Source organism: Rana temporaria, chromosome 4, assembly GCF_905171775.1.
Source record: "Rana temporaria chromosome 4, aRanTem1.1, whole genome shotgun sequence".
NCBI lineage: Eukaryota > Metazoa > Chordata > Amphibia > Anura > Ranidae > Rana > Rana temporaria.
Window position 1 is genome coordinate 13,379,415 of NC_053492.1, and position 144,179 is coordinate 13,523,593.

The window sequence follows — 144,179 nt, forward strand, 5'->3', positions numbered from 1 at the left end:
GTACCCACATCCCGGATTCATTCTTGGACCCCGCAGAGGGCTATATCTGCAGGCGCTGGTGACCTCGCTACTAACAGGAGGTTCTTCCCATCTGGTAAGATTTTTAATTTCTTCTGGTGTGTATCCCAAGGAGAGGCTTATCTCAAATTTCCCTCGGTGGTGGAAAATCTTGAACATCTTCCCATCCCCTTTGTATTTTTATTTTCCACTTATTTGAATTGGATTCATTGATCATCATATGCGGAACTTATGCACATGTTATATATATATATATATATATATATATATATATATATATACAGTTGTGTTCAAAATTATTCAACCCCCCAATGCTGTAAAGGGTTTTAGGGAATTTAGTGTACATTTGTAATTGTATTCAGAATGAAATCCTACAAGGACTTCTTAAAGAACCATATGCAACTAAAATGACATCAATTGGTTTTGTAATACAGTAGTAAATGTTTATTTTGTGAATTCTTCTTCATTTACACAATTATTCAACCCCTTAAAGACTACCACTCTGAAGAACAGAGGTTCATTGAAGTGTTTTCAATCAGGTATTGAAAACACCTGTGGATGTCAGGGAGCAGCAATAAAGCCTAATAAGCACCAATCAGGCAGCTTTCAAATGACTTTGATACTCAGCTCCTTCTAGACATTTACTGGTGTGGTTACAAACATGGTGAAGTCAAGAGAATGGTCCATGAAGACAAGAGAAGAGGTGATTACTCTTCACAGGAAGGGCAATGGCTATAAGAAGATTGCAAAGATGTTAAACATACCAAGAGACACCATAGGAAGCATCATTCGCAAATTCAAGGCAAAGGGCACTGTTGAAACGCTACCTGGTCGTGGCAGAAAGAAGATGCTGACTTCGACTGCTGTGCGCTACCTGAAGCGTACAGTGGAGAAAAGTCCCTGTGTGACTGCTGAGGAACTGAGAAAAGATTTGTCAGATGTGGGTACTGAAGTTTCTGCTCAGACAATACGGCGCACACTGCGTAATGAAGGCCTCCATGCCAGAACTCCCAGGCGCACCACCTTGCTGTCTCCAAAGAATAAGAAGAGTCGACTGCAGTATGCAAAAATCATGTGGACAAACCACAGAAGTTTTGGGATTGTGTTCTGTGGACTGATAAAACAAAATTAGAAGTGTTTGGGCCCATAGATCAACGCTATGTTTGGAGGAGGAAGAACAAGGCCTATGATGAAAAGAACACCTTGCCTACTGTGAAGCATGGTGGGGGGTCAATCATGCTTTGGGGCTGTTTTGCTTCTGCAGGTACAGGGAAGCTTCAGCGTGTGCAAGGTACCATGAATTCTCTTCAGTACCAGGAGATAGTGGATAACAATGTGATGCAGTCCGTCACAAACCTGAGGCTTGGGAGACGTTGGACCTTTCAACAGGACAATGATCCCAAGCATACCTCCAACTCCACTAGAGCATGGTTGCAGATTAAAGGCTGGAACATTTTGGAGTGGCCATCGCAGTCACCAGACTTAAATTCCGATTGAGAACCTCTGGTGGGGCTTAAAGAAAGCAGTTGCAGTGCGCAAGCCTAAGAATGTGACTGAACTGGAGGCTTTTGCCCATGACGAATAGGCGAAGATACCCGTAGATCGCTGCAAGACATTTGTGTCAAGCTATGCTTCACGTTTAAAAGCTGTTATAACTGTAAAAGGATGTTGTACTAAGTACTAAGATTGAATGTCACTTGGGGGTTGAATAAAACTGATAATGATGTGAGCACAGAAAAGACATTTGTGGTTATTTCATTATAAATGTTATGTTATATTTGTCTGACCTACACGTGCCTCTTTGATTTAATTGTAAGCAGGATGACTGAATGATCAAAATCAATGTCAAACTGGCCAAAACAATCAATTTCAGTGGGGGTTGAATAATTTTGAATACAACTATATATATATATATATATATATATATATATATATATATATATATATATATATAACTATATACTCTGTGGGCCGGATTCAGATACATTGGAGTATCTTTTGGCGGGGCGGTAACGTATCTCAGATAAATTAGGGCGCAAGTTCCGTATTTAGAAAGAAATTAGGGCGCAAGTTCCGTATTTAGAAAGAACTTGCGCCCTTAGTTACGGCGGCGTAACGTCTGTGGTCCGGCGTAAGCCCGCCTAATTCAAATGGGGATGATGTGGGCGTGTTTTATTCAAATGAATGGTGACCCCGCGTATTTTACATTTTTTACGAACGGCGCATGCGCCGTTCGTGAAAGAATCCCAGTGCGCATGCTCGAAATTACGCCGCAAATCGTCATTGTTTTAGACGTGAGCGTAACTTACGTACAGCCCTATTCGCGAACGACTTATGCAAACGACGTAAAATTTTCAAAATTCGACGCGGGAACGACGTCCATACTTAACATAGGATACCTCTCATATAGCAGGGGTACCTTTACGCCGGAAAAAGCCTAACGTAAACGACGTAAAAAAATGCGCCGGGCGGACGTACGTTTCTGAATCGGAGTATCTACCTAATTAGCATATTCATTGTGTAAATATACGAAATCGCTACCTAGCAGCCAGCGTAAATATGCAGCCTAAGATACGACGGTGTAAGACACTTACGCCGGTCGGATCTTAAGGGAAATCTATGCGTAACTGATTCTATGAATCAGTTGCATAGATACGACAACACAACTCAGAGTTACGAAGGCATATCCAGGGATACGCCGTCGTATCTCCTTTCTGAATCCGGGCCATTGTGTGTGTGTGTGTGTGTGTGTGTATGTGTATGTGTATATATATATATATATATATATATTTTATATATATATATATATATATGCATACATACATACATACATACATACATTTTGTTTTGGATTTACTGATCATTATATGTGGACTTTCATATACTGTATTTATTGGCCTATAACACTCACTTTTTTACCCTGAAAATAGAGAGTAAACTGTGCCTGCGTGTTATACGCAGGGGGCTGTGGAACGTTTTTTTCCTGAAACTTTCCTCTTAAAGTTAGGGTGCGTGTTATACGCCGATAAATACGGTATTTATTCACTTTACATATACTGTATATCCATAATTATTTGCTCACTGTATGGTTATTTATTTGATTACTTTTGAGTATACGCACTATACTAAAATCAATTTAGGGTATTTGAGAATTTAATTTCATCCTAGTAGTGCAACTTTTTCCCATTATTCATTTTGCCTGCATAAATATATCGCATGTTTTGTGTCGCTGCTTCTTTTTTCACAGGAATATTTGAGTTTTTGAGTGTTTTTTCATTATTAGCGTGGTATATACACCCCTTGATTACATACTAGGGGTTACATCTAGAATCTTCTTGACCTGACAGGGGCATATGTGAACCCTCCTCTAGTGTTCCCACCTCTCCTCCATCTTATGCCTCGTACACATGCCGCCGGACCGTTTTCAGCGGAAATGCCCGCCCAGAGATTTCTGTATGATGGCTGTACACACCATCATACAGAAATCCGCGCGTACATGATACGCGGTGACGATGACGCGGCGACGTGCGCGGCCCTGGAAGTTCAATGCTTCCACGCATGCGTCAAAGTCATTCGACGCATGCGAGGGATGGCGGCCTCTCGGACATGTACGGTAAGTCTGTACAGACGACCGAACATGTCCGACGGACAGGATTCCAGCGGGCATGTTTCTAAACATGTTTAGAAACATTTGCCCGCTCAAACGGTCTGGCGGGCAAATGTACGCTGGAATCCTGTCCGCTCGGCTGTACAGACGACCGAACTTGTCTGCTGAAACTGGTCCGTGGACCAGTTTCAGCAGACATGTTCGGTCGTGTGTACGGGGCCTTAGAGACATATGGCCTGCTGACTCCATAATAATGGAACTTGTACTAAAGGCTAAGAATCCCAGCCAGCTGAGAGGACACTGCAATAGCAGCAGTAAACTGGTAACATACGGAGATGACCCCAGATGCTCATGCCATCCCCAACAGGTGTGCCTTTATGAAGTTATAATGGTATGATCCACGCAACTGAGTAGTCTGCACTTTGTCCCTGGAGTAACCAGAGGTGTGACTGCTGTCTGCTGTGCATGCTGTTGTGCCTTTTGCTGTGCACTGCCTCTGATGCTAATTGGCTTCCACAAGGTGGCTATATGGCCACTGCCATGAAGCTCTGTCCCTTATGGCATCAGAGTTGTGTACCACGTCCAGTGTGAAAGGTGGAGTGCACATACTTTTGCCACCCTGTCTACTGAATAACATAACAAGCTCCCTCTTGGAGCTTGGTAAGATAAATACAGCCAGAGTGGAAGGTGAAGTGTACCTACCTACTCCCACCCACCAAACACAGTAAGCTCCATCCAAGAGTATAGTAAGCCACACAGCCCCTGTAGATTCCCTCACTATTATACAGTAAAAGTAAACAAATGAGGGAGACCATGCAAACAACAATGAGCAGCACCTAATATCCATCCCAAGGGTGGAGAGGGGGAGGAGCATTGCTGTGTAGGGGTACCTGCAGGCTACCAGGCACACTTGCAGCTCCCACCTCAGGACCCTTTCAACAGGGTTCAAGTCCTCACCTATCACGATGGGTCATGCCTTGGAGGGCCATCAGGGACTCGACTCCCTGTGCTGAGATTCACTGCCCTAGACCTGTATAGCACACTACAGGAAAATGCCATGGCAATTTCTATTACCCCCTTACATCCCCATCCTAATATTGTGCAACCAATAGAGTCCAGATAATTCTACACTATCTGTCCACAGAGAAACCTGCATAGATCACATGACCACACCAATGAGGATGGAGGAGGACCAAAGTCACATGACTGAGAAGATACTAAACCTCACTCTGGAGATCATCTACCTGCTGACCGGAGAGGTGAGGAGGATTCTGGAAGACCACATGACATGACTCTTATCTCTATTAATAAAACACAGACCTGACCGGAGAGGTGAGAATGAATCTGGTTGGTCACATGACATGACTCTTATCTCTATTAATATAACAGACCTGACCGGAGAGGTGAGGAGGATTCTGGGAGGTCACATGACATCACTCTTATCTCTATTAATAAAACACAGACCTGACCAGAGAGGTGAGGAGGATTCTGGGATTCTAACAGATATTCCTATTGGTTTTCCAATACAGAGATTTCCTCTTCTGAAGTCAGGAGATCATATGACCATCACAGTGCCTCCATGTGACTCCCTAAAACCTGAGAGACACAACATGGAGAAGATTCTAGAAGTCACCAAGAAGATGATGGAGCTGCTGACAGGAGAGGTGAGCGGTGCCGGGAATTCTGGGACATTATCCAGTAACAGACAAGGGATGTGTCTGGATGGTGACTGTATCATTGTGTGTGTCAGGTTCCTATAAGGTGTCTGGATGTCACTGTCTATTTCTTCATGGAGGAGTGGGAGTATTTAGAAGGACACAAGGATCTCTACAAGGACGTCATGATGGACAATCAGCCGCCCCTCACATCACCGGGTAAGAGGAGACTTTATTGTAAAGGAGAGAGCAGTACGGAGGCTCCACCTAGATCCCCCATCATCTGATAAACACATAGAAACAATGTATTCAGTCAGTGTGTGTGTTTCCTACAGATGGGTCCAGTAATGGGAACCCACCAGAGAGATGTCCCCGTGCTCTGTATTCCCGGGATTCCACACAGGAAGATGACACCATCCCTCATCATCATCAGGTAGGTGGAGTTGAGAGTCTGGAACATAAAGTGATTGAACAATTATAGGTAGATTCAGTAAGGCCTTGTACTCACGGCAGGACATGTCCGATGAAAACGGTCTGCAGACCGTTTCCATCGGACATGTCTGGCCGGGGACTGCCCGGGGACTTCTGTTCGATGGCTATACACACCATCGAACAGAAGTCCGCGCGTAAACAATACGCGGGGCAGGTCCGCGGTGTCGACGCGGTGTTGCCGCGACAATGACGCGGCGACGTGGGCGGCCCGCCTTTAAAATGCTTCCATGCATGCGTCGAAGTCATTCGACGCATGCGAGGGATGGCGGGCGGCAGGACAGGTTTCCAGCGGACTGTTTTAAAGCAAGTCCAGGAAACAGTTGTCCGCTGGAAACCTGTCCGATCGGCCCGAAAATGGTCCGCTCGGGCCAACACACGGCCAAACATGTCTGCTAAAAAAGGTCTGCGGACCAGTTTCAGCAGACATGTTTGGTCGTGAGTACGGGGCCTAAGAGTTAGGCCGGCTTATCAGTAGATAAGCCGACCTAACTCAGAATCTACGCCGACTTATGTTTAAGTGTATGCTCAAACAGAGATACGCTTAAACATATCTAAGATACGACGGCTTGCGCCATCCTATCTTAGGTTGCAATATTCCGGATGGCCGTTAGGTGGCGCTTCCATTGCGGTCGGCGTAGAATATGTAAATTAGTAGATACGCCGATTCATGAACGTACGCCCGGCCGCCGCAGTACATTTATGCCGTTTCCGTAAGCCATTATCAGGCCTAAAGTTATTCCATCTATTAGATGGAATAGTAATAAAAGTATGGCCGCCGTTCCCGCTTCGAGATTGGAAATTTTTACGTCGATTGCGTAAGTCGTCCGTGAATAGCGATTTACGTCCACGTCAAAATCAATAGGCCCGTGTGGCGTACTTAGCCGCAATGCACACTGGGTAATGTATGCGCCCGGCGCATGCGCAGTAAAAAAAAACGTCAAAAACGTAAGGTCAAGCCTTATTAACATAAAACACGCCCCCCTTACACACATTTGAATTCGGCGCCCTTACGCCCGCCCGCTTTAGGCTACGCCGCCGTAACTTAGCAGGCAAGTACATTGTGAATCATGTACTTGCCTAGCTAACTTACGGCGGCGTAGCCTAAACACGCTAAGCTACACCGCCGCAAGTGTAGGCAAATGTACCTGAATCTACCTATTAGTAATTAGTGTGGGTCCTGTTGTTTATTTGAAGCCATATGTCTCATAGACGGAGAGATGTGGCTGGGTCCCAGATACTCCCATCAGGTAGAGAGGAACCCAGACATAGCCCCCCCCCCCCCACTCCTGTACATTGTCCCTGTGGGTCAATGTGTTCCTAGCGGCTCTGACTTTCTTCCTCTATCATTTACTTCTGCTACTTCCGAGGCACCTTCCTCCAGTTCTTATGCGTCTAAGGAGGATTTGACCTCTGCTTTGCGTGGGTTACAACAAAAGCTATCTAGGGCACTTGCTGATTTGTGCCAACAATTTTGAAAATTACTTTCTGCTATAAAATATATTCAATAAAATAATGTACATTTTTTTTTTTTAGTTTTTATCAATTTAGGCCAATTTGTATTCGGCTATATATTTTTGACAAAAATCCCAAAAAGCAGATACAGTTGAATAGGGCTGCAACTAACGATTATTTTCATAATCGATTAGTTGGCCGATTATTGTTTCGATTAGTCGAATAATGGCCTTAAAAAAAAAAAAAAAAAATTGGGGCAATTTGTTGTTGGGCAGATTACAAAACACAAATTGCCGCAAAACACATTACATGCTTTTCTGCAGCTTCTCCATTGAAGTATATTGAACCAAAAAAAATAAATAAAATAGTACCGTTTTGCGTTAAAAAGTCCTTGCCGTTTCCAAATACGCAGCAGCTGAAATAAAATCGTGAATGTGAACGTGTCACATAGGAAAACATGTAAATGAACTGTAGTGTGTTTCTACAAAAAACACCAAAAAAACAGAGGTGTGACCCCAGGCCTGAGATGTTTAGTAACATAATGGGGGTTAAAAAAACAAAAATAAGTACAAAAAGAGCAAATAATCGCTACTGTAAGGGGTTCATCTTTTTACTGTGGGACAGTGAAAGTAATATTTACAGTAGTGATTTGCTTTTTTGTACTATAAAGGGCTAATTTTAGTTTTTTTTTTTTTTTTTAACCCTATGTTACTGCCCGATTAATCGATTATGAAATTAATCGATTACAATTTTTTATAATCGATTAGTGGTCGATTAATCGATTAGTTGTTTCGGCACTACAGTTGAACCTCGGATTATGAGCATAGGCCGTTCCAGGAGTATGCTCGTAATCCAAAGTAGTCGCATATCAAAGCGAGTTTTCCCATTGAAGTCAATGGAAACAAAAATAATTTGTTCCGCATTAACTACAATGGGATGCAATTCCTAATGCGACCAGAGGTGGGGGGGCGCCAGAGAGTGCAGGAAACAAGCCGAAGTGTCCTCCGGCCTTTTCGGACGTTTTCGGTGCTCTCTGGCGCCCCCACCTCTAGTCGCATTCGGAAATGCATCCCATTGTAGTTAATGCGGAACAAATTATTTTCGTTTCCATTAACTTCAATGGGAAAACTCGCTTTGATATGCGAGTACTTTGGATTACGAGCATACTCCTGGTACCTCAGGCCAAATGAGGTACTGCAGGCCAATGTTCGGCTTTTCTTGGCTCCTGCGCCCCTGTACCTCAGGCCAAATGAGGTACTACAGGCCTATTTTCGGCTCTGCACAGCTTCTGCGCCCTCGTACCTCAGGCCAAATGAGGTACTGCAGGTAAACAATTTGCAAACCGAGTCAGAATTAAAAAAAAAAGTTGCTCGCAAATCAAAACGCCCTCAAACCAAGTTACTCTTAAACCGAGGTTCCACTGTATTGATTGGTTTGCACAAATGTTATAGCATCTACAAACTATGGGATAGATTTATGGACTTAAAAACTATTACTTTTACTAGTAATGGCAGCGATCGGCGACCTTTAGCGGGACTGCAACATTGCAGTGGACAAATCTGACACTAAGTGACACTTTTTGGGGACCAGTGACATCAAAACAGTGATCAGTGCTAAAAAAAAAAAAACAGTCACTGTATAAATGACGCTGGCAGGAAAGGGGTTAACAGGGGCGATCAAAGGGCTAACTGTGTTCCCTGGGCGTGCTTTCTTACTGTGTGGGGGATGGACGGACTCAAGGAAGAGAGACATCTGTGTTCCTGATTAGCAGGAATCACAGACCTCTCTCTTCCTGTCTGACAGAGCATCAGTTTACATAGCAAACAAGGCAAACTGACGCTCTCTCTTCCTGTCTGACAGAGCGTCAGTTTGCCTTGTTTACATAGCAAGGCAAACTGACACTCTGTCAGACAGGAAGAGAGAGCGTCAGTTTGCCTTGTTTGCTATGTAAACAAGGCAAACTGACGCTCTCTCTTCCTGTCTGACAGAGCGTCAGTTTGCCTTGTTTACATAGCAAACTGACGCTCTCTCTTCCTGTCTGACAGAGTGTCAGTTTGCCTTGTTTGCTATGTAAACAAGGCAAACTGACGCTCTGTCAGACAGGAAGAGAGAGCGTCAGTTTGCCTTGTTTACATAGCAAACAAGGCAAACTGACGCTCTCTCTTCCTGTCTGACAGAGCGTCAGTTTGCCTTGTTTACATAGCAAGGCAAACTGACGCTCTCTCTTCCTGTCTGACAGAGCGTCAGTTTGCCTTGCTATGTAAACAAGGCAAACTGACGCTCTGTCAGACAGGAAGAGAGAGCGTCAGTTTGCCTTATTTGCTATGTAAACAAGGCAAACTGACGCTCTCTCTTCCTGTCTGACAGAGCGTCAGTTTGCCTTGTTTACATAGGCAGATCGTGGTTCTGTCATTCCCCCAAATGATCACGGGTGACCAGCGGCCATCTCGGCCGCCGGACCAGCTGATTGTCTCCCTCTGTGTCCAATCACAGCGGGAGCACAGCTTTGACGGCATGCGCATCAGAGTCGACCATGAGAATCACGTACAGGTACTTGATTTTGCGTTTAAGGGCCCCCTTGCCACAGTAAATGTACGTTGGGCGGTCCTTAGGTGGTTAAGCTTCAGTAGCTCAAGTTTGCAAAGCCACAACCTGGTCTTCAGTTCACATTTCTACATGGTTTTACCAGGTAGATACTAGAGCTGCTGAGGATGCTACCTTTGGTTACACTGTTTTGCAGGATGCTGCTTGAGATCCTTTCCTGCTTCTGGTTCCCCCAACTCCTGTTTTGTGGTCTAGAGATTGCTACAAAACCAGTGTTAATTTCATAGATAAAAAATGTTTTGCCATAATTTTTGTCAGTGGCATGTTTCCAGTGATGAAAACCTAACAAAAATTACTCTGAATTTTCATTACTTGACAAAAACTATCCAAAATCAATTCCAATCTTCGTCAACGAATAAAAACGGGACGAAAATATGAGAGGGAGGGACATTTACCCACGTGAACTTTTTTACCTGCTCAGAGTAAGCTCTTTCCTCATTCCTCCTCCACCAAACAAGGTCCTCACCTCGGTTAGTGAGTCTCCATGGGTGTGCGTCCTTGACAATGTTATTTTCTGCCATTCTGTTGGTGTAGGGTGAACATCTGATGAACATGAAAGTTCAGGGTGAAGTAGAAGAGACGTATGTGAGGGATGATCAGCAATATACGGAGGAGGCTGGAATGACGAGGACATTCAAAGAGGAGGACACTCCTACAGAGATCAGCACAGGTGAGCCAGAATATATTCTTCTCTTATCTCTGCTCTGTTACTGCACACTGATTGGTCCAGAGTAGGGCAGGAGATGAGTGACATCATAGGTTGATAATAGTCACCTCCTTGTACTGATTCCCGTCCTGCACATTAGATCTTCTTTTCTCTCTTATAGTGACTGCGACATTAAGACGGACACATCGGACACTTTTGACATTATTTTGATACCATTGTCATTTATACAGCGATCAGTGCTATAAAAATGCATGCGCGCAGGAGCCGCCAGTCACGGCACGATCGCCTTTAGAAATGGCACGCTCGCTGTTTCTTAGGCCTCGTACAGACGACCGAACATGTCTGCTGAAACTGGTCCGCTGACCAATTTCAGCAGACATGTTCGGTCGTGTGTACGGCCGACCGGACAGGTTTCCAGAGGACATTTGTCCACCCGACCGTTTTCGAGCGGACAAATGTTTCTTAGCATGCTAAGAAACATGTCCGCTGGAATCCTGTCCGTCGGACATGTTCGGTCGTCTGTACAGACTCACCGTACATGTCCGAGCGGCCGCCATCCCTCGCATGCGTCGAATCACTTTGACGCATGCGTGGAAGCATTGACCTTCCAGCGTCGCGCACGTCGCCGCGGACACGTCACCGCGCTGTCTGTCCGTGCGGATTTCTGTCTGATGAAATCTCCGAGGGGACATGTCCGCTGAAAACGGTCCGGTGGACCGTTTTCAGCGGACTGTCCCCTCGTCTGTACGAGGCCTAAAGGTTTCCACAGTGCGCCTGCGCCTTTGTCTACGGCGCATGTGCCGTAGACATCGGTGCCCGTCTTTTTTGCAAAAATCTCCTAAACCATGTAGGTTTAGGAGATATTTCTTGCACCTACAGGTAAGCCTTAATCTAGGCTTTCATATAGGTAAAAGTGGTCTGTAAGGGTTTACAACCACTTTACTGTGTCCTAGGGAGTGATTCTAACTGTGTGGGGGTTGGGCTACAAGTGACACGACAGTGATCACTGCTCCTGATGACAGGGAGCAGTAGATCACTGTCCTGTCGCTAGGCAGAACAGGGAAATGCCTTCTTTGCAAAGGCATCTCCCCATTCTGCCTCTCCGTGACACGATCGCTGGATACCAGCGGAAATTCGAGCCCGCGGGTCCTGCGGTCACGGAGCACACGGCAGGGGGGCGTGCCCACACGGCAGCAAATACAGGTATGTTGCTTTGCGCAGCCGTGCCATTCTGGCGATGTAGATCTACAGTAGGTGGTCGGCAAGCGGTTAAAAATGAAAAATTCCTTTAAATAACATGCTTGGAGGTGGTCCCTTAATCTGCCTGCGAACTGACACATTGGTACGAGAGAGTTTTTAAAAACAGACCCAAGACAGATCTATTCACCCGGCTTATAGCGATACCTGACAAATCCATCTCTTCAATGATCCAACTCCAATTTGATTTACACAGTAGGGGCCAAATCCTCAAAAATCCTGCCTGACTTATCTTTTCCCATTTAAGTTACACTGCCTTAAAATTTCTACCTAAGTGCCCGATCCACAAAGCACTTACCTAGAAATTTCAGGCCGTGTAACTTAAATGTCTCCGGCGCAAGGCGGTCCTCTTCTGCAGGGGGCGATGACAATTTAAATGAGGCGCGCTCCCGCGCCGGCCGTACTGCGCATGCTCGTGACGTCATTTTCCCGACGGGCAGCGCGCGAAATTACGTTACGTCGGGCTTTGTGGATTGCGACGGGACAATAAAGTTGCGTCGGGTAAAAAAAAAGTTACGCGCCGAAAAAAATCATTAAAAATTTAAAAAAAATCGCGGTGATCGAAAAAAAGGTCTGTTTTTACAAGGTGTAACTAGTTTACACTTTGTAAAAGCAGAACAAATTTTACGTATGCAAACATAAACTTACGCAGAAAACACAAAGCTGAAAAGCTTTGTGGATCTCCGTAAGTCCTCATTTGCATACGCAAAGCGGCATTTAGACTCGAAAATGCCCCCAGCGGCGGATGCGGTACTGCATCCTAAGATCCGACAGTGTAAGTCTCTTACAGATGTCAGATCTTCTGCCTATCTTTGGAAAACTGCTTCTGAGGATCAGTTCCAAAGATAGGCACAGGGATACGCAGGCTGAACAGCAGTTCCGCCTGCGTATCCCTTTTGAGGATTTGGCCCTAGGTTCCTAGGGTTCCTGCTCATTAAAATCTACCTGATCCAGATTTAAGTGCGCTAACCATCGTGTTTCTATTGATCATGGTTTTATATTTTTCCAGGACACGCCCTCGAGAAACTCTCAATGGATCATCTCACTTTATCTCTCAAATGTAAAATGGAAGATGAGGACATCATAGGAGATTGTGAAGGAGAAAAGACAATGAGCTCTCTTGTTGAAGGTGGACTTCACAGTGTGGGTAGACCATCGAATCCCTTTGACTTTGAGCAGCCTCATACTGCGAGGGATGGTGCTGAAATTCAGCAGAATTCAGAATTCTGTCCTGAATGTGGGGAAAGTTTTAGTTCTGAGTTAAGTCTTGCTGTACATCAGAGATCTCACATGGGTGGGAAGCCATATTCCTGCCCCGAGTGTGAAAAATGTTTTTCACAATTGTCCCATCTTTACATGCATCAGAGGTCTCACAAGGGGAAAAAACTATATTCCTGTCCTGTGTGTGGGAAATGTTTTACACGGAAACCAGGACTTGTTGTACATCAAAGATCTCACACGGGGGAAAAGCCTTATGCCTGCTCTGAGTGTGGGAAATGTTTTACTTTGAAATCTGGGCTTGTTCTACATCAAAGATCTCACACGGGAGAGAAGCCATATGCCTGCTCTGAATGCGGGAAATGTTTTTCGGAGAAGTCCAATCTTTGCAGACATCAGAGGATTCACACGGGGGAGAAACCATATTTCTGTACTGAGTGCGGGAAATCTTTTTCACAGGTATCCCATTTTTACATACATCAGAGGTCTCACATGGGGACAAAGCTGTTTCGCTGCCCTGAGTGTGGGAAATGTTTTACACGAAAATCAGGACTTGTTCTACAACAAAGATTTCACACAGGGGAGAAGCTTTATTCTTGCCCCGAGTGTGGGAAATGTTTTTCAGAAAAGTCCAGTCTTTACAAACATCAAAGGATTCACACAGAGGAGAAGTTTTATTCCTGTTCTCAGTGTGGGAAATGTTTTTCACAGGAATCGGACCTTGTTATACATCAGACCTCTCACACAAGCAAGAAGCCTTATTCCTGCCCTGACTGCGGGAAATGTTATCCACGAAAATCAAAACTTGTCATACATCTAAGATCTCACACAGGGCATAAGCTGCATTTTTGTTCTCAGTGTGGGACAAGTTTTTCCCAGAAATCCGACCTTCTAATACATCAAAGATCTGTATTTCTGCACTGAGTGTGGGAAATGTTTTCCATGGAAATCAGGGCTTGTTATGCATCAAAGATCTCACACAGGGGAGAGGCCATTTTCCTGCCCTGAGTGCGAGAAATGTTTTATACAGAAATCGGATCTTGTTAGACATCAAAAGTCTCACAGAGGGGAGAAACAATATTCCTGCTCTGAGTGTGCGAAATGTTTTTCACAGAAATCTGACTTTGTTGAACATCAAAGAGCTCACAGTGAGGAGATGCCGTATTCCTGTTCCAAGTGTGGGAAATGTTATAGACGGAAATCAGACTTTGTTATACATCAGAGATCTCACACTGGGGAGAAACCATATTCCTGCCCTGAATGTGGTAAAAGTTTTTCGGAGAAGTCCAATCTTTACAGACATCGGAGGATTCACACGGGGGAGAAGCCATTTTCCTGTCCTGAGTGTAGTAAATGTTTTTCACAAGCGTCCCATCTTCACACACATCAGTTGATTCACACAGGAGAGAAGCCATATTCCTGTCCTGAGTGTGGGAAATGTTTTTCAAAGAAATCAGACTTTGTTATACACCAAAGATGCCACAGAGGGGAGAAGCCGTATTCATGCACTGAGTGTGGGAAAGGTTTTCAAGGGAAGTGGAGTCTTTACAGACATCAGATGACTCACACAGGTGAGAAGCCGTATTCCTGTCCTGAGTGTGGGAAATGTTTTTCACAGAAATCAGACCTTGTTCGACATCGAAGATCTCACACTGGGGAGAAGCCATATTCCTGTCCGGAGTGCAGGAAATGTTTTTTACAGAAATCAGACCTTGTTAGACATAAAAAATCTCACACATGTGAGAAGCCGCATTCCTTCCCTGAGTGAGACTCGCATATCAGAAGTTTTACACAGAGAGAAGCTGTATTCCTGCCCTGCCATTTTTTTACAGAAATCAGATCTTGTTATACTGTAAATTCCACACAGGGGAAACACTGGCCCAGATTCAGGTACCGCTGCGCACTTCTTACGGAGGCGCAGCGTCCCGTTTTTGCCCTGCGCCCCCGCAAATTATCTGCGCTACGCTTCATTCACGAAGCAGTAGCCATGTAATTTGCGTGGGCGCTCCTCAAAAATGCCCGGCGTAAGGGCGCGTAATTTAAATGATCCCGTAGGGGGCGTGGATCATTTAAATTAGGCGCGTTCTCTCGCCGAACGTAGTGCGCATGCTCCGTCGGGAAACTTTCCCGACGTGCATTGCGGCAAATGACGTCGCAAGGACGTCATTTGCTTCAAAGTGAACGTGAATGGCGTCCAGCGCCATTCACGATTCACTTACGCAAACTACGTAAAATTTTAAATTCGCAACGCGGGAACGACGGGTATACGTAGCATTAGCTGCCCCTGCTAATAGCAGGGGCAGCCTTACGCAAAAACCGACGTACGCAAATGACGTAAACTGCGTACGCAGGGCTCGCGTAGGGTTGTGAATCGACGTTGGTATGCAATTTGCATACTATACGCTGACCACAACGGGAACGCCACCTAGCGGCCTGCGTAAGAATGCAGCCTAAGATATGACGGCATAAGGAGCCTTATGCCAGTCATTTCTTAGGCTGCAGTCGGCGTATCGAGGTTCCTGAATCAGGAGCATTCGATACGCCGGGGCAAGTAAGCAATTGCGCTGCGTAACTATGGTTACGCAGACGCAATTGCTCTCTGAATCTACCCCATTGTATTCCTGTCCTTTGTGCGGGAACGTGCTTCCCAGAAATCAGACTTTGTTATATGTCAAAGATCTTCCAGAGCAGAGAAGTCACATTCTTGCCCCAAGTGTAGAAATTGCTATGTACAGAAATCAGACATTGGTATACATCAAAGATCTTACACAGGGGAGAAGTTGTATTCCTACCCAGGGTGCAAGAAATGCTTTTCAGAGAAGTCCAGTCTTTATAAGCATAAGAGGATTCACACAGGAGAGAAGCCACATTAATTTTCAAAGTGTAAAAATGCTAAATAATTGTAAAAATCAGACTTAAATATAAGTAAATATATATATATATACATCAAAGATCTTACACAGGCGAGAAGCCATATTTCTGTCTTAAGTGTGATTTTTTTTTTTTTTTTTTTACCTGATAACACTTTGGCACCATATATCGGTTGACACTGACCTCTGGTCAACTTCCTCTGGACAGCATAAATAAATATAAATTTGAGTCTCACCCTATCAGAGATTTTCCTTTTTTAATCCTCCTTTCTCTAGGGTGAACATTTAGGCTGGGTTCACACTATTGCCGCATGCGGCTCACAACAGGGATCCGCTGCGTCCCCGTTGACTGTTTCAGTTTGATTTCAGCCCAAATTTTTGGTCTGAATTCGGACCTGAAACAGACCAAATGACGCACAGGGCTCCTGTGCAAATTCGCACCAGAGATATGTGAACCGGCTACATAGAGAGCCGGTCACAATTTCTTTTGCACTGATTTGTTGTACTTGGTGACGCACCATGTCTGTGTTGTGCTGGAGGGGGTGCAAGATGTCCTCTGCGCTGCTAATGTGGGTCTTGGTCTCGGCCACGCGGTCCCGGAGGGTAAACAGATCCTGTCTGATGAGGGATACTTCGATCTTCACTCCTTCTTCTATTTTGGAGGTGAGCGTGCTTTGGCATAAGGCTATGGCATCTAGTACCTTGTTAGTGGCTGCCGCGGCCTGCTCTGTGTCCGACAAGGCCCCGGTGCCATCTTCAGCCTGCTGCTCCATCTCCTGGCGAAAGGTATTTAGCTAGGTTTCGTCGGTGGAAACATGTCCCTGGAATAGTAGGGTGGCACCCGGGGGTACAGAAGTGTGGACTACCGGTCAGGCTGTAGGCAGGATACTGGGTACAGGAGTAACGGCAAGCGGAGCTCTCCCTGCTTGCGTCATACTCCATTGCTCATCAGGGCACGCCCCTCAGTCACAATCTCTGACATGCGAATTGGATGCAGGTAAACCTGCATCCAATTCACATAGGCTTGAACCCAGCCTTACTTAGTTAAAGTGGTTGTATACTCTTTGTTTTAATTTTTACCTACAGGTAAGCCTATAATGAGGCTTAGCTGTTGGTAAAATTAATATCTCCTAAACCTGTATGGTTTAGGACAGGGTTTGACAAATTTGCTTGGAATCTAGGAGCCAGCTAAAAAAGTTAGGAGCCAGAAAACACACCCCGTTACGATGAGCTTGCGCGCAGAAGCGAACACATACGTGAGCAGCGCCCGCATATGTAAACGGTGTTCAAACCACACATGTGAGGTATCGCCGCGATTGGTAGAGCGAGAGCAATAATTCTAGCCCTAGTCCTCCTCTGTAACTCAAAACATGCAACCTGTAGATTTTTTTAAACGTCGCTTATGAAGATTTTAAAGGGTAAAAGTTTGTCGGCATTCCACGAGCGGACGTAGTTTTGAAGCGTGACATGTTGGGTATGAATTTCCTCGGCGTAACGTTATCTTTCATAATATTAAAAAAAAATGGGGATAACTTTACTGTTGTCTTATTTTTTAATTAACAAAAGTGTAATTTTTTCCCAAAAAAGTGCGCTTGTAAAACCGCTGCGCAAATACGGCGTGACAGAAAGTATTGCAACGATCGCCATTTTATTCTCTAGGGTGTTCGGATAAAAAATATATATAATGTTTGGGGGTTCTAATTCGAGGGAAGAAGATGGCAGTGAAAATAGTGAAAAATTACATTAGAATTGCTGTTTAACTTGTAATGCTTAACTTGTAATACCAACGGCCACCACCAGATGGCGCCAGCTCACACATCTGGTGGTAATAACTTGTAATACCAACGGCCACCACCAGATGGCGCCAGCTTACACATCTGGTGGTAATAACTTGTAATACCAACGGCTCACCACCAGATGGCGCCAGCTTCCAAGCGAAGTCGCCAGGACACTATTTCCAGTCGCCATGGCGACCTGGCGATCGGGATTTGTCGAGCCCTGGTTTAGGAGATATTCACTTTGCATTCAGCCACTGATGTCAGCAGCACGTTCACTGTAAAGGCACGGCTGAAGGTCGCTGCCGGACCTTGCCGGGAAGAAGACTCTCACACGCATGTGGTGACGTAATCGTGCCTGCGGCCACTCGCAGTGCCAGAGCCGCAAAACCGAAAGAAACGCTGAGGGAAAAATGTCAGCTCCCTCGGCACGGACTGGGATCAGATGCCGACAACTCGTTCTAAGGTATTTCATAATGAGCTAGTAGCTGTATACTAGCTCATTATGCTTTTGCCTTACAGGTTTTTTTTTCTGTGAGGGTATACAACCGCTTTTAAGTAAATCTGATGTGCAAAGATTAGGTGTTGTGTCATGGGGGGGGGGGGGGGTGCTCTCCTGAATTACAGCAAATTTTGAGGTATTTTAACCAGCTAAGTGCCCATTATTACTATCAAAGTGTCCATCTTGGATTATGCGTCTTACAAGGAGTGTGATCATGCCTATTACCTGCTACCTCATATGTAATATGAGGTTTGTTGGCCATTCAGCTGCCTCTCTCCCTGTGTAGTGCCTCAGCTGCTATTCTTCCTTGTCTGCCTTTAAAAGGGCCTCTCTGACATGTATTTTATCTGCCCTATGTGCTCCTACTTTGTCTCTGTACTTATAAATATTGGGGGTTATTTACAAAAGGCAAATCCACTTTGCACTACAAGAGCAAACTACAAGTGCAAAGTGCACTTGAAATTGCACTGGAAGTGCAGTCGCTGTATATGCGAGGGGGACATGCAAGGAGGATAAAAAAAAGCATTTTAGCTTGCACATGATTGGATGATAAAATCGGCAGAGCTTCCCCTCATTTCAGATCTACCCCTCAGATTTACAGCGACTGCACTTCCAAGTGCACTTTGCACTTGTAGTGCAAAGTGGATTTGCCTTTTCGTAAATAACCCCCATTGTGTTTCCTCTGCTCTCTGTTGGTCAGGCTTCGGCCACTCACCGTTTCTGGGTAATCAGCTGAAACTCGGTATGCTCAGGAAGGACAGTGCAATGCAGACTGTGTTCCAGCCACAGGGGTATGTTGCATGCGCAGTAACTCGCGCATATGCAATATAGTCAGGTTGCTCTTCGGTGTCCTCAAACATAGCTCTGAGCAAGCTCCGCCATGTGACAATCGCATGACGCTGTGTACCACGTGCATGGTGAAGACTGCAATGTTGTAGAGACCTCCCTTGCACCTCAAGCCCAACACTTCTGAAGATTAAGACAAAGAGTGTGAAGGCAAGGAGCCGCACGAGTGCTGGAGTAGCTGGCTGGTTATGTCCACTCTTTAAGTGGGTAGAGTTGGTAGTCGCAGTCCTCAGAGCGGGATGCAAAAGTAGCTTGGCACCAGAGCAGAAGACAAAAGCAGGACGGGGATGCATGGGCGTCCGCTCCATAGGGTAAGGGGGGGCAATTGACCCCCCTGGAAAATCGAGAAGGTGTTGAAGAGTTTTGCGGCCGCGGGCTGTCTGAGCTGTCCCGGGCTGGATGTCACACAGGCACAGCGAGCAGAGTGAAGCCGCCTCCCCGCCAGTGTTTATGTGTACACAGGGGGAGGGAACCTGCTGTGCCTGTGCAGCGTTGATTGCTGATCTGAGGTACTGAATGGGATGGGGGAGGGGGGTCCGTCTGTACTTAAGGGGGCGTTTGTGCTGAATGGGGGTCCATCTGTGTTGAAGGAGGGGTCTGCACTGAAGGGGGGGGTCCATCTGTGCTGAAGGGGGGGTCCATCTGTGCAGAATGAAGGGGTTTGTGCAGAATGGGGGGTCTGTGCTGAAGGGGGTCCATCTGTGCTGAATGGAGGGGTCTGTGTTGAAGGGGGGTCCATCTGTGCTGAAGGGGGGTCTGTACATTCTCTAAGCTATATTTATATGGGCATGGAGTGAAGCTGAATTATCTCAAGAGATATTTCACACTGCCAGCTGGCCGTATTATCGGTAAAGCGGCGCGAAAGAGCATCGGTTTACCATCGTTTTAGCTGCGCTATTCGGCCGCTAGCGTTTGAAGAAAGGGTTAAATGCGACTGTGTATCGCTGCAGCTGAAGCGCCCCTCCCTGAAAAATTTCCAGTGGACGCCCATGCCGGGATGGCACGCAGTGGTTAGCTACAACAGGGCAGTGAGGGACCAAATCGGCACACCATGGTCAGTAACATCCGGGCAAAGCAGTACAGAATCAGCAGGCAAAGACAAGTCCAGTACACATTCCGAGGTCAGAGTAATAAGGTGAACAGAGTTGAAGCAGAAGTCCAAAAGCAAGCCGGGTCAGATACAGGTAAGCAGGTACAGAGGACCAGGTTTTAGGAATATGGGAACAAGCTGAAGGCCATTCAGAAAATTCTCATAATCCATCTTTCGCAGCTGTCAGAATATCCGATTGCATGCAGTTGCTGTTCAGCCAAAAGTTTTCAAGCAGTTTTCCTTAGACAAAAGTCAATTGAATCGAGTAGGGCCACACACCGAGCGAGAATCATCCCAGTGTACAGCCACAGCTTTACCAACCTGCATCACAACAGGAGATGGCCAAGTTCTTACACTCAATGTTGACAGAGTTCTGAAGACCTATCTTCAGGCTATGGTGGAGTCAAAAATGTCAGAACAACTGTTTGTGATACCTACAGGAAGAAACGGAGGCAAGCAGGGCCGGTGCAAGGATTTCTGCCTACACAAGCGAAGCTCCATTTTGGCGCCCCCCCCCCCCCAACGGCCACCCACCTCCCTTGCAAAAATGTTTCTTTCAATAATTTTTTTATATAAAAAAAACACACTAATTTGTGCTTTTGTAACCACGCCACACCAGAAATTCTTAGTATAATATACACCATACTACTAAATGTAAAACATACTGGACCCCTTTACATTACACAGCACCATACACCACTGGACCCCTTTACATTACATAGCACCCTGCACCTCTGGACCCCATTACACAGACACCCCCAACAGTTCAGACCCCCCAACAGTGCAGACCCCCACAGTACAGACACCCCTATAGTGCAGACCCCCACAGTACAGACACCCTTACAGTGCAGACCCCCACCCGACATACAGACACCCCTACAGTGCAGACCCCCACCCCTATAGTGCAGACCCCCACAGTACAGACACCCCTACAGTGCAGACCCCCATACCCCACAGTACAGACACCCCTATAGTGCAGCCCCCCACAGTACAGAAACCCTTACAGTGCAGACCCCAACCCGACACAGTACAGACACCCCTACAGTGCAGACCCCCACACCTATAGTGCAGACCCCCACAGTACAGACACCCCTACAGTACAGACCCCCCTATAGTGCAGACTCCCACAGTACAGACACCCCTACAGTGCAGACCCCCACCCCTATAGTGCAGACCCCCACAGTACAGACCCCCCTACAGTGCAGACCCCCACCCCTATAGTGCAGACCCCCACAGTACAGACACCCCTACAGTGCAGACCCCCACAGTACAGACACCCCTACAATGCAGACACCCCTACAGTGCAGACTAGAGGTAGACCGATATGGGTTTTTCTCTGACCGATACCGATGCCGATATTTCAAAATTGGGGCGGCCGATGGCCGATATTATTTTTTTTTTTTCATTATCTCAGAAAATCTAGGTTGGGGAGGAGGTTATTGTTTAGGGTGGAGAGGTAAAGTGCAGCCTATCAGTGTCCAACAGTGTCACCTCATTAGTGTCCACCAGTTCAGCCTGTCAGTGCAACCTCATCACTGCCTACCAGTTCAGCCCATTAGTGTCCATCAGTGCCACCTCATTACTGCCCACCAGTGCCACCTCATAATTATTAAAAAAGAAAAAAAAATACAATCTTAGTCATTTTAAGGAGGGGGGTACAGAGAGGTGATTGTGGAGGAGGGGGGTAGAGAGAGGTGGTTGTGGAGGAGGGGGGGGTACAGAGAGGGCTATAAAGCTACTTCTCTGTGCCCCTTCCTCTACCGCCACCTCTCTGTACCCCCTCCTCTACAGCCACCTCTCTGTACCCCCCTCCTCTACAGCCACCTCTCTGTACCCCCCTCCTCTACAGCCACCTCTCTGTACCCCCCTCCTCTACAGCCACCTCTCTGTACCCGCCTCCTCCACAGCCATGTGTTGTGGAGAGGGTGGATGGTGCTAGGCGTGGGTGGGGATGCGTTGTGGAGAGGGGTGGGTGGGGATGCATTGTGGAGTGGGATGGATGGTGCTTGGCGTGGGTGGTGATGCGTTGTGGTGATGCGTTGTGGAGAGGGGTGGGTGGTACCCGACTCCTCCACAGCCACCTCTCTCTGTACCCGCCTCCTCCACAGCCATGTGTTGTGGAGAGGGTGGATGGTGCTAGGCGTGGGTGGGGATGCGTTGTGGAGAGGGGTGGGTGGGGATGCATTGTGGAGTGGGATGGATGGTGCTTGGCGTGGGTGGTGATGCGTTGTGGAGAGGGATGGATGGTGCTGGGTGTGGGTGGGGATGTGTTGTGGAAAGGGATGGATGGTGCAGGGGATGCGTTAGAGAGGGATGGATGGTGCTGGGTGGGGATGTGTTGTGGAAAGGGATGGATGGTGCAGGGGATGCGTTAGAGAGGGATGGATGGTGCTGGGTGGGGATGTGTTGTGGAAAGGGATAGATGGTGCAGGGGATGCGTTAGAGAGGGATGGATGGTGCTGGGTGGGGATGAAGATGATTGTGTTGCATTGTGAAGATGGATGAGGATGACTCTGTGGGGATGAGAGTTACATTGTGAAGAGGATCTCCACAATGTAACTCTCATATCCACCCAGAGTCATCCTCATCCATCTTCACAATGCCAGCCTGTCAACCTCAGCCAGGTTTCCCTTTAAACAGGAGTTTAATTAAAGTCTGCAGGGGGGGGGGCACAGTAACACACACAATTTCTGTGACTTACCCTCCATCCATGCTGCTTCCTAACATCAATAACATCATTAGCATGTGACAAACCCGATCGTGGCCAGCACTAGCTAAACTTCTCTTCTCTCCTGGTGAAGGGAGCATGCTGGCTGCTTGTAATTTTTTGTTGTGATGGACGCTGATGAGCTGACCAGCCAATCTGCATGCACCTAGCCCTATCAAGTGCCTGCAGATTGGCTGGTCAGCTCATCAGCGTCCATCACAACAAAAAATTACAAGCAGCCAGCATGCTCCCTTCACCAGGAGAGAAGAGAAGAGAAGTTTAGCTAGTGCTGGCCACGATCTCCTGCTGGGTCGAGTTACTAGTCAGGCAGCAGAGACTCGGTTTGTCACATGCTAATGATGTTATTGTTCTTCTGCAACAGTTTGCCGGGGGAGGGGGCGGGGCAGTGCGGTGCCAGTGAAACTTTTTCTCCCTCCCTTCTCCTCTACAGACGCCGTTCCCGCAACTCGAGCCCTGGAGCGGGACACCGGGCGCCGGAGGGCGGCGGCAACTCCGGACAGTAAATAAAAATAAAATAAAAAGGGACATACATTGGTCCCTATGCGATTGCTGGTGGCAGCGGATAAACATCTGCTGACACCCGTTGTTTTTTTTTTTCATTATCTCAGAAAATCTAGGTTGGGGAGGAGGTTATTGTTTAGGGTGGAGAGGTAAAGTGCAGCCTATCAGTGTCCAACAGTGTCACCTCATTAGTGTCCACCAGTTCAGCCTGTCAGTGCAACCTCATCACTGCCTACCAGTTCAGCCCATTAGTGTCCATCAGTGCCACCTCATTACTGCCCACCAGTGCCACCTCATAATTATTAAAAAAGAAAAAAAAATACAATCTTAGTCATTTTAAGGAGGGGGGTACAGAGAGGTGATTGTGGAGGAGGGGGGTAGAGAGAGGTGGTTGTGGAGGAGGGGGGGGTACAGAGAGGGCTATAAAGCTACTTCTCTGTGCCCCTTCCTCTACCGCCACCTCTCTGTACCCCCTCCTCTACAGCCACCTCTCTGTACCCCCCTCCTCTACAGCCACCTCTCTGTACCCCCCTCCTCTACAGCCACCTCTCTGTACCCCCCTCCTCTACAGCCACCTCTCTGTACCCGCCTCCTCCACAGCCATGTGTTGTGGAGAGGGTGGATGGTGCTAGGCGTGGGTGGGGATGCGTTGTGGAGAGGGGTGGGTGGGGATGCATTGTGGAGTGGGATGGATGGTGCTTGGCGTGGGTGGTGATGCGTTGTGGTGATGCGTTGTGGAGAGGGGTGGGTGGTACCCGACTCCTCCACAGCCACCTCTCTCTGTACCCGCCTCCTCCACAGCCATGTGTTGTGGAGAGGGTGGATGGTGCTAGGCGTGGGTGGGGATGCGTTGTGGAGAGGGGTGGGTGGGGATGCATTGTGGAGTGGGATGGATGGTGCTTGGCGTGGGTGGTGATGCGTTGTGGAGAGGGATGGATGGTGCTGGGTGTGGGTGGGGATGTGTTGTGGAAAGGGATGGATGGTGCAGGGGATGCGTTAGAGAGGGATGGATGGTGCTGGGTGGGGATGTGTTGTGGAAAGGGATGGATGGTGCAGGGGATGCGTTAGAGAGGGATGGATGGTGCTGGGTGGGGATGTGTTGTGGAAAGGGATAGATGGTGCAGGGGATGCGTTAGAGAGGGATGGATGGTGCTGGGTGGGGATGAAGATGATTGTGTTGCATTGTGAAGATGGATGAGGATGACTCTGTGGGGATGAGAGTTACATTGTGAAGAGGATCTCCACAATGTAACTCTCATATCCACCCAGAGTCATCCTCATCCATCTTCACAATGCCAGCCTGTCAACCTCAGCCAGGTTTCCCTTTAAACAGGAGTTTAATTAAAGTCTGCAGGGGGGGGGGGGGGCACAGTAACACACACAATTTCTGTGACTTACCCTCCATCCATGCTGCTTCCTAACATCAATAACATCATTAGCATGTGACAAACCCGATCGTGGCCAGCACTAGCTAAACTTCTCTTCTCTCCTGGTGAAGGGAGCATGCTGGCTGCTTGTAATTTTTTGTTGTGATGGACGCTGATGAGCTGACCAGCCAATCTGCATGCACCTAGCCCTATCAAGTGCCTGCAGATTGGCTGGTCAGCTCATCAGCGTCCATCACAACAAAAAATTACAAGCAGCCAGCATGCTCCCTTCACCAGGAGAGAAGAGAAGAGAAGTTTAGCTAGTGCTGGCCACGATCTCCTGCTGGGTCGAGTTACTAGTCAGGCAGCAGAGACTCGGTTTGTCACATGCTAATGATGTTATTGTTCTTCTGCAACAGTTTGCCGGGGGAGGGGGCGGGGCAGTGCGGTGCCAGTGAAACTTTTTCTCCCTCCCTTCTCCTCTACAGACGCCGTTCCCGCAACTCGAGCCCTGGAGCGGGACACCGGGCGCCGGAGGGCGGCGGCAACTCCGGACAGTAAATAAAAATAAAATAAAAAAAGGTCATCTTAACGCCCCATCCCAGGCTGCGGACCTGCCCGCCCCAAGCGGCCGCTTGGTCCGCCTGGTGGTTGCGCCGGCCCTGGAGGCAAGGAGACTTCCCTGACAAAGCTATTTCTTCCCCACAAGTGTTTTTGAAACAACCCCCCATTATAACATCTCTTATGCCATTCCTTCCCCAATTGCATCTGTAATTGTCCCCCCAAGCAGACCTCCGGAAATACCATCAACACTTCCTTCAACTTCTTCCCAACCCTCCCCCCAAGCGGACCTCTAGAAATACCATCAACACTTCCTTCAACTTCTTCCAAGCAGACCTCCGGATATACCATCAACACTTCCTTCAACTTCTTCCAAGCAGACCTCCGGATATACCATCAACACTTCCTTCAACTTCTTCCAAGCAGACCTCCGGATATACCATCAACACTTCCTTCAACTTCTTCCAAGCAGACCTCCGGATATACCATCAACACTTCCTTCAACTTCTTCCAAGCAGACCTCTGGATATACCATCAACACTTCCTTCAACTTCTTCCAAGCAGACCTCCGGATATACCATCAACACTTCCTTCAACTTCTTTCAAGCAGACCTCCGGATATACCATCAACACTTCCTTCAACTTCTTCCAAGCAGACCTCCGGAAATACCATCAACTTCTTCCCAACCCACTCCCACTGACGCCAGGACATTTTCTGCAGTGTAGTTGAGCATCATGGGAAATGTAGTTCCAAAACATCTGGGGTGCCAAGGTTCACCATCACTGGTCTAGACCTTTCAAATGACGGTGTCCCTTCCAGGAACAAGTCAGCCATCCCTACCATATGTCTTCATTGGTGATGAGGCCTTCTCTATCTCTGAGCACCTTCTAAGACCCTATGCCAATCGCTCACTTACTGTGGAGAAGAGGGTATTTGGTGCCGGTCGCATGCAAATTCGCGGCCTCTCGGTAGGTGGGCCTTAGTGCCGAGCAGCCTCATATTTGCGTTCATTAGTGTCAATACAGCTGTGCCGAGAGCGCACACCCGGCAAAGTTACCAGTGGCCGATGAAAAGTTAATGATAGCTACTTGAGATCAGGAGCTTTCCGATCATGTGACAGCCAATCACGGCGGTCACATAACCATATATCCTGCCCCGCCTTCCTGCATCCTAAACCCCTTATAGGCCAGGAAGCGCCGGCTCTAAGGGGTCAGTTACCATCTCACAAGGGCATGACACCTGCATTCTGAACACCACACACTACTGACCCCTGCATTCTGAACGCAACACACTCCTGATCCCTGCATTCTGAGAGCAACGCACTCCTGATCCCTGCATTCTGAGAGCAACGCACTCCTGATCCCTGCATTCTGAGCGTAATGCACTGGTGAACCCTGCATAATGCACTCCTAAAGCCTGCATTCTCTTGTAATACTTAAAATATTTTTACTCAGAACTAAAATAAAAAACAGGCTTAGGCTTTTTCTTGGGGGGGTTGTGATCTTTGTCTTTATTAGTGTTGTTTAAGTAGATCACCACCTCTCGAAGTTTGCCTACCCCTGCCCTCACCCAAACACCTGATCCCTGCATTCTGAGCATAACACTCTCCTGATCCCTGCATTCTGAGCATAACACTCTCCTGATTCCTGCATTCTGAGCATAAAACGCACTCCTGACCCCTGCATTCTGAGCAAAAAAAGGCACTCCGACCCCTGCATTCTGAGCATAAAATGCACTCCTGACCCCTGCATTCTGAGCATAAAATGCACTCCTGACCCCTGCATTCTGAGCATAAAATGCACTCCCGACCCCTGCATTCTGAGCGCAATGCACGCCTGATTCCTACACTCTGAGCATAAAATGCACTCCTAATCCCTGCATTCTGAGCATAAAACGCACTCCTGACCCCTACATTCTGAGCAAAAAAATGCACTCCCGACCCCTGCATTCTGAGCATAAAATGCACTCCTGACCCCTGCATTCTGAGCATAAAATGCACTCCCGACCCCTGCATTCTGAGCGCAATGCACGCCTGATTCCTACACTCTGAGCATAAAATGCACTCCTAATCCCTGCATTCTGAGCATAAAATGCATTCCTGATCCCTGCATTCTGAGCGAAAAATGCACTCCTGATTCCTGCATTCTGAGCGCAATGCACACCTGATACCTACACTCTGAGCATAAAAAGCATTCCTGATCCCTGCATTCTGAGCGCAAAATGCACGCCTGATACCTACATTCTGAGCATAAAACTCATTCCTGATCCCTGCGTTCTGACCGCAAAATGCACTCCTGATTCCTGCATTCTGAGCGCAATGCACACCTGATACCTACATTCTGAGCATAAAATGCACTCCTGACCCATGCATTCTGAGCACAGAAGGGTCGGCTTATTTTTTTGAGTGGGGGGCGATCTTTCTCTTTATAAGTGTTGTTTAACTAGATCTCCATCTCTCGAAGTGTGCCTACCCCTGCCCTCACTCAAACACCTCTAATCCCTAACCCTGCATTGCATACACAAACAATACACACAGGTACAAAATATACTTAGGGCCCTTTTCAGACGTGCGGACCGTATGAAAAAGGGACATACATTGGTCCCTATGCGATTGCTGGTGGCAGCGGATAAACATCTGCTGACACCCGTTGTAACGGCTACCCTGCTAGTGAGAGGGTATCAGCCGTTGGAGACGTCCTTTTCGCTGGCAAGTTGCTGTATGCAAGTAAAACCGGTATCATCCCATCCACAAGATCCAGATGGAGAGTCAGGCTCAGCTGTGAAAGGAGCAGAATAACAATCCAATAGAATCCCCTTTCAAGAACGAGATGGGGCTGCGTGTTGAAGGGTCAACAAAGACTGATTTTAATGGTACATTTCTGCTGGTTTATATCTGGTTACAAGCTGTTACAGGAACAATGACAATCTCCGCCCCCCCCTCACACAGGGGGGCTTCAATACAGATACTTTGAAATAATGTCATCCCCTTAAGCTAATCACTTAATCAGTCTCTAGACACTTCGGCTCCGAGCTATGTTTAACATGACCTGATCAGACACATTCCTTTATCAATAGAATTCAATTAACCTTTAGAACAATACACACTCACAGATAATCCCATCAGCATACACCTGACAGGAGACTGCTAACTGGTAATACACAAAAGAGAGTCAATTAGCTGAAGAACTGGGACATTAGCATTTAGCAGTGAAAGAGTCCCTTCTACAATTAACCCTTTGTATGCCTCACTGTAGGATGATTATAGATGTCCAGGCAGAATACATAGTTTTCCGTTACACCCGTAATCACCCGCCTCCGCAAAGATCCGATTTTGCAGACAGAAGAATGTCCTATTTTTTCTTCTGTCTGCGGATCGGATGAACACGGTCCCCCCATAGGGTAGAGCGGAGAAAAGACATGGCGGTCCCTGCACAGTGTGTGGGGACCGCCCTGTCAGCCGCCGGCTCAGCGGGGATATACGGAGCGATCCCCGCTGAGCTTACAGGCACACGGAGGCGGTTCATTACTGATCCGCCCCGTGTGAAAGGGCCCTTACACTTTTGTTTCTGAATTCCTGATGGTAAACTGTCCCAGTCATGAAACATTATATGGACAATCTCATCCCAGCCTTTTTTCTTATCGCTGTTGTCCTTATATAGAGGATCCCTGCTGTCATAAATGTACGGCCTTTGCCTGATCAGCTCCTTATTATACACAGTGCTCTTACGTCCGGGAGCCATGTTTACAGTGAGCACACGGACAGGAAGTGAGGAGGAGAGGAGGGTGTAGTGGTGGGCGGAGTGGCAGAAAGAGAACACAAAAAAGGATTTACAGACTTTTGAACAATGGGGTGCGAGTTTACCAAAATCCTGGGACTGTCCTGCAGCATCTGGAACAATAGACAACAATGACAAGGCCCTGTTTATACTATGAGAGAGAGAGGAGTGTGGCTGCAGACTGGAGCTCCACTCTCCACAGGAAACATGTGGCCTCCACTCCACTTTTTTTTATTATTTGTTTTATTAACTTTTACCACTTCTGGACCAATCCTATTTCTGACTTTTGTTGCCAGTTAAAATCCATATTTTTTGCTAGAAAATTACTCAGAACCCCCAAACACTGGTTTGAGAGTAACTTAGTTTAAGAGCGTTTTGCAAGACAAGCTCAATTTTTAAATACATTTTGACTTGATATACAAGCGATGTCTTGATATACAAGTAGCGTCATGTCACAACTGAGTGTAAAAGAGAAGAGAGGCGCCTCTAAGTGTAGCAATATGGTTACATTTACTGAAGGTACAATATTTAGAAAATCACATGGTTGATGATTAAAACATGCATATCTAAATATGCAGGAATCCGGGGTAAAGATGTCTACATAGACCGTCCTCCGCACCGCCATCAACGTCATCACTTTCGCTTTCAGATCGCTCTACTGCAGGGTAGTCTTCCCAGTCACGATTGCAGACTGACAGCGGTGGTGGTAGCCAGCGGTGCGGAGGACGGTCTATGTGGACAGCTTTACCCTGCATACTTAGATGTGTCCGTTTTAATCATCAACCGTGTGAGTTTCCTAAATATTGTACCTGCTTTAAATATCAACATCAACAATGTGAGTTGCCAAATGTTGTATCTTCATTAAATGTAACCATATTGATACACCTAGAGTAAGGTGACCAGATAAAAAAAAAAAAACAGGGACATATTTTTTTTTACTAGTAATGGCAGCAATTAGCGACTTATTGCGGGACTGCGATGTTGCGGTAGACAAATCGGACACTAAATAACACTTTGTGGGAACCAGTGACACTAATACAGTGATAGGTGCTAAAAATATGCACTGTCACTGAACTAATGACACTGGCTGGAAAGAGAATAACATCTAGGGCAATCAAAGGGTTAAATGTGTGCCTAACAAGTGTTTTATCACTGTGGGGGAGGTTCTTTTAGTAAGGGAAGGCATAGATCCCTGTACCTCATACTCCTCCTGTACATGAAAAAATTTATAACTGGCTATGTAAGTATTAATTGGCTCTGTGAGTAGTAGTTTATAACTGGCTCTGTGAGTGTAACAGGAGTGACTTTTGGGCACAGATTGAGCCAGGAGATGGGGGACACATGTTGGATTGTTTTGGCGTGGACAGTGATCTACAGTATATTCCTTAATGACTGCAAAGGATATTCTATGACTCATCTCTCTGTGTAGACTGTTAACATGTTAAATGAGCCTGGCTCTTGGAAGGCCTTTCATTGTGTGATAACACTGTTTAAAGCCTATTGATGCTCGGAGGTGTGAATACCTTTCTGTCGGAGACGGAACGTCTGTCTAAAGATGTGGATTGAGAAGAAGTCATTGTGTGATGGTGTTTTGTTTGAATTCTGTTAATGAAGGAATGTGACTTCTCAGGTGCAGTGATAATTATAGGCCGGCGCCGACATGTCTGGAATGTTTAGCAATTAGCCATCTGAAGGTGTATTGAAGCCCCCCCCCCCAGGGTGTGATGTGTGATGTGTGAGTGTAACAGGAGTGACTTTTGGGCACAGATTGAGCCAGGAGATGGGGGACACATGTTGGATTGTTTTGGCGTGGACAGTGATCTACAGTATATTCCTTAATGACTGCAAAGAATATTCTATGACTCATCTCTCTGTGTAGACTGTTAACATGTTAAATAAGGCTGGCTCTTGAAAGGCCTTTTATTGTGTGATAACACTGTTTAAAGCCTATTGATGCTCAGAGGTGTGAATACCTTTCTGTCGGAGACGGAACGTCTGTCTAAAGATGTGGATTGAGAAGAAATCATTGTATGATGGTGTTTTGTTTGAATTCTGTTAATGAAGGAATGTGACTTCTCAGGTGCAGTGATAATTATAGACCGGCGCCGACATGTCTGGAATGTTTAGCAATTAGCCATCTGAAGGTGTATTGAAGCCCCCCCCCCCCCCAGGGTGTGATGTGTGATGTGTGAGTGTAACAGGAATGAGTTTTGGGCACAGATTGAGCCAGGAGATGGGGGACACATGTTGGATTGTTTTGGCGTGGACAGTGATCTACAGTATATTCCTTAATGACTGCAAAGAATATTCTATGACTCATCTCTCTGTGTAGACTGTTAACATGTTAAATAAGGCTGGATCTTGAAAGGCCTTTTATTGTGTGATAACACTGTTTAAAGCCTATTGATGCTCAGAGGTGTGAATACCTTTCTGTCGGAGACGGAACGTCTGTCTAAAGATGTGGATTGAGAAGAAGTCATTGTGTGATGGTGTTTTGTTTGAATTCTGTTAATGAAGGAATGTGACTTCTCAGGTGCAGTGATAAATATAGGCCGGCGTCGACATGTCTGGAATGTTTAGCAATTAGCCATCTGAAGGTGTATTGAAGCCCCCCCCAGGGTGTGAGTGGAGAGTTGATTGTTCCTTTCATGCTTAAACTGTAAATAACCTTGAGAACTAACCATTAAAGTCGTCTTGCATTTGAAACCAGAACAGAGCAAGTCTTGTGTCTGGGGGGAATTCTTATGGGTCGTGTTCGTTTGCTTGATTGTGGAGTGTCGATAAGCTGTCGTGGGTTGATGGAAGGTCGTAAACGGTGATGACCGTTACAGTGAGTAATAATTTATAACTGGCTATGTAAGTAATAATTGGCTCTGTGAGTAATAATTTATAACTGGCTCTGTGAGTATTAATTGGCTCTGTGAGTAATAATTTATAGCTGGCTATGTAAGTAATAATTTATAATTGGCTCTGTGAGTATTAATTGGCTCTGTGAGTAATAATTTATAGCTGCCTATGTAAGTAATAATTGGCTCTGTGAGTAATAATTTATAACTGGCTCTGTGAGCATTAATTGGCTCTGTGAGTAATAATTTATAGCTGGCATTATGAAATACTCACCTTTTAGAATGAGGCCTCGGCATCTGATCCTGGTCCACGCTGAGGGAGCTGACATTTTGCCCTCGGCGATTCTTCCGGGTTCACGGCTCCGGCGCTGTGAGTGGCCAGAGCCCCGAATATGGCACTCCCACGCATGCGCACAGGAGTCTTTTCCCCGGCAAGGTCTCCAAGCATCTGCTGGGCCTTCACAGCGCATGCGCCGATGACGTCACCGGCTGCATGCAAAGTCTACTTTGAAGGACATTTTATTTTTGGGGAGTTTTGTCCAAACCACTTGTCAAAAATGGTCTGTGTTTTTATTTACTTTTTTTTTGTTGAATGAGTAGGGGTAGGACCAGGATATGGGAGCTTCCCCCCTGCACCCCAACAACCACCAGGCCAGGGACATTGTCCTCGTCAACATGGGGACAAGGTGCTTTGGGGGGGAGCATGTGGCCTGGTATGTTTCAGGGGGTGGGCGCTCACCTGTCCTCCCCTTTCCTGGCCTGCCGGGCCGCATGCTGGGATTAGCATCTGGGGCCAGATCCACAGACAGAGTACGCCGGCGTATTTACTGATACGCCGGCGTACTTTCAAATTACCCGCGTCGTATCTTTGGTTTGAATCCTCAAACCAAGATACGACGGCATCTGGGTTAGATCTGACAGTTATACGTCCTCGTACGCCTTTCGGATCTAAGATGCAATACTTCGGCGTCCGCTGGGTGGCGTTCACGTTGTTTTCCGCGTCGGGTATGCAAATTAGATATTTCCGACAATCCACAAACGTACGAGCGGCCGGCGTATTCCTTTACGTCGTCTCTAGTCGGCTTTTTTCGGCATATAGTTAAAGCTGGTATTTTGCGGCGTATAGTTAGAATTGCCATGTTCAGTATGGCCGTAGTTCTTGCGTCGAAATTTGAAATTTTTTTTTTTTTTGCGTAAGTCGTCCGTGAATCGGAATGTAAGTCCAGTCTAAGTTAAAAAAAATGACGTCCTAGCGACGTCATTTAGTGCAATGCACGGCGGGAAATTTCGGGACGGCGCATGCGCAGTTCATTCGGGGCGGGGACACGCTTAATTTAAATGAAACACGCCCCCTACCCGCCCAATTTGAAATCCGCCGCCAGAAATACACTACGCCGCCGTAACTTACGGCGCGACATCTTTGAGGATTCAAAAGAACGCCAGGTAAGGTACGGCGGCGTAGCGTATCTCCGATACGCTGCGCGAGTGCAGATCTATGTGGATCTGCCCCCTGGTATGTACTTCAGGGGGGGGCCCACGCCATTTTTTTAAAAATTTTGGTGTGAGATTCCCATCAAGATCCCCACACAGTTTTTCTTTTTAAATGTTTTAAATGCCATCAATTCTTTTGTTTACATTCTGCTGACAGCAGATGAGTCATGGTTATTAATGACCAAGTGGCCACCCACTCCTTAACCACTTCAGCCCCGGACCATTTGGCTGCCAAATGACTGGGACGCTTTTTGTGATTCGGCGCTGGGTGGCTTTAACTATTTGAGAATTGCGCGGTTGTGCGACGTGGCTCCCAAACAAAATTGACATCCTTTTTTTCCCCATAAATAGAGCTTTCTTTTTGGGGTATTTGATCACCTCTGCAGTTTTTATTTTTTGCGCTATAAAACAAAAATAAAGCGACAAATTTAGAAAAAAAAATAAAATATTTTTTACTTTTTGCTATAATAAATGTCCCCAATCTTTTTTTTAAAAAGCAAATTTTTTTCTCAGTTTAGGCCGATACGTATTCTTCTACATATTTTTGGTAAAAAACATAAAAATCACAATAAGCGTATATTAATTGGTTTTTCGCAGTTATAGCGTCTACAAAATAGGGGATAGTTTTATGGCATTTTTTTTTTGTTGTGGTGGCGATCTATGATTTTTATCGTGACTGCAACATTTTGGCGGACACTTTTGACACTATTTTGGGCCCTTTCACATTTACACAGTAATCAGTGCAATCAAAATGCACTGATTACTGTGTAAATGTGATTGGCAGGGAAGGGGTTAACCAGTCGGGGGGCGGGGAAGGGGTTAGGTGTGTCCTAGGGAGTGATTCTAACTGCTAGGGGTCATGGCTTACTGTGACATGTAACTGATCGCTGCTCCCGATGAGAGGGAGCAGACGATCAATGTTGTGTCACCAGGCAGAACAGGGAGATGCTTGTTTACAAAGGCATCCCCCCGTTCTGCCATTCCGTGACCCGATCGCGGGACACCGGTGGACATCGAGTCCGCGGGTACAGTCAAGGAGACCGCGGCGTGCGCGCACCCACTAGGCAGCAGGTTCAAAGCATAGTATATGTAACGGGAGGGCCCCGTGGAACCCAGAAGCTCTTGAAATGTATGAGATACCCTTGCTTCAGCTTCCCCGGACCCTCTTATGTCTAAAATCATCCTATTGGATCATGCTCTGCTGTTTTTTTTTGCCTTCCTCTGGATCAACTGTGGGTATGGAGTTGGGTGTATGGGATTGTACTGTGTTTTTTATTTTGTTTGTTTATTTTTTGTGGTTGAACTGGATGGACTTGTGTCTTTTTTCAACCTGACTAACTATGTAACTATGTATATGTCCACTAGGGGCATAGGATGACTGAGAAATTATATCTTGGACTACCTGAGATTGGATTATTATGTAATTATTATCCAAAATATATTCCAGGATATCTGTAAAGAACTATTTACTGTTTGTTGATTCTGAACTCAACGGGTTAATTGAAAGAATGAATCATTCATAATGTGGGGACACATACTGTTAGATGTGAATGTCACCAACACCAGCCCACCTGTCTGTCTGTTGTGATGTAAATGAATCTAGGATGGCTTCTGAGGATCTTTCATTGTGCTTGTGCTAATTGACCCTGTATTGTGTAAAGGGGTCCTGTGAAAATATGTATTGTAGTTTAGGGGACAGCAAGGCTAGCCTAAAGGTCATGTGTCTGAGTCATCAACTGTAGTTAATTAGCTCATGTAAATTAGGTCTGGTCAAAGGTGTATAAAACTTGTAGTTTTGCAATAAAGTCAGACCTGCTTGAACCTCATACAGAGCGTTGTCTCGTATCTGGGGGGGCATTATTATTATTATGGGTCTTGTTCGACTGACTGTGGAGTGTCGGTAGCTGCCTTGTGTTTGAAAAGGGAATATCCTAAACGGTTATAACCCCTTTCGTATTTGGGGTGCCGATACAGTATATATACATTGCTTTGCCTGCCCGTGCCATTCTACCGCCGTAAATGTGTGTGAGGCAGTCGACAAGCAGTTAACAACCATGATGTTTGCTGGTTGTCTATGTGGCAGAAATAAGAGATAATGGCAGTAATATCAGAGCAGCCAGCCACTGTACATGATCATTGCCACAGTGGTATTATGTCACCATCGTGACACTGCACTTCCTCTGGTGACAGTTTTTTGCAATTTTTATTTTACATCCTGTCTCCAGAACACTCTGGGGAGATGATTGGGATTTTTTTTTTAACCCCTTAACGCCCGCCGCACGACTACATACGTCCGCACAATGGCACGGACAGGCAGAAGGACGTATATATACGTCCCTGCCTAGATGCGGGTGGGGGGTCCGATCGGGACCCCCCCCCCCCCGCTGCGTGCGGATTCCCTCGGGGAGCGATCCGGGACGACGGCGCGGCTATTCGTTTATAGCCGCTCCGTCGCGATCGCTCCCCGGAGCTGAAGAACGGGGAGAGCCGTATGTAAACACGGCTTCCCTGTGGCGGCGCATCGATCGTGTCATCCCCTTTATAGGGAGACTCGATCGATGACGTCAGTCCTACAGCCACACCCCCCTACTGTTGTAAACACACACTAGGTGAAGCCTAAAACGTTCAGCGCCCCCTGTGGTTAACTCCCGAACTGCAACTGTCATTTTCACAATAAACAATGCAATTTAAATGCATTTTTTGCTGTGAAAATGACAATGGTCCCAAAAATGTGTCAAAATTGTCCGCCATAATGTCGCAGTCACGAAAAAAATCGCTGATCGCCGCCATTAGTAGTAAAAAAAAAATAATTAATAAAAATGCAATAAAAATATCCCCTTTTTTGCAAACGCTATAAATTTTGCGCAAACCAATCGATAAACGCTTATTGCGATTTTTTTTACCAAAAATAGGTAGAATAATACGTATCGGCCTAAACTGAGGATAAATACATTTTTTATATATGTTTTTGGGGGATATTTATTACAGCAAAAAGTAAAAAATATTGCATTTTTTTCAAAATTGTCGCTCTATTTTTGTTTATAGCGCAAAAAATTAAAACCGCAGAGGTGATCAAATACCACCAAAAGAAAGCTCTATTTGTGGGGAAAAAAGGACGCCAATTGTCTGTTAAAGCGACGCAGTGCCGAATTGTAAAAACACCTTTGGGCATTTGGCAGCATATTGGTCCGGGGCTTAAGTGGTTAACTACGATTCTTCAAGCTCAGTGAACGCTTAAACCAAAAAAATGTATTCAGACAAAAAAGGTAATGTCTCCATTTTTATTTTTCTACTGCTATCAATAGCCAACACGGTACAACACTTCATCCATGTCTTTGGTGATCTCCGATCTCCTTATGAAATGTTTCTTACATGATGAAGATCAGCCATGGAGTATATCTGAGGTGTATATCAGGGTGTGCTTCTTCCCCACATGAGACCTGTGATGTCCAGCAACATTCATATAGAAGACATTTCCCGCACTCAAGGCACCAATACACCTCAAGGGTTGTGTGGGATCCCCGATGTACAGGAAGACATGACTTCAGGGAGGAACAATTCCCTCACTCAGGACAGGGAAGTGACTTCTCCCCCGTGTGATAATCTCCGATGTTTGTAAAGATTGGACACATGTGAAAAACATTTCCCACAATCAGGACAAGAGTATGGCTTCTCCCCCGTGTGCAATCTCTGATGGCTGTGAAGATGTGCCTTTACTGAAAAACATTTCCCGCACTCAGAACAGGAATGCGGCTTCTCCCCTCTGTGCAATCTCTGATGGATGTAAAAATGTGATATAGATGAAAAACATTTCCCACACTCCGAACAGGAATACGGCTTCACCCCTGTGTGAGACCTCTGATGACTGTAAAGAGTGGACTTCACTGAAAAACATTTCCCGCACTCAGTACATAAATATGGCTTCTCCCCCGTGTGAGATCTCTGATGGCTGTAAAGATTGTACTTATCTGAAAAAGCTCTCCCGCACTCAGGACAGGAATATGGCCTCTCCCCCGTGTGAGATCTCTGATGTCTGTAAAGATGTGGCTTCCTTGTAAAACATTTCCCACACTCAGCACAGGAATACGGCTTCTCACCCCTGTGCAATCTCCTATGTTGGTTAAGATTGGACACATGCGAAAAACATTTCCCACAATCGGGACAAGAATATGGCTTTTCCCCCGTGTGCATTCTCTGGTGGCGGTAAAGATGACACTGCAGTGAAAAACATTTCCCACACTCCGGGCAAGAATAAGGCTTCTCCCCTATGTGAGATTTCTGATGTTTGCAAAGAGTGGATTTCCGTCGAAAACACTGGCCACACTCAGGACAGGAATACCGCCTATCCCTCATATGAGATTTCTGATGTCTGGAAAAATGTGACTTCCTTGAAAAACATGTCCCGCACTCAAGGCAGGTATACGACTTCTCCACCTTGTGAGATCTCTGATGTCTGAAAAGACTGGACTTTGCTGTAAAACATTTCCCGCACTCAGGGCATGAATGTGGCTTCTCACCTGTGTGAATTTTTTTATGCCTATTAAGACGGGATTTGAAATGGAAACACTTCCCGCACTCAGTACAGGAAAACCTCTTATCTGTTGGAAGGACGGCACCATCCCTCACAGTCTGAGGTTCCTCAGGATAAGAGGAATACGATGGTCCGGCACCGTCCCTCGCAGTCTGAGGTTCCTCAGGATAAGAGGAATACGATGGTCCGGCACCGTCCCTCACAGTCTGAGGTTCCTCAGGATAAGAGGAATAGGATGGTCCATCTACACTGTGTGGTGCCGGATGGACATTTGAGGTAGTCGGGTTTTCTCCTGGACTATACTGTGTGATGTCCTCATCTTCTACTTTACAGTCTGGAGACAAAGTGAGACAATCCTCTGAGGTTTTCCTCATCTCCCGTCCATCTACTAAAATAGAAATACAAAGATTATTACTAGACAAGAGCTGATTGGTTCCCCTAAACCAGGACTCCGCCCACATCAGGCAGCTTTGTCTCTGAGGATCTTACAATTCCCCCTCAAGGTAACTAGTAAATGGGTCCTCTGATCTCCTACCAGATCATTTCTTTATTCATGGACCTTAGTCAGAGAGTGAGGAAACAACGAGAACTGTCTGTTATAGGAGTGACAGTGAGGAGGGGATTACATATAGGGTACAACAGATATGACTATATAATATTAGAATTATGGAATGTAGTGAATTCATTCAGAAAAATAATAATCACTGGCAAGAATGTTAAAATCCCAGTAGGCCTAAAAAAACGTTGTGAAAAAAAGGTTGTGTGTAGGCTTTAACGACGGGGGGGAAAAAACGCACATGCTCAGAAGCAGGTTATGAGATGGGAAATTTGCATAATCAGCCCAAAGGTTGTCACCAATCGAATGGAACTTCCCCTTTATAGTGCCGTCGTACGTGTTTTACGTCACTTTACTCGAGCATTTTTTCTTCACGATCGTGTGTATGCAAGGCAGGCTTGACAAGAATCATGTCGAGAAAAACGTCGTTCTTTCAATGACATCAAAAATGGTCGTGTGTACGCGGCTTAAGTGATCAAGGATAATTGATGAAATGTCTAAATGGTGGTATAATAGCACATAAAGATCTTCTGAGATAGTGCCACAATCCTTGGAGACCTGGATATATATATATCTTATGTATATAAACATAAGTTAGCACAAAGGAATGGGATACAGTCACTGGAGGGTAATCACACTATCATTAATTGCTGACAGTCAAGTATACGATACCCCAGGGCTCGACAAAATCCGGGCGCCCGGTCGCAATTGCGACAAGAAATTGTGACCTGGCGCCCGCCAGTGATTGAGGCTGTGGCTTTGCGGCCTTCGCAGAAGGAAGCTTAGGCCGCAAAGCCGCGGCCTCAATTACCGGCCGTGGCTTTGCGGCCTTCTGTGATCTGGCGCCATCTTGTGGTGGTCATTTGGCATTACAAGTAAAACAGTACTAGCAGTTCTAATGTGTTTTTTCACTGCCATCTCATTCCCTCCATTTGGAACCCCCAAACATTATATATATTTTTTATTCTAACACCCTAGAGAATAAAATGGCGGTCGTTGCAATACTTTCTGTCACACCGTATTTGCGCAGCGGTCCTACAAGCGCACTTATTTGGGGAAACAAATACACTTTTTTTAATTAAAAAATAAGACAACAGTAAAGTTAGTCCAATTTTTTTTTTTATTGTGAAAGATAATGTTACGCCGAGTAAATTGATACCCAACATGTCACGCTTCAAAATTGCGTCCGCTCTTGGAATGGCGACAAACTTTTACCCTTTAAAATCTCCATAGGCGACGTTTAAGAAATTCTACAGGTTGCATGTTTTGAATTACAGAGGAGGTCTAGGGCTAGAATTATTGCTCTCGCTCTAACGATCGCGGAGATACCTCACATGTGTGGTTTGAATACCGTTTACATATGCGGGCGCTACTCACATATGCGTTCGCCTTCTGCGCGCGAGCTTGGCGGTAAGGGGCGCGTTTTCTGGCTCCTAACTTTTTTAGCTGGCTCCTAGATTCCAAGCAAATTTGTCAAACCCTAATACCCTATTTCAAAGTTCATCTGTTTTTTAGCGTTGTCTGTTTTTGTCTTGTGCCTTACATTGTGTTAGTGGCAACTTTTGGCTACATGTTGATACCCATGTTCCCAAGTGTTTTATGCCAAATTACCAGTATCTCCATTTTTCTCCCATTTGGGGAGTTTTAAGATATTATCTTGCTTATCAATAAATGTATTACTTTTTCCTACCTTCTCATACATTGTACTGTGTATTACTCATTTGGTCTTCTGGTCCCTTGCTGGTCGGTAAGGGCACCTATTTTTGTTTATATCCATCGGACATTTGCTGTCGGAATTTCCGACCCAGAAAATTTGAGAGCTGGTTCTCAAATTTTCAGACAAGAAAAATTATTGTCATAAATTCCAATCGTCTGTATGCAATTCCGACGCACAAAAAAACACGCATGCTCAGAATCAAGCAGAAGAGCTGAAATGCCTATTGAACTTCATTGATCTCAGCTCGTCGTACGTCTTGTATGTCACCGCGTTCTTGACGGTCGGAATTTCCGACAAGATTTGTGTGACCGTGTGCATGCAAGACAAGTTTGAGCCAACATTCCGTCGGAAAAAAAAAAATTCACGGTTTTGTTGGCGGAATTTCCAATCGTGTGTACACAACGTTATGAGTCTAAACATTGTTTCTATGTGTTTATCAGATGATGGGGGGTCTAGGTGGAGCCTCCGTACTGCTCTCTCCTTTACAATAAAGTCTCCTCTTACCCGGTGATGTGAGGGGCGGCTGATTGTCCATCATGATGTCCTTGTAGAGATCCTTGTGTCCTTCTAAATACTCCCACTCCTCCATGGAGAAATAGACAGTGACATCCTGACACCTTATAGGAACCTGACACACACAATGATACAGTCACCATCCAGACACATCCCTTGTCTGTTACCGGATAATGTCCCAGAATTCCCGGCACCGCTCACCTCTCCTGTCAGCAGCTCCATCATCTTCTTGGTGACTTCTAGAATCTTCTGTGTGTTGGGTCTTGTAGGGATCAGGGATGGAGTTGGGGGGATGGTGATGGGATTCTGGGTTCTTGAGGACCTTGTGGTCATATTATGAGATCTCCTTCTTGTAGATTTCTTCATTAATACTTTATAGTTCTGTGTTATACAAAGATGAATATCACTCTCCCATAATCCCTCATCTCTATGGTCGGGGTCTAGATTTATCCACCAGGGATTGGCCACACAGGGCTAGATTCAGGTAGGGGGACGTACAATTGTGCGGGCGTAGCGTATGTTATTTATGCTACGCCGACGCAACTTACAGGAGCAAGTGCAGTATTCACAAAGCACTTGCTCCGTAAGTTGCGGCGGCGTAGCGTAAATGGGGCCGGCGTAAGCCTGCCTAATTCAAATGTGGAAGGGGGGGGTGTGTTTTATGTTAATGCGTGATGACCTGACGTGATTGACATTTTTACGAACGGCGCATGCGCCGTCTGTGTACATATCCCAGTGTGCATTGCTCCCAAGTACGCCGCAACGACGTATTGGTTTCGACGTCAAGGTAAATTACGTCCAGCCCTATTCGCAAACGACTTACGCAAACGACGTAAAAAACTCAAGAAATCGAAGCAGGAACGACGTCCATACTTAACATTGCGTGCGCCTCATAGAAGCAGGAGCAACGTTACGCCGAAAAAGCCTTACGCAAACGACGTAAAAAACTACCGGCAGGCGCACGTACGCTTGTGAATCGGTGTAACTAGGTAATTTGCATACTCTACGCCGAAAACGACGGAAGCGCCACCTAGCGGCCAGCGTGAGAATGCACCCTAAGATACGACGGCATAAGAGACTTACGCCAGACGGATCTTAGGCTAATGTCGGCGTATCTTGCTTTCTGAATACAGAAAGAAGATACGCCGGCGCAGCTTTGAATTAACGCGGCGTATCTATGGATACGCCGGCGTAAATCATTGCTGAATCTAGCCCAATGTGTTTGATTCAACAATGGCAAGACATCTTCATCCAATGATATTGTTACAATGTGGTCAGATTTATAGCTCTTTCTAGAAGTCATATAATAGAGTCAGTAATGTCTTACTAGTAAGGCTTGCTGACCGACCAGTAAATGTTACCTGTGGATTTAATGGTCAGTGGGCATGGCATCCCGGCCAGGGCTGCTGTTAGAAATCACGGGGGCCCCGTACAGCCTACTTGACCTTTTCTCTATCTTGAAGCGATCCCCCTGTACCCGACAGGAGGGAGAGAGAGGAGAAGAAGAAGCTGTCAGAGCAGCTGGAGGGGCAAACAAGGGAGGACCAGCAGCAGGGGGAAAGAGATCATGTACAGGAGGAGTGATCGGTGTGTGGCAGGGGGCATTTACTAGAACAGATCCCCTGTAGTCCCCCCTGCAGCAGCGGAAAGCTGCTGGGAGAGAGAGGAGATGAAGCTGCTGCAGGGAGAGCCAAACAAGGAATCGCTTCCTGTAATCACCCCCCACTTCACCGGTCATCCCCACCCCCTCCTGTCCATAATCAGATTATTCCTTTTGCTTGCCTGCTAAACTGATGGGGCCTGGGCCACATAAAAGAAGACCATCAGCAACCTTTATCCCATCATTCATAGGCCTCACCCCCCCTCTCTCTCCCCTCTGAGGAGGTGGAGTTCTAATAGGAAGAGGTGGAGCCTAACGAGGAAGGGGTGGACTGTGATGTAAGGGGGAGCTCAGTGGACTGTGATGTAAGGGCGAGCTCAGTGGACTGTGATGTAAGGGCGAGCTCCGTGGACTGTGATGTAAGGGCGAGCTCCGTGGACTGTGATGTAAGGGGGAGCTCAGTGGACTGTGATGTAAGGGCGAGCTCAGTGGACTGTGATGTAAGGGCGAGCTCCGTGGACTGTGATGTAAGGGCGAGCTCCGTGGACTGTGATGTAAGGGCGAGCTCCGTGGACTGTGATGTAAGGGCGAGCTCCGTGGACTGTGATGTAAGGGCGAGCTCCGTGGACTGTGATGTAAGGGCGAGCTCCGAGGACTGCGATGTAAGGGGGAGCTCCGTGGACTGCGATGTAAGGGGGAGCTCCGTGGACTGTGATGTAAGGGGGAGCTCCGAGGACTGTGATGCAAGGGGGAACTCCGAGGACTGTGATGCAAGGGGGAACTCCGAGGACTGTGATGTAAGGAGGTGGATGTGGTGACCACATTGTTGCCTTTTACATCAGGGTCTGCAGAGCTCCCGCTTGCACTGTAAAGGGGAACCCTTCAGACTCTGATGTAAGGGGGAACGCTGTGTTGGTAACCTGACCTTCATGTAATAGAGAACAATAGGTATACCTTAAACACATTGCTAATCACACTAGCTACATGTTTGTAGATTAAATATTAATATTTGCACTGAAAATTGTCATTTTGTGTACTTTTTTGAAGTGTCTGTACAAAATTTGCGCTGGTCTTTAAATTAAATTTTTCAGTAAAAAAATTGGTGCAGTTTGTAAGCGTCCCATCAGTAAATTTCACTTTGGGAGGTTGGCAAAACTGCCATTCTAGTGTACAGAGTAGCCAGATTTAACCCCTTCATTACACTCACCGCTCCAGTCAGAAGTTTGAGGATCTCCAGGTTGAGGTTCAATATTGTCTCAATTCGGGGAAATTCCTTCCTTACTAAACTTGAAGTCTGCCGATTGTCCATCATGACGTCCTTGTAGAGATCCTTGTGTCCTTCTAAATACTCCCACTCCTCCATGGAGAAATAGACAGTGACATCCTGACACCTTATAGGAACCTGACACACACAATGATACAGTCACCATCCAGACACATCCCTTGTCTGTTACTGGATAATGTCCCAGAATTCCCGGCACCGCTCACCTCTCCTGTCAGCAGCTCCATCATCTTCTTGGTGACTTCTAGAATCTTCTCCATGTTGTGTCTCTCAGGTTTTAGGGAGTCACATGGAGGCGCCGGATCACTGGCTCTCTATATTGGAAAAACCAATAGGAGTATCATGTTAGAATCTCAGAGTGATGTCATGTGACCTCCCAGAATCCTCCTCACCTTTCCAGTCATTTCTGTATTTTATTAACCACTTCCCGACCGGCGCATGTATATGTACGTCCACAGAATGGCACGTACAGGCAAATGGGCGTACATGTACGTCCTTGCCTTCTAGCGGGTGGGGGGTCCGATCGGGACCCCCCCCCGCTACATGCGGCGGTCGGATTCCCACGGGGAGCGATCCGTTGCGATCGCTCCCCGGAGCTGAAGAACGGGGAGAGCCGTATGTAAACACGGCTTCCCCGTGCTTCACTATGGCGCTGCATCGATCGAGTCATCCCTTATATAGGGAGACTCGATCGATGACGTCAGTCCTACAGCCACACCCCCCTACAGTTGTAAACACACACTAGGTGAACCCTAACTCCTACAGCGCCCCCTGTGGTTAACTCCCAAACTGCAACTGTCATTTTCACAATAAACAATGCAATTTAAATGCATTTTTTGCTGTGAAAATGACAATGGTCCCAAAAATGTGTCAAAATTGTCCGAAGTGTCCGCCATAATGTCGCAGTCACGAAAAAAATCGCTGATCGCCGCCATTAGTAGTAAAAAAAAAATAATTAATAAAAATGCAATAAAACTATCCCCTATTTTGTAAACGCTATAAATTTTGCGCAAACCAATCGATAAACGCCTATTGCGATTTTTTTTACCAAAAATAGGTAGAAGAATACGTATCGGCCTAAACTGAGGAAAAAAAAAAATGTTATATATGTTTTTGGGGGATATTTATTACAGCAAAAAGTAAAAAATATAGAATTTTTTTCAAAATTGTCGCTCTATTTTTGTTTATAGCGCAAAAAATAAAAACCGCAGAGGTGATCATATACCACCAAAAGAAAGCTCTATTTGTGGGGAAAAAAGGACGCCAAATTTTGTTTGGGAGCCACGCCGCGCGACCGCACAATTGTCTGTTAAAGCGACGCAGTGCCGAATCGCAAAACCTGGCCTGGGCATTTAGCTGCCTAAAGGTCCGGGGCTTAAGTGGTTAATAGACATAAGAGTGATGTCATGCGACCTCCCAGAATCCTCCTCACCTCGCCAGTCAGCAGGTAGATGATCTCCAGGGTGAGGTTTTGTATCTTCCCAGTCATGCGACTCCGGTCCTCCTCCATCCTCATTCGTGCCGTCATTTGATCTATACAGGTCTCCTTGTAGATAACTTTGGGAAATGAAAGTAAGAATTATTTGGATGGTATTTGTCACACAATAATAGGATGTGGATGTGAGGGGGTAAAAGGAGGATTGCTGTACACTTAAGGACCACCGTCCCCATAGAAACACATTTAATCTGGAATGGTTAAAGCGAAGCTCCACCCTAAAGTGGAACCTCCGCTCATCGGAACCCTCTCCCCCTCTGGTGTCACATTTGACACCTTTCAGGGGGAAGGGGGGTGCAGATACCTGTCTAAGACAGGTATTTGCACCCACTTCCGGGAGTCCTGCACCCACCCGTTGTGTTCTGGGAAACACTTGGCTCCCAGAACACAACAGGGACCGGTGAGGACGGTGCAGCGTGACTCGCACATGCTCCGTAGGGATTTGGGCAGTGAAGCCAGAACGCTTCACTTCCTGGTTGCCTCAACGAGGATGGCGGTGGGGGCAGCGGATAGATGAGCGATCGCTCGTCTTCTGCTGCAGACATCGCTGGACTCCTGAACAGGTAAGTGTCCATATATTAAAAGTCAGCAGCTGCAGTATTTGTAGCTGCTGTCTTTTAATATTTTTTTCAACGGCGGAGATCCACTTTAAAGTGGAGGTTCACCCGGAAATTAAAATTTTTAAGATTAGATTCATGCTCATTTTGTCAAGGGGAATCGGGTGTTTTTTTTTTTAAATCAAAGCCGTACTTACCGTTTTAGAGATACATCTTCTCCGCCACTTCCGGGTATGGGCTGCGGGACTGGGCGTTCCTTCTTGATTGGCTTCCGACAGTCGCATCTATCGCATCACGATTTTCCGAAAGTAGCCGAACGTCGGTGCGCAGGCGCCGTATAGAGCCGCACCGACGTTCGGCTTCTTTCAGCTACTCGTGACGCGATAGATGCGACCGTCGGAAGACTGTCAATCAAGAAGGAAAGCCCAGTCCCGAAGACCCATACCCGGAAGCGGCGGAGAAGATCGCTCTCTAAAACGGTAAGTACTGCTTCGTTTTTAAAAAAACTACCCGATTCCCCTTGACAAAATGAGCATCAATCTAATCTTAAATTTTTTTTTTAGGGTGAACTCCCGCTTTAAGGTTTGCTAAAATTTTGGAGGTCTCAAATGTAATGAAAAAAATTCCCTTTTCTCTATTGGGTTTGTTTGGTTTCTGAAATGATTAGTTTTAGATCTACAGACAAGGAATGATAAATACGATCCTTCTTTTGACTTGTTTGCTCTGAGGCAGCGCTATGAGGTCAATGTCGGGTCAACATGATAGGAAGGGGAACTTTTGGCCAGATTTGCCAACTAATCAGGATAATTGCCAGAGCTCCGGCTGCAAGGCTCCAATCTCCGGCAGCCAGGGCTGGTGCAAGGATTTTTGACACCCTAGACGAAACGTCATTTTGCTGCCCCCCCTTGGCTCCACACCCTTTGCCTGCCCAAGTATACACCACCTTTTTAATGGCTGCAGCCTCACCAGTGGCCATCACATGCAAGACAAATGAAACAATGGTAATTGCAGTGCCAGGTACTCTAAGGCTGATAGTCCACGCAAAGCCCGTATATCCTCGGTGATAGCTTCAAGAGGGAGGATAGGGATCCTTATGCACCACTGGTTTCTGGTGTTCCAGGCTTTATGGAGGAGACGAAGGAGGAAGCCGTGAACAGGAAGTCTCCGTTAGGATGTTGAATCCATGCACGCGTCCGTGCTGTGCCTTCTCCAGCCAGCCAGGGACACCAGAAACCACTGGGTATGACGACATCACACCTCCATGCTGCCGCCTTGGATCTCTGCTACCATTTGGCTGATTTTTACCGATGTGCCTGAAATCGCTACGGTCTAATGAGTGATACTTTTTTAAAACAAACTTGTCTGTTACATTGCTACACTCAGACTGGCGCTGCTCTCTCTCTCTCTCTTTTTGCCTATTAAATGCAGCCTTGCCAGTGCCCATCAAAGCAGTCTGATCAGTGCCCATCAGCGCAGCCTGATCAGTGCCCATCAAATGCAGCCTCACCAGTGCTGCCCATCAAATGCAAGACAAATGAAACAATGGTAATTGCAGTGCCAGGTACTCTAAGGCTGATGCAGGGACACCTCTTCTGGGAGATATGGTGTTGTGACGGTAGTAGAAAATATCCCCGTCAAGCATTCCCTTCTTCCCATAAAAGAAAATCACCCAATATTCCACGAGTAGAAATATCCCTGGAATCACCGAATAATCCATACATGAGTCAAAGATTAATGCTGGAACAAGACACTCTTTAATCCCAGCATTCTGCTAGTTATATACAGTTTACAAGCTAATCATCAATCAAAGAACAATGAAATCTCCACCCCCTTTTCACACACTGGGGCTCCCATACAGATTATAGGTAGACACTCTGGTGCCGACCCTGACAAGACACATTTCTTTAGATAATGACATCAGTGAAGTTAATTACTACAACGACGCAATCAGAATAATTAACATGAGCCAATTATCTAATCATTTAGCCTGACGATACAATACACATCTCTTAAGGGTAAACACAGGTCTTCTTCACACACACAATAGATCAATTACCCTTTAGATTAGAGAGCTGGCTGGTGATGGGACATTAGCATTTCAACAGTCTGTTATGCAGAGGAATGAGTCACTCGGGTCCACATGAGATCACCTTCTACACATAACACACAGACATTAAAATAGCAGGGAGAGAATTAAACTGAAGCATATAGGCAATTGCATAAAAGTCCTTCACAGGCGTGTGTCACCATATGACAATTTTATTCAGATACAGGGGGAGGATAGTCCATGTAAAGTCCATATATCTTGGGTGGTAGCAAGAAGGCAGTTAAAACAGCTTTCTGTTTTGCTTGTAACCAACTATTAAAATCACTATAGAGATGCCGGCTCAATCCCTTTACTTGTTTGTGTTTTTTATTGGCTTTTAATGTTTTTGTTGGTGAATGAGTAGGGGTACTCATTAACATTGGGGGGCTGGGATCTGGGGGCCCCCTTGTTAATAGGGACTTTCAGATTCCGATAAGTCACCCCCACAACCACCAGGCCAGGGTTGTGGGGGAAGAGGCCCTTGTCCTCAACAACATGGGAACAAGGTGCTTTGGGGCGGGGGGTTCGTACGGAAAACAAATCAAAACAAAATGAATTGCATATGTCTATCAGCTAAACCATCTCCTCAGAGGTTCTTCAGACACAGTACACCCTCAAAGTCCTTTAGTTCTACTACTTCCTAGAGACCTGTCAACTTTTCTATTTCCCTCTGGACCTTCAGTACGTTTCTCCCTCTGACACCACTGATGGAACACATTCTTCATCACAGGCTGGGGAATGTTTTCTTCCTACTGACCAGCAATGTATGCTCCATACTCCTGACCCCTGCACTCCATCATTGTGTTGGCTGCATATTGTAATGATTGCCCATTTGCTGCCTGTGTAGCATAATAATTGCCCTTTGCAGGCCATGTATGGTCATTGTCTTGTCTATTTATTTTCAGTTAGAGGACCATATGACTAAAATTAAGAATATGTATGTACGTATATATACGTGCGCGTGTGTGTGTATATATATATATATATATATATATATATATATATATATATATATATATATATATAATTAAATAAATACACACACACACACACACACACACATATACAGGGCTCGACAAATCCCAGGCGCCAGGTCGCCATTGCGACTAGAAATTAGACCCCAGCGCCTGGGCTTTTGTCAGGGTCTTGGCCGGGAACGTGATTAGCGCTGGTAGCAGGGATGGAGCAGGAAGAGAGCGGCACAGCAGCCGCTGACACAGCGGGAGGAACGAAGAGTGTAGTCCAGCTGGGGTTCCCCAGTGGTCTGTCATCCCCACTCCTGCTGCCACCCTGCCCCAGGGTATTGCGGCGGTGGCACGGCTCATGAACATGGGGGATCCAGAGTCAGTGGTTTCCTGGCACCAGAGCGCCCTGCTCCTCTGGCTGGAGGAGAGGCTAAGCACGGGAGAAAAGGATCTGAGCCAGGAGCAGTTCACAGAAATGTTGGATAGTTATTATAAACAGCATAGCTGCTGTTCCCAGGTGGTGATTAGCAGAGAGGGACTATTATTTCTTTTGGGGCGCTACCATCTTAAGATTCCTGCTGGCCGCGGCTGATGACAGTCCATCTCTGGAAGAGTGAGTCTCCTTTTCTTCCACAGTAACTTAGGAGGGCAGAGGACGGGGCTGTAGCCGGGCAGCGGGAGATGATTGAAGAGAGAAGTGGCCGAGAGCGCAGGCAGCACAAGGTTTCCTAATGCACGGGCAGGCTCACAATTTTTGCTTTCTGGAAGGTATAGAGACACATCCAATCCATACATACAGAGAGGAATACAACCACCTTTTGTACTGTGTAATCATCATCATGATAACGATGATGATCACATAAGCACAGTGAGATGCTGTTAGGTCTTTTTTACTTTTGTATTTGGGTGGGGGGGGTAAAAATGTGCAGCTCAGCCACAGTTTTACCTTCTTCCAATCACTCCCCCTTATGCTTCCAAGGCACTACTGCCGTAGTGCGGCAGTAGTGATAGGATGTTGTGTAAAACACCCTGCAGCCATACTACAGAAGCAGTGCTTTTGCAGCCTAAGGAGGATTGGTTGGGGGGATGGTAAAACTGTGTCTTAGATGCACATTTTTACTGCCCACCCCCCCACACACACAAAAGGTAAACAAGAACAGTTAGTATCTCACGGCAGGGATCGACAAATCCCGGGCGCCAGGTCGCCATGGCGACTAGAAATAGTGTCCTGGCGACTTGGCTTGGGCAAAAAAAAAAAAAATGTTTTTCTTTTGTGAGCTGGCGCCACCTGGTGGTGAGCCGTTGGTATTACAAGTTATTACCACCAGATGTGAGCTGGCGCCATCTGGTGGTGGCCGTTGGTATTACAAGTTAAGCAGCAATTCTAATGTCATTTTTCACTGCCATCTTCTTCCCTCTAATTAGAACCCCCAAACATTATATATATTTTTTATCCTAACACCCTAGAGAATAAAATGGCGATCGTTGCAATACTTTCTGTCACGCCGTATTTGCACAATGGTCTTACAAACGCACTTTTTTGGGAAAAAATTACACTTTTTTTAATTAAAAAATAAGACAACAGTAAAGTTATCCCCAATTTTTTTAATATTATGAAAGATAATGTTACGCCGAGTAAATTCATACCCAACATGTCACGCTTCAAAATTGCGTCCGCTCGTGGAATGGCGACAAACTTTTACCCTTTAAAATCTCCATAGGCGACGTTTAAAAAAATCTACAGGTTGCATGTTTTGAGTTACAGAGGAGGGCTCTACCAATTGCGGCGATACCTCACATGTGTGGTTTGAACACCGTTTACATATGCGGGCGCTGCTCACGTATGTGTTCGCTTCTGCGCACAAGCTCATCGGGACGGGGTGCGTTTTCTGGCTCCTAACTCTTTTAGCTGGCTCCTAGATTCCAAGCACATTTGTCAACCCCTGTCATAGCGTCTCTGGAGGGGGCGCTGATCATTTCCAGTGTAAAATCTTACTGAAATATTCCCTAATCCCAACCTTTAATTATCATTTCATTCACCCCAGATACATTGTGTAGAACCGGCATTTCATGACATAAATAAATCCCATCCTAGCACAGATGATATATTCCCTCATTGTAATATACAAGGTCAATCCAGGTTTCCTCACCACATAAGTGCGTATCATCATCTGCTGGAGATATAAGACATCACAGTGACTATGGAGGAAGAGGACATGACGGGGGTTAAATAGAAAATAATGTTATTACCTGCTCTGTTGCTAAATTTAGCAATGTCTTCTCTCTACTTCCTCCCGACTCACCTCTCACCTTGAACTTCTTGTTTATACCTGACATCACTTCCTGAATGTATTCCATAGATTCCATAGAGACTTCCTGTCTGGGCTGAAGTCAAATCACCACCTTGTGGAGCTCAGAGGAACTACAGCCCCAGAGAAACGTCTCATCGTGTGAACACGACCTTGTGCTGTGTGTATATATACTGTATATCCGATTTGCCAGTGTAGCATTACCCCCATTGGAGCTGCTGGATTTTTGGGTAGCATGTTACCTCGTGGCTCCTTCGAATTTTCTAGGGGTGAGTGATGCGTATGTGCATAAACAGAAGTAAAGGAATGTCCACGACAGGTGCTCTTTTTGCTGTGCTCTTTATTACCCAGCCGGGTAAAAACAATAAACTTGCAGTGAGAAAAGTTGAAAGGAGAAAGGACAGCAGATTCAGGCATAATGATAGGAAACAGTCCTGCTCCCGAAGGTAAGACTTTTCTTCACCACTCGAGCCGGAGTGGGTTCAGTGCATCCGGACAGGCCTCTCTCACTGACCCGGCAGCCGGAGTGTCACTCGGACAATTATAGGAATAAGTCTCTGCCACAGACCCTCCTTGGTGAACTTGAACTCGGGAGAAAGTCTCTGCCACAGACCCCTCTCAAAGAGCCTCAGAAGATACCTCTGCCACAGGTCCCCTCTGGGTGGAATTCTTGGAGATATGCCTCCTTGGATGAGTTACGTCTGGATCTCCTTCAACTTGTCACCCAGGTACCGACTGACAGGTGATTAGTCCCGCAGTGTCCGGTTACCTCGATCCCCGGTGGTTTCGTCCAAGCCCTATTGGACCTCCAGCCTCTCAATGTCGCTCCTCAGACCAACTCCCCACCGAACAGCACGCAGCTTGGGATCTTCAAAAGGAGGAACCCAGCCGCTCACTGGATCCCCATCGCTGGTTCAGATGCTCCGGGCCAACATGGTCCCGGAACCAGGAACACCGCGTAGCACACACGCCCCAGCCAGGTAGGCCATAGCGCCGGGGCGCCGTGATGTAACCACCCTAAAGGTGGGTGCCACGCTGGACGAAGAAGACCCAGAACAAATTACGTCTGCCCCATAAATACCTCTCCCCAGCATGCACAGCGAGGACAAACCCTCGTCATTGGCTGCTGGGAAGAGCACCCAAACCTCGACTCCACTGCTGCCACCTGCAGTACTGGGGTTGAAAGAACACCTTAGCACAGCAGAATGGGCTCACAGCACAGCCAAGCTGAGACAGAGACCCCAATTTGCCACTAACAATCAGGATCAAAGTCTGAATAAACTCTGATCTATATTTAAAGTACATGGCCGCTACACCAGTACTATAACTCTTTTTAGTTATTAGTCCCATGATGTCTGTATCCCAGGCTGTGTCTCAAGAATTACTGTGTAAAGTATTTTTGTTATTAGTTTTCTGTTCATTATTCCATGTGAAGTTTATTTATTGTGTGTTGTGTCCTATTTATGAAGGCTTATATGCAAGTAATTGGCCATAAAACGTGTATGCCTCCTCTGCAATTTGACAGTACTTATACAGGTAAGGGCAGGGGCTACCTGGCAACATCACCTGGTCACTGACCCTGTGATGTCACAAGGGGGTGGGGCCACCGGGTGACATCACCAGATGGCTCCGCCCCTCACCTATGTAGCACCCACTAACTTTTGGTAGGTGCTAGAATGAGGTTTTTGTATGTTAAGGTATCAATGCAGATACATTTAGGCAGGCCTGTGCTCTAGTCTAGGTCTGCTTGTTTTGATTTGGGCCCGGGAGTGTTTAGAGTAGCTGTGGGTGTGACCACTTGTGCTCAGGCTCAGAGACGCCTCCCATGCTTTCAGTCAGTATATTCTGGAAAAGAGGCTGGGTTTCATGCTGGAGTGGCAGGTAGCTCATGTGAGGGGGTTCTGCCAATCCCCATTTGGAATTGGCAGGGGGCAGGCCTCCTATATAAGCTGAGGTCACATGCGAGTGGGGATTAGGAAGAGTTGTTACAGAAGCAAGATGGAGAACTAGGTAGCAGCTGCAGGGCAGTCCCCAGCCTGGGACCTGCCATGTGCTGAGGGAAGACTCATCCCTCACACACACCGCAGAGGAGGAAGTCTGCAGAGGAGAGAAAGGATTAGAGCAGTGGTTCTCAACCTGGGGGTCGGGACCCCCTTGGGGGTAAAATGATGATTTGCCAGGGGTCACCGAATCCTGGGCTGTTCCTGAAGCCCGCACTGCTCTCCAAGTCTTTTTGCAACCACCCAGCAGGGCTGTCCCTGGAGCCTGCGGCCGCCCACTCAGCCTCTTCACAGCCACCCACTCAGTTCATGGCATGGCTGGGGGGCAGAGACTAGAGGTCAGCTGACTGGTAAAGAATGAAGTGGGAGGGGCTGGAGGAGACCCTATCTCCTGATTTCGGCATTGTTTTTTTTTTTTTAAAAAGCCTATGACGTGTGAACACACCCAAAAACTCCACCCGGTGCAGAAAAAATGTGCACGCACATAAAGAGTGTTCACAAAAACGTGCAGACGGGTGCAACGTCAAGTGGTCCTCCTGTGAAGAGGGACCCAAACCCTGATCCCCCAGGGCGTTAGGCTCCAGACGGGGACTGAGGTACTGTGGTCCGAGCAACCGAAGCCGACACGGACCCAACTTCCTCGGAGGGACTGCCGAAACAGAACCCTCCCAGTACTCCCCGAAGGGAGACCCCATGAGAGCAGGCGAACTAAGCCAGAAGGCCATGTCCACCCACTCCCAAGACGTTCAGGGCTGGCCCGAGGACCCGCACCCTACTAATCACACAGTGACACAAAACGTGCACAACAAAAAAAGACAAAAAAGTGACAAACACAGGCTTAAATTAAATAAAGTGGGGGAAAGGGATAGTGAAGAGGAGAGTGAAAGAAGTGGTCATTGTGTTCAACAATGACCAGGCCCTCCGGCCAGGAATAAAAAATTGCTTTAAAAGTGCTAAAAAAAAGCGTGATTTCGGCATAGGTGTCACTGCTGCGAGACACCACAAAGTCGGAGACACAGTGAGTAACACTACCTATGATTATAGTTGCCATTAAACAACAAGAAAGACGGCTAGAGAGAGTGATGGGGAAAAAAAAATTATGATAGAGAGATAAAAGGGAAAGAAAGGAGAACAAAGAGAAAAAGTGGTACATCCTAAAATGTAGCATAATGGGATTTAATACCGTATGAGTGGGACTCAGGGAGCGCCAAATGTCCCTGGGTTAGGGGCACAAATTACTTGTCTTGCCTTGGGTGCCGACAACCCACGCTACGAAATAATTTTACTGTTAGGGCTCCCCACAGCTTGGGAAATTTTATCAAGGGGTCACAGCACTAGAAGGTTGAGAACCACTGGATTAGAGGAACCGCTGGACTGTGCAGCTGAACTGTGTTTTCCTCCATGGACCGGGGTCATGGAGAAGGTCAGTGTGTACACCACAGCAAGTAATGGAACCAGGGAAAGCTATTGAGGATAGTGTAGACTGTTGTGGCCCGGGAACACAGCAGTTCAGAAAAAGACTTTAAACATAGTGCGGATTACCGTGACCGGGGAGCGCAGCATCTGTAAGATTGGACTACCTGGGCCTAGTAGTCCACCGGTCACCATGTGCTGCTAAAGTACTGGGCCGTCGGGGGAAGGTGTGGCAACACCTCTGGCTCAGTACCAGCATTTGAGTGACTTTGAACTGAGCTGAGGAGTTATTCAGAGTGACTTCTTATAGTGACAGTGATGTATACAGGAAACAAATGGTTTTGCAGTAAAGGATTTACATAGGAGAAGTGATACTCTGCAGGAGCCAGTGCAGAAGAGGAGGAGCAATTGTCTGCAGGGAAGGAAAGCAGAAAGCAACAGACTGTGAATGGTAGCTGTGCCTTATTATCAGGACTGTATCTTTCAATTCAAGACCTCTGCCGGGTTAGCCCCTCCCATATAAAAAAATTTACTTTTTTTTTATGCAGTTTGTTAGATCAGGTTAGATAATTCATTGTTTGCGTTAGATCACACACAAAAGAAGCAATATTAACAGTTATTTGCTGGGGGGGGGGGCTATCCCGTCATCAGCCCCCCCTTATCACATTTTCTGGCCAAAAATCATTCAGGCTAATAGATATTCGTTAGATCCGGTAAGATCAACTGGTTTTAACGTTAGATCTCACATAATTAGAGACTTATTAAGTGATTAATGAAGGGGGGCTGGCCCCCCTTATCAAATTTTCTGGCCAAAAATCATTCAGGCTAATAGATATTCGTTAGATCCGGTAAGATCAACTGGTTTTAACGTTAGATCTCACATAATTTCCGAGATATTCCACATGAAAATAGAGATTTCAATTCTCTGGCAATAACAACATTCAGGTTAGTAGATAATTGTTAGATGAAGTTATTATTGCATTAAACCTAGCATGCACGTGGCAGATATCAGTTATAATCGCAATGTACAGGTAAGTAGGGATAAAATCTTGTTGCAGTTTGATCAGTGAGATGTTTTATTTAATCTAAGATAAATACAGAACAGTTCGTTATTTTATATGAGAAGTTAGGCCCCTGTGGCAGTAGCTCATAATTAATACATTTTGCCATGGTTTCTCTAAATTGTGGACACAACTGGAACAGGCCCAGACTGACATTCCGCTGCCAGGGGCTCTGTGGTGCTATGACCAACTACCACCTGTGCTGAAGTCACACCCCATAACAGGGGGGGCTTCTTCCGCTCTCCGGGGGGGTCTTCTGCTCTCTGGGGGGGTCTTCTCCGCTCTCGGGGGTCTTCTCCGCTCTCCGGGGGGGTCTTCTCCGCTCTGGGGGGTCTTCTTCTATCTTCGCCGCTCTCCGCTGTTGACTCGGCGCACCCCGGTTCTTCCTCCCGCTGTCCGGTGCCTTCTCCTTCAGCGCTGGCCGCCCGCTATCTTCGTGTGTTAGCTCAGTTACTAGCGGGCGGCCAGCACGCTCTTCTGTGACGTTGTCTTCTTCTCTTCTCTTCTTCTCCCTTCTTCCGATGTTGACGCGCCGGCTCTTCTCGCTGCAATGACAGGTGCGCGGCTTGCATCCGACTTATATAGGCCTCACAGTCCCATCATGCTCCGGTACCTACCCACGTGGTACCTACCCACGTGGGTAGGTACCGGAGCATGATGGGACTGTGAGGCCTATATAAGTCGGATGCAAGCCGCGCACCTGTCATTGCAGCGAGAAAAGCCGGCGGGTCAACATCGGAAGAAGGGAGAATAAGAGAAGAGAAGAAGACAACGTCACAGAAGAAAACAAATACCAGAAAGAAGATCGCGCTAATGTAATCTGCCAACTAACTGCAAATTGAATGTGTCAGATAAATTAGCAGCAATGCAGTGAGCTATACCATAAGTGACTCTATATAATAAAAGTGATATAGATAAATATATAGTCCTTGGTAAAAAATTCCACAATGAAGAATGGTTAATTTGAATGCAAATAAAAATATAAACACGTGAGTGTAAACATATTCTTGATAGATGAATTCTGTAATGAGCCAAAAAAGTCCACCACACAAAGATTTCAAAGGAAGGTGTCCCAAGTGCAGACAATCTGCACAGAGCGTGCTGGCCGCCCGCTAGTAACTGAGCTAACACACGAAGATAGCGGGCGGCCAGCGCTGAAGGAGAAGGCACCGGACAGCGGGAGGAAGAACCGGGGTGCGCCGAGTCAACAGCGGAGAGCGGCAAAGAAAGAAGAAGACCCCCCGGAGAGCGGAGAAGACCCCCGAGAGCGGAGAAGACCCCCCCGGAGCGCAGAAGACCCCCCCGGAGAGCGGAAGAAGAAGCCCCCCCTGCTAAAAGAGCTAAAGAAGACAGGGGGGGCCTCCAGAGCAGACTAATAAATTATTTTAAAAACCCTTGTGTCGTGTGTTTATTAACTTTAACACTTTGCCTCCAGGTGAATGGCTAGGGGTACGATGTACCCCATATCCATTCACTTAGGATGGGGGGCCGGTATCTGGGGGCCCCTTTATTTGAGGGGGCTCCCAGATTCTGATAAGCCCCCACCCGCAGACCCCGACAACCAACGGCCAGGGTTGTCGGGAAGAGGCCCTGTCCTTATCAACATGGGGACAGGGTGATCTGGGGTGGGGGGGCCCCGCAGTGCGCCCCCTGCCCCAGAGCACCCGACCCCCCCATGTTGAGGGCATGCAGCCTGGTACGGCTCAGGAGGGGGGGGGCGCTCGCTCGTCCCCACTCCCTTCCTGGCCGGCCGGGTAGCGTGCCTTGGATACGGGTCTGGTATGGATTGTAGGGGGACCCCCTACGTCGGTTTTTCAGCGTAGGGGGGGTCTCCTTACAACCCATACCAGACCTAAGGGACTAGTATGCTCCTGGGGGGGGGGGGGAACCCATGTCGGTTTTTTATTTAAAAATTGACGTGGAGTTCTCCCTCTCAGCAATGCATACCAAATGCCGCACCTAGAATTGGCGGGAATCCAAGTCGGATCTCCCGTAGCTTCTATGATGGCTTTGTCTCCATCGCGGCAAGCCATCTCGGCGCTGGCTCCCGCGATGGGGCTCGTAGGTGGTCAATCGCGCCGAGAAAGGGAGCAAGATTGACACAATATCGCAGTCACCCACTGTATATGGGGCTGCAGTTCTTCGGAGCTCCACAAGGTGGTGATCTCTCTCCTACCCAGACAGGAAGTCTCTATGGAAGAGTGATGTCAGGTACAAATAGGAATTTCCGGGTGAGAGGTGAGTCAGGAGGAAATAGAGGAGATATTGCTTGAAGTGGCAGCAGAGGAGGTAATAAGATCTTATTTTTTATTTACACCCAGTAACCCCGTCATGTACGTCCTCTTCCTCCATAGTCACTGTGACGTCTTTTATTTCCAGCAGATGATGATACTCACATATGTGGTGAGAAAACCTAGATTAATCCCATATTTTACAATGAGGGAATGTTTCGCCTGTATCACGAGGGGAGTTAAAGTGGGGGTTCACCCTAAAAAAAAAAAATTCTTTATCTACCATCCCATACAGCATACTAGCGTCAGCTCAGCTATAGTATGTTTTTTTCGCTGTATTTACCATTTAATCCTTTAGTTTCGTTTCAGACTCCGGCGGGGAAATAGGCGTTCCTATGAAGAGGGGAACATGATTGACGTCCGGCTATGGCGCGTCACGCGTTCCGAAAATAGCCGAAATAGGACTCGGATATATACGGCGCCTGCGCAGTCAGCTCCTAGTCTGTGCGCAGGTGCCGTATAGCGCCGTGAAGAGCCGAGTCCTACGCTGGCTATTTTCTGAACGCGTGACGCGCCATAGCCGGTGCAGTGTCATATTCTGCTCCCTATCACAGAATGCAGCCTAAGTCACGTGGCAGCGAACTACGCATGCGCAATGCGTTTCAATGCCAAATGTGATGCGTTCCAGGGGATTCACGACACTACCCCTCAGTGAACCCATCACAATTTGTCACGGAAGTGACGAGGAACCATAACGAGGAGGCATACACAGAGCGGGGGGGCGGGACAGAACATACAGATCCAATGAGAAACCTACAAAGAGCGGGGGGGGGGGGGGGGAGACGGAGGAGAAAGAGACATGCAGATACATTAGGCTGCATTCTGTGATAGGGAGCAAACGGTGACACAGCCCCGCCTCCAGCCCCGCCCCCAAATCAGAGGCTTATTGAGGTCCGTAAAAAACATAGACTCTCTGGCTTTTAAAGCATCCCCCATGTATAATAAAATGTCACATTGTTTTGGTGTGTGCAATAAAGACTGTGAAGAAAATGTGTATGTAGGAGGAGAGCTTCTGAATACCAACAAACACATTTCCATTTTATTCCTCATTTCTATGGGAAAGTTTAAGGTGGAACTTTAGGTTTGATTTATCTTTGAAGTGAAATGTTACCCAAAAAGTAAAGTTCCGCTCTTCTGTATTTTTTTAGGCTCCATGTACACGGGCCCATCCTCACCCCCCCCCCCCCCCCCCACCGCCATCCTCCCAGCTGTGCGAATCACCCCCCCCCCCCACCACTATCCTCCCAGCTGCAGGGATCACCCCCCCCACCACCATCCTCCCAGCTGTACGAATCACCCCCCCCCCCACCACTATCCTCCCAGCTGTGCGAATCACCCCCCCCACCGCCATCCTCCCAGCTGTACGAATCACCCCCCCCCCCACCACCATCCTCCCAGCTGTGCGAATCACCCCCCCCACCACCATTCTCCCAGCTGTACGAATCACCCCCCCCCCCACCACCATCCTCCCGGCTGTACGAATCACCCCCCCCCCCACCACCATCCTCCCAGCTGTACGAATCACCCCCCCCCCCCACCACCATCCTCCCAGCTGTACGAATCACCCCCCCCCCCCACCACCATTCTCCCAGCTGCAGGGATCACCCCCCCCACCACTATCCTCCCAGCTGCAGGGATCACCCCCCCACCACCATCCTCCCAGCTGTGCGAATCACCCCCCCCCCCCCACCGCCATCCTCCCAGCTGTGCGAACCACCCCCCCCCCCCCCACCGCCATCCTCCCAGCTGTACGAATCACCCCCCCCCCCACCACCATCCTCCCAGCTGTACGAATCACCCCCCCCCCACCACCGCCATCCTCCCAGCTGTGCGAATCACCCCCCCCCCACCGCCATCCTCCCAGCTGTGCGAATCACCCCCCCCCCCCCCACCACCATCCTCCCAGCTGTACGAATCACCCCCCCCCCCACCACCATCCTCCCAGCTGTACGAATCACCCCCCCCCCACCACCGCCATCCTCCCAGCTGTGCGAATCACCCCCCCCCACCACTATCCTCCCAGCTGTGCGAATCACCCCCCCCCCCCACCGCCATCCTCCCAGCTGTACGAATCACCCCCCCCCCCACCACCATTCTCCCAGCTGTGCGAATCACCCCCCCCCCACCACCATTCTCCCAGCTGTGCGAATCACCCCCCCCCCCCCCCCCCATCCTCCCAGCTGTGCGAATCACCCCCCCCCCCCCACCACCATCCTCCCAGCTGTACGAATCACCCCCCCCCCACCACCATCCTCCCAGCTGTACGAATCACCCCCCCCCCACCACCGCCATCCTCCCAGCTGTGCGAATCACCCCCCCCACCACTATCCTCCCAGCTGTGCGAATCACCCCCCCCCCCCCCCCACCCTCCTCCCAGCTGTACGAATCACCCCCCCCCCCCCACCACCATTCTCCCAGCTGTGCGAATCACCCCCCCCCCACCACCATTCTCCCAGCTGTGCGAATCACCCCCCCCCCCCCCACCACCATTCTCCCAGCTGTGCGAATCACCCCCCCCCCCCACCACCATTCTCCCAGCTGTACGAATCACCCCCCCCCCACCACCATTCTCCCAGCTGTACGAATCACCCCCCCCCCCCCCCACCATTCTCCCAGCTGTGCGAATCACCCCCCCCCCCCCACCACCATCCTCCCAGCTGTACGAATCACCCCCCCCCCCCACCGCCATCCTCCCAGCTGTACGAATCACCCCCCCCCCCCACCACCATTCTCCCAGCTGTGCGAATCACCCCCCCCCCCCACCACCATCCTCCCAGCTGTACGAATCACCCCCCCCCCCCACCGCCATTCTCCCAGCTGTGCGAATCACCCCCCCCCCCCCCCCCCCCCCCCAGCTGTACGAATCACCCCCCCCCCCCCCACCGCCATCCTCCCAGCTGTGCGAATCACCCCCCCCCACCGCCATCCTCCCAGCTGTACGAATCACCCCCCCCCCCCCACCGCCATCCTCCCAGCTGTGCGAATCACCCCCCCCCCACCGCCATCCTCCCAGCTGTACGAATCACCCCCCCCCCCCACCACCATTCTCCCAGCTGTGCGAATCACCCCCCCCCCCCCACCACCATCCTCCCAGCTGTACGAATCACCCCCACCACCATCCTTCCAGCTGTAGGGATCAGACCTGTAGTAAAAAATCCTCGGACCTGTGAAAAAATCGTACCGCGTCACTTCCGGTGCTCGTATGCCAGGAGCACAGGATCGCCTAAAGCTTTGGCCAATCGGGAGACAGGTTTTACTGACCTGCCTGCTGATTGGCAAGGAGGAACTTTAGTGTGAAAATAGCTTCTGGCTCTTATCACGTGCTTCACGGCAGAGGTGACGGGCCCACCATGCAACCATGCAGGGGCCACCACTGGTCTTTGATCTCTGTCAAGTGCTGGGGTCTGGATCGCCTCCGCTGCTTTTCTTCCAATCGGGCCAAAGAAGCTGAGTGCGAGTTTACCTATAGCCCTCACACTGGAGACTTGTACACCATCATCATGGCATCCCAGGACGGTGGGTATCAGGTCACGGGAGGGCAGAGCGCATGTGTGTCCCGCTTTGGGGTCACTGGTGGCTTAGGGAGAAGGAGAGGGCCCCTGGGTGTCCGTGGCAGAAGCAGAGGGCACCCCTTTCCCCCGGAGGACAGGGACACCCTTCTCTCCCCCGGAGGACGGGGACACCATTCTCTCCCCCGGAGGACGGGGCCACCATTCTCTCCCCTGGAGGACTGGGACACCATTCTCTCCCCCGGAGGACGGGGACACCCTTCTGTCCCCCGGAGGACGGGGACACCATTCTCTCCCCCGGAGGACGGGGACACCCTTCTGTCCCCCGGAGGACGGGGACACCATTCTCTCCCCCGGAGGACGGGGACACCCTTCTCTCCCCCGGAGGACGGGGACTCCATTCTCTCCCCCGGAGGACGGGGACACCATTCTCTCTCCCGGAGGACGGGGACACCGTTCTCTCCCCCGGAGGACGGGGACACCGTTCTCTCCCCCGGAGGACGAGGACACCATTCTCTCCCCTGGAGGACAAGGACACCATTCTCTCCCACAGAGGACGAGGACACCAGGGCTGGACAAGGAGAAGAGGTGAGTGCTGCGGGGAAACAGAGCATCATGAGGGACGGGGGATAGAGGAGCAGGAGAGGAACAGAGAAGCATGTGTGGGAACAGAGAAGCAGGGGGGGGGGTATCAGTGGAGCACAGGGGGGACCAGAGAAGCATGAGGGTAAGAGGAGCATGGGGGGGGGATAGAGAAGCATGTGGGGGAACAGAGAAGCAGGGGGAGAACCAGAGGAGCAGAGAGGGGGACAGAGGCGCATGGGGGCCGGCCGCCATGGGAGAGACTTGTCAAAGTGTATGAAGTCCAGGGCAATATTTTTGTCCCAGTCCAGCCCTCGTGTCCCTGTCCTCCAGGAGAGAGAATGGTGTCCTCGTCCTCGGGGGAGAGAATGGTGTCCTCCGGGGGAGAGAAGGGTGTCCTCCGGGGGAGAGAAGGGTGTCCTCGTCCTCCGGGGGGAGAGAATGGTGTCCCCTACCTCGGGGGAGAGAATGGTGTCCTCGTCCTCGGGGGAGAGAATGGTGTCCTCGTCCTCTGGGGAGAGAAGGGTGTCCTCGTCCTCTGGGGAGAGAAGGGTGTCCCCGTCCTCTGGGGAGAGAAGGGTGTCCCCGTCCTCTGGGGAGAGAAGGGTGTCCCCGTCCTCTGGGGAGAGAAGGGTGTCCTCGTCCTCTGGGGAGAGAAGGGTGTCCCCGTCCTCTGGGGAGAGAAGGGTGTCCCCGTCCTCTGGGGGAGAGAATGGTGTCCTCGTCCTCGGGGGGAGAGAAGGGTGTCCCCGTCCTCCGAGGGAGAGAAGGGTGTCCCCGTCCTCCGAGGGAGAGAATGGTGTCCTCGTCCTCCGGGGGTGAGAAGGGTGTCTGTCCCCGTCCTAAGGGGAGAAGGGTGGCACCCTCTCCTCCTCCAACCACCCAAGGATCAGCTCTTCCAATTTTGGCCAACACTGGGGCCCATCTGCTTCTCCTTCAAACAGCCAGGGGCCCACTCCTTCTCTGCCAACCACCCAGGTTCTCTCTCCTTCTCCCCCGGCCACCCAGGGGCCCTCTTCTTCACTAAATGGCCACCCAGGGGCCCTCTCCTCCTCCAAACACCCAGGTGCCTTCTCCTTCTCCCACGGACACCCAGGGGCCCTCTCCTCCTCCAAACACCCAGGTGCCCTCTCCTTCTCCCACGGACACCCAGGGGCCCTCTCCTTCTCCCACGGACACCCAGGGGCCCTCTCCTCCTCCAAACACCCAGGTGCCCTCTCCTTCTGCCACGGACACCCAGGGGCCCTCTCCTTCTCCCTAAGCCACCAGTGACCCCAAAGCGGGACACACATGCGCTCTGCGCTTCTGTGACCTGATACCCACCGTCCTGGGATGCCATGATGATGGTGTACAAGTCTCCAGTCTGAGGGCTATAGGTAAACTCGCACTCAGCTTCTTTGGCCCGATTGGAGGAAAAGCAGCGGAGGCGATCCAGACCCCAGCACTTGACAGAGATCAAAGACCAGTGGTGGCCCCTGCATGGTTGCATGGTGGGCCCACAATGCATGGGCACCGCCCCCGTCACCTCTGCCGCCCTCCCTATTCATGTGTCTGGCCCCTTTCAGGATGCCGGACGCATGAAATACTATGGCGGGAATAGGCGGGGTGTGTATTTCAAAGCACGTGATAAGAGCCAGAAGCTATTTTCACACTAAAGTTCCTCCTTGCCAATCAGCAGGCAGGTCAGTAAAACCTGTCTCCCGATTGGCCAAAGCTTTAGGCGATCCTATTGGATGCCTAACGCATTGGCGGAAAAGGAGACATGACGGAGGAAGCCTGAGGAGCCAAGCGGACACAGGAGCCACAGCCGCCGCTACAGAAGAAGAAGGAAGTGACGCGTATGACGGGTACAAGTGACTGCATATAGTGGGCACAATGGCTGCGTATGATGGGCACAATGGCTGCGTATGATGGGCACAAGTGGCTGCATATAGTGGGCACAATGGCTGCGTATGATGGGCACACGTGGCTGCAAATAGTGGGCACACTGGCTGCGTATGATGGGCACAAGTGGCTGCATATAGTGGGCACAATGGCTGCGTATGATGGGCACAAGTGGCTGCATATAGTGGGCACAATGGCTGCGTATGACGGGCACAAGTGGCTGCAAATAGTGGGCACAATGTCTGCGTATGATGGGCACAAGTAGCTGCAAATAGTGGGCACACTGGCTGCGTATGATGGGCACAAGTGGCTGCAAATAGTGGGCACAATGGCTGCGTATGATGGGCACAAGTAGCTGCAAATAGTGGGCACACTGGCTGCGTATGATGGGCACAAGTGGCTGCATATAGTGGGCACAATGGCTGCGTATGATGGGCACAAGTAGCTGCATATGGTGGGCACACTGGCTGCGTATGATGGGCACAAGTGGCTGCAAATAGTGGGCACACTGGCTGCGTATGACAGGCACAAGTGACCTACCCCAGTCTAGGATATTCACGGACCAAAGAAAAAGCAGCTGCGCATGCGCCGTGGACCCGCGATCAGCTGTGCTCCTGACGTACGAGCACCGAAAGTGACGCGGTACGATTTTTTCACAGGTCCGAGCATGGCGGTGGGGGGGGGGGGGGGGGGTGATTCGCACAGCTGGGAGGATGGTGGTGGGGGGGGGGGTGATTCGCACAGCTGGGAGGATGGCGGTAGGGGGGGGGTGATTCGTACAGCTGGGAGGATGGTGGTGGGGGGGGTGATCCCTGCAGCTGGGAGGATGGCGGTGGGGGGGGGGGGTGATTCGCACAGCTGGGAGGATGGCGGTGGGGGGGGGGGGTGATTCGTACAGCCGGGAGGATAGTGGTGGGGGGGGGGGGGTGATTCGTACAGCTGGGAGAATGGTGGTGGGGGGGGGGTGATTCGTACAGCTGGGAGAATGGTGGTGGGGGGGGGGGGTGATTCGTACAGCTGGGAGGATGGCGGTGGGGGGGGGGTGATTCGTACAGCTGGGAGGATGGTGGTGGGGGGGGGGGTGATTCGCACAGCTGGGAGGATAGTGGTGGGGGGGGGGGGGTGATTCGTACAGCTGGGAGGATGGCGGTGGTGGGGGGGGGTGAGGATGGGCCCGTGTACATGGAGCCTAAAAAAATACAGAAGAGCGGAACTTTACTTTTTGGGTAACATTTCACTTCAAAGATAAATCAAACCTAAAGTTCCACCTTAAACTTTCCCATAGAAATGAGGAATAAAATGGAAATGTGTTTGTTGGTATTCAGAAGCTCTCCTCCTACATACACATTTTCTTCACAGACTTTATTGCACACACCAAAACAATGTGACATTTTATTATACATGGGGGATGCTTTAAAAGCCAGAGAGTCTATGTTTTTTACGGACCTCAATAAGCCTCTGATTTGGGGGCGGGGCTGGAGGCGGGGCTGTGTCACCGTTTGCTCCCTATCACAGAATGCAGCCTAATGTATCTGCATGTCTCTTTCTCCTCCGTCTCCCCCCCCCCCCCCCCGCTCTTTGTAGGTTTCTCATTGGATCTGTATGTTCTGTCCCGCCCCCCGCTCTGTGTATGCCTCCTCGTTATGGTTCCTCGTCACTTCCGTGACAAATTGTGATGGGTTCACTGAGGGGTAGTGTCGTGAATCCCCTGGAACGCATCACATTTGGCATTGGAACGCATTGCGCATGCGTAGTTTGCTGCCACGTGACTTAGGCTGCATTCTGTGATAGGGAGCAGAATATGACACTGCACCGGACGTCAATCATGTTCCCCTCTTCATAGGAACGCCTACTCCCCGCGGGAGTCTGAAAGGAAACAAAAGGATTAAACGGTAAAAACAAATACAATTGTTTTACACTATCGGATCTTAGGATGCAATACCGCGGCTGCCGCTGGGGGGAGTTTGCGTTGTAAACCAGCGTCGGGTATGTAAATTAGGAGTTACGGCGGATCCACGACGGATTTTCGCCTTCGCTACGTCGCCGCTAGTCTAGTTTCCCGTCGCAAAGTTAGTCGTCGTTTTTGGTGCCCTAACTTTAGTCAGCAAACGTATTGCTGTCTAAAGTATGGCCGTCGTTCCCGCGTCGAAATTTAAAAAATAACGTCGTTTGCGTAAGCCGTCCGGGAATACGGAATTACGCTACGCGCGTCGCCGTTCGAAAAAATTACGCCACGGCGCGCAAAGCATGGCGGGAGTTAAGAAACGGAGCATGCGCAGTAGGTCCGGCGCGGGATGTACACCGCCGGTGTAGTTTTAATCGCAAGTGCTTTGTGAATCAGGCACTTGCGATGAAAACTTGCGGCGGTGTAACGTATCCAGGGCCGTCTTTAATATGGTTTGGGCCCTGGGCAAACATTTTTTTTGGGCCCCCCTCCAGCTTATTTTGGGCCTGGCTGGTTCACATGTATGTTTTGGCGGCCCTCATTTGTGCAGGTACAGCAGCCCATTGATTTGAATGGGCTGCCATGCCTTTGTTTCCTGCAGAAAAAAAGGTGCATTCAGCATTTTAAAAATACAGTTGCCTTGAAATCCATTCTGTTTTTGCGCCATGCTACTTACCTGCAGTTCTTGCACACACAAACGCACTGTGTTTTTAAAAGCGTGACCTAAACGTCTAAAAATGCAGTAAGTTTGACAGTGCGGGAACTGCAGATAAGTCACAGCAGACAGCAGAATGGACAGACAGTGCTGTGTTTCAGTGCTTGATGGTCATAGACGTGCCGTGTGTGCAGCCTATTACATGAGGCATGCGCTTTTCTTTGCAGGAAACGCAGGCATGGGTATGTGGGCCGCCAAAACACATACATGTGAACCAGCCAGGCCCAAAATAAGCCCATCAAGCAGTTAAATACAGACAGTAATGCCATGTGCTCTGAGGCCTTACTCAGCCTGGACTGCAGGTCTGGTCTGTGATTTAAAGAGTTCCTCTATTTTACACATGGCATGGCATGGGGTCCCATTGTTCTAAAGCAGAATGGACAGACGGTGCTGTGACCCCCATGCCATGCCATGTGTAAAATAGAGGAACTTTTTAAAACACTGACCAGACCTGCAGTGAATCATCAAATATTATAAAGACTTCGGGCACACTCTACAGAAAACTTCTATTTACAATATAGATTAGCAAACAGTGACATACCTTGAGGAGCAGGACATGAAGAAGTCAGCCTCGGGAAGAGCAAACTGGGGATGTTATAAAATCACATTCTAATTCACTTTTATATACAAGCAGCACCCAGTGGCAGGAAGGGAGAAGTGCACGTCTAAAGGGAAGCCAGGGGTGCTGTACATTTTAAAACACTGGGAAGGGAAGCAGTACTGTCACTGGCTGCGTGCCGCTGATGATTTTCAGCCTGATTTGTGGGCAGCACAGGGGCTTAACGGGCGACAGGGCCGCCATCAGGAATTATGGGGCCACTTACACAGCTTCAGGCATGGGCCCCCTGGAGCAAAGAACCGGGATGGGGGGGTGCTGCTGCCTGAAATTGAGAAGCAGGGGGGGGCTGCCACGAATTTAGTAGCGCGGGCCCTTTAATAAAAAGAAAAAAATAAATAAAAAATATATATAAAAAATATATTTTAAAAAGGGGGTTGCAATCTGGGGCCATGGGGACCTCTGGGTCCTTTAATAAATTTTTTTTTAATAAAAATAAATTACAAAAAACAGGGGGTTGCCATCCGGGACCTCTGGGCCCTTTAATAAAAAAGAAAAAATATATATATAAAAAAGAAACGTTTATAAAAAAAAAAAAAGGGGGTTGCCATCCAGGGCCCTGGGGACCTCTGGGCCCTTCAATAAAAAAAAATAAACAAAAATAAAAAAATAAACATTTATAAAAAAAATAAAGGGTGTTTGCCACATGGGGACCTCTGAGCCATTTAATAAAAAAAATATATATATTAAAAAAAAAATTTTTTATTTAAAAATAAATAAAAAAAGGGGCGTTGCCATCTGGGCCCCTGGGGGCCTCCGGGCCCCTGGGGACCCCTAAAAAATTGTCCCTTTAATAAAAAAAAAATATATTAAAAAAATATATTTTTTTTATTTAAAAAAAAAATAAAAAAAATGGGGGGTTGCCATCTGGGGCCCTGGGGGCCTCCGGACCCCTAAAAAAAAAATAAAAAAAAAAAAAAAAAAATTTTTTTAAGGGGGTTGCTTTGGGCCCCCAACAGTGACAGGGCCCAGGGCACCTGCCCCATTTGCCCTGCGGTAAAGACGGCCCTGAACGTATCTATGATACGTTACGCCGCCGCACTTCTACCAGAATCTGGCCCATTATTCTTTCATATAAATAAAGCATTTGATGAAAAAAAAAATCTGAACACCAGGAACCCTGTGCCACTCTAAATAATATCATGGATATTATAGTATTCCCACCTCCCTCCACCCCCAACAGAACAGATTCCTCCTCCACAGCTCTCTACTCAACCAACAGCATCCTCCTACTATCCAATCTAATCTCTTCTCTTACTGCAGAGAGTGACAGTGACATCACTGTCAATCATCAGGCTGCCCGAAGATTGGAGCCTTGCAGCTGGAGTTCTGGCAATCATCCTGATTAGTCGGCAAATCCAGCCCAAAGTTAGCAAGTTCCCCTTCCTGGCTGTCATGATGACCCTACATTGACCTCATAGCGCTGGCCCAGAGCAATCAAGTCAAAAGGAGAATTGCATTTATCATTCCTTATCTACAGATCAAAAACGAATCTAAACCAGTTCAGAAACTAAAACCAGCTCAACAGAGAAACAGGAATTTCTTATCCAGCAGGTCTAGAGGGTTCTGGGACCTGCAAATTGTAGCAAACACTAAACTAAACAGTCCAAACTAAATGTGTTCCCATGTAGGCAGTAGTCCTCAAATGTTCAACCCTCCTAATACCCCCCTCACCTCCACGTCCTATTATTGTGTGGCCAATACCATCCAAATGATTCTTACTTTCATTTACCAAAGTTATCTGTCGGCAAGGAGACCTGTATAGATCAAATGACGGCACGAATGAGGATGGAGGAGGACCGGAGTCATCTGACTGAGAAGATACTAAACCTCACCCTGGAGATCATCTACCTGCTGACCGGAGAGGTGAGGAGGATTCTGGGAGGTCACATGACATCACTCTTATCTCTATAAATAAAACACAGACCTGACCAGAGAGGTGAGGAGGATTCTGGGAGGTCACATGACATCAGTCTTATCTCTATTAATAAAACACAGACCTGACCGGAGAGGTGAGGAGGATTCTGGGAGGTCACATGACATTACTCTTATCTCTATTAATAAAACACAGACCTGACCGGAGAGGTGAGGAGGATTCTGGGAGGTCACATGACATCACTCTTATCTCTATTAATAAAACACAGACTGACTGGAGAGGTGAGGAGGATTCTGGGTTTTTAACGTGATATTCCTATTGGTTTCCAATACAGAGATTTCCTCTTCTTAAGTCAGGCGATCATATGACCATCACAGTGCCTCCATGTGACTCCCTAAAACCTGAGAGACACAACATGCAGAAGATTCTAGAAGTCACCAAGAAGATGATGGAGCTGCTGACAGGAGAGGTGAGCGGTGCCGGGAATTCTGGGACATTATCCAGTAACAGACAAGGGATGTGTCTGGATGGTGACTGTATCATTGTGTGTGTCAGGTTCCTATAAGGTGTCAGGATGTCACTGTCTATTTCTCCATGGAGGAGTGGGTGTATTTAGAAGGACACAAGGATCTCTACAAGGACGTCATGATGGACAATCGGCCGCCCCTCACATCACCGGGTAAGAGGAGACTTTATTGTAAAGGAGAGAGCAGTACGGAGGCTCCACCTAGATCCCCCATCATCTGATAAACACATAGAAACAATGTATTCAGTCAGTGTGTGTGTTTCCTACAGATGGATCCAGTAATGGGAACCCACCAGAGAGATGTCCCCGTCCTCTGTATTCCCGGGATTCCACACAGGAAGGTCACACCATCCCCCACCATCATCAGGTAGATGAGGAACAATCACTGATAGTATCATTAGGATCTGTACATTATCTACACTGTTAGAACTGACTTCATGTTTATTGTATATCCAGAGTGGAAACCTGAGAGATTCTAAAGTTGAGGGTAAAGCAGAAGAAGAAGAGACGTATGTGAGGGATGATCAGCAGTCTATAGAGGAGGATGAAATAACGGGGACATTGTTAGAAGAGGACACTCCTACAGAGATCAGCACAGGTGGGTCATTAACACTGAATACATTCCTCGACCCATACTGCTCACTGATTTGTCCAGAGTAGGACAAGGACTGGGTGATATCAGCCTGTAATCTCCTGGTCACTTTTCTGAGCTGTGTTCTCTGTCCTGTATTTCTGTGGAATAATCTTTGCACTTTGTGATGCAGACACAATTTATGTATCTAGACTGGATTTATGTAGATTCTGGGGTTTGGCTGGCATAAAAATGTTGGGTTTCACCATAGGCATTGCTTGATCTAGGCAGCTGGTTCATATGCCTTGGAAAAAATGAACTGATAGGGGATTTAGAGGACCCATTTACTAGTTACCATAAAGCGGAGGTTTTGCTGAATTCCTTTTTTTTTTTTTAAATCCAACAGCTCCAAATACTGCAGCTGCTGACTTTTAAAATATGGACACTTACCTATCCAGCCAGCCCGCCCGCAATGTCAGCAGCCGAGGACGAGCAATCGCTCGTCTCTCGGCTGCACCTGCCGCCATCCTTGGTCAGGGAATCGGGAAGTGAAGTGCTGCGGCTTCACTGCCCAGTTCCCTACTGCGCATGCGCGAATAGCACGGTGCGCCGTCACTGGTCCCCGCTCCCTCCTAGGAACAGTGTGTTTCCCAGAAGACAGTGGGGGCTGCCGGTAGGGGCGTGTCTGCCGCAGTACTGTATTCCCGGAAGTGGGGGCAAATACCTGTCTTAGACAGGTATCTGCACCCCCCCCTACCCTCTGAAAGGTGCAAAATGTGACACCGGAGGGGGGGGGAGGGTTCTGAAAAGCGGAAGTTACATTTTTGGATGGAACTCCGCTTTAAGGGTGGAATTGTAAGATCCTCAGAGATAAAGCCGCCTGATGTGCACTGAGACCAATCTGCTCATGTCTAGTAATAATCTTTGTATTTCTATTTTAGTAGATGGACGGGAGATGAGGAAAACCTCAGAGGATTGTCTCACTTTGTCTCCAGACTGTAAAGTAGAAGATGAGGACATCACACAGTATAGTCCAGGAGAAAACCCGACTACCTCAAATGTCCATCCGGCACCACACAGTGTAGATGGACCATCGTATTCCTCTTATTCTGAGGAACCTCAGACTGTGAGGGACGGTGCCGGACCATCGTATTCCTCTTATCCTGAGGAACCTCAGACTGTGAGGGACGGTGCCGGACCATCGTATTCCTCTTATCCTGAGGAACCTCAGACTGTGAGGGACGGTGCCGGACCATCGTATTCCTCTTATCCTGAGGAACCTCAGACTGTGAGGGATGGTGCCGGACCATCGTATTCCTCTTATCCTGAGGAACCTCAGACTGTGAGGGACGGTGTCGTCCTTCAAACAGATACAACGTTTTCCTGTACTGAGTACGGGATGCGGTTTCAATTTAAATCCCGTCTTAATGTGCATAAAAGATCTCACACAGGTGAGAAGTCACATTCATGCCCTGAGTGTGGGAAATCTTTCTCACAGAAGTCCAATCTTTACACGCATCAGAGATCTCACACAGGAGAGAACCCTTATACCTGTCCTGATTGTGGAAAATGTTTTTTAGAGAAATCCAGTCTTGGTAGACATCAGAGATCTCACACGGGGGAAAAAACGGTTTTGTGTCCTGAGTGCGGGAAATATTTTTCAGAGAAGTCCAGACTTGACAGACATCAGAGATCTCACACAGGGGAAAAACCATATTCATGTTCTGAGTGCAAGAAATGTTTTTCAGAAAAGTCCAGTCTTAACAGACACCAGAGATCTCACACGGGGAAAAAGCCATATTCCTGTCCTGAGTGTGAGAAATGTTTTTTAGAGAAGTTCAATCTTTATATTCATCAGAAACTGCACACGGGAGAGAAGCCGTATTCATGTAATGAGTGCGGGAAATGTTTTGTACAAAAGGCAGATCTTGTCAAACATCAGAGGTCTCACACGGGGGAAAAACCATATTCATGTCCTGAGTGTGGGAAATGTTTTTCAGATAAGTCTAATCTTTATAATCATCAGAGGTCGCACACAGGCGAAAAGCCGTATTCCTGTGCTGAGTGCGGAAAATGTTTTGTACAAAAATCAGTACTTGTCACACATCAGAAGTCTCACACAGGGGAAAAACCGTATTCCTGTCCAGAGTGTGGGAAATGTTTTGTACAAAAATCACTACTTGTCATACATCAGAGATCTCACACAGGGGAGAAGCCGTATTCTTGTCCTGAGTGTAGGAAATGTTTTTCACGGAAGTTCAATCTTTCCAAACATCAGAGATCTCACATGGGGGAGAAGTCATTTCCCTGTGCTGAGTGAGTGAATTGTTACTCACTGAAGTCCTGTCTTCCTGTATATCAGGGATCCCACACAACTCTCGAGGTGTATTAGTGACTTGAGTGCGGGAAATGTCTTCTATATGAATTTTACTGGACATCGCAGGTCTCATGTGGGGGAAGAAGCACACCCTGATATACACCTCATATATATTGATGCATAAGGACTCACTATATATCATGTATCTATATATATATATATATATATATATATATATATATAATGTGTGTGTGTTTTTTAATTCTTTATGTTTTTTATACACCATGTACTGTCTTCAATAAATATTGTGATTTTTTTTCGATTATTCTTCATTTGTTTACTGTGCCTTAAAAGTCTGACCCCGGGCTACCAATTTTGGTGCCCCTTTTTTCTTGTACACCTCAAATATACTTGTAACACACTGCATTGTTACTGGTTTCAGAATGGTAAATGGCCACAAGATGGCAGTGTTCTGCAGTTTGACTATTACAGGATCTAGTCTAGCAATGCTAAGAATGTTGGGACTTGTGTGGTGCAAGCTGGAGTGGGCAAAGGGGAAGGAGTCTTGAAAAAAGAAAAAGCCTGGAAACATTCGGAGGCGAAAGAAAGAGACTGTGAGAGAGCCAAGACAGTGAGAGATAGTAGTGCGGGTCCAGGAGGACACAGGCCAGTTCAAATTGACCTGGAGAGCTGAACAGGAGGATTCCAGATCATTAACCCACTAAGGGGCAGGATAGATGGTCCTGCAGTCAGAGAGATTGGATCAGTACTATTGGCATGACTTCATCCACAGGAGGAGACAAGGGGACCCCCCAACACTCGAGGTAATCGCTTTGCCCTGCTTCATCAAAGGACTGGGTGAGAGGGTTCCTATTCCATACCACGCCATCACATGTTGCAAGATTATTTGTTGCTGTCAGTTATTTAAGCCCAGGATTTCCTACAGTACAGACTGCCACGCAGAGACACAGAATCTATAGTCCATTCAGTGCTTTGGCCTATCTCCATTCATTGTTAATTGATTCACTGCATGCAGGATATCAGCACGAATGTTTTCTGTATGCCTGATAAGCAGGAATTCTGAATGCATTCCACATCAGTACCGCAATAGTCCAACCGCCCCCCTTTTTCTGTGGTTCTTTGACTTGGGGATCTTAGACCCAAGCTATCTATGCATTCCACATCAGGCCTATTCTATCCAGGGAAGGAACAAGTTTCACAAGCCCAGTTCTGCACTTAAAGTGACATGCTTTTGCTAAATTCTGCTCCCAACCCCTTTCCAGCTTAAGCAATCTCTATAATCATCTGATGTCCTTAAAGTGACTACCCAAGTTTGTTGCTGTAACGGCTACCCCCTGGTAGTGAGGGGGTATCAGCCGTTGGAGGCGTCCTTTTCCCTGGCAAGTTTCGATATGCAGGTACAGCCGGTATATCCCATCCACGAGATCCAGAGAGAGAGTCAGGTTCAGCTGTAAAATGAGCAGAATAGTAATGCCATCGAACGCCCTTTCAAGAACGAGACAGGGCTACATTTTGAAGGGTCAAGTAGGACTGTTTATTTTCAAGTACACAGCACACTTTTTATACAGAATTTGAAACATCCCACCCCCTTGCCATCAGAATAATTAACATGAGCCAATTATCTATCATTTAGCCTGACGAGGTAGCTAGGCGTCTCGTCTGCAATTCCCCACACATATAATGAACTTCAATCACATTCTAAAAGTCATTTAGTGGAGGTAATTATCTCCTAGAGACGTCCCGTCTCTGACAACAGCTATTAACCTGCAGAACACAATAACAAGGTATTTCACAAGCCGGCTCCACTTAGCATTTCAATAGCCTGAGCTAAGCATTGAAGGGTCATTGTCCTATTGACCTAGTCAGGACAAAATTAACCACTTGTAATGTGTCCAGTATCTTCTGCAATGAACTGTCAGTAATGTCCCATCTTCTGAAATACATAGTTCCGTTACAGTTGCCATCTATTAAAGAGAAACTTGGCTTGCTTTTTCACCATCTCTGGGGAAGTGCCATTTCTCATTCAAAGAGATTACACTTCTACCGTGCACCAACGTAAGGGCCCCATCAAGCCAGCAGAAAAGTTTTACCCATATTTTGTGATTGATTCTCTACGAGATATTTCTTATTGTAATCATCAGAGACATAAACCCTGGTTACTGGGAGCCCTCCAGCGAGCTTGTGTAATATCTCTTGCTCTTTTCTTTTTTGCTCACTTGGGGGGAAAACCTCTCAGTAGGAGAGCTAACATTTAAACTCTGAGTCCTGCGGGGTGGTTGGGTCTACTTAAAGTAGCACTGTACGGTATTGTATTGTTTATTCCTTATATTTGGTTTTCTCTTGTGTACATCAGATGTTGACTTTTTTGTGGGTATACTTCTGCTAATCTGACCTCAATATAAACTGAATAATTTTTCATCAAAAGTGGTGTGTTTATTCATAGAGTGACATCTGGTTAAAGCATTACAGTGGTGTCAACAGGGGTTGTGCTTCAACCAGGGCCCATTGCTCAGTGGCTCCTGAGGGGGTAGCACTATATACTACATAGCTTATCTTCATCATGTAGGAAACAGTTCATAAGGCACTCAGTATTATAGACACTAGATAGTGGAAGTGGTGCTTAGGGCAGCCCAGGAGACTTTCTCCTCCCCCACCTCTGGACGCTGGGCTGCTTGTGCTCATGTGAAGTGCAGCCGGGAATGTCAGAAGTATTGCGGCGCATGTCCATGTCGAGTGGCATAGCCATGCATCCAGATTATTCATTGAGAGGCTCCAAGTAGTGTAAGCAGCTGGCAGTGTTCTTCCCCACAGACACGAACACCAGATGTGCATGGTTGCAGTCTGGATGACTCCTACTGGTAGACACAATGACTGGTCACAGATTTAACTGGTGTCCTCTTAGCTGACTACAATTGCTGTATCAGTGTCAGTCCCACTATATGGGTCAGCAGGCCTTATGTCTTCTTGGAGGAAAGCCTCGTACACACGTAATTTTCCCTGACGAGATTCTTGGCAAGAATCTCTTGCCGCCCAAGTGTACACACACTCCTTTCAAAAGAAACGCGGTTCTTTTAAAATGCAAGAATGCATTCGCTCGTCACATTTGATGCCATCGCCGCCATCTTGCTTCACCCTACCTATGCCGTGGAAGCTACCGCGCATGCGTCAAAGTCATTTCGAGCATGCGCGGGTTTCCATGGCGACAGGTAAGTATACAGACGCTCGGGTTTCTCGACGGGAAACAGGCCGACAAGAATCTCAATGAGAAAATAGAGAGCAGGATCTCTATTTTTCTCGTCGAGATTCTGGGAAGATTTCCAGACGAGAAACCTGAAAGCCCCGTAAACACGCTCGGTTTACTTGCTGGTTCTTGCCGAGAAAACCGAGTGCGTGTACCAGGCTTAAGAGAGATGGGGTTAATGTCTCCTTTTGGGTCTCTGGCTCTGTTCACCTATAGGTAGGGTTGTCCCGATACCACTTTTTTAAGACCGAGTACAAGTACCGATACTTTTTTTTCAAGTAGTCGCCGATACTTTTTTTTAGATGGCACTGGCTGATGGGCACTAAAAGGTGGCACAGACTGATGGCTGGCAGTGGCACTGATAGATGGGCACTAATTATGCAGCACTGATGAGCACTGATAGGTGGCACGCACTAAAAGATGGCACAGATAGCTGGCACTGAAAGATAGCACATACAGGTGGCACGCACTGATGGCTGGCACTGACAGGTGGCACGCACTGATGGCTGGCACGCACTGATGGCTGGCACTGACAGGTGGCACGCACTGATGGCTGGCACTGATAGGTGGCACGCACTGATGGCTGGCACTGAAAGATGGCACAGATATGTGGCAATGATGGGCACAGATGAAGTGGCACTTATAGGGCTGCACTGATGTGTGGCACAGATAGGCGGCAATGATGGATACAGGCAGCACTGATAAGGGGGGGGGGGGCATTGATATAAGGTGGGCTGTGAGCTAATGGGGGTCTCCAAGGGGCGTGCTGCTGATCTAATGGTTGGTTACCACACATTATATTAGCAGTTAGTACCCCCTCTTAGAGACCCCCATTAGCTCAACCCCCCCTTCCTTAGAGACTTCCAGAGATCAGAGAGCCCCCTTATAACAGTGGGCCCTGCCCTCTTTAAGACATCATTCATGTCTTACCAGCGTGACCCAGGAGGGAAGTGTTAGTCGAGCTGGGCAGAGCCGCTCTTGGGCTATGCAGACAGTGTGTGTGTGAACAGATCGGCATGCTATGTTACTCACATGCACACTGTTCCCCGCAGCACCGGCAGCACTTTCTTCCTCTCCTCCCGAACTGCTGAATGATGTCACGACGGGGCGGCACTAGAAGGCATCTGTCGGGCGGGGAAGAGAATATGCTGGGTGCAGGAGAAGTGCACACCGCTGCCATCCCTGTACAGTGAGTGATTTCCCCTGTGCGCCCGCTGACTTCCTGTTGTTCCCGCCTCTCTCTCCCATCTCTCTCCCATCCCAGGTATCGGTGAAGCGTCGGCAGCATTTGCGCGAGTACAAGTACTCGAGCAAATGCTTGACATCGTTACCGATACTAGTATCGGTATTGGGACAACCCTACCTATAGGGTATTTCTACAACCTCTGGGGCACCTTTCCTCCAATTCTTTGGTGATTATGGAGGAATCTGCATTTGCTTGGCTGACTGACAGCTTAGATTCTGGGATTGAAAGCAGTTAAATTGTTTAGATTGCAAACAAATGCGTTCCCCTTCTGAGAGGGATGGGAGTGAAGAGGGGGGAAGGGCGGTGATGAGGAAGTGAAGAGGGAGTCAGGAGCTGAAAAGGAAAATAGGAGGGGTGGTGAAGAAGGGAAGAAGACAGTGAAGTGGGGGACAGGGAGCTGAAAAGGGGGACATGAGTGAACAAGGGGATAGGGAGGTGATGGGGAGGTGATAAAGGGAAAGGGGAAGTGAGGAGGAAATGGGGGTGAGGAGGGGAGTATGAAGAGAAGGGCATGGCAGCAAAGAGGGGGTAAGGGAGGAAGATAGGAAGGTGAAGATGGTAACAGTTCAGTGAAAATGGGAAAGAGGGGTGAAGGGGGGGGGGGCAGGGCAGTGAAGAGGGATACAGGGCAATGAAGAGGGATGGAGATAAGCAGAATGTGGGGTGAAGAGGAGGATATGGGATGTAAAAAGACATGGGGATTGACTAGGGTACATGGGGGTATTTGCTTCTATAATTGGACAGCTGGCAGTGATATGACAAGCTCAGTGCAGATCGGAAGTTGAAAACAGTTGCCTATCTAGGTGGTGACATAGAAAAGGCCATTCACGTAGAGCCGCGTAAAATTGTGCGGGCGTAACGTATCTGATTTACGTTACGCCTCCGCAACTTACACGGGCAAGTGCTGCATTCTCAAAACACTTGCTCCGTAAGTTGCGGCGGCGTAGCGTAAATCGGCCGGCGTAAGCCCGCCTAATTCAAATTTGGATCAGGGGGCCGTGTTTTATGCAAAACTAATGTGACCCGACGTGATTGACGTTTTTTCGGAACGGCGCATGCGCCGTCCGTGGAATTTCCCAGTGTGCATTGTTCCAAAGTACGCCGCAAGGACGTCATTGGTTTTCGACGTGAACGTAAATGACGTCCAGCCCCATTCACGGACGACTTACGCAAACGACGTAACTTTTTCAAATTTAGACGCTGGAACGACGGCCATACTTAACATTGGCTGCGCCTCATATAGCAGGGGCAACTTTACGCCGGGAAAAGCCTAACGTAAACGTCGTAACTTTACTGCGTCGGCCGCGCGTACGTTCGGGAATTCGCGTATCTAGCTCATTTGCATACTCAACGCGGAATTCGACGGAAGCGCCACCTAGCGGTCAAAAAAAAAATGCAGTTAAGATCCGACGGCGTAAGAGACTTACGCCTGTCGGATCTAATGGATATCTATGCGTAACTGATTCTTAGAATCAGGCGCATAGATACGACGGCGCATCTCAGAGATACGACGGCGTATCTCGGTTGTGAATCTGGGCCTCGGTCTCCATTGCCTGAACCTGAAAACATTTACACTTTACACTGTTATTCTCAGGATATAGCCTGGGATACAGACATTGTGAAACAAAATGGTTACTGTCCTGGAAAATCTGATTTACAGTACATACACACACAGCACAAGGTCGTGTTCACACTATGAGACGTTTTTCTGGGGCTGCAGTTCCTCTGAGCTCCACAAGGTGGTAATCTCCTTTCTATCCAGACAGGAAGTCTCTAAAGAATACAGACAGGAAGTGATGTCAGGTACAGAAAGTAGGTTCCAGGTGAGAGGTGAGTTGGGAGGAAATAGAGAGAAGACATTGTTGGAAATGGCAGCAGAGGAGGTAATAAGATCTTATTTTCTATTTATACCCATGTCCGCCCTCTTCCTCCATAGTCACTGTGACGTCTTTTATCTCCAGCAGATGATGATACACATATATATAGTGTGGAAACCTAGATGAACTTTTATTATACAATAGTGGAATGTATCGCCTGTACCATGAAAACGAGAGGAGTTATTGATGTCATTAAATGCCGGTTCCAGACATTGTATGGGGGTGTATGAAATGATAATTATAGATTGGGATTAGGGAAGATTTCTGTAAGATTTACATGGAAATGATCAACGCCCCCTCCAGAGACACTATGACGAGTCTCACAATAGGAGTCTGAAAGGGACTCGATGAGGGGCGGGTGAGATGATGAACGCGGAGAAGGGGCAATTTTTATCAAAACAATGACCAGATGGGAATCCAAATGGATTTTTAGCTCAATACAATTGCCCCGGCTGGACTGAATATTGATATTTAGCTGTTTGCTTTTCATATTTTTTATGCATTTTGTATTGTATTTTTATATAATTTTATTAGTTATTGATTATTAGAAATGTATGTACAACTTTAGTGATATGTTTTATTAGAGTTATTCTGGGCTATAAATAGTTAAGGAATCTGGGGGGGGGGGGTTAGGGGGTGCGTTTTAGGACCACTGCACCTGCCAATAGCCCTCCTGGACAAAGATTGGCTTTTTCCAATTGCCACCCTCTCTGTTTACATCTAAGCAATATCCAACCTGCGATCCACCAGATTATCTATGGCTGGGACTCTGGTCATGGATTAATTTAACCACTTGAGACCCAGAGGACGTCCTGGGACGTCCTCGGCTTTGTGCGGTGATATCTGAATGATGCCTGCAGCTGCAGGCATCATTCAGATATCGCCGTCTTCAGCCGGCGATTCTGTGCACCAGAAGAACGATCAAAGCGGCGGTTCTGCCACTCGATCGTTCTTCTAGGCAGCGGGAGGGGACGTCCCCCCCCTCCCGCCTCCATCCGGTGCTTCTCCGGGCTCTCCCGTGCCATCGGGGGCCCGGAGAGCGAATCGGCCGGCGCTCGTTGGTGAACCATAGAGATGACTGGTGACCAGACGGTCACAGTCATCTCTATGACCGTCGGAGGACCGGGCGCGACGTTATGACGTCACGCCCGGTACCCGCAAGTAAACAAAGCCGCTATTGCGGCTGTCGGCATGTAATCAGTGATTTTTTTTCACCGATTTCATGCTTGTAAGCCTGTAGGAGAGATGTGGGGTCTTATTGGAAAAAAAATGTAAAAAAATTAAGTAAAAAAAAATAATAAAATAATAAAAAAGAAAATTTAAAACGCCCCTGTCCCGGTCGCTCGCGTGCAGAAGCGAACGCGCATGCAAGTCCCGTCCACATATGTAAACACCGTTCAAACCCCACATGTGAGGTATCATCGCGTGCGTTAGAGCGTGTGCAACAATTCTAGCACTAGACCTCCTCTGTAACTCAAAAATAGTAACCTGTAAAAAAAATTAAAGCGTCGCCTATGGAGATTTTTAAGTACCGAAGTTTGGCGCCATTCCATGAGTGTGCGCAATTTTAAAGCGTGACATGTTAGGTATCTATTTACTCGGCGTAACATCGTCTTTCACATTATGCAAAAAAATTGGGCTAACTTTACTGTTTTGTTATTTTTTCCCTAAAAAAAGGCGTTTGAAAAATTATTGCGCAAATACCGTGCGAGAAAAAAAGTTGCAATGACTGACATTTTATTCCCTAGGGTGTCTGCTAAAAAATATATATAATGTTTGGGGGTTCTGATTAATTTTCAAGCAAAAAAATTGAGATTTTTACATAAAGGAGAAAAGTGCCAAAATAGGCCCGGTAACGAAGTGGTTAATACTTCTGCTCCTTATTCCAGTGTTCCCCATTTACTACTATAGAGGCATCTATTGCTTCACAGGCACCATGAACTCTGTGGTCCTACAGGGCCCAGCACATCTAGTCATCTGTAACCGGGGTTTTCCGATTAAGTGCTGCAGGCCTCGACAAAATCCGGGCGCCAGTTGTGTCAAGAAATTGTGACCTGGTGCCTGGGGAAGCTTAGGGCTGCAGAAGGCCGCAAAGCCGCAGCCTCAATTACCTGCCGGCGAGATCGCGGCGGGCCCGCGCCCGCCGGTAATTGAGGCGGCGGCTTTGCGGCCTTCACAAAGGGAAGCTGAGGCCTGCAGAAGGCCACAAAGCCGTGGCCTCAATTACCAGCCGGCGCGGGCCGGACGGTAATTGAGGTTGCGGCTTTCACAGAAGGAAGCTGAGGCCTGCAGAAGGAATCTAGGAGTGGCCATCTTGTGGTGGGTAGTGGCATTACATTACACGTAGCAAAAAACAGCAGTTCTAATGTGTTTTTTCGCTGCCATCTCCTTCCCTCAAATTGGAACCCCCAAACATTATATATATTTTATTCTAACAGCCTAGAGAATAAAATGGCGGTCGTTGCAATACTTTCTGTCACACCGTATTTGCGCAGCGGTCTCACAGGCGCACTTTTTTTGGGAAAAAATACACTTTTTTTAATTAAAAAATAAGACAACAGTAAAGTTAGCCCAATTTTTTTTTTATATTGTGAAAGATAATATGTTGAGTAAATTGATACCCAACATGTCACGCTTCAAAATTGCGCCCACTCGTGGAATGGCGACAAACTTTTACCCTTTAAAATCTCCATAGGCGATGTTTAAAAAATTCTACAGGTTGCATGTTTTGAGTTACAGAGGAGGTCTAGGGCTAGAATTATTGCTCTCGCTCCACCAATCGCGGCGATACCTCACATGTGTGGTTTAAATACCGTTTACATATGCGGGCGCTACTCGCGTATGCGTTTACTTCTGCGTGCGAGCTTGGCGGGACGGGTGCGTTTTTTGGCTCCTAACTTTTTTAGCTGGCTCCTAGATTCCAAGCAAATTTGTCAAACCCTGAAGTTCTGCCTTGTTAATGTAGGATAATAAAAAAATGGAGTACGGCACCAATAAAAACTAAAATAATAATTACAGCAAGTACAGCTCCAAAAAATAGTGAATGACTAATAAACTGTGAAACAAAGGGTACAAATGGCTGCTCGAGTAGAGAGCTGTGGGGCAGGAATCTTTTCTCTTCCCTCCAATGGCAGCCCAGTGTGGGTAGGAAGAGGACGCTGGGGGGGGGGGGGGGGTGTTCTCTTGGTTGTAAAGTATATTGTAGTATCCAGGAAATTGTACAGAGTGTCAGGGGGATCCTGGTGTTCTGAATTTTCAGCAACTTACTTTCTTGGCCAGTTAGATGGTGAGGTGAAGGCTTCCATCACTTGCTGGTAGGAGTTCTTTAAGGGTGTCAGAAAAGTAAGTGCAGCTGGGGTGGGAGGGCCATCAGAGACCAAGAGCCCCTATGAGACCTAAAGCCTCGCCGCCTGACCCCCACAGCCTTTCAGCCCCACTAACCCCTATTACTTCCTAAGAGGTCCCCAAACTTCTCCCGCTACACTACCTCATCAGAGGGCCCCGAATACTTTAGATGCAGTACACCCTCAGAGGATACCAGAGTCCTTTAGTCCCACTACTTCTTCAGAGACCCCTCAGCTCTTCTACTTCCCTTAGAACCTTCTGTATTTTCCTCCCTCTGACACCAATGATGGAACATATTCTTCATCGCAGGCTAGGGAATGTTTTCTTCCTACTGACCAGCAATGTACTCCATACTCCTGACACTGGGCTGCCATTGGAGGGAAGAGAAAAGATTCCTGCCCCACAGCTCTGTACTCTACGAGCAGCACCCTCCTCCTATCCAATCCAATCCCTTCTCTTACTGCAGGGAGTGACAGTGACATCACTCATGTCAGTCAGCAGGCTGCCAGAGATTGAAGCCTTGCAGTAGTAGTTCTGGCAATTATCCTGATTAGCCGACAACTCCAGTCAAAAGTCAGCAAGTTCCCCTTCCTGGACATCATGATGACCCTACATTGACCTCACAGCACTGCCTCAGAGCAGGAAGAATCATATTTATCATTCATTGCCTGCAGATCTAAAACAAATCAAAACCAGTTCAGAAACAAAACATAAAATTACATTTCTGATCTGGTGGGCCAAAAGAGTTCTGGGTTCATGAAAATTGAAGGCAAAAACCAAACAGTCCAGGCTAAATGTGTTCCCATGGGGTCAGCAGTTCTGAAATGTACAGCAACCTTCCTATTACCCCCCTCACATCCACATCCTATTATTGTGAGACCAATGCCATCCAAATTATTCTTACTTTCATTTCCCAATGTTATCAGTCAATGAGGAAACCCGTATAGATCAAATGAGGATGGAGGAGAACCAAAGTCACGTGAATGAGAAAATACTAAACCTCACCCTGGAGATCATCTATCTGCTGACTGGAGAGGTGAGAAGCATTCTGGGAGGTCACATGACATCTCTATTAATAAAACACAGACTTGATCGGAGAGGTGAGGCGGATTCTGGGATTCTAACATGATATTCCTATTGGTTCCTCAATACAGAGATTTCCTCTTCTGAAGTCAGGTGATCATATGACCATCACAGTGCCTCCATGTGACTCCCTAAAACCTGAGAGACACAACATGGAGAAGATTCTAGAAGTCACCAAGAAGATGATGGAGCTGCTGACAGGAGAGGTGAGCGGTGCCGGGAATTCTGGGACATTATCCAGTAACAGACAAGGGATGTGTCTGGATGGTGACTGTATCATTGTGTGTGTCAGGTTCCTATAAGGTGTCAGGATGTCACTGTCTATTTCTCCATGGAGGAGTGGGAGTATTTAGAAGGACACAAGGATCTCTACAAGGACGTCATGATGGACAATCAGCCGCCCCTCACATCACCGGGTAAGAGGAGACTTTATTGTAAAGGAGAGAGCAGTACGGAGGCTCCACCTAGATCCCCCATCATCTGATAAACACATAGAAACAATGTATTCAGTCAGTGTGTGTGTTTCCTACAGATGGATCCAGTAATAGGAACCCACCAGAGAGATGTCCCCGTCCTCTGTATTCCCAGGATTCCACACAGGAAGGTCACACCATCCCCCACCATCATCAGGTAGATGAGGAACAATCACTCATAGTATCATTATTATCTGCATTGTTACAATTGATGTAATTTTTATTATATATTTAGAGTGGAGACCTGAGAGATTTTAAAGTTAAACGTAAATCAGAAGAAGAGACGTATGTGAGGGATGATGAGCAGTCTATGGAGGAGGATGGAATAACGGGGACATTTATAGAGGAGGACACTCCTACAGAGATCAGCACAGGTGGGTCATTAACACTAAGTACATTCCTTCACCCATACTGCTCACTGATTGGCCTGGAGTAGGGCAAGGACTGGGCGATATCAGCCTGTAATACCCTGGTCGTTGTGAGTTGTGTACTCTGTCCTGTATTTCTCTCGGAGAATCTTCCTTGTCTGTGCTGCAGACACAATTTTTATGTATCCAGACTGGATTTCTGTAGATTTTGGGGCTGACTGGCAGCAAAATATTGATTTTCACTTTAGATATTGCTCAACCTAGGCAGGTGGTTCATGTGGCCTTTGTCTTCTGCCCCATGCCGGGGCCTAGCAAGATCTCGGACAACAATTCTTCCAGGGTTATATGCTCTCACTGAGTGCAGTCTCAGGAGATGGAAGGCAGTGGTGTGGGACCTCTGCAACTTGTCTTAAAGCGGGAGTTCACCCAATGAAGTTTTTTTTTTTTCTTTTCCCCTTAGCTTCATGCTCGTTTTGTCTAGGGGAATCGGCTAGTTGTTTTAAAATATGAGCCGTACTTACCGTTTTCGAGATGCATCTTCTCCGTCGCTTCCGGGTATGGGTCTTCGGGAGCGGGCGTTCCTTCTTGATTGACAGTCTTCCGAGAGGCTTCCGACGGTCGCATCCATCGCGTCACTAGTAGCCGAAAGAAGCCGAACGTCGGTGCGGCTCTATACTGCGCCTGCGCACCGACGTTCGGCTTCTTTCGGAAAATCGTGACGCGATGGATGCGACCGTCGGAAGCCGCTCGGAAGACTGTCAATCAAAATAGGAACGCCCAGTCCCGCAGCCCATACCCGGAAGCGGCGGAGAAGATGCATCTCGTAAACCGTAAGTACGGATCATATTTTAAAACAACTAGCCGATTCCCCTAGACAAAACGAGCATGCAGCTAAGGGGAAAAAGTGTCATGTGCGGGTGAACCTCCGCTTTAAGTCAGTGGTTCTCAACCTGGGGGTCGAATTACAATTTGCCAGGGGTCAACAAATCCTGGGCTGTTCCTGAAGCCCGCACCTCTCTCCCAGACTTTTTGCGCGCCCATTCAGTTCACGGCATGGCTGGGGGACAGAGACTAGAGGTCAGCTGACTGGTGAGGAATGTGAAGTGGGAGGGGCTGGAGGAGACCCTATCTCCTGATTTCAGTAGAGGTGTCACTGCTACGAGACACCACAAAGTCGGAGACACAGTGAGTAACTGTGAATATAGTTCCCATTAAAAGTCCCCACTACAGTTCTCAGATCAGCAGATGACCTGGCTCAAGAGAACCTAAGTTGGCTGATCAGAACTCCCCCCAGCACTGCCACTCATTCCATTCCCCCTCCACCAAGAAGTAAGAGAAAGAATAAAAATAGAGAATACATGAAAGGGAGAGGAAAGAGGGGGAGGAACAAAAGAAAAAGGAAGAGAAAGCTGGCTAGAGAGAGGAATGGGGGGAAAAAAATACAAGAAATTAGGCTAGAGAGAGATAAAAGGGAAAGAAAGGAGAACAACGAGAAAGAGTGCTACATCCTAAAATGTACCAAAAGGGGTTTTAATACTGTACAAGTAGAAGGGACTCAGGGATCGCTAAATGTCCGTGGGTTAGGGGTGCAAATTACTTGTCTTGCCTTGGGTGCTGACAACCCACGCTACGAAATAATTTTACTGTTAGGGGTCCCCACAACTTGGGAAATTTTATCAAGAGGTCACGGCACTTGAAAGGTTGAGAACCACTGTCTTAAAGGGGTTGTAAGGACAAAAATATTTTCCTCTTAAATTAAAGTCTGACAGTAGCCGATAAAGTAAAAAGTAATGTTTTGCATTATAACTAGTTTGATACCTGTTGAAATCGAGCCGTTTTATTCACTCCTGAATCATTATTCTCACTGACTTCCTGGTTTGCGGTGCACATTCATTCTTGCTATATCACGGCCTAATGGGAACTACAGTTCCCATTAGGCTTAGCCTCCATGCCTGTGAGGGATAAGAGAGCATCTTCACACAGGGCTGTAGTCATAGGGAGGGGGTGAGCACATTCTGCTTTCCACCATGCAAAACGGCTCAGATGCTGGTGGAAAGCAAGAAGAGGAGAGACAGGAAATGGCATTTTCAAACCTGGATTACTGTATTTTGGAGGTCAAAAGGAAAAACAAGGTAAGTGATATTTAAATGCTCTAGCTTACAGCAATCAATTGATCTAATAAAAAATGAACCTTTAGTGTTCCTTTAACTAAACTTTAAGCTTCCACTGATTACTGAATACCAATATTATGAGTTCTGACCATTACACTATATAATTTACGTTGCGTATAATGTAGTCCTGACCAGGGGCGTATCTTCTGCGAGCCAAACAAGACATTTGCCTTGGACGGCATTTTTCACGGGGGTGGCACCACCCCCCAGGCACAATGGACACTGTACCAGCATTGGCATCACTACGGGGGTTTGGGGGAGCGGACCGCACTTCACACCGACCCTCTGACAGTCTCATATTTAAGCTCCTCTCCTGGTGAACAAGCTGCTGCCGATCTTCTGATGACATCTCCCAGCGGTCGCCTCTTCACCTGGACTCTGGGGCCGCCCCTTCTAGGTGCCACACCTGCGATCGTCCGATCCAGCAGAAAGGAGAAGGAAAGGAGAGCGGAAGTGACGTGACATCACTCAGGGCATTCTATGGGACTGACAATGGGAAGGAAGAAGAGGGACTGCCTGGGATCAGCTCTGCTCTGCCTTCTGCTGTAGGTGAGTTGGAACCCCCAATGTCCCATCCCGGTGGAGAACGACCAGCTGATGTCACCTCTATCCTAGGGACACCTACCTACAGTACCTGGACAGCACACTAGAATCCTAGGAACACCTACCTGACCGTGTGTACACATACCTACAGTCCCTGGACAGCTACAGTATATATACTCTACTGCCCTATCAGCTCCGACTCTTCTCTATACTACCCTTCTCTATATTACTTTCTGCTCTATGGACACCTACCCTTCTCTATACTACCTACTGCTCTATTGACACCTATCGTTCTCTATACTATCTACTACTCTATGGACACCTACCCTTCTACAGTTTACCTCCTGTTTTATTGGAATCTACCCTATCATTAGCTTTTCGTCTTTTGGACACCTAGGGCCAGATTCACGTAGGGGGAGCGGCGGCGTAACGTATCGTAGATACGTTACACCGCCGCAAGTTTTCAAGTTTTCACTGCCGCAAGTTTTCATCGCAAGTGCCTGATTCACCAAGCACTTGCGATGAAAACCGGCGCAAGGTGGGCCAATTCAAATGGGCGTGTGCCATTTAAATTAGGCGCGCTCCCGCGCCGGACCTACTGCGCATGCTCAGTTTCGTAATTCCCGTCGTGCTTTGCCCGCCGTGACGTCATTTTTTCGAACGGCGACGCGCGTAGCGTAATTCCGTATTCCCGGACGGCTTACGCAAACGACGTTCATTTTTAAATTTCGACGCGGGAACGACGGCCATACTTTATACAGCAATACGATAGCTGTGTAAAGTTAAGGCACCAAAAACGACGACTAACTTTGCGACGGGAAACTAGACTAGCGGCGACGTAGCGAACGCGAAAATCCGTCGGGGATCGCCGTAACTCCTAATTTGCATACCCGACGCTGGTTTACGACGCGAACTCCCCCCCAGCGGCGGCCGCGGTACTGCATCCTAACATCCGACAGTGTAAAACAATTACACCTGTCGGATCTTAGGGATATCTATGCGTAACTGATTCTATGAATCAGTCGCATAGATAGAAACAGGGATACGACGGCGTATCAGGAGATACGCCGTCGTATCTCTTTTGTGAATCTGGCCCCTAGTACCCAACTCTGTATTAGCTACTGCCTTTTGGATACCCTCCTTACTAAATATTATCTACTGTCCTATGGACCCCTAGACAACTCTTTATTTGGTATTGCATTATGGGCTGCGGGAAGGTGAGTCCAGTGTTGTTGTGTTTTTTTGGGCGGGGTACAGGGGAGCCCCCTCCTCTCTCACTTCCTGTCTCCCTCTCTCTTAACCCACCTCCCTCTCTCCCACACCTCTTTCCACACTCTCCCTCTCAACTCCTTCACCCCCCCTCTTTCTCTCACCTCCTTCCCCCTCCCTCTCTCTCACCCCTCCCTCTCTCTCACCCCTCCCTCTCTCTCACCCCCTCCCTCTCTCTCTCTCCCCCCACCTCTGAAGAGGTGGAACCTAAAGAGGAAGGGGTGGAATTTACAGATGAAGGGGTGGAACAATTTGCAGCACATAACCAAAATAGACCACTGGTTCTGATCCCTACACTATGTTGTACAATACAATTTCTGATATTATATAGTCCTGTTATACCCTAGATTGAATTTCCCATTAAACGTCCCAAAAAGGGTGTTTTGTATGTTTGTTTTAACTGGTATACCCTATAAAGTAAGTTGTACATTACATGGGCCTTGCTTCTGCTCTCTACCATCTGTTATATATAAACATAATGGGCCAGATTCACAAAGAGATACGACGGTGTATCTCCTGATACGACGGTGTATCTCCTGATACGCCGTCGTATCTCTGAGTTCTGCCGGTCGTATCTATGCGACTGATTTAGAGAATCAGTTACGCATAGATATTCCTAAGATCGTACAGGTGTAACTGTGTTACACCGTCGGATCTTAGGCTGCAATTCCAGGCCAGTCGCTAGGTGGCGTTTCGTTTTTTTTCCCACGACTAATATGCAAATGAGGAGATACGCCGATTCAGAAACGAATGACCGCTTTTTTTTTTTACGTCATTTGCGTTCGGCTTTTTCCGGCGTATAGTTACCCCTGGGTCTATGAGGCGCAGCCAATGTTAAGTATGGCCGTCGTTCCCGCGACGAAATTTGAATTTTTTACGTCATTTGCGTAAGTCGTTCGCGAATACGGATGGACGTAATTTACGTAAACGTCGAAACCAATGACGTCCTTGCGACGTCATTTGGAGCAATGCACGCTGGGAAAATTTCCGGACGGCGCATGCGCTGTTCGATCGGCGCTGGGACGCGGCTGATTTGAATAGTACACTCCCCCTAGCCGCGGAATTTGAATTCCGCCGCGGGATTTACGATACGCCGCCGCAAGTTTTGAGATAAGTGCTTTGTGAATAAAGCACTCGCCTCAAAAACTTGCGGCGGCGGATCGGAAATCAGATAGGTTAGAAGATCTTTAGATCCGCGTAACCTATCTGAATCTGGCCCAATATGTATTCTCTTTTGTTACACTCATTTTCTACCAGCTGAACATTTTATATCTGATTGAAGCAATCATTTTCACATGTTGATAATAATGTGATAACATCCTCAAACTTTGGAACCTTAAACAGAAAGTGATAATGAGGGAGGAGTCAATAACCCAATGATGGAGGTCTTCATGGTCAGTCCAGTCTTCATCTTGGTGGTTCTCTCCCCATCCTCATTTTCTGACCTCTGGTGGGGCTCAGCCCCGCTGTTATTCATGACTAAATCATGGACTAAATAAGGAAGTGCAGGACTTCTTGTGTTGGGAAGATGGCAATGAGTGATAGAGGGGGTGGGGACACTCGTCCTATAATCCCCCTCATCACTGTCACTCCTATAAAAGACATTTCTCATTGTTTCCTCACTCTCTGACTAAGGTCCATGAATAAAGAAATGATCTGGTAGGAGATCAGAGGAGCCATTTACTAGTTACCTTGATGGGGGAATTGTAAGATCCTCAGAGACAAAGCTGCCTGATGTGGGCGGAGTCCTGGTTTAGGGGAACCAATCTGCTCATGTCTAGTAATAATCTTTTTATTTTTATTTTAGTAGATGGACGGGAGATGAGGAAAACCTCAGAGGATTGTCTCACTTTGTCTCCAGACTGTAAAGTAGAAGATGAGGACATCACACAGTATAGTCCAGGAGAAAACCCGACTACCTCAAATGTCCATCCGGCACCACACAGTGTAGATGGACCATCGTATTCCTCTTATCCTGAGGAACCTCAGATTGTGAGGGACGGTGCCGGACCATCGTATTCCTCTTATCCTGAGGAACCTCAGACTGTGAGGGACGGTGCCGGACCATCGTATTCCTCTTATCCTGAGGAACCTCAGACTGTGAGGGACGGTGCCGGACCATCGTATTCCTCTTATCCTGAGGAACCTCAGACTGTGAGGGACGGTGCCGGACCATCGTATTCCTCTTATCCTGAGGAACCTCAGACTGTGAGGGACGGTGCCGTCCTTCCAACAGATAAGAGGTTTTCCTGTACTGATTGTGGGAAATGTTTCCATTTTAAGTCCAGACTTAACGTGCATAAAAGATCTCATACAGGTGAGAAGCCACATTCATGCCCTGAGTGCGGGAAATGTTTTTCAGCGAAGTCCAGTCTTTCCAGACATCAGAGATCTCACAAGGTGGAGAAGTTGTATACATGCCCTGAGTGTGGGAAATGTTTTGCACAAAAAACAGATCTTGTTAAACATCAGAGATCTCACACAGGCAAAAAGCCGTATTCACGTCTGGAGTGTGGAAAACGTTTTTCAGAAAACTCCCATCTTTATAACCATCAGAGACTGCACATGGAAGAGAAGCCATATTCCTGTTCTGAGTGCGGGAAATGTTTTGTACAAAAAGCAGATCTTGTCAAACACCAGAGGTCTCACAAGGGGGAAAAGCCGTATTCCTGTTCAGAGTGTGGGAAATGTTTTTCAGATAAGTCCAATCGTGCCAGACATCAGAAATCTCACGCGGGGGGAAAACCATATTCTTGTTCTGAATGCAAGAAATGTTTTTCACGGAAGTCCAGTCTTAACAGACATCAGAGATATCACATAGGGAAAAAGCCGTATTCCTGTCCTGAGTGTGAGAAATGTTTTTCAGAGAAGTTTAATCTTTATATTCATCAGAGATTGCACACGGGAGAGAAGCCGTATTCCTGTTCTGAGTGTGGAAGATGTTTTTCACAACAAGCAAATTTTATGAAACATCAGAGGTCTCACACGGGGGAAAAGCCGTATTCATGTCCTGAGTGTGGAAAAAGTTTTTCAGAAAAATGTAATCTTTATAGTCATCAGAGACTGCACACGGGAGAGAAGCCACATTCGTGTCCTGAGTGCGGGAAATGTTTTGTACAAAAAAATGATCTTGTCAAACATCAGAGGTCTCATACGGGTGAGAAGCCGTATTCCTGTTCTTATTGTGGGAAATGTTTTTCAGACAAGTCCAATTTTTATAATCATCAGAGGTTGCACACGGGAGAGAAGCCATATTCCTGTCTTGAGTGCGGGAAATGTTTTGTACAAAAATCACTACTTGTCACACATCAGAGATCTCACACAGGAGAGAAGCCACATTCCTGTCCTGAGTGCGGAAAAGGTTTTTCACAGAAGTCTAGTCTTCGCACACATCAGAGATCTCACAAGGGGGAAAAGCCACATTCCTGTCCTGAGTGCGGAAAATGTTTTTCACAGAAGTCCAGTCTTCGCACACATCAAAGATCTCACAAGGAGAAAAGGCCATAGTCCTGTTCTGATTGCGGGAAATGTTTTGCAGTGAAGTCCCGTCTTTTTACACATAGGAGGTTTCACACAGGTGAGAAGCCATATTCTTGTTCTGTGTGCCGGAAATGTTTTGTACAAAAATCACATCTTGTCACACATCAAAGGCTTCACACGGGGGAAAAACCATACTGTTTAGAGTGCGGGAAACGTTTTTCAGACAAGTCTTTTTGGCCGGATTCACACTTGTCCGACAAACGCTCCGGCATTGGGAGCTCATGTCGCATGACATATGAAAATCAATGTTTCCCTATGAGAGCCGTCTTAACTGGTCTGACACAAGTCGGTCCGACTTTGAAAATGCTCCCTGTACTACTTTGGTCCGACTTTGATCCTACTTCAGCCCATTGAATATCATTGAAGTCGGATCAAAGTAGGAGCCTTGTCCTTACCATCCGAATTTTGACATCCGACATGTGATTACAGCAGCAGTGAAAGGAATTTATCTCACTCTGGGATTGTTTTGATTGGTCAAAGAACAAGTCAGACTATCACAAAGTCAGATCAAAGTAGTATCCTGTTCATGAAAGTGAGATGGATGTAGGATCAATGTAGGACCGGTGTTGCAGAGCAAAGTAGGATGAAAGTCGTATGAGGCTGGGTTCACACTATACTACACGACAGCAGTACGACTTTCATCCTACTTTGCTCTGCGGCATTGGTCCTACATTGATCCTACATCCATCCGACTTTCATGAACAGGATACTACTTTGATCCGACTTTGTGATAGTCTGACTTGACCAATCAAAACAATCCCAGTGTGAGATAAATTCCTTTTATTGCTGCTGTAATCTCCATGTGGGATGTCAAAAGTCGGATGGTTAGGACAAGGATCCTACTTTGATCCGACTTCAATGATATTCAATGGAGTGAAGTAGGACCAAAGTCAGACCAAAGTAGTACACGGAGCATTTTCAAAGTCGGACCGACTTGTGTCGGACCAGTTAAGATGGCTCCCTATTGTTCCCTATGGAAACATTGATTTTCTCACGTCATGCGACATGAGCTCCCAATGTCGGAGCGTTTGTCGGACCAGTGTGAACCCAGCCTTAATCATAGACATCAGAGAACGCACACAGGTGAGAAGCGGTATTCCTGTCCTGAGTGTGGGAAATGTTTTTCAGACAAGTCCAGTCTTTACACACACCAGATTTCTCACTCGAAGGAGAAGAGGTATTCCTGCCCTGAGTGCGGGAAATGTTTTTTTACATAAGGCACATCTTTACACACACCAGAGATCTCACACAGGGGAGAAACCCTATTCCTGCACTAATTGCAGATTTTTTTTTTTTTTAGAAAAGTCAAGTCTTGACAGGCATCAGAGGGCTCACACTGGGGAAAAGCCGTATTCCTGTCCTGAGTGCGGGAAACCTTTTTTCACAGAAGTCCAGTCTTTACACACATCAGAGATTGCACACGGGAGAAAGGCCTTATTCCTGTCCTGAGTGCGGGAAGAGTTTTTCGGTGAAATCCAATCTTTACAGACATCAGAGATCGCACACGGGGGGTAAAGCCACTTAATTGTCCTGAGTGAGGGAATCGTTCCTCACCGTAGTCCTGTTTTCCTGTACATCAGGGATCCCACACAATCCTCGAGGTGTATTAGTGCCTTGAGTGCGGGAAATGTCTTCTATATGAATGTTGCTGGACATCACAGCTCTCATGTGGGGAAGAAGCACACCCTGATATACACCTCAGATATAATCCATGGCTGATCTTCATTGTGTAGGAAACCGTTCATAAGGAGATTAGAGATCACCTAAGACATTTATTAGGTGTTGTACCTTGTTGACCATTAAAAATGTACCCTTTAACTTTCAGTGGCTGAGTACATTTTGTGGTTTAAGCTTTCACAAACACTTATTATAAACATAATTAATTGGACAAATATAACACACATCTGCCCAGGGATGACGAATATTGGCTGTATTTTATTTCGTATAGTGATTTCTCATGATCATCAGCTCCATCGAGTGGAAATATTGCAACGCTCTGCATTACAGACACTAGATGGCGCTACACTCTTGTATTGTTGGGCTCCTCTCTGGACCACCAGATCACTACATAGTCATAGCTCCCAACTGTTCCTTGATTTAGAAAAAAAAAAAGTCCCTCTTTCTTCCTCATTTTGATCTGATCTCTATAGTTGTGTATAAAATGCACTATTTCCAGAAGACCTAAAATAGGAATTCTTAGCCATATACCACCATCTGGTGGATAGGTACAGTTAATGCCTAAACAAACATTTGCTTAATCCATAGAAATACCTTCCAATTAGATGTGGATAAATATTCTAAAACACACCCTCTGGGCTAGTCCTTAGATAGGGGAATGTTTGGAATAAAAGAGAAAAGGGATCATCATCAATCCTTCACTATCATCGACACACTCCTTCGCGATCATCATCACCATCGCAATCACAGAGTCTTCCAACAAGATGCTCTCGCATTCAATGTTCACAATTTCTTCATCTAAGGGCTCTGTCAATTTACTTTTTTTTAAATAACTTTTATTGAAAATATCAAAGAAATAAAATAAGTACAAGAGAGCATTGTAAAGTATGGCATAATAGATGCAAAGCCGTATTCCTCCACATACAGAGGGCTTTTACATTCAAGAATATTGAGTTAGCGCACTATTTGCAGCTATAACAGCTTCAACTCTTCTGGGTAGGCTGTCCACAAGGTTTAGGAGTGTGTCTATGGAAATGTTTGACCATTCTTCCAGAAGCGCAGGCACTGATGTGGACGAGAAGGCCTGACTCCCAGCCTCTGCTGTAATTCATCCCAAAGGTGTTCTGTCGGGTTGAGGTGAGGACTCAAGTTGAGGCAGGCCAGTCAAGTTCCTCCACCCCAAACTCGCTCACCCATGTCTTTATGAACCTTGCTTTGTGCACTGGTCCAAATCATTTGGTGGAGGGGGGATTATGGTGTGGGGTTGTTTTTCAGGGGTTGGGCTTGGCCCCTTAGTGAAGGGGACTTATAAGTAGGGTTGTCCCGATACCACATTTTTAGGACCAAGTACAAGTACCGATACTTTTTATCAAGTACTCGCCGATACCGATTACCGATATTTTTTTAAATCTCATGTGACAGTGGCACGTGTCAGTAGTTTTTTTTTTACAATGCTTTCTTTTTTTTTTTTAAGAGGGTGGGGGGGAATGAACAGTGTCAGTGTGTTTTTTATTTAATTTTTTACAATTCATTTTTTTATTATTTATTGCAATTCCTTTTTTGGGGGGGGGGGGGGGGCTTTGGTGAGATATCAGGGGTCTTAACAGACCTCTGACATCTCCCCTCTGAGACAGGGAAAGGGACTAGAGACACAGATTCCACAGTCCCTTTCTCTGCAGCCTTAGCTGCACTGAAAATGAAAGGAGCGAAGACAGTGGCTTCTCTCCATTCATAAACTGAAACATTGTAAACACAGTTTACAATGTTTCAGTTATGTGAATGGACAGTCAGTGATCACTGACTCTGTACATTCGGAAAAGGTAGGAGCCGGATTTACCGGCTCCTACCTACGCTCTCCATCCTGACAGATCGATGGAGAGGAGAACGGAGGGGGGACACGGCGGCAGCATGGCAAAAGAAATGACAGCATGGAGGGGGGACACGGCGGCAGCACGGAGGGGGACGTGGTAGCAGCACGGAAAAAGAGATGGCAGAACAGAGGGGGGACACGGTAGCAGCACAGAGGGGGGACGCGGTGGCAGCACGGAGGGGGACATGGCAGCAGCATTTAAAAAGAGATGGCAGCACGGAGGGAGATGGCAGTATGGAGGGGGACACGGAGGGAGACGTAGCACGGAGGGGTACAGCAGCAGAATGGAGGGGGGCTGGAGGAAGATACGAGGACAGTCAGAGGTGACCGGTGCTTGTGTTATACCTAAAGGGTTCCACAGGACTGTCACTTTAAGGCTGACTCCACCCAGCAGGGATGACAAGGGTCAAGGGGCATAGTAGCCATCTTGGAGAGCACATGTAAAGAAGCTGATAAGATGTACTGTCCTGAGATACATGTTGCAGTGTACAGATGACCTGAAATAAACACCCATTGTTCCAGACCAGAGTCTTGTGTCTCTCACAACACAGAGGATATAACAGCTTGTAACTCCCCCACCGCACTGATCACCCTGACTGTCCAGGTATCGGGTGAAGCATCGGAGCATTTGCCCGAGTATAAGTACTCGGGCAAATGCTCGTTATCGGTCTTGATACCGATACTAGTATCGGGACAACCCTACTTCTAAGGCATCAAAACTGAGGGGGTCTTCTGATCCTCTGATTACTCTAACTTTTGGGCCTCAGGTCTGATAGTGCTCGAGTCTGTCTCTGCAGGAGGAGGGGGTGAAGAGGCATCCATAGATGTGCATGGCCACAGCCAGTCGGTGTAAACATCTTTCTCCCTCATCTTTGTCTGATGGTGGAGGTTGGAACCTGGTAGCTGGAACTTATCTAGAAGTAGACAGACTATGCAATGGGAGGAATCTTGATCAGTTTTAAGGTCCAGTACGGACACACTTTGATCAGGATATAGAACTATCACTGCTTGGCAGATATATCCAGGGATCTCAATAACCACACTTAACTCCCAGTGGCCATTTTCCTCCTGACACCACTAGGTTGTAACAGCAGAATCCATATTGGCTCTGGCTCGTTGTATCGGCTTATTGCTTGAAGAGAAAGAGAGGGATCCCGGACGAGCCCCCAGATGTTTTGCTTACCTCCTCAGCAGTCGCCGATAATGGTGGGTCCTCTGTTCGGCCATGACTCTCTTAACTACCCAATTACCTCTGGCACACTTAGTTGTAGACTAAATGTAGTGTACACTTTGAGACCTATTACAAGGCCACCCATGTAGCGCGTGTCCTAGAATGGTTTCCTCGTCCTTTCCTAAAGGCCTCTGTCGCCATAGAGCAGGACCTGGCTCCCTTGGATCTACGAGCACTACTATGGGGATACAATTTCGATCTTGCGCGTATATCCTCTTCCTCTCTGTTAACGCTAGCCTCTCTTAGACTATGGTATAACAGGCGTTTGTGTTACATTGTATTATCCGATCCTTCCCCATTGTCTTCTCTATTCGATAATCCCACCTTCCCTCAGGGTATAGGAATGTCAACAATAGGTCCCTTCAAAAGGACTGACTGGCCCCAAGAGCACTCCTTTGTGCACCCAGCGCAAGGGACACCGGTGACTCAGACAGGATGTCACAATTGGCTCACTACCCTACACTTATCTACATTCACAAAGCACTTACATTCTTCCTCCCAAATACACCGTCCCAGTACTGAGTTTGAACGGCTGTGCTCCCTTTTTTAGAGACTCCCAGGCACCTTCTCTCGGCCATATATTGTCTCCTACAGGCCCTCACACATAATGATCTACCCTCTTACACCAGAATGTGGTCTGCAGACTTGGGTGAGAACATCCCGCGACCAGATTGGCAAACCTTGTTCCATTTTACTCACAAGTCCACGATTTCCTGCTACTCGCAGGAAAAGAACTACAAGATTTTGTCAGGATGGTACAGGGTCCCCTCCACATTGCATAAAATGTTCCCGTCCACTTCAGCATCCTGTTGGCGATGTTCTGCCTCTCCTGGGACATATCTAAATGTCTGGTGGGAATGCAAGAGGATCTGCCCCCTCTGAAATCAGTTATTTGAATGCTATAACTAAACTTACGATGAATCGTTGACTCCCTCTCCTAAGATTGCCCTTCACTCTATACTTCCGGGATCGATTGCCTCACAGAAGCAGAATCTCCTCCGTTTCTTTATGTCGTCAGCCAGACAGCTCATCCCGTCCTATTGGAAGTCAACCACCACTCCTTCCTTGTCACATTGGGTTTCAATTATGAACGACACTATGAGAATGGAGAAGAAGTTGGCCCTTGACAACGATATCTTTGATAAATATATACTATTGTGGCTCATCTGGCTCCACTTCTCCTCCTCCGATACTCTTGCAAATATGTTGTCAACTCTGACATGATCATTCATGCATGTCCCATGACACTGGGACAAGCTGGGTTCGTATCTCAGGGTCCCCCCTCCCTCTTGCCTTTCATTACCCTTCTTTGATTGGCCTCCCAGCAGCTCACGCTCTTCTCTCTGATCCCCTCTTACTTACTTCTGTTTTGTCTTTCTCTCCTTTTTCTCTTTGCCCTTCTTTTACTCCTTTTTCTACCCCCACCCCATTCTAGACTCCTGACCCCCCATTTTCATATTTTTTTTTTCCTGTTCTTTCTTTCGGTTTTGCTATTCCTTCCCGAAAGTTTTTGGTTACAATCCTTCCTTGTACGACGAGGCTCTTGTGGTCAAATCTAATTCTTATATCACTTCATGGTCATTGATTTTAATATTGTTTTACATGGTGATAAGTGTTATGCTGTGGGCGATAGCCATTTGGCAGACTCATCACACAAGCTTGTCCGTGAGTGTTTTCAGATTGTGACTCTTCATACTGTTTTTGTATACTATGTTAAAATACCAATAAATATATTTTCAACTAGGGTTGTCCCGATACCGATACTAGTATCGGTATCGGGACCGATTCCGAGTATTTGCGGGAGTACTTGTACTCCCGCAAATACCCCCGATACCAAAATAGAATACTTCCCCCCCCGCTGCCGTTACGCCGCATCCCGCCGCCGTTACGCCGCATCCCCGCTACCGCCGACTGTGTAATACGCGCCGGGAACATTACAGCTTTGAATAGCTGTAATGATTCGTGCCGCGCATAGACACTCCCCCTTGCTTGGGTGAACTGTCCAATTTCGAGCGAGGGGGAGTGTCTATACGCAGCGCCAATCATTACAGCTATTCAAAGCTGTAATGTTCCCCGCGCGTATTACACAGTCGGCGGTAGCGGGGATGCAGGTAAGCGGGACATGGCTGGATATGGGGGGGAGACATGGCTACATGGGGGGAGACATGGCTGGATATGGGGGGGAGACATGGCTGCATGGGGGGAGACATGGCTGGATGGGGGGGAGACATGGCTGGATATGGGGGGGAGACATGGCTGCATGGGGGGAGACATGGCTACATGGGGGGGAGACATGGCTGGATGGGGGGGAGACATGGCTGCATCTGGGGGGGACATGGCTGCATCTGGGGGGGACATGGCTGCATTTGTGGGGAGACATGGCTGCATTTGGGGACACATTTAAAAAAAGTATCGGTATTCGGTATCGGCGAGTACTGGAAAAAAAGTATCGGTACTTGTACTCAGTCCTAAAAAAGTGGTATCGGGACAACCCTATTTTCAACCCTAAATGTAGTGTACACCTGTGAAACTAAAGTGGTAGTAGGCCCCCACTCTATAATAATGCACAGAAAATTGGAGGTAAATTAATTAAATGTATTAAGGTCATGAAAACAAACAAGGTGTGAATCAATGAATATGTAATTACACAGACTTAAGAGCACTATAAAAGGGGAAACAGTCATAGAACCACTAGGTGGTACTCAAAAGACTATCATAAAGTTAGGTGGTGTAACTAAAGTCTCTAAAACAGCATCAACTATCTTGTTTGAATAACAGGGTCCATGTGCGCACACAATGCATATAACCCCAGCAGTGGGTGAGAAAATGCAAGTACCTCTTGAAGATAGTGAAAATAACCCGGCACTTAGTAGTTACCGTTGGCCAGCTTCAGGCAGGGCCCTACTTTAGGTGGTGCACTGTCCCTTTGAGTGTTAATGGTGAATGTAGATAAGCAGCTGGGTAAGCACAGCCTCCATGGCATTAACTTGATGTTGCAGGAGCTTGAGATGTGTAGTTCAGGTCACCACTCCTGGAACTTGTCTTGGCTGGCCTCAACTGAGTGGGGGAAGTGTCTACACAGGACTGCTCTGTCTGAGGGGCACAGTGCTCACGCAGATTGGTTGGGGGGAATATAATGCGCACACTTAAGTCCCACTCTGCATATACGGCCAGCGGCACAGTTGCGGGCAAATAAGAAAAAGTCAGAAGGTGCTAAATTGCTTGATGAGAGGAATAGGCAGGGACATTGTCGTAGTAAAAGATGACTTTCCAATTAAAGGAGTTGTAAAGGAAATTTTTTTTTTGCCTAAAATTAATGTCAGCAAGGTAGACAGACAGAATAGTGTAATGATTCTGTTAAAAAACAAGTAAATATCTATTAAATTCCTTCATCTATATCACCTCCGGCATTTTAGTTTCTGTTCTCTCATTCACTTCCTGGTTTGCATTGTTCGTTCATGTAAGAACTACATTTCCCAGTATGAATTGCGGCACGCCCAGTAATTCACACCTCCTTGAGGTCTCTAACACATAGAGAGAGTCCTGCCGCACAGATGTAGTTCCCAGGAGGGGGTGAGCACGTTACTGACCACCGCAGTAAACCCTCCCGTCACGGTGGTCAGTAAAATCAGACAAGCAGGAAGTAAACAGAACGGAGAAGAAATAGAGCAACTTCTGAGCAAAAACGAACAATGAGGAAGTGAAAAGAGGAATGTCTGCAGGTAAAGGATGCTTATTATGAAAACATTTTTTTTCCTTTACAACTCCTTTAGGCTTTTTAGCTAATTTTCTCAAGACACTTACATAGTGAGTGAGTGAAAAACTTATATAGCGCTGCTCATGCAAACAGAATCGCCTCTGGGCGCTTGTTTAACCAGTTCTCCTCTGACCTCAAAAGAGATGGGTTTTGATCTTTCTCCTAAAGGCCAAGTGGTTCTCCTTCAACCAAATGGAGGTTGGTAAAGTGTTCCAAAGTCGAGGGCCCAGGACAGCAAATCTTCTTTCTCCTTTGGACTTGCATCTGGTTTTGGGGATTTGGAGTACATTTTGGTTGGAGGATCGCAGAACGCGATTGGGGTTGTAAGCCTTTATTTTTTTGCATAGATATTTGGGTGCATTTCCCAAAATACATTTATGCGTCAGAGTGCTTTAGAAAGTGATTTTGTCTTTCACCGGCAGCCAGTGAAGGCTTCTCAGTGAGGGTGAGATTGATTCCCAAGGTTTTTTCCCAGTCACCAGTTGCGCGGCAGTATTCTGAACGACCTGCAGCCGAGTGATTTGGTACTTAGGGTGTCCGAGGTAGAGGGCATTTGCATAGTCAAGTCTGGAGTTAACAATTGTTCCCACCACGACTGCTATGTCCTCTTTGGGAATAAATGGAATAAGTCTGCGTAGTAGACGCAGCAGATGGTGGGATCCGCTGACTACTGACCCTATTTGTGCGTCCATTGTCATGTTGGTGTCAAAGATGACTCCGAGACTTTTGACTTTGGTGCTAGGGGTGATGATTTTTCCCAGAATGAGTGGAGGTATCCAGGGTGTTGCCAATTGATTCTTACGATTGGCGTGAAACAGGAGAAGTTCTGTTTTTGAGCCGTTGAGTTTAAGATAACTCTTTGTCATCCAGTTCTCTATCAAAGAGAGGCATTTCTCTAGACCGAGATGATGATCCTTTTTGTTGCCGATGCGAAAGTACAATTGTGTGTCATCCGCATAAGAGTGGTAGAGCAGCTTCTGGCTGCTGATGATTTCAAAAAGGGGGAGAAGATAGATATTAAACAGCACCAGGGACAGAGGGGATCCTTAAGGGACTCTGCAAGACACTGTGCGTTTTTCAGAAATGAACGGTCCCAGTTTTACTACTTGTGATCGGTTTTCCAAAAAGGAGGCGAACCAGGATAGGTCACATTCTGCGACTTTGGCTACTTCAGTTAGCCGAGTCAGCAATAGTTTGTGGTCTACCGTGTCAAAATCTGCACTGAGGTCCAACAGTACTAGAAGACAAGATTCTCCTTCGTCTGTGGCCTCGAGAGCATCATCCCATATTTTGAGCAATGCTGTTTCCGTCCCGTGCCCTGGACGGAAACCCGATTGAAAAGGATCGAGCAAATTATGGGTGTCTAAATGCTGTTGTACCACCGCTTTCTCCATTACCTTGGAGAAGACGTTCAGACCTGTAATGGGACGACGATGTTCAGGGTCCTTGGGGACAAGGGTGGGTTTCTTTAGGATGGGTTTGATTATACCTTGTTTCAACAGGGTGGGCACTATGCCTTCCCTGAATGACTGGTTAATCAGCTGCTTGATAGGTGGTGCCAGAATATCGGCACATTCCTTCAGCAGTTTGGTGGGGATGAGATCATTAGGTGCTGTGCTATTTCGCAGGGCGCTGATGATATTTTTAGTGGCCTCGATGGAGATGGGTTTTAGAGTAAACATTTTTGTTTGGGCCTGATTCCTGTGGGGATTGGGCAGGTGACTGAGGGGGGGGGGGGGTTTGGGGGGGGGCGGTTTTGCTGAATGCTTTCACGAATCCTTTCGATTTTGTTAATGAATCAATCCGATAATTCATTGCAAAATTCTTGGGTATCTGAATTGGGAGCTTCTAGACAGACTGGATTCATGGTCTGGCTGACAAGCTTGAAGAGTTCGCGGGGACGATTTAGGGCATTGGTGATGATCTTGGAAAAATGATTCTTTTTGGCCTTGAAAATTTCTTAGTGATATTTTTTTGTTATTTCCTTGTAGATGGCGTGGTTTTTGTCTGTGGTGCTTCCTTTCCAAGCTGCTTCCGCTCTTCTGCGTTCTTGCTTAAACCATGCCAGCTGGTCGTTAAACCAGCTGGAGTTGATTTTCCGGATGCAGGTTTTGCGTTTGGGCGCTACTACGTCGGCTGACTGTAGTAGAGCTGTGTTAATGGCATCCAAGGTTTCCGTGGCAGACTGGTGTGAATGGATTGTTTTTACTTTATTCCCTAATGTTGTTTTGAAGAGTTCCGAATGGAGCTTCTTCTGAGATCTAGCCCAGTGTGTTGTCACTGGTTTTAGTGTTTTAGTCAAAGAGCCATTTTTGGTAATCAGGAATTTGATTACATGGTGGTCTGTCCATGGTAACGGCTCATTTTCCAGAATTTTTATTTCTAGATCTTGTCTGAAAATAAGATCGAGCGTGTGACCAGAAGTATGTGTGGGCCCACATACTAGTTGCTGCAGACCTAGTGCTTCCAAGTGGTCAATGCAGGCGACGGCCACGGGATCCTGTGAGGAGTTGGCCCAAAGGTTGAGATCCCCAAGCAGCAAAAGATGTTTGCTGTTTAGTGTATAAGAGGACATGAACTCTGTCAATGATGTGAGAAGCTGCGATTTAGGACCCGGTGGTCTATAGCAGAGTAGAATATGGACGGTCTCCTGGGTGTTTGTTTGAAGCTGTAGGAAGAGGGTTTCCATGAATGGAAGTGGGTTTTGAAGGACTGGTTTAGTGATCGAGAGGCAACTCTTGTGGATCACTGCCAGGCCTCCTCCTCTTTGCCCCACTCTGTTTTCTGTTATTATGCGATAGTTCTCAGGCACCAGTTCACCTAGAATGGTGTTACAGTCAGCTGTGAGCAAGCTTTCTGTAATGAATAGGCAGTCTAAATCGCATTGTAGGATGAGATCATGAATTTCTGCTCAGTGTCTTACTGCTGATCTTGTGTTGACCATATCGCATGATATGCGCTTTCGGTTTGGATAAGCAGGTGTAGTGTTTGACTGTCGATCGATTCTAAACAGTCGTTCATTCCTTAAGACTTTTTTGGTGGCGGCTGGTAATATTGAGGCCAATGGCTTTAGTCTCTATATGGTTGCAGCCGAGTAACTCAGTTTAGTCATATTTGCTGGCGCACTGGGGGGCAGATGACGATGGCCGCGGTTGAAGCCGCAGACTTTCCTGGCTGTGGATGCGGGCGCCACAAGCCCCTAGCAGGATAATATGGCCTCGGTGGTATCTGTGAGGGGGGGGGGGACCGGCTGGGGTATCGGCCGAGAATGGAGGACCAGGGGGGGAGGGGGGAGATGGAGAGAGCGGGGGGGGCAGCCGATGATTGCAGCCTGTCAGCGAGTGGGGGGGGGGGGTGCAGCTCCGGGGTGTCTGGCGAAGGCTGGGGGATGCTGCTGGGATCCTTTATGTGCTGCTGGAGGTAGCTGGTGCGGCGTGCAGCTAGGCCGCGGGTGAAGCCGTGGCCTTTCCTAAACCTGGCAGCCGGGAATCGTTCCACGAGGTGGCGCGAGGGCCGCCGCCGCGGCTTATCCTGAAAAGGACGGCCACCAGCGGGGCTCAGGGAGGTGGGATAGCCCTGTGCACCAGGGGCTTATCCTTTGCCGTGGCAGGAGGGAGCCAGGGGAAGGCAGATCGCGAAAGTCGGCAGGAGCGAGCGGAGAGCTGAGGCTGAGGGTTGGTGTGCCTGCGTGAGGACCTTGCCTGGCTGATCTGGTCCCTGAGGAGAGCCAACACGTGGTTGGAGCATCCAGCTCTCAATACCCTAAGGTGAGCAGACTCGCGAGAGAGCGTCCTACTGCACCGCTAAGCTGGGAGAGACTGGGGCGAAGATTGTACATAGTAAGCAGATGTTACTGTCATTTTCCGATCCAAAAAGTCAGCAGAATTCATTCAGCATCCCAGAAAACAGTTGCCATAATCGTTCCACTTGGCTGTCTTGCTTTTGCTTTGACTGGACACTTTCCTCCTTTAGGTAGCCATTGCTTCGGCTCAGCTTTGTCTTCAGCATAATGCTGATAAAGTCACGTTTCATCTCTAGTTACAATTCGCTTCAGAAAGTCTTCTAGATTTTGATCCTATTTGTCCAAAATCTCCATTGAAAGCTCTGCTTTTGTCTGTTCCTGATCTGGGTGCAACAGTTTTAGTACCCAACGAACAAACTGCTTCGCTTTCATTTCCCTGATAATATTGTGTGAACAGAACCTACCGAGATGTCGAAGGTGTTATATGTTTTCTGCTGTAAATCTTTGGTCACCCTTAATTACATCTCAAACAGCATAGTTGTTTCCCCCTCACAAACAGATGTTGACGGTCTGTCTGATCGTTCAGATTTGAAAGTTAAAAAAAAAAAAAACACGGCTAACTGATCTGCACATGCCCTCTGTATATGGCCTGACATCTAGTCCTGATGTCTTTTTGATGTCAACCTTCTTAAAAATTGATCTGAACTCATGCGTATTTAATACCAATATATGCCCCATCCACACGTTCTTTACTATGAGTTCCACATTTCAGATTTTGATCCTCAGAGCGAGCAAAAAATTGGTTTAACGTATCAGGGAGTACTGGGCTACAAATCTGTATTTTATTTAAAGGAGTTGTAAAGGCAGAAGGTTTATCTTAAAGGGGTTGTAAAGGTTAAAAAAAAAATTCCCCTACATAGCTTCCTTTACCTTAGTGCAGTCCTCCTTCACTTAACCCATCCTTCCATTTTGCTTTTAAATGTCCTTATTTCTTCTGAGAAATCCTCACTTCCTGTTCTTCTGTCTGTAACTACACACTGTAATGCGAGGCTTTCTCCCTGGTGTGGGGAAAGCCTCTTGAGGGGGCGAGCAGGATTGTCAGGACACCCACTAACACACAGCTCCTTTCTCTATCTGCAAAGTAGAGTGTCCTGACACTCCTGCTCGCCCCCCTTGAGAAGCTTTCTCCACACCAGGGAGAAAGCCTTGCATTACCGGTGTGTAGTTACAGACAGAAGAACAGGAAGTGAGGATTTCTCAGAAGAAAGAAGGACATTTAAAAGAAAAATTGAAGGATGAGGTAAGCAAAGGAGGACTGCACTAAGGTAAAGGAAGCTATTTAGGGATTTTTTTTTACCTTTACAACCCCTTTAATGCATTCTATCTATTAAAATAAAAAGCCTTCTGGTTGTAGCATCCTCCCCAGCACCCCCTATTAGTTACCTGAGCCCATCTCTGTCCACGAGTCCCTCGACCGCCCAGGACATTCCCCCTGATTGGCTGAGACACAGCAGCGGCACCATTAGCTCCTGCAGTTGTCAAACTCAGTTAGCCCATCAGGAGAGAGAGGGGATAGGGCTGAACCTGCAGCTCTGTGTCTGAATGGACAGCTCGGCTTGTGTGCCCCCATAGCAAGCTGCTTGTTGTGGGGGCACTCAACAGGAGGGAGGGGCCAGGAGCAGTGAAGAGGGACATGAGGAGGATCCAGGGTGCCCTGCGCAAAACCACTGCAACAGGACAGGTACATATAACATGTTTTTTTTAAAGAGACTTTGCAATCACTTTAACACAGAGATTTCCTATGATCACCACCTCCATCTAGTGGTCATAATTTAATATTGTTTACTAAATACCACCATCACTAAAAATAGGGAAATACGACATTATGGTCACTAGATGAAGCAAATGATCATATCTAACAAAATAAATTCATGATGGCTAGATGAATGCTTATACCATTTGTCCAAAAAATAAAAATACCTCTAAGTGTTTGTGAAAGCTTACTCCACATAATTTACTCAGCCAATGAAAGTTAATGACCCAATTTTTATTGTTCTACTGCCATCAATGGCCAACACGGTACAACACTTCATCCATGATCTTTGGTGATCTCTGATCTCCTTATGAAATGTTTCTTACATGATGAAGATCAGCCATGGAGTATATCTGAGGTGTATATCAGGGTGTGCTTCTTCCCCACATGAGAGCTCTGATGTCCAGCAACATTCATATAGAAGACATTTCCCGCACTCAAGGCACTAATACACCTCGAGAGTTGTGTGGGATCCCTGATGTACAGGAAGACAGGACTTCAGGGAGGAACAATTCCCTCACTCAGGACAATTAATTGGCTTTACCCCCCGTGTGCGATCTCTGATGTCTGTAAAGATTGGATTTCACCGAAAAACTCTTCCCGCACTCAGGACACGAATACGGCTTCTCTCCCGTGTGCAATCTCTGATGTGTGTAAAGACTGGACTTCTGTGAAAAACTTTTCCCGCACTCAGGACAGGAATACGGCTTTTCCCCAGTGTGAGCCCTCTGATGCCTGTCAAGACTTGACTTTTCTGAAAAACATTTTCCGCAATCAGGGCAGGAATAGGGTTTCTCCCCCGTGTGAGATCTCTGGTGTGTGTAAAGATGTGACTTATGTAAAAAACATTTCCCGCACTCAGGGCAGGAATACCTCTTCTCCTTCGAGTGAGAAATCTGGTGTGTGTAAAGACTGGACTTGTCTGAAAAACATTTCTCGCACTCAGGACAGGAAAAAGGCTTTTCACCTGTGTGCAATCTCAGATGTCTGTGATAAAAAGACTTGTCTGAAAAACGTTTCCCGCACTCGGAACAGGAGTACGGTTTTTCCCCCGTGTGAAGCCTTTGATGTGTGACAAGATGTGATTTTTGTACAAAACATTTCCCACACACAGAACAAGAATATGGCTTCTCACCTGTGTGAAACCTCCTATGTATGAAAAGATGGGACTTCACTGCAAAACATTTCCCGCAATCAGAACAGGAATATGGCTTCTCACCTGTGTGAAACCTCTGATGTATTTGAATATTGGACTTTTGTGAAAAACATTTTCCGCAATCAGAACAGGAATACGGTTTTTCGCCCGTGTGAGACCTTTGATGTGTGACAAGTTCGCATTTTTGTACAAAACATTTCCCGCACTCGGGACAGGAAAATGGCTTTTCGCCCGTGTGAGATCTTTCATGCACATTAAGATTGAATTTAGAATGGAAACACTTCCCGCACTCAGTACAGGAGAACCTCTTATCTGTCGAATTAGGGCAACACGATGGTCCATCTACACTGTGTGGTTTTGAATGGACATTTGAGGTAGTCGGGTTTTCTCCTGGACTATACTGTGTGATGTCCTCATCTTTTACTTTACAGTCTGGAGACAAAGTGAGACAATCCTCTGAGGTTTTCCTCATCTCCCGTCCATCTACTAAAATAGAGATAAAAAGATTATTACTAGACATGAGCAGATTGGTTCCCCTAAACCAGGACTCTGCCCACATCAGGCAGCTTTGTCTCTGAGGATCTTACAATTCCATCCTCAAGGTAACTAGTAAATGGGTCCTATGATCTCCTACCAGATCATTTCTTTATTCATGGAACTTAGTCAGAGAGTGAGGAAACAATGAGAACTGTCTTTTATAGGAGTGACAGTGAGGAGGAGATTTTGGTATGAGTTTCCTCACCCGTTCTATCAGTTATGAAAAACTGCAGAGCTAAGACCCACTAGAGGTCAGAGAGTCAGGATGGGGGAGAACAACAAAGAATAAAGCTAGACTGCTCACTCATTATAACTTTCTGTTTAAAGCAGATCTCCCACGCCAGATACGTTTTTTTCTGAATGGCTATTTAAAACTTAAATTACTGTAATTTCTGCAACTGACGTGTCCTGTCTCCACCGGCCGCTCCGCTGCTTTACAGTGTGAAATAACAACTTATATTCCCCCTTCCGGTTTAGGCACCATTTTAACTGTGGGCATAAGCCCACAGCCCGGCACTTCCTTTTCCGGTGGATGCTGATGTCCCAGCATCCACCGCTCGATCTCGCGCGCGAGTAACGGGGACCAGCGGCTTTGGCGTAATGGAGATTTTTGTAAAGCCTGCCCTCCAGCCTTTGTTTACATCGCGCGTCACTCCCTCTTCCTCGAAATCGCGCGATATCTAGTCTAACATGGAAAGAATACGATCTGAAGGGAGCTATGACACGAGCTCCCAGAAGACACTGCACGGCACAGGAAACGAAGAGAAACCCGAGCAAAAACCCGAGGAAGGCAGACCGGAAGCCCATCAAGTTTAATGGTACTGTAAATCTTATTTTAATTGTAAATATCGGTTTCAGCATTTTTTAGGAGCAGTATTATTTATGCGATCCTGTTTAATTTTGGGTGGAGATCCGCTTTAAGGTTTCTAAGTTGGAGGATGTTAGCACATTATCGTTAACATGTAGAAGTCTGTGCTCCAATCAAATCACCAGAAATGTCCAGCTGGTAGCAAATGGGTGTAACAAAAAATATGTTACGGCACTGGGTAGATGGTAGAATACACAACTCTTTACGATAAAATGTACTACATATTGTATATGATTCAACACTTAGGACTATTAAGTATTAGAATTATGTATTGTACAACAGAGTATATAGTATAGGGGTCAAGAGTACAAACTGCAAAATAAATTATATCATTTTAGGGTCAGGACTCATAATCTTGGTATTCAGTGGAAGCTTAAATGTCTACTTGAGACAAGTTGCAGAGGTCCCACATCGCTGCCTCCCATCTCCTGAGACTGCACTCAATGACTTGGGTCTGAGACTATACAGACATATCCCTCCACCCGGCACAGCCAGCAAATAACAGAGCAATCCTGGGAGAAATGTTCTGTCAGATTTTGCTAGACCTGAGCATGGGGTAGAATGCCCAAGGCACATTCCCCAGGTTCCTAGGTCGAGCAATGCCTATGGTGAAAATCAAAATCATTTTGAGGCCTGCTGAGCCTCAATCTACAGAAATCCAGTCTAGATACATAAATTGTGTCTGCAATGCTGAGAAGGAAGATTATCTGAGAGAAATACAGGACAGGGAATACAGCTCAGGAAAGTGACCAGGGTGGGGTATTACAGGCTGATATCACCCAGTCTTTGCCCTCCTCTGGACCAATCAGTGAGTAGTATGGGTGGAGGAATGCATTGTTAATGACCCACCTGTGCTGTTCTCTGTAGGAGTGTCCTCCTCTATTATTTTTTTTATTATTCCATCCTCCTCCATAGACTGCTGATCATCCTTCACATATGTCTCTTCTTCTTCTGTCTTAATGTCAACTTTTATAGCTATCAGATCTTCACCCTAAAAAAAAAAAAAAAGAGAAGGGTGGACAGGAACATCAATAATGTCATAAAGCTGCAGTAATGTTTCATGCCCCGTTTGTCTGCTTACCACTGGTCTGTATCAGCTTAGGGACCGCGCTGTTACACATGCATGTTTAAGTAATTTTCTCTCAGCATGGCTCCATCCAAGCCTCTAACAGGAAACACTATTTAACACTGTGCACTGCAAGCCAGCTTTGCCTGAGCAATAGTTGTTTAGGCTCTCCTATGTGTTTCTTGCCGTGTGCTCTATGTTTGATTCATTGCACCGACTTTGGTTTGTTCTCCTGACTATCCCTGTCTGCTTGGTACCCTGACATTTGACGTGTTCTCCTGGCCATCTCTATCTGCTTGTCCTTCTGACTATTCCTTGTTGCCCTGCACTGCTGCTTCCTCTTCATCCACCAGAGCTTGCTGTGAGCGCGAGCTAGGAGACCCTGGGGGCCGCGACCTGGAGTCAGCTGCAGAAAAGTCCATCCTTGCAATCAGAGTCTGTGGTGAAAACCTGCTAGCTCTTAGACTCCAGGCCCTGGGGAATCTTATGCTCTAGCTCCCAGTTCGATCCGTGTCGGTGCTCAGGTGGAGCCGCTTTCCTGAACTACCCAGAGCTCCATCCGCAGCACTCAGCCGAATGGTCTACAAGCTTAGCGGTGCGCTCCTGACCTAAGCAGTGTACATCTGTCACCTGACCTGACAAATAAAATATAAGCAATCATATTGTGACATCACATTAAAAAAATCCACACATTGGCTCCGTAAGTCCATGTTCTAGGTCAGTGATTGAAAGGCTAGAGTTCCCCCATAATATCAATGCATTATAAGGCTTGCTAGAGTTCCCCCATAGTAATTAATGCTTGTATGAAGATGTATCCTTGAGCTTCTAGGATTAGTTACACAGAAGCTAAGAACAACCTTGCCAAATATTATTTATGTACTGAGCAGAGAATGATAACAGAGGGAACAAGGTTTTAGCTGGTCACACAGAGAATAGATTGCTATATTTTTCACACGCTGTATAAATTGTGACAAGTGTTACGTGTATAACCTAATTACTAAAATATGATTGGCTGAGACAAGGGCGTTCCTTTATTGTACGATTTGATTAGGTGCAAGTACGCACAAGAAATAAAGGCTAGTTTTTACACACCATTAGCTAGATTCAGAAAGCTTTACGCCGGCGTATCAGTAGATACGCCGACGTAACTCTGAATCTACGCCGTCCTAAATTTAAGCGTATTCTGGAAACCAGATACGCTTAAATTAGGCTAAGATACGAGCGGCGTAAGTCTCCTACGCCGTCGTATCTTAGGGTGCAATATTTACGCTGGCCGCTAGGTGGCGCTTCCGTGGAGTTCGGCGTAGAATATACGAATGCCTAGATACGCCGAATCAGAAACATACGTGCGCCCGGCGCATTTTTTTTACGTCGTTTACATATGCCTTTTTCTGGCGTAAATTTAGTCGAACAAATAGCTGGCCTAGTCAATGTTAAGTATGGCCGTCGTTCCCGCGTCGAAATTTGAAATGTTTACGTTGTTGGCGCAAGTCGTCCGTGAATGGGGCTGGACGTAATTTACATTCACGTCGAAACCAATACGTCCTTGCGGCGTACTTTGGGGCAATGCACACTGGGATATGTACACGGACGGCGCATGCGCCCTTCGTAAAAACCATCAATCACGTCGGGTCACCATCCATTTACATAAAACACGCCCCCCTCATCCTCATTTGAATTAGGCGCGCTTACGCCGGCCCCATTTACGCTACGCCGCCGTAACTTAGGAGGCAAGTGCTTTGTGAATACAGCACTTTCCTCTCTGACTTACGGCGGCGTAGCGTAAATACGTTACGCTACGCCGCCGTAAAAATGCGCGCATCTACCTGAATCCAGCTACATATGTCTGTGTGGGTGTTTTGACTTGCCGATGCATCAGGGAACTCCATACATCCAGAAGTTCTAAAAACCCGGGTCTAGTTGAACCACCAACCTTACAGTGATGGCGAACCTTGGCACTCCAGATGTTTTGGAACTACATTTCCCATGATGCTCATGCACTCTGCAGTGTAGTTGAGCAGCATGGGAAATCGTTCCAAAGCATCTGAGGTGCCAAGGTTCTCCATCCCACCAGCCTTGTAATGGTGAGATGGTGTGATCTACCTGTGTGGAATCCCGGGAATACAGAGGACCAGGACATCTCTCTCTTGGCTTCCTGGTATTAGGTGGCTCCATCATATCCTTGTGTTCTTCTGAAAACTTCTCCATCACTCCATATTTCTCATCCTCCTCTTGATACTCTTCTTTAACAACAATATTATAATCCTCAAGGTTTACACTCTGAATATTAAATAAAACATTTATTATAACAAACACGCATGTGTATAAATCATAACTACCAATGATTGTTGTGCATCTACCTGATGGTCCTGTCTGGAATCCCGGGAATACAGAGGACGGGGACGTCTCTCTGGTGGGTTCCTATTACACGATGGCTCCGCCATGATGTCCTTGTGTAGATCCTTGTGTCCTTCAGAAAACTGCTTCATCGCACCATACTCCTCATCCTCCTTTTTATACTCCTCTTTGACAATAATATTATAATCCCTGAGGTTTCCACTCTGATGCACAAAAATACATTACTTGTAACAAACACTCTTTTGTGTAAATCTTAATTATCAGTGATAGTTCCTCATCTACCTGATGATGGTGAGGGATGGTGTGACCTTCCTGTGTGGAATCCCGGGAATACAGAGGACGGGATCTCTCTGGTGGATTCCCATTACTGGATCCATCTGTAGGAAACACACACACTGACTGAATACATTGGGGTTAATTTAACTTAATTTAAAAATATGGTGCGGCTTTGCATTGAAACCAGTTTTATCAAACTTAATTGAACAAGCTGATGCTAGAAGCCGATTGGCTACCAGGTACAGCTGCACCATATTTTGCACACTCCAGTTTTGGTAAATGAACCCCATTGTTTCTATGTGTTCATCAGATGGGGGGGGGGGGGATCTAGGTGGAGCCTCCGTACTGCTCTCTCCTTTACAATAAAGTCTCCTCTTACCCGGTGATGTGAGGGGCGGCTGATTGTCCATCATGACGTCCTTGTAGAGATCCTTGTGTCCTTCTAAATACTCCCACTCCTCCATGGAGAAATAGACAGTGACATCCTGACACCTTATAGGAACCTGACACACACAATGATACAGTCACCATCCAGACACATCCCTTGTCTGTTACTGGATAATGTCCCAGAATTCCCGGCACCGCTCACCTCTCCTGTCAGCAGCTCGGTGATCTCTGAAATCTTCTTTTTATTTCTCTATTGGGGAGGGAGTTGGAGAAAATGTGATTGTCATATGATGAGCAGACTTCATACATTTTCAAAAATCTACATGTGAATAGTACAACCAAATGCCATAATTTCCCTTTCCTCTCCAGTCAGGTCTGTGTTTTATTATTAGCGATAATATTGAGGTCATGTGACCTCCCAGAATCCTCCTCACCTCACAATTCAGGAATCTATTTCTAAAGCCCCACTTGAAGCAACACAGAGCCCCCACTTCATTGATTAAAAGCTTGTCTCATGCAATCTGACTATGCAATGCAATCTATTAAATACACCACTGGACCAACGATACTGCTTTGCTCAAGGATCTGCCCACATCCTAAGATCGTTGTAAAAAATAAAGAAAATAGTTAGATGAAAGGGCATTGAGAAGAGGAGCTGTGAGGTTCATGTGATGTCATAGGATGGGGCTGACTCCAGAAGGAGGGACACTGGGAGAAGAAGCTGAGGTCAGTGTGATGTCATAGGATTCTCTGACTGGATGAAGTCCCCTTCCACGCGTTACAGGCTCCGCTAGGTAACTTGAAAAGTTTCTGTATGTACAGGAGAGGAGTGTGGAGGGTATGACAGTGTGCATTATGTACAGGAGAGGAGTGTGGGGGGTATGACAGTGTGCATTATGTACAGGAGAGGAGTGTGGAGGGTATGACAGTGGGCAGTATGTACAGGAGAGGAGTGTGGAGGGTATGACAGTGGGCAGTATGTACAGGAGAGTTGTGTGGAGGGTATGGCCGTGAGCAGTATGTACAGGAGAGGAGTGTGGAGGGTATGACAGTGGGCAGTATGTACAGGAGAGTTGTGTGGAGGGTATGGCCGTGAGCAGTATGTACAGGAGAGGAGTATGGAGGGTATGACAGTGGGTGGTATGTACAGAAGAGGAGTGTGGAGGGTATAACAGTGGGCAGTATGTACAGGAAAGGAGTGTGTAGAGTATGACAGTGAGCAATATGTTCAGGAGAAGAGTTTGGACCAAATGACGATGGACAGTATGTATAAGAGGAGTGTGAAGAGTATGAAAGAAGGCAGTAAGTAAATGAGAGGTGTGCTTAGGGTATGATGGGGAGCTGTATGTGAAGGAGATGAATGTGGTGGGTATTATGTACAGGAGAGGGGTATGGAAGGTACGAAGATATGTCCAGAAAGCAATGCTGAAGATATGGTGGTGGGTCTTACTTTATGCGCAGAATGTTAGATTTTAAATTTATCCATATTTTTATGTAATAAATGTTTCTGAATCATTGGTTTAACCACTTAAAGACCTTAGGTGTTTTTCAGATTTGGTGTTTGCAAGACTAAAACAGTTTTTACTGCTAGAAAATTACTTAAAAACCCCCAAACATTATATATATATATATATATTTTTCTAACACCCTAGAGAATAAAATGGCAGTCATCGCAATACTTTTTGTCACACCGTATTTGCGCAGCGGTCTTACAAGCGCACTTTTTTTGGAAAAAATTCACTTTTTTTAATCAAAAAATAAGACAACAATAAATTTGGCCCAATTTTTTTATATATTGTGAAAGATAATGTTACGCCGAGTAAAATGATACCCAACATGTCACGCTTTAAAATTGCGCCCGCTCGTGGCATGGCGTCAAACTTTTACCCTTAAAAATCTCGATAGGCGACGTTTAAAAAATTCTATAGGTTGCATTTTTTGAGCTACAGAGTAGCTCTAGGGCTATAATTATTGCTCTCGCTCTAACGATCGCGGCGATACCTCACTTGTGTGATTTGAACACCGTTTTCATATGCGGGCGCTACTCGCGTATGCGTTCGCTTCTGCGCGCGAGCTCGTCGGGACGGGGCGCTTTAAAAAAAAATTTTTGGGGTTTTCTTATTTATTTTTATTGATTTTATTATTTTTTACACTGAAATAAAAAAAAAAAAAAAAAATTATCACTTTTATTTCTATTACAAGGAATGTAAACATCCCTTGTAATAGAAAAAAGCATGATAGGTCCTCTTAAATATGAGATCTGGGGTCAAAAAGACCTCACATCTCATATTTAGACTTAAATGCAAGAAAAAAAAAAAAAAAGGAAAATTTGTCATTTAAAAAAATTACAACAAAAAAATTGTCTCTTTAAGAGGCTGGGCCGGACTGACGTTTTGACGTCACTTCCGCCCAGCAGAGCTATGAGGACGAGTGGGGGCCATCTTGCCCTCACTCAAGTCCTCGCTCTCCAGGCGGCAGCATCCGATCTCCTCCGCCGCTACCGACGGCTACGGTAAGCGGCGGAGGGTGCCCACAGAAAATATGGATACCTCAGTTGTGGCAGCGGCTGCTGCCGTTACTGAGATATCCATATTTAAAAAGAGGACGTACATTTACAATACGCGGGTCTTTAAGTGGTTAAACATGGTAGCTTTTGAGGACAAGGTCAGTATAGGACGACAGTACAGCTGTTGTAGCGTAGGCCACATCTATTCTTTTTTTTTTTTTTTCAACTATAAATTTTTTATTATATCAATAAAATAGTACATACATACAGCAAAAGCATAAATGACAGAGTTGCAGTACAAACAAAACAGCAGAGATATAATCAGTTCTGTAAAGGCTGTGCTTGTAAACATGGTACGGGCCTTGATGACCTAGACCAGTCTACCCCAACTGGGTTCTAACTAGAGGTCGACCGATATGGGTTTTTCTCTGGCCGATGCCGATGCCGATATTTAGAAATCGGGGCAGCCGATGGCCGATATATGAGGCCGATTTTTGCGGCCGATATTTTGGGCCGATTTTTGGATTGGGATGCATTGTGGAGGAGGATGGATGGTGCTGGGCGTGGGTGGGAGATGCGTTGTGGAGGGGGAAAGATGGTGCTGGCTGTGCGTGGGGGATGCATTGTGGAGGGGGATGGATGAATGGTGCTGGGTGTGGGTGGGGGATGTGTTGTGGAGGGGGATAGATGGATGGTGCTGGCGGTGGATGTGTTGTGAAGGGGGATGGATGGATGCAGCTGGCCGTGGGTGGGGGATGCATTGTGAAGGGGGATGGATGGATGCAGCTGGCCGTGGGTGGGGGATGTATTGTGAAGGGGGATGGATGGATGCAGCTGGCCGTGGGTGGGGGATGCATTGTGAAGGGGGATGGATGGATGCAGCTGGCCGTGGGTGGGGGATGTATTGTGAAGGGGGATGGATGGATGCAGCTGGCCGTGGGTGGGGGATGCATTGTGAAGGGGGATGGATGGATGGAGCTGGCCGTGGGTGGGGGATGTATTGTGAAGGGGGATGGATGGATGCAGCTGGCCGTGGGTGGGGGATGTATTGTGAAGGGGGATGGATGGATGAAGCTGGCCGTGGGTGGGGGATGCATTGTGAAGGGGGATGGATGGATGCAGCTGGCCGTGGGTGGGGGATGCATTGTGAAGGGGGATGCATTGTGAAGGGGGATGGATGGATGCAGCTGGCCGTGGGTGGGGGATGCATTGTGAAGGGGGATGGATGGATGCAGCTGGCCGTGGGATGCATTGTGAAGGGGGATGGATGGAGCTGGCCGTGGGTGGGGGATGTATTGTGAAGGGGGATGGATGGATGCAGCTGGCCGTGGGATGCATTGTGAAGGGGGATGGATGGATGGAGCTGGCCGTGGGTGGGGGATGTATTGTGAAGGGGGATGGATGGATGCAGCTGGCCGTGGGTGGGGGATGTATTGTGAAGGGGGATGGATGGATGAAGCTGGCCGTGGGTGGGGGATGTATTGTGAAGGGGGATGGATGGATGCAGCTGGCCGTGGGTGGGGGATGCATTGTGAAGGGGGATGGATGGATGGATGGAGCTGGCCGTGGGTGGGGGATGTATTGTGAAGGGGGATGGATGCAGCTGGCCGTGGGATGTATTGTGAAGGGGGATGGATGGATGCAGCTGGCCGTGGGTGGGGGATGTATTGTGAAGGGGGATGGATGGATGAAGCTGGCCGTGGGTGGGGGATTCATTGTGAAGGGGGATGGATGGATGCAGCTGGCCGTGGGTGGGGGATGTATTGTGAAGGGGGATGGATGGATGGATGGAGCTGGCCGTGGGTGGGGGATGCATTGTGAAGGGGGATGGATGGATGGAGCTGGCCGTGGGTGGGGGATGTATTGTGAAGGGGGATGGATGGATGGATGGAGCTGGCCGTGGGTGGGGGATGTATTGTGAAGGGGGATGGATGGATGGATGGAGCTGGCCGTGGGTGGGGGATGCATTGTGAAGGGGGATGGATGGATGGAGCTGGCCGTGGGTGGGGGATGCATTGTGAAGGGGGATGGATGGATGGAGCTGGCCGTGGGTGGGAGATGCTTTGTAGAGGGGGGTGGATGGATGGAGCTGGCCGTGGGTGGGGATGGATATATATATATAAAATGAGTGTGTATACAGGAGAGGGGTGTGCTCTGACATGTACACACTGTTCCCTCCAGCACTGCCCATTGGATGACACCTGTGAGCTCCCACGTGAGTTGGAGTACAATCACTAGAGAGCCGAGGCACCTATCAGAGATGATAGGAATACTGTACATTACCCCAGTCTCCAGCAGCACGAGAAATGAATCCTTCAGCCACGCTGCTGGTAGCCTGCGCGCCGGCCCCGCCCCCCCTTACCTCGGCGGGCTGTAGCAGAAAGCAAACTTGTCACAAGCCTGAGCAGCTGCAGTAGTTGTCTGCGCGAAGAGATCACAAAAGCTTCCTGCATGCTGGGACGGTGGCGGGATTACTGAACATGGGCTCTAGGCTACGGCTGGAGCCGTAGCCTAGAGCCCATGTTCAGTAATCCCGCCAACGTCCCAGCATGCAGGAAGCTTTTGTGATCTCTTTGCGCAGACAACTTGTACTGCAGCTGCTCGGGCTTGTGACAAGTTTGCTTTCTGCTACAGTACAGCCCGCCGAGGTAAGGGGGGGCGGGGCCGGCGCGCAGGCTACCAGCAGCGTGGCTGAAGGATTCATTTCTCGTGCTGCTGTAGGTGGAGCGGGGTTTTAGCGCGGCAGCCGAAAATCGGCCGATTTTTTTACAATAATCGGCCGATGCCGATTTCTTAAAAACGGCCAAATATCGGCCGATATATCGGCCGACCGATATATCGGTCGACCTCTAGTTCTAACTGTAGGACTGGAAGGACATCACGATAAGTAATGGTACAGCCTGTACTATAGAAAGAGTAAAAATAAATAAAGATAAAAATAAAAGTAAAATAAATACAAACAAAATATCCACTATAAACTAATAAAATATTCATTGCTCTACACCTGCATACTGCTTAATACTAAGCATAAATGTTTTCAAAAACTCAAGTAGAAATTAAATATTGCAATCTTTTAAATAGGCGGAGGCTCTATGATGTGTTAGCCATGTTTTCCATTTTTTCCTAAAAGAGGGGATTGTGTGGTTTTTATAAGCTAGCATCAGCTCGAATTGAGCTTGGGTATTCACTCTATTTATAACCGTGGAAATATTAGGTGCTTCTGTGGATTTCCATAGTTTAGTAACAGTTAGTCTCGAGGCTATCAAGATATGGGTCACGACAGTTCTATAAATGGTAGGGTATATCTCCAGGTCAATGCCCAGTAAAGCTGAGGCAGGTGTAAGCGTAAGCAGGTTGCCTGTGAAATCTGCTATGAAGGATGATATTGAGTTCCAAAAGCTTCTCAGCTTTGCATGGAAACACATACTTTCTAAATCTAGACAGTTAGGAAATAAATCTAAATTATACCTCCCTACAGAAATTATTAACTACTGCAAAATCCGTATGTCAGTAGACGATTGGATCAAACAGGGATATTATCTTTACGTTAACCTCCCCCTGAATTATAAAAATGTCACTTTGTGCAAGCTGGGAAGGTGTAAGCGTCTGAGGGATTTTAACCCGGAAAATACGATAGAGATACCATCGTTAATCTGGGATTATTTATCCCAACAAAGGGATTACGTTAAAAAAGGTATTTCATACTTCTATAACATACTTTCATCCCAGCCAGTTGAAAAAAACGCTCATATGATAAAATGGGAAAAAAACTTAGACGTATCCTTTTCCTGGGATCAATGGAAAAAATCATTCCAGACAATTAAAAATGCATCTTCATGCATCGAACATTGGGATAACGCCCAAAAAATTACCAATAGATGGTATCTAACTCCCTACAGGCTATCTAAAATCTACCCTACAATGTCTGACATTTGTTGGAGGTGCAAAGAACAAACTGGAAACCTCCTACACACTCTTTGGAGTTGCAAATCACTGAGAAGCTTTAGGCCACATCTATTCTTGAAAGTCCTACGTCAAGAAAGAGGGTGGAGATGTTACTTAAAAATACATAAGTGGGTGTGAACGTTCATCACAAACCTTCTTTGGAAGCTAGCCAATTATGCTTAGTTAGCTGTTAAACTTGTATAAGAACACATGTGGGTAGTGTAGTGAGCTAGGAACTTCAGGGTCACCCGACCCGACAGAAGCCTCAGGGTCATCGGACTCTGCAGAGAGATGGGGGGGGGGGACCCTCTCCCAGGAGAAAGATCAAACCATCGTAACATCTATTTCCTCCTTCTGTAATTTTCTGAGATGCCACCCTGCCATGATGTTTTACCAAGCTGTAACAATGTAAGCATTAACTGTTTTCTGTCATATCTTTGGAAGAATAAACATCGTATAATGAAGGAAACCGAGTCTGAATATTTTGGGAGCAACGCCTGGAGAAGGAGAGTTTTGACACATCGCATGACACGTGTTAGAGGAAAATGTCCCCTCTGTGTTCTCTATCTATCTCTACCTCCCCCACATTCAACACAGAAAAGGAGTGTATGATAGCAGGCAGAATGTGCGGGAGAAGAGTGCAGATTATACACAATCGGATTGTATTGTGGGCCAGCTGTAGGTTTTACTGTTGTCAGCCAGAATGGGGGACAGGGGGGAATGGCGAGGGGGGGGGTGAAGCCGTCTGGGAAGGATACCTGTTAAACAAGGAATCCAAAGAGTTTAGGAAGGACGCTGCAGGTAATGTGCCCTGAACCCTGCAGGTAATGTGCCCTGGACCCTGCCCTCCTAACCCCCTGTACTATGCCCTCCCAGTTTTGCATCCTAATTCCCTCCACCAGCTGTCACCTCTGCCCCCATGTCTCCCAATAACCCTCCCATCCCCACTCTCTTCCCCCCACCAATCACAGCCTTTTCCATCCCAACTCTCCCACCCCAGAATCCCTATTTTACCCCACCCTCAACTACTCTGCCCTCGCTACCCAACAACACCCCCCCCCCTCCAACTACTCTTCCTAGACAATAGGTATCAGTAATTGTTACCGCTCCAGGTGGGAACCCAGATGAATATCCTCCGTTGCAGACAACTCAGGTGCAGCTCAAGCTATGACTAAGCACTAGTTTCAGTGCGAAACGCGTCAGTAAGGTTTCATTATATTTTGCTGCTACTTGTAGTGCTGTCCTTCTTTTAAGAAAAGGCTACAATTTGTTCAGAGTGCGGCTGTCCAGAGACAATCTTTGTTCATGGTGTGGAGGGAGGTGGGAGCGCAGGTCGGGCCTCGGCGAGGTGGGAGCGCAGGTCGGGCCTCGGCGAGGTGGGAGCGCAGGTCGGGCCTCGGCGAGGTGGGAGCGCAGGTCGGGCCTCGGCGAGGTGCACTTGACTGATTGTGACTGGGTTCAATTCTCGGGACACAGCCCAGGACAGCTTTGAGAGAGAGTGTCCCAATTTGAGACAGTTGGCAACTATGGAAGGGGTATTGGGAAGAGGAGCTGTGAGTTTAGTGCGATGTCATAGGATGGGTTGATCCTGTATGGAGGTACATTGGGAGAAGGAGCTGTGAGGTCAGTATGATGTCATTTATTTGTTCATTGTACTTATATAATGCTGTCAATTTACACAGCGCTTTACATATACATTGTCATCAGTCCCTGCCCTCTGGAGCTTTAAGGTGCATAACTCACATTCATACACATAATACGGGCAATTCAGATAGGAGCCAAATTAATCTACCAGCATGTCTTTGGAGTGTGGAAGGAAACTGGATGACCCAGAAGAAACCCACGCAGGCACAGGGAAAACATGCAAACTCCAGGCAGGTAGTGTTGTGGTTGGGATTCGAACCAGCGACCCTTTTTGCTGCTAGGCGAAAGTGCTAACCACTACACTGTGCTGCCCATAGGATTCTCTGGATGGAGAGACATTGAGAGGAAGAGCTGTGAGGTCAGTGTGATGTCATAGGATTCTCTGACTCTGGATGGAGGGCCATTGGGAGGAAGAGCTGTGAGGTCAGTGTGATGTCATAGGATTCTCTGACTCTGGATGGAGGGAGCTGTGAGGGTCGTTCTGTGTGGTTTCTGTACACACAAAGTAATTTCTCCCAGGTGCATCTCTTAAGCTAGTAGATAAAGTTTGGAATTGATTTACTAAAACCGAAGAGTGCAAAAATCTGGTGCAGCTGTGCATGGTAGACAATCAGCTTCTAACATCAGCTTGTTCAATTAAAGCGGGGGTTCACCCTAAAAACGATTTTCTAACATTACATCCTGCTCACTCTCTACATTGACAGTATGACGTTATGTTTTTTTTTTTTTTGCTGTACATACCTCGTACAGCTATTTTCTTCCCCGGCATCCGGGTAGGGCCTCCCGTGGGAGTGGGCATTCCTATCCAGCAGGTGATTGACGTGATGACAAAAACGACCTCCACCCGTCACATAAGGAGCGTCACGGATTGCGGAAAGAAGCCGAACGTTGGTGCGCAGGCACCGTATAGCGCCTACTCGCCGTTCGGCTTCTTTCGGCAACTCGTGACGCTCCTTATGCGACGGGTGGAGGTCGTTTTTGTCATCACGTCAATCACCTGCTGAATAGGAACGCCCACTCCCGCGGGAGGCCCTACCCGGAAGCCGGGGAAGAAAATAGCTGTACGAGGTATGTACAGCAAAAAAAAAAAAAAAACTAACGGCATACTGTCAATGTAGAGAGTGAGCTGGATGTAATGTTAGAAAATCGTTTTTAGGCTGCATTCACACCTAGGCAATTTGAAGTGTTTTTTACCGTTACAAATTGCAGCTTTTTTTACCACGATTTTCTGCGACAAAACGCAGGGTTTTTTACCGCGGTTTTGTATAGGTCATTGTCAGGTATGGAGAACGCCGAAGCCGCCCGATATGCCGCGAAAAAAAGGGTCCGGGACTTGTTTGAGCTTCAGGCGTTCGGCGTGGAGATGTGAACCATCTCTATAGAGAATCATGTTATTTCTCCCCTCCAGCGTATTGTAGCGTCGTGCTTCAGGCGTTTTGTCGCCTAGGTGTGAATGCAGCCTTAGGGTGAACCCCCGGCTTTGACAAAAGAAAAAAAAAAAAGAAAAAATGGAAGCAAATTTGTTTCTATGCAGAGCTGCACCAGAATTTGCTCCTCTCAGTTTTAGTAAATCAACTCCTTGGTTTTTAGGCTTTGCCAGGACACATGATATTCCTGTGATCTCCGTGTACTCCGGAGACTTTACTGATCACATTTTAGGACGAATATCTGAGACTGAGATCATTTTGGAACTTTTTTTTTTTTTTTTAAGGACATTTACTACAAATTACATTTTTCCCCTTTTTCTTCCTATTTAAATCTTATAAAATAAAGACATACAGTGAGGAAAATAAGTATTTGAACACCCTGCTATTTTGCAAGTTCTCCCACTTGGAAATCATGGAGGGGTCTGAAATTGTTATCGTAGGTGCATGTCCACTGTGAGAGACATAATCAAAAAAAAAAAATCCAGAAATCACAATGTATGATTTTTTTTAACTATTTATTTGTATGATACAGCTGCAAATAAGTATTTGAACACCTGAGAAAATCAATGTTAATATTTGGTACAGTAGCCTTTGTTTGCAATTACAGAGGTCAAACGTTTCTTGTAGTTTTTCACCAGGTTTGCACACACTGGAGGAGGGATTTTGGCCCACTCCTCCACACAGATCTTCTCTAGATCAGTCAGGTTTCTGGGCTGTCGCTGAGAAACACGGAGTTTGAGCTCCCTCCAAAGATTCTCTATTGGGTTTAGGTCTGGAGACTGGCTAGGCCACGCCAGAACCTTGATATGCTTCTTACAGAGCCACTCCTTGGTTATCCTGGCTGTGTGATTCGGGTCATTGTCATGTTGGAAGACCCAGCCTCGACCCATCTTCAAAGCTCTAACTGAAGGAAGGAGGTTGTTGCCCAAAATCTCGCAATACATGGCCCCGGTCATCCTCTCCTTAATACAGTGCAGTCGCCCTGTCCCATGTGCAGAAAAACACCCCCAAATCATGATGCTACCACCCCCATGCTTCACAGTAGGGATGGTGTTCTTGGGATGGTACTCATCATTCTTCTTCCTCCAAACACGGTTAGTGGAATTATGACCAAAAAGTTCTATTTTGGTCTCATCTGACCACATGACTTTCTCCTATGACTCCTCTGGATCATCCAAATGGTCATTGGCAAACTTAAGACGGGCCTTGACATGTGCTGGTTTAAGCAGGGGAACCTTCCGTGCCATGCATGATTTCAAACCATGACGTCTTAGTGTATTACCAACAGTAACCTTGGAAACGGTGGTCCCAGCTCTTTTCAGGTCATTGACCAGCTCCTCCTGTGTAGTCCTGGGCTGATTTCTCACCTTTCTTAGGATCATTGAGACCCCACGAGGTGAGATTTTGCATGGAGCCCCAGTCCGAGGGAGATTGACAGTCATGTTTAGCTTCTTCCATTTTCTAATGATTGCTCCAACAGTGGACCTTTTTTCACCAAGCTGCTTGGCAATTTCCCCGTAGCCCTTTCCAGCCTTGTGGAGGTGTACAATTTTGTCTCTAGTGTCTTTGGACAGCTCTTTGGTCTTGGCCATGTTAGTAGTTGGATTCTTACTGATTGTATGGGGTGGACAGGTGTCTTTATGCAGCTAATGACCTCAAACAGGTGCATCTAATTTAGGATAATAAATGGAGTGGAGGTGGACATTTTAAAGGCAGACTAACAGGTCTTTGAGGGTCAGAATTCTAGCTGATAGACAGGTGTTCAAATACTTATTTGCAGCTGTATCATACAAATAAATAGTTAAAAAATCATAAATTGTGATTTCTGGAATTTTTTTTTTGGTTATGTCTCTCACAGTGGACATGCACCTACGATGACAATTTCAGACCCCTCCATGATTTCCAAGTGGGAGAACTTGCAAAATAGCAGGGTGTTCAAATACTTATTTTCCTCACTGTACATATTCCAACTCCCCCCAATAAATCCTTTAGATGGAAAGTTTTGTTTAATTTCAGTTTGCTAAAGCGGATCTCCCACACCAAAAACGATTTTTTCTGAATGGCTATTTAAAAGTTAATTTACCCTAATATGCGCAACTCACGTGTCCTCGCTCCGCTGCTGTACAGTGTGAAATAAAAACTTATATTCCCCCTTCCGGTTTCGGCACCATTTTAACTGTGGGCATAAGCCCACAGCCCGGCATTTTTTTGTTGCGGTGGATGCTGATGTCCCAGCATCCACCGCTTGATCTCGCGCATGCGCGCGAGCAACGGGGACCAGTGGAGATATTTCAAACGCCTGCCCTTTCTTTTGTTTACATCCGCGTCACCTGCAAAACGAAGTCGCGCGATGTTTGTGCTATATGATTATCAGGGAGCTCTGACACAGGCTCCCTCCCAGCAGACAGGAAACCAGAGAAAACCCGAAGGAAACCCGAGGGGCTGCAGACCGGAAGGCTCTATTTTTCACAAGGTATTGTAACACTGTTTAATATGAAAATAGCCGATTATGCATTATTTAGGAGCATTAGGAATATTAAGCGAAAGTTAAATTTAGGATGGAGCTCCGCTTTAAAGCGGGAGTTCACCCATTAAACTATTTTTTCAAACAATCCCCTTAGATTAATGCTCATTTTGTCTAGGGGAATCGGCTAGTTGTTTTAAAATATGAGCCGTACTTACCCGTTTTCGAGATGCATCTTCTCCGTCGGCTTCCGGGTATGGGTCTTCGGGAGCGGGCGTTCCTTCTTGATTGACAGTCTTCCGAGAGGCTTCCGACGGTCGCATCCATCGCGTCACTAGTAGCCGAAAGAAGCAGAACGTCGGTGCGGCTCTATACTGCGCCTGCGCACCGACGTTCGGCTTCTTTCGGAAAATCGTGACGCGATGGATGCGACCATCGGAAGCCTCTCGGAAGACTGTCAATCAAAATAGGAACGCCCAGTCCCGCAGCCCATACCCGGAAGCGGCAGAGAAGATGCATCTCGTAAACGGTAAGTAATGCTCATATTTTAAAACAACTAGCCGATTCCCCTAGACAAAACGAGCATTCATCTAAGGGGAAAAAGAGTCATGTACGGGTGAACCTCCGCTTTAAGTAAATCTGATGTTGGGGTGTGCACATACAAATAAACAAATGTTCTCTCAAACCCATTATAAAAAAATCCTTTTAGAATATTCCCGCTATACTCACTAGAATAAAAACAAATGGATTTGCATCAACTCGGATCATTCGTAATGCTGGTATATTATTTCTCCTGCTTCAAACATTAACAAAAGGCCCAAACTATCGCATCATGTCATTCAAATGAAAAATTAATAAAATCATTGTTTCCCTTACAATTTATTTTGGATTTGTTGAAATTCGTTACTATTGCGATTCGGATACATCCCAATCACGCAAATTTGGCATTAATTTCAATTCGTAATGAAATAAATCGTACATGTCTAAAATCCCCCACCACTAATAAAAGTCATATAATGCGTTAGTTCAGACTAATGAGGTGCGAAGGTGATTGATGGCAAAGGTAACACATCTCGAAAATGAAGAGGTTTTTTCCGGCCCTGTAAGTGGGGAAATGTTCTGACCCTGAAGGGGTTAATCTAGTTTTCCGCACTATATATGTGTGCATCATCATCTTCCGGAGGTAAAAGACATCACAGTGACTATGGAGGAAGAGGACGGACATGACGGGGGTTACTGGGTGTAAATAGAAAATAAGATCTTATTACCTCCTCTGCTGCCACTTCCAGCAACGTCTCCCCTCTACTTCTTTCTGACTAACCTCTCACCCGAGAGTTCCTATTTATACCTGACATCACTTCCTGTGTATACCTGACATCACTTCCTGTCTGTATTCTATTGAGACTTCCCACCTTGTGGAGCTCAGAGGGTCTGCAGTCTCAAGAAATATCTCACAGTATGGGCCAGATCCACAAAGAAGTTACGCTGGCGTATCTATTTGATACGCCGCGTAACTTCTAGTTTGCTCCGGCGTATCTTTGTTTTGTATGCACAAAACAAGATACGCCTGAAGCTGGGCTAGATCCGACTGGCGTACGTCTTAGTACGCCGTCGGATCTTAGGTGCATATTTACGCTGGCCGCTAGGTGGCGTTTCCGTCGATTTCCGCGTTGAGTCTGCAAATTAGCTAGATACAGCGATCCACGAACGTACGTCCGGCCGGCGCATTTTTTTACGTTGTTTCCGTAAGGCTTTTTTCGGCGTATAGTTACCCTATGTTAAGTATGGACGTCGTTCCCGCGTCGAATTTTGAAAATGTTACGTCGTTTGCGTAAGTCGTCCGCGAATAGGGCTTTGCATAGAATGACGTTTACGTCGTAAGCATTGGCTTGTTGCGGGTTAATTTCGAGTATGCGCACTGGGATACCCCCACAGACGGCCCATGCGCCGTTAAAAAAAAACGTCATTTACGTCGGGTCAAGACGTATTAACATAAAACACGCCCCCATCACATCCATTTGAATTGCGCGCCCTTACCCCGCCAAAGTTACACTACGCCGCCGTAACTTACGGCGCAAATTCTTTCAGGATAAGGAAAATACGTTGTAAGTTATGGCGGCGTAGTGTATCAGAGATACGCTACGCCGGACGCAACAATGCGCCACGCTACGTGGATCTGGCCCTATGAGTACAGCCTTGTGTTGTGTATGTTATATATATTTTAGATGGGTCATCTCCACTCAGACCAAGGGTGATAGAAATATATAACTGCCTAGTCCATCCTTTCTCAGCCAGGGTTCCTCCAAAGGTTTTTCAGGGTTCCTTGAGAAATTAACCATTTCTGTCTCTCGTTAACAACTGACATCAGTGATCTGTAAGGGGGAGAGGCAGTCTTCCCACTGGTGTAAGAATGTCCTTCTCCCACTGACCACTGATATAACAGGGTCCTTCTTCTATTGATCACAGGTACCAAAAAATAGACCACTTAAAATGAGCTCCAGGCCAGACTGGACCCATGTTTGGGCAGAATTTGGTTTGTTTGGGGGGTTGGTGAATGGCTGAACTAAATGGGCATTCAACAAAGTCAAGCCTGCAGCTGCAGTATTAATATAGGGTGACCAGACATCCCCAGTTTCAAGGGACAGTCCCCTGATTGAGGACACTGTCCCCGGACCAAGTCTGTCCCTGGTTTTGTCCCCAGAATGGATTTAATAGGGGACAGGGGCAATTTCAAAGACAGTCAGTGCAGAATTAAAATAAAAAAAATAGAATTGCACCCCCCCCCCCCCACTCCGCCGTGCCTACTAGCATAGGGGGGGTGGTATTTTTCCCATTATCTGTGCCCCTTTCTGATGATCATGTGCTGGTCGGAGCGGAGGGAATATTTCTTCCGTTTCGGGCGCATGCCCATTCAGTTTCGCTTGCATGTTCTTCTGCCTTGGCTCAAATCCTGGCCAGCCACCTGCCTATCTCCTTGCCTTCCCTGGCGGAGTGATCTTCCTCCGCTCCCCATCCAGTAGTAGCCGGGGGCCCGAAGAGTAAGGCCCCGTACACACGACCGAGTTTCTCGGCAGAATTCAGCCAGAAACTCGGTCGGAGCTGGATTCTGCCGAGAAACTCGGTCGTGTGTACACTTTTCAGCGAGGAACCCGTCGAGGAACTCGTCGGGCCGAAAAGAGAACATGTTCTCTATTTCCTCGTTGTTCAATGAGGAAAGTCGGCCCGCCGAGCTCCTCGACGGCTTCCACACTGAACTCGCCGAGGAACTCGATGTGTTTGGCACGTCGAGTTCCTCGGTCGTGTGTACGGGGCCTGAGACTTGAGAAGCTGTGAGGCGGGCGGCGACGGGCAGAGAGTCACTGATTGCCGCCATTACTAGTAAAGAAAAAATATGTCCCCGGATTTCATTTTAAAAATCTGGTCACCTTATATTAAAGGGTCACTAAAGGAAAAAAAAAATTTGCCTAAAATGAATGTCTGCAAGGTAGACAGACAGAATAGTGTAATGATTCTGTTAAAAAACAAGTAAATACCTATTAAATTCCTTCATCTATATCACCTCCGGCGTTCTAGTTTCTGTTCTCTCATTCACTTCCTGGTTTGCGGCTCTCGTTCATGTAAGAACTACATTTCCCAGTATGAATTGCGGCACGCCCAGTAATTCACACCTCCTTGAAGTCTCTAACATGTAGAGAGCGTCCTGCCACACAGATGTAGTTCCCAGGAGGGGGCGAGCACGTTACTGACCACCGCAGTAAAGCCTCCCATCACGGTGGTCAGTAAAATCAGACAAGCAGGAAGTGAACAGAACAGAGAAGAAATAGAGCAACTTCTGAGCAAAAACGAACAATGAGGAAGTGAAACGAGGAATGTCTGCAGGTAAAGGATGCTTATTATGAAAAAAAAAAATTTCCTTTACAAACCCTTTAATACCACTGCAAATTTTGTCATCTTCCTGTTTAGGCTGGTCTGTAGGGAGTTGGTGGCCACAAGTCACCCAACACCAGGTGACGTATAGCCACCCAGCTCATTCATCTATCAACTAGGGATTCATGGCTGACAGATGAATGTGAACACAATGCAAAAAAGACAAAAACTGCATGGGGCCCCCAAAAATTCATACTATACCCTTCAGATCTGTCAGATCAGATTTTAACCGCTTCCCATTCAGCCAATGCATCTTCATGGTGTGATGGGCCTGTATCTGACCCTTCTGGAGCAAGCAGTGGCGTTCTCTGTGATCGCTCTGTTCTTTGGACACAATGGATCACAGAGTGGGGTATACGACCAATGAAATTGGCCAATGAACAATTTCTGTCTCTTAATAAAAACTGGCATCAATGATCTGTAAGGCAGCAGTCTTCTTCCCACTGATGACGAAGTAAGAAGGTTCTTCTCCAATTGGTCACCAATGTAACCACTGGGACCACTACACTGACCATTGATATAAGGCAGTCTGTAATATTTGGGGACGTTTGGATAACCATCTAGCCCAGCGCCTTGAGGCGATTAAGTTTGCATTTGTTGCGCTATATAAGTTTCTCACTCACTCAGGGGTCCCCAAACTATGGCCCACAGGCCGCAACTGGCCCGCCAGTGTGATTTACCCGGCCCGTGGACTGCCCCTTTAATATCGCAGCAATTCCCCTTCCCTCTGCTACCTTTTTATCACAGAAGATGAGAAACATGACAGGTCCAGACAAAAGGCGGGACTTTTGAGTTAAGCAGCGTGGCAGTTTCAGCAATCAAACAACTGAATGAAACAAGGAAAAACGCATATGTGGAGTCCGTGTGCCGCGCCCCCCTGAAAATGCACAAACAAAAATGGGAAGGTCCCCCAGTGGGGTTTTTTAGCGGCATGATGTTCTCAATAAATAAGAGTGGTTGGATGATATTGAAGTTAAAATCTTTACTTGGTTTCAACATTGAATTACAATAAAATGTACAACATGGTTGGAGCATTTGTAAAATAATGTAGATAATATACATATAGTACACTCTGATTATACATGAAAATAAAAATAACAGTGGCAAAAATCAACAACAATACAATACACGTTACATCATGATTCAATTGTTTCCATATGAGTACCCCGACGCGTTTCGACCTAAACTGTCACGGTCTTCTTCAGGGGAATTGTACTCACTCAAGGGTTAATGAATTAATATGTAATCAGAGATGGTTGCTGAGAAGTAAAAATGATCCGAAGACCCCCATAGCAAGAGAAACCCCCTTTCCGCTTGACGGGAACCCACCAAACCAGGCTTACAAGGAGTCGCAAGTGTGGACTATAGGGGGGAGGAGATGACCGGATGACACATAGGCTCCATCCTAAAGTATGTATGGAGGGAGCTGTCCCAGGATCAAACACCTGCCTTTCACTAGCAAAGTCCTGCCCTTTGTCCGGACATGCCATGCTTCGCGTCTTGTGTGATTGAGGTAGCAGAGAGGCGGAGTGCTCTGATGTTATAGAAGGGGCGGCAGTGTAATATCGATGGGGGGATCTGTGATAGGTGGGGAGATCTGTGTTTGGGGAGATCTGTGATGGGGGGGTCTGTGATGGGGGGCTATGTGAGGAAAGGAGTTTGTGTTTGGTGGGCTTTGTGATGGGGGGATCTGCTATAGGGGGACCTGATATGGGGACTTTTTGATGGGGGGAATCTGTGATGGAGAGGAGTCGGTGAAGGGGGATCTGATATGGGGGTCTGTGATGGGGGGGTCTGTTATTCTGGGCTTTGTGATGGAGAGGAGTTTGTGTTGGGGGGCTTTGTGAAGGGGGTCAGTTATTGGGGGCTTTGTGATGGAGAGAAGTTTGTGTTGGGGGGGCTTTGTGATGGGGGCCTAATATGGAGGGAATCTTTGATGGGGGGGATCTGTTATGGTGGCTTTTTGATGGAGAGGAGTTTGTGGTGGGGGGTCTGTTATTGGGGGCTTTGTGATATAGAGGAGTTTGTGTTGGGGGGCTTTGTGAAGGGGGTCAGTTATTGGGGGCTTTGTGATGGAGAGAAGTTTGTGTTGGGGGGGCTTTGTGATGGGGGGGCCTAATATGGGGGGAATCTTTGATGGGGGGATCTGTGATGTAGAGGAATCTGTGATGGGGGGGACTCCGTGATGAGGGGAGTCTGTGAAACACTAAGGCCCCGTACACACGTCCGAGAAACTCGACGGGCAAAACACATCATTTTGCTCGTCGAGTTCCTTGTGAAGCCGCCGAGGATCTCGGCGAGCCAAGTTTCCTCATTGACTAACGAGGAAATAGAAAACATGTTCTCTATTTGGCCCGACGAGATCCTCGTCGGTTTCCTCGGCAGAAAGTGTACAGACGACCAGGTTTCTCGGCAGAATACGGATCCGATCGAGTTTCTGGCTGAATTCTGCCGAGAAACTCGGTCGTGTGTACGGGGCCTAATACGTTTATGTTGATTACAATTGTTCTTTATTTTAAATATTGTATTGGTTGTTCCTGTTTTTCTAAACTTCAAATAAGATGTGTGCATAGGTTCATATTATTAGTCCAGCCCTCCAACAGTCTGAGGGACAGTGAACTGGCCCCCTGTTTAAAAAGTTTGATGACCCCTGATCTAGCTGATTTCCGAGCCTCTGAATTCTGGGATCCATATAAGGTCTTAACAAATAAGGTCTTAACAATCCTGGAAAAACTGAAATAGCTTCCCCAGTGACCCAGGAAACCATAGAGGAAACATGTTCCTCTTGACTTCCTTTCCCCCTGAAATGCCTGTGAGGTTGAGTGCCACCTGCAGTGGAGAAATAGACTGCACCTGCCTACACTGGTAAAAGCAGTGGGGCAGATTCACGTAGATCTGGGGCGGCGTAACGTATCGCATTTACGTTACGCCGCCGCAAGTTTTACGGGCAAGTGCTTGATTCACAAATCACTTGCCTGTAAAGATGCGGCAGCGTAGCGTAAATTCCCCGGCGCAAGCCCGCCTACTTTCCAATGATCCGGGTAGGGGGCGTGGATCATTTAAATTAGGCGCGTTCCCACGCTGAACGTACTGCGCATGCGTCGTTCCTAAATTTCCCGCTGTGCATTGCGCTAAATGACATCGCAACAACGTCATTTTTTTAACTTAGACGTGACTTGCGTCCATCCCTATTCACGGACGACTTACGCAAAAAAAAAAAAAAATCTAATTTCGACGCGGGAACGACAGCCAAACTTTAACATGGCAAGTCTATCTATACGCCACAAAATAGCAGCTTTAACTATACACCGGAAAAAGCCGACTACAGACGACGTAAGAGAATGCGACGACCGCGCGTACGTTCGTGGATCGTCAGAAAAAGCTCATTTGCATACCTGAGGCTGAAAACGACGAAAACTCCACCCAGCGGGCGCCAAAGTATTGCAGCTAAGATCTGAAGGCGTACGAAGCCGTACGCCTGTCGGATCTTACCCAAATGCCGTTGTATCTTGGTTTGAGGATTCAAACTAAAGATACGACGCGGGAAATTTGAAAGTACGCCGGCGTACTTGCTCTGTGAATCTGCCCCAAACAGTCCTTATTTGACAAAAGGTAAGTGAAGCAGACTTCAGCTTACTGCTAGCCTAAACTTATCCCACCACAGAGTTATAAAGTTCCCACCTGCTTCAGAGGTCCTGAAAAAAGGAATGAGAGCACAGCAGCATCTCAGAAACAAAAACCCAAATGTATCTTTCTTACAAGTGTATCCTGCTTCACACCATACATCATGGACCTGCTTCCTGCCCTTTTCAGCCATCTCTTGCAGGTGAGTTAACCCTTTTAGGACCGAAATACCCATGGCCAGGGTTAGAGGCTCTTTTCCACCCAACATGTGAGGCATCAGAGCAAGAGCAATAATTTTAGCACAAGATCTTCTGTGTAACTCTAAACCTATAAACTGTAGTTTGATACTACGAAATGAAATGAGTAAAATGCAACCTGCAAAAGCCTCATTTACTACTGCAAAGTAAGTGTAGCGGCCTGCTACTTTTTATCCGGCTCTGCTTTAAATTTAGAGGGTATTCTGAGAGTTAGTTGACTCGGACCGTATATTTTTTCCAAATTTTGGGCCTCTGTTCCAGCCATGGCTGTACTGTGAGTGACCACTATTGTTGTCTGTGGTGCCGTTACCACCCCAGGCCAAGGGTGGCAGCAGTCAGGTCAAGGTGTTTTGGGTGCTCCCCTTCTGCAGCCAATCAGTGGGTGTTGATCGTCCCGCTGGGCATGCTGGGGAGGAGTATTTAAGGGACAGACGGCATTGGACCGGGGTCGTCACTGGTCTGTCGTCCCACCACCCCGGTGAGTGGCCCTCCTAGCCGGGGGTGCGTGTTCATGTGTTCCTGGCTCTGGGACCACATTGGTTCCGGGGTTGTAAACTACTAAGTAGGCCGGTAGTCAGACTGGGTCTACGTTTGCAGAGTGGTCCTGTGCTGTCCGTCCTGGAGGGAGGAAGCCACTCGATGAAGAACCTATCTTGGATAGCACCGAGCACGAGGCTTGGTATCTCGGGAGAGGCCTTGAACTTCATTGAAGGACGCATCATTACTGAAAGGCTGAATGATGGTTGCCTGTCAGTTCTAAGTTTACAAGAAGTTAATCGAGAGAGATCCGGGTGCTTAATTCTGTGTTGAGAGGATTTTGGACCGAACATACTTCCATCTGTGGGAAGGTCTGTGGCAGAGACTTTACCAATTGCCGTGCGTGATCCCGGCTGCTAGGCTAGTGAGAGAGGCCTATCAGGGTGCGCAATACCCACTCTGGCTAGAGTGGCGACGAAAGCTGTATTGCTGGAAGCAGGAGTGTTTCCGGACAGAAGTTGTGCACCTGAACCTATTACCTGTTACCCTTCCACCTCTTCAACTACTTTTTTTATTATTTTACCAAGTTCAGCAAATAAATCAAAGAAAAAGAAGTCTAAAGTGTGGACATTAAACTTTTTCTCAACACTCATCTGATACCCTGGACGGCGAGGAAATAGAGGTAACATGCCACCCAAAATAAACCAGCAGCTCATTCGGGGGTAGTGCTACATAAGCATTAATCATCTTACGATCCCTAAAATTTAGGGTGTAGTTCTGTTTTCGGGGTAATTGAGGTTATTTCTCTCACATGGTATATGCATACTTGCAATTACACCCCAAAACACATTCTTCTGGGCCTCAAGCCTCGTTCTGAGTGGTCTCCACTGTAGTTGGCTTCCTACTACCAGTGGTGTTGTATCGAGCAAAGCGCCTCTTCCTCGCAGGAACAGATTGACAAACTGATGACCAGATCACCCCCATGCTGGGACTTATCCATGCCTACCTATGACTTCTCAAATGTGAGTTGCCTGTACTAAGTGCTATTAAACTTATCCTATATCCGCACCCAGAGGCGCCTCTCTCCTTGTGTCTTTTCAGTGTACTGGAAGATGGTTTTTGTTCCCCCGTGACGACAGCCCTGAGTGTGGGATGCCCTTTTACCACCCGATGTGGTCCTTGGACTTTTTAATATACCAAAAGACCATGGACTCTTGTCATTTTATCCTACGTTTGCATAGATCACTATGCTTTTAAATAAATGTATGGTTAATAACACCGTGGGATACTTATTGCTCTAGTTCCCTGTGCCTTTACATGTATATTGCTATACATCACCAGGTGTTGGTTGACTTGTGGCTGCCAACTCCCTACAGACCAGCCTTAGCAGGGTTGCCACCTTTTCTTCAAGTCAGACCCGAACACTTTAGCAGCACACAGCACATTTTTTAAAGCGGAGTTCCGGCCACAATTTCACTTTTTTAATATAAATACCCCTGTAATACACAAGCTTAATGTATTCTAGTAAAGTTAGTCTGTAAACTAAGGTCCGTTTTGTTAGGTTGTTACAGCATTTAGACACTTTATAAAATAGAAATTGACTGGGGCCATCTTAAGTGTGGGCATCATGAAGCCAGACTGTATGACTTCCTGGATTTCAGCCTTGCAGATCTCGCACATGCTCAGTGCTGCACAAGCAGTGTCAGATCAGGTTTCAGCACCTGTGCTGTCCAAGTCACATGATTCTTTGAGACTGGGGAGTGCACAGACTCCTGGAAAGTTACACCCACTACATTCCCAGGAGTCTGTGCGGTGTAGGTTAGTAAGCATTAAGCACCTAGGTGCAGGAAGAGGGAAGATTAACTATTCTGCCTAGCAACAACACTTTGAAGGCATCTAAAAAAAAAAAAAAATTCGTAAAGGACTAATGACATTTTTTTAAAACTACTTATGTAATGTCATATTTATGGGTGGAACTCCACTTTAATAGTATAAACTATACATATATTTTGCAATCAATTTAATAACATTTCTAATCATATGGATTAAATCACACAAGTCCCCCTTTACATCCGAGTCCACAGAGTCCCCCTTTTACATCTGAATCAACAGAGTTCCCCTTTTACATCTGAATCAACAGAGTTCCCCTTTTACATCTGAATCGACAGAGTTCCCCTTTTACATCTATATCCGCAGAGTTCTTAATAAGGAGGACTCTGCAGACTCTGATGTAAGGAAGAACTCTGGGGACTCTTACATAAGTGATGCTCTGGGAACCCTGAGAACTCTCATGCAAGGGGGAACACTGTGGCTTCTGGTGTCAAGTGGAACTCTGATGTAAGGGGTGCTCTGAGAACCCTGATTTACCTTAGCGTACACATGGTTGGAATCTCCGACAGAAAAAGTCAGATGGGAGCTTTTCGTCAGATATTCCGAGGGATGTGTCCATCCTTTGGAAGTCAGCACCTATCATCCAGATATATCTTAGACTGCTGGACTTCAAATTTCCGGCCCCCACTTTCCTTTTCTGAGGCACGGCGTCAGGTATTGGAGTGTGGAAAGACACAGAGGGGTAGGGGCGGAAGGAAGAGGAGCAGATCGATGGCTCTCTCCTCTTTCGTCTGTGTGTGTGGGGGGAATTATTAGTTCCGACTTTGGGCAGTGTAAAAGAGAGTATGACAGATACTCTCGGCCTGCACAACTGCAGCCAGCAACCCTGCTTGTAAGCCATACACCCTTCTGAATAATGTGTCCAAGTTTTAGGTGATCTGAAACCTGTATACATGACTCCAAACCTAAACTGTCCGGGTGAATCCCAGACAGGTGGCAACCCTAGCTCTGACCCGATCTCTAGCGCCAGAAAGCTCTGCAGAGGACATGGAGGACAACGGCTGTCAAATGACAGGGAAGTGACGTCACCCATAGACTTACTATAGGGCTACTGTTGTCCTCTGTCTCCTCTGCATAATATGTTCCTTTCTCCCTTGGTAGGAGTGGAGATGACCCCATCTATAAGGTTATACAGTACATACACACACACAGCACAATTTCTCAGGGCTGCAGTTCCTTTGAGCTCCACAAGGTGCTAATCTCACTTCTAACCAGATAGGAGGTCTCTAGAGAAGACAGACAGGAAGTGATGTCAGGTACAGAGAGGAAGTTTCGGGTGAGAGGTGAGTCGGGAAGAAATAGAGAGAAGATATTGCTGGAAGTGGCAGCAGAGGAGGTAATAAGATCTTATTTTCTATTTACACCCAGTAACCCCGTCATGTCCGTCCTCTTCCTCCATAGTCACTGTGATGTCTTTTATCTCCAGCAGGTGATGATACACACATATATAGTGTGGAAACCTGGATTAACCCCTTCAGGGAACATTCCCCCACTTACTGGGCTGAAAAATTATTTTATGTCACCTTTCCCACTGGAGATGAGATGAACATTCCTGGGTTTGGTGTGAGACGGGTCCACAGAACATAACTAAAGTTCAGGTGCTGCATCTGAACACCATTGAAGTTAACGGGAGTCAAACAAATTGTTAGAATTGTCAACAAATGACATGGGCATCATGGCTGGCCAAAATCAATTTGGTGGGGAGTAGTGATTTTAATAGGAATTAAAGTGAAACATTAAAAATACAAAATTCCTTTAAAACTCATGTCGGGGGGGGGGGGGGGGGGTGCCCTGACCATGTCTGTGAAGGGAATCATCTGTCCAATGTATACATGCTCCTGAAGACGTTAGTGATGACGAAACTAGTAGGTAGATATTTACTTCATAAATGTGAGTGTATCAACTTCTTTATCTTTTATTAAACTACTTCTCAGGATGTCTGCACTATGGCCCGGATTCACGTAGAAGCGGGCGTAACGTATCCTATTTACGTTACGCCTCCGCAACTTTGACAGGCAAGTGCCGTATTCTCAAACCAAAGTTGCGGCGGCGTAGCGTAAATAGGCCGGCGTAAGCGCGCCTAATTCAAATGTGGTAGATGTTGGCGTGTGTTATGTAAATTTAATGTGACCCCATGTAAATGATGCTTTTTACGAACGGCGCATGCGCCGTCCGTGAAAGTATCCCAGTGTGCATGCTCCAAATTAACCCGCAAGAAGCCAATGCTTTCGACTTGAACGTAAATGACGCCCAGCCCTATTCGCGAATGACTTACGCAAACGACGTAAAACTTGAAAAATTTGCCGCTGGCCCGACGTCCATACTTAACATTGATACGCCTCATCTACGCCTCATATAGCAGGGGTAACTTTACGTCGGGAAAAGCCTAACGTAAATGGTGTATCTGTACTGCGTCGGCCGGGCGTACGTTCGTGAATTGGCGTATCTAGCTGATTTACATATTTCTAGGTGTAAATCAGCGTACACGCCCCTAGCGGTCAGCGTAAATATGCAGTTAAGATACGACGGCGTAGGAGACTTACGCTGGTCGTATCTTATACAAATTCTGGCGAATCTGATTCTTTGAATCAGGCGCCAAGATACGACGGCTCGGACTCAGAGTTACGACGGCGTATCTGGAGATACGCCAGCGTAACTCGTACGAGAATCCAGGCCTATGTGTTTTCTTTTCTCCGCTAACGAGGTTGATTAAGGGCCTGATTATGCTCATGCTGCTGAGGATCCTATCTTGGGAGGCATCCAGGATTGCTGACTTGTACTAAAGCTGCTGCCTTTTCTCTATACCCTTTGCTGTTGAAGAGCCGCTATTGATTTTGTCTTTTGAGTTTTTGGGCTAGATTCAGAGAGAGTTACGCCGGCGTATCATTAGATACGCCGTCGTAACTCTGAATCTACGCAGTCATAAATTTAAGCGTATTCTGAAGCCAGATACGCTTAAACTAGGCTAAGATACGAGCGGCGTAAGTCTCCTACGCCGTCGTATCTTAGGGTGCATATTTACGCTGGCCGCTAGGTGGCGCTTTCGTTGATTTCGGCGTAGAATATGCAAATGAGCTAGATACGCCGATTCAGAAACGTACGTGCACCCGGCGGATTTTTTTTACGTAGTTTACGTAAGGCTTTTTCCAGCGTAAGGTTACTCCTGCTATATGAGCAGTATCTAATGTTAAAGCGGGGGTTCACCCTATATAAAAAAAATCTGGCATAGTAGTGGGAGCTACACTATGCCGGTCTTAATTTTTTTTCCCCCGTACTCACCGTTATATCCTACATAGAAGATTCCGGGGAATGGGCGTTCCTATGGACAGGGAAGGTGATTGACGGCCGGCCGTGGCACGTCACGCTTCTCCGGAAATAGCCGAAATAGGCTTGGCTCTTCACGGCGCCTGCGCATAGCCTGTGCGCAGGCGCCGTGAAGAGCCGAGACCTACTCCGGCTGTCTTCGGGGAGCGTGACGTGCCAGAGCCGGCCGTCAATCACCCTCCCTCTTGCTAGGAACGCCCATTCCCCGCGGCAGACAGAATCGTCAATGCATGATATAACCGTGAGTACCGGGATCAAAAAAATTAAGACCGGCATAGTGTAGCTCGCGCTACTATGCCGGATTTTATGCTGCATTGTTCTTAAGGAGGGTGAACTACCGCTTTAAGTATGGACGTCGGCACAGCGTAGAATTTTGCGTCGTTTGCGTAAGTCGTTCGTGAATAGGGCTTTGCGTAAATTACGTTTACGTCGACTATTTGCGACGTGATTAGGAGCATGCGCACGTTCACGGACGGTGTATGCGCCGTTTGTTAGAGACGTCATTTACGTGGGGTCATGTTTTATTTGCATAAAACACGCCCACCTCTTCAGAATTTGAATTCGGCGTGCTTACGCTGGCAGATTTACGATACGCCGCCGTAACTTAGGGCGCATGTTCTTTGTGAATCCAGCCCCAGCCTCACTAAGTTACGGCGGCGTAGCATATCTGAGATACGCTACGCCCGCACAAACTTACGGCGGGCTATCTGAATCTAGCCCTTTATCTTCCTTTTGGTAAGAAGCAGTGTGTTTGGGTGTTGGTGGTGGTGTCCGAACCAGTGATCTCCACAAGAATTTGTATATGGACTTTATTATTGTTCAATTACATTTAATGTTATGAGTGATTCAGTTCCCATTTAAGCTCTGCACCATTTTCTACATGTCCAATGTATTCAACCTGCTACAGCAACACTGGCAAAGAATTTGAAAAAATGCATTTTTTTACAGTCATTGCAGAAGTAAAAAAGAGCTTAAAAGGCACATTTTATGGGGGTGGACAGATAATTCAGCAGATTCACACCAGGATAACCAATAAGCCCCGGACCCTCTCTGAAATTCCATAGAGTAGTTGACCATTGTTAAGCCAACAAAATAGAAGTATACAAGCCCACAGAACTGTTAAAACAAGGTGGGTGGACAGAAATTAGGACATATTTATACCACTTATGCCGCTTACACACAGTCAGACTTTCCAACGGGCAAACCTCCGTCGGAATTTAGGACGGAAAAATAGAGAACCTGCTCTCTATCTAATGCCGCGTACACACGATCAGTTAAACCGATGAGAATGGACCGTTTTCATCGGACAAAACCGATCGCGTGTGGGCGCCATCGGTTATTTAACCATCGGTTAAAAAAAAGCAAACTTGTTTTAAATTTAACTGATGGATTCCTAACCGATAGAAAAAAAACGATCATTAGTAGGCACGACCATCAGTTAAAAATCCATGCATGCTCAGAATCAAGTCGATGCATGCTTGGAAGCATTGAACTTTGTTTTTTTCAGCACGTTGTTGTGTTTTACGTCACCGCGTTCTTACACGATCGTTTTTTTAACCGATGGTGTGTAGGAGCGACTGACCGATGAAAACGGTCCATCGGTGCGTTCTCATCGGATGGACTGATCGTGTGTACGCGGCATAAGTCTGTCGGAAATTCCAGAACACAGAAAAGCTCCCGTCTGACTTTTTCTGTTTGGAAATTCTGACCTTGTGTACGTGGCATTAATCAAAAATTTAAAGCATGACTTTTGTTCTTGAGTGCATATAGAGGAGGCATAGTTGTATAGATTAAGATCAGAGACAATAAGAGAGAGAACAAAATAAACACCCCAATAATATGGACAGCACTACAGATGTGTAAGAGCAGCAGTGATCACCATGAAGAAAAAAACTAAAAGCAAAGAGTCTGCCTTTTAACCCCTTACATCCCCACCCTAATATTGTACAACCAATACCGTCCAGATAATTCTCCACTATTCATCCACAGAGAAACCTGCATAGATCACATGACCTCATCAATTAAGATGGAGGACTGGAGTCATGTGACTGAGAGGATACTAAACCTTACCCTGGAGATCATCTACCTGCTGACTGGAGAGGTGAGGAGGATTCTGGGAGGTCAGATGACATCACTCTTTTCTCCATTAATAAAACACAGACCTGCCTGGGGAGGTGAGGAGAATTCTGGGATACTAATATGACATCACTATTGGTTTTCCAATACAGAGATTTCCTCTTGTGAAGTCAGGTGATCATATGACCATCACAGTGCCTCCATGTGACTCCCTAAAACCTGAGAAACACAACATGGAGAAGATTCTAGAAGTCACCAAGAAGATGATGGAGCTGCTGACAGGAGAGGTGAGCGGTGCCGGGAATTCTGGGACATTATCCAGTCACAGACAAGGGATGTGTCTGGATGGTGACTGTATCATTGTGTGTGTCAGGTTCCTATAAGGTGTCAGGATGTCACTGTCTATTTCTCCATGGAGGAGTGGGAGTATTTAGAAGGACACAAGGATCTCTACAAGGACGTCATGATGGACAATCAGCCGCCCCTCACATCACCGGGTAAGAGGAGACTTTATTGTAAAGGAGAGAGCAGTACGGAGGCTCCACCTAGATCCCCCATCATCTGATAAACACATAGAAACAATGTATTCAGTCAGTGTGTGTGTTTCCTACAGATGGATACAGTAATGGGAACCCACCAGAGAGATGTCCCCGTCCTCTGTATTCCCGGGATTCCACACAGGAAGGTCACACCATCCCTCACCATCATCAGGTAGATGAGGAACAACTATTGTTAGTTATGATTTATACACAGCTTGTTTGTTACAATTAATGTTTTATCATAACTTTCAGAGCGGAAACCTCTGGGATTATAATATTGTTGTTAAAGAAGAGTATAAAGAAGAGGATGAGGTGTATGGAGTGATGGAGAAGTTATCAGAAGGACACAAGGATATGATGGATCCACCGAATACCAGGAACCCACCAGAGAGATGTCCCCGTCCTCTGTATTCCCGGGATTCCACACAGGAAGATCACACCATCCCTCACCATCATCAGGTAGATGAGGAACAATAACTGATAGTATCGTTAGGATCTGTACATTATCTGCATTGTTACAGTTGATGTCATTTTTATTATATTTTTAGAGTGGAAACCAGAATGATCCTAAAGTTGATGTTAAAGAAGAGATAAAAGAGGAGGATGATGAGGATGGGGTGATGGAGGAGTCAGCGTTTCCAAAAGTTCACAAAGATCTGTACCAGGACACCATGGTGGAGTCATCTAGCTACGGAAACCCACCAAAGAGATGTCCCCATCCTCTGTATTTCCAGGACTCCACACAGGAAGGTCACATCTCTCACCGATACAAGGTTAGTGGGACAGAGCATCTAGAACATAGACTTGTCGAGGTGATGTGTTGATTTTTTTAAATCTGATTTCACAATATTGAAGCTATTTTTTACAGATGACCTCTTCTATTATTTTCTTGGTTTAGGGTAAAGATTTGATAGATTTAAAAGTTGAGGATGAAGCAGAAGACAAATATATGTATGTGATTGATTATCAGCAGTCTATGGAGGAGGATGGAAAAACGGGGACATTTATAGAGGACACTCCTACAGAGATCAGCACAGGTGGGTCACTAACACTAACTACATTATTAATATCATTTGTTTATCTCACTGATTGGTCCAGTGTGGGGCAAGGACTAGGTGATATCAGCCTGTAATACCCTGGTCACTTTCCTTCTCTGTGTTCCCCTTCCTGTATTTCTCTTGGATAACCTTCCTTCCTACCTCTGTGCTATACACACAATTTATGTATCTAGCCTGGATTTATGGAAATTCTGTAGTTCGGCTAACAGCAAAATGTTGATTTCACCATAAGCATGGCTCAACCTAGGCACCTGAAGTATATATAGGAAGGGAAAAAAGGGGTAGGGAAATCTGCGCTAGGTGAGAAAAAGCCAATGAACCCAATAAAGCAATTAAGGGTGAGTCCTAGGAGGGACGTCCTGTAGCTGAACACTAATACTTGGATATAAAAAGTAAAAGAACATGTGAAAAAAAGAGAGCAGTGCAGCGCTGGACAAAAAATAAACTCTATAAATGAATATGCGAGGTGATAAACAAATGTATCACTAGAACATAAATAGATGTGCAAAATCTAGAATTAGTATAACCTTATACCACAAGTGTCCACTGAATAGAATATGAACTTTATACCACAAGTGTCCAATAAACTAATATATAGATCAACCTGTAATGTTAGTAAGTCAATATACAGTGATAATTGATGACTAATACAGTGCATGTAACCACAAAGTGAATAAATATAAGTAGAGTCCACAAAGAAAGATTAGGGGTTATTGGCCCCCTCCAGTTAGGGTGATAAAAACGGTGATAATCCAATATAAAAAGTCCACAGGTGAAGATAGAAGAAAGACGTTCCTCACAAGACCCCACACCAGAAAAAATGAAGGCTTACCAGAAAGCCTGCGACCTTTCCTTTTCAGGATTGGTCTAAACAGGCGTGATGGGAAACAGTTATCCCTTGGAGTGACAGCAGCGGATCGGCGTCTCCCTTGGATCAGATGATGGAATCCCCAGCTCCAAAGTGCCCTTGATGACGTCATTACGACGAAACGATCGTCGGGCAGAAACACACGCACTGCGCATGCGCTAACGGCCCAAGGCGGCTTGTCACTACACAGAGCTTTAACCTTGCAAGGATTTTGTACTGCTCTCTTTGTATGAGAGTTTTTTTATGGAATTTTTAAAAAAATAAACCTTTTTAAGACGTCTACACTATGGGATCGTTTCCTCTTCTTTCCCCATGTGGTGTTTGTTAATCCACGCCAGCATATACTTATGAGAATCCTATCTGGGAGTATCACTGATCTATACGAGGAGCTTTGGAGCTGGGGATCCCATCATCTGATCCAAGGGGGACGCCGATCCGCTGCTGCCACTCCAAGGGATAACTGTTTCCCATCACGCCTGTTTAGACCAATCCTGAAAAGGAAAGGTTGCAGGCTTTCTGGTAAGCCTTCATTTTTTCTGGTGTGGGGTCTTGTGAGGAACGTCTTTCTTCTATCTTCACCTGTGGACTTTTTATATTGGATTATCACCGTTTTTATTACCCTAACTGGAGGGGGCCAATAACCCCTAATCTTTCTTTGTGGACTCTACTTATATTTATTCTCTTTGTGGTTACATGCACTGTATTAGTCATCAATTATCACTGTATATTGACTTACTAACATTACAGGTTGATCTATATATTAGTTTATTGGACACTTGTGGTATAAAGTTCATATTCTATTCAGTGGACACTTGTGGTATAAGGTTATACTAATTCTAGATTTTGCACATCTATTTATGTTCTAGTCATACATTTGTTTATCACCTTGCATATTCATTTATAGAGTTTATTTTTTGTCCAGCGCTGCACTGCTCTATCTTTTTCTCTCTCTTTTTTTCACCTGAAGTATATGCCTTGAGTCTTCTTTCCCATGCCCGGGTTTAGTAAGATCTCTATAACATTTCTCCCAAGATTACTTGCTCTGTTGTCTGCTGGCTGTGCCGGGTGGAGGGATATGTCTGTATAGTCTCAGACCCAAGTCACCGAGGGCAGTCTCAGGAGATGGGAGGCAGCAGCGTGGGATCTCTGCAACTTTTCTAAAGCAAACATTCCACTGATAACTGAATACCAATATTAAGAGTTCTGACACTAATGCTTTTTAATTTATAATGAACATTACATATTCCTGACCCTGCATTATATACAATTGTTGCATGTTATAGAATTCTTACCCCTGCACATGGTTATGCTTTTTAAGGACAGTTTTCCCGCACAGTATTTATTATTGAGTTATTTTTAACGGGGATATCTTTAAGATACAAAATCAATCTATATGGCACAGTCTATACATATGAGATTTATTTACGGAGATCTGTAATCATACCGAATAGTTACATCTATTGGTAGACAAAAAAAATGTTTACATGTAATTAAAATACAGATTGCATTACATGAACGTCTTGAAAATCCATAGAAACACCCGCAAAATGGGAGTGTAGTACCCTTGAATTAATATTGAAATAGACGTTCTCTGGCACAACACCGAGCATAAAAAAACTCATTCTGCCTCTGATCCAAATTATGAAAACATGCAGAGAGCGAGAGAAAAACTGCTTGCTTCGGTGTCAAAGAGGAGGAGCCTTTATTGCTACTACAGCTTTATAGACAAAATGACATCATTCATGTGAGCACAACTGATTGGTCAGTCCATATAAGGGTTTCTTCCTGTGACGTTTATTCTTAGCATCGTGGCACACTTCAGACTCAGGGGGGCCATCTTTCTTCAGTCGATGGGGTGGGCCGGAAGGAGGGAGTTTAGGAGTGCAGTAGAAGGGGCCATCTGTCTTCACTTAATCACTTCAGAAGGGTTGATTAACTCTATAATGTCTTTTAAGGAAAGTAACAGTATTGTATATACCCACACACATACCGTATTT

The 144,179-nt window shown here is 46.8% G+C and overlaps 4 protein-coding genes and 2 long non-coding RNA genes across 6 annotated transcripts; 5 read left to right on the top strand and 1 right to left on the bottom strand.

The window, feature by feature from the left end:
- The first annotated feature begins 10,469 nt into the window (after positions 1-10,469).
- LOC120935926 (gastrula zinc finger protein XlCGF17.1-like) lies at positions 10,470-13,911 on the top strand. Its single transcript, XM_040347955.1, has 2 exons — positions 10,470-10,498; positions 12,762-13,911. Exon 2 carries the CDS (start codon positions 12,785-12,787, stop codon positions 13,892-13,894), a length of 1,110 nt encoding a protein of 369 aa, XP_040203889.1. The 5' UTR covers positions 10,470-10,498; positions 12,762-12,784; the 3' UTR covers positions 13,895-13,911.
- A 2-nt stretch (positions 13,912-13,913) lies between these two features.
- On the top strand, positions 13,914-72,441 carry LOC120935932 (zinc finger protein 84-like). The gene is made up of 2 exons (XM_040347962.1): positions 13,914-14,722; positions 71,305-72,441. Exons 1-2 carry the CDS (start codon positions 13,932-13,934, stop codon positions 72,242-72,244), a joined length of 1,731 nt encoding a protein of 576 aa, XP_040203896.1. The 5' UTR covers positions 13,914-13,931; the 3' UTR covers positions 72,245-72,441.
- Positions 72,442-78,592: 6,151 nt separating this feature from the next.
- LOC120935935 lies at positions 78,593-83,162 on the top strand. The gene is made up of 3 exons (XR_005748563.1): positions 78,593-78,632; positions 82,898-83,007; positions 83,126-83,162. It is a non-coding gene; the product is annotated as an uncharacterized LOC120935935 (long non-coding RNA).
- Positions 83,163-86,558: 3,396 nt separating this feature from the next.
- Positions 86,559-91,537, top strand: LOC120935539 (zinc finger protein 501-like). Its single transcript, XM_040347588.1, has 2 exons — positions 86,559-86,611; positions 90,059-91,537. The coding sequence occupies exons 1-2, from the start codon at positions 86,559-86,561 to the stop codon at positions 91,383-91,385; spliced, it is 1,380 nt and encodes a 459-aa protein (XP_040203522.1). The 3' UTR covers positions 91,386-91,537.
- A 14,427-nt stretch (positions 91,538-105,964) lies between these two features.
- LOC120935540 (gastrula zinc finger protein XlCGF17.1-like) lies at positions 105,965-109,557 on the bottom strand. The gene is made up of 2 exons (XM_040347589.1): positions 109,445-109,557; positions 105,965-107,071 (listed from the first exon to the last, which is right to left on the bottom strand). Exons 1-2 carry the CDS (start codon positions 109,555-109,557, stop codon positions 106,039-106,041), a joined length of 1,146 nt encoding a protein of 381 aa, XP_040203523.1. The 3' UTR covers positions 105,965-106,038.
- Positions 109,558-135,612: 26,055 nt separating this feature from the next.
- Positions 135,613-139,898, top strand: LOC120935259. Its single transcript, XR_005748385.1, has 3 exons — positions 135,613-135,653; positions 139,631-139,742; positions 139,870-139,898. It is a non-coding gene; the product is annotated as an uncharacterized LOC120935259 (long non-coding RNA).
- The last annotated feature ends 4,281 nt before the right edge of the window (positions 139,899-144,179 follow it).

Coding starts and splice junctions, on each gene's coding strand:
- LOC120935926 (XM_040347955.1), top strand. CDS start 12,785: ATGGATCATCTCACTTTATCTCTCAAATGTAAAATGGAAGATGAGGAC.
- LOC120935932 (XM_040347962.1), top strand. CDS start 13,932: ATGCATCAAAGATCTCACACAGGGGAGAGGCCATTTTCCTGCCCTGAG. Junction 14,723..71,304: donor CACACATGTGAGAAGCCGCA/TTCCTTCCCTGA, acceptor AGATACAACGTT/TTCCTGTACTGAGTACGGGA.
- LOC120935539 (XM_040347588.1), top strand. CDS start 86,559: ATGGGAAGGAAGAAGAGGGACTGCCTGGGATCAGCTCTGCTCTGCCTT. Junction 86,612..90,058: donor GCTCTGCTCTGCCTTCTGCT/GTAGGTGAGTTG, acceptor CGGACCATCGTA/TTCCTCTTATCCTGAGGAAC.
- LOC120935540 (XM_040347589.1), bottom strand. CDS start 109,557: ATGGACTTTTCTGCAGCTGACTCCAGGTCGCGGCCCCCAGGGTCTCCT. Junction 107,072..109,444: donor GTGCAGGGCAACAAGGAATA/GTCAGAAGGACA, acceptor AGATGAGGACAT/CACACAGTATAGTCCAGGAG.